The 124,167-nt window shown below is 45.9% G+C and overlaps 3 protein-coding genes across 4 annotated transcripts; 1 reads left to right on the plus strand and 2 right to left on the minus strand.

Moving 5' to 3' along the window:
• Positions 1 to 4,942: 4,942 nt before the first annotated feature.
• C1S (complement C1s) lies at positions 4,943 to 38,285 on the plus strand. The gene is made up of 11 exons (XM_077258170.1): positions 4,943 to 5,109; positions 6,167 to 6,374; positions 9,022 to 9,193; positions 9,427 to 9,546; positions 13,494 to 13,693; positions 18,800 to 18,947; positions 19,809 to 19,930; positions 20,910 to 20,982; positions 21,088 to 21,207; positions 36,936 to 37,010; positions 37,343 to 38,285. The coding sequence occupies exons 1-11, from the start codon at positions 5,078 to 5,080 to the stop codon at positions 38,182 to 38,184; spliced, it is 2,112 nt and encodes a 703-aa protein (XP_077114285.1). The 5' UTR covers positions 4,943 to 5,077; the 3' UTR covers positions 38,185 to 38,285.
• A 5,109-nt stretch (positions 38,286 to 43,394) lies between these two features.
• LOC143767551 (complement C1r-A subcomponent-like) lies at positions 43,395 to 68,706 on the minus strand. The gene is made up of 11 exons (XM_077255959.1): positions 68,681 to 68,706; positions 67,098 to 67,314; positions 65,687 to 65,873; positions 64,105 to 64,248; positions 63,701 to 63,897; positions 62,157 to 62,304; positions 61,962 to 62,083; positions 61,559 to 61,637; positions 61,354 to 61,491; positions 59,758 to 59,832; positions 43,395 to 46,253 (listed from the first exon to the last, which is right to left on the minus strand). The coding sequence occupies exons 1-11, from the start codon at positions 68,704 to 68,706 to the stop codon at positions 45,487 to 45,489; spliced, it is 2,100 nt and encodes a 699-aa protein (XP_077112074.1). The 3' UTR covers positions 43,395 to 45,486.
• A 2,849-nt stretch (positions 68,707 to 71,555) lies between these two features.
• Positions 71,556 to 118,895, minus strand: RBP5 (retinol binding protein 5). 2 transcript variants are annotated; one of them, XM_077257025.1, is made up of 4 exons: positions 118,881 to 118,895; positions 105,023 to 105,201; positions 73,130 to 73,231; positions 71,556 to 72,180 (listed from the first exon to the last, which is right to left on the minus strand). In XM_077257025.1, the coding sequence occupies exons 2-4, from the start codon at positions 105,125 to 105,127 to the stop codon at positions 72,130 to 72,132; spliced, it is 258 nt and encodes an 85-aa protein (XP_077113140.1). In that variant the 5' UTR covers positions 105,128 to 105,201; positions 118,881 to 118,895; the 3' UTR covers positions 71,556 to 72,129. The 2 variants fall into 2 exon arrangements, with proteins under 2 accessions (XP_077113140.1, XP_077113139.1); XM_077257024.1 differs by lacking the exon at positions 118,881 to 118,895 and adding an exon at positions 106,656 to 106,804.
• Between the last annotated feature and the right edge of the window lie 5,272 nt (positions 118,896 to 124,167).

A 124,167-nucleotide genomic window follows, 5' to 3' on the forward strand; every position in this document is an offset into this window, starting at 1 on the left:
GAATAGTGAGCACAGCTCTGGGGTATAATACAGGATGTAACTCAGGATCAGTAATGTAATGTATGTACACAGTGACTGCACCAGCAGAATAGTGAGCACAGCTCTGGGGTATAATACAGGATGTAACTCAGGATCAGTAATGTAATGTATGTACACAGTGACTGCACCAGCAGAATAGTGAGCGCAGCTCTGAGGTATAATACAGGAGGTAACTCAGGATCAGTAATGTAATGTATGTACACAGTGACTGCACCAGCAGAATAGTGAGTGCAGCTCTGGGGTATAATACAGGATGTAACTCAGGATCAGTAATGTAATGTACACAGTGACTGCACCAGCAGAATAGTGAGTGCAGCTCTGGAGTATAATACAGGAGGTAACTCAGGATCAGTAATGTAATGTATGTACACAGTGTCTGCACCAGCAGAATAGTGAGTGCAGCTCTGGAGTATAATACAGGATGTAACTCTGGATCAATAATGTAATGTATGTACACAGTGACTCCACCAGCAGAATAGTGAGTGCAGCTCTGGAATATAATACAGGATATAACTCAGGATCAGTAATGTAATGTATGTACACAGTGACTGCACCAGCAGAATAGTGAGTGCAGCTCTGGAGAATAATACAGGATATAATTCAGGATCAGTAATGTAATGTATGTACACAGTGACTGCACCAGCAGAATAGTGAGTGCAGTTCTGGAGTATAATAAAGGAGGTAACTCAGGATCAGTAATGTAATGTATGTACACAGTGACTGCACTAGCAGAATAGTGAGTGCAGCTCTGGAGTATAATACAGGATATAATTCAGGATCAGTAATGTAATGTATGTACACAGTGACTGCACTAGCAGAATAGTGAGTGCAGCTCTAGAATATAATACAGGATGTAACTCAGGATCAGTAATGTAATGTATGTACACAGTGACTGCACCAGCAGAATAGTGACTGCAGCTCTGGAGTATGAGGGTATGTGCACACGCTGCGGATTCTGCTGCGGATTTTTCCGCAGCGGATTTTCAAAATCCGCAGTGCAAAACCACTGCGGTTTTCACTGCGGATTTTATCGCGGTTTCTTCTGCGGATTCCTCTGTGGTTTTTCAACTGCACTTTCCTATTGGTTTTTATACATATTAGTCCGAAGCAATGAAATTTACACAGAACACATTCAACTCAATAGTGCACCAACCGAGGCCTCCTAGATGATTAAATCAGGCCACCAAATGTTCAGTTCAAAAAATATAATTTATTTATAACAACAAAGAAAAAATTAATATCCATCAATTAACATATCCAATTTTAAAATGTGAAAAGTGCCTCCTAACCAATGACTGGTTTCATGTACGGTGCATACATACAACAATAACACTTTTCAAATAGATAGTGAGGTAAGTCATAAATTAGCTTATTCCTAGGTTATTGTTGACTCAAATACGTAGTGATTTGCCTGAAACACGTATTTTACCTGCTAAAGTGCCGGTGTGCTAAAGTAGATGACTGATTGCAAAAACAGCCTAAAAGGCTTTTATGATGGTAATGCACATTTAAGTTACTCAATCATAGATGCGGACATGGCCACACCATATTGTAATGCACCCAAACACAATGCTAACAATACGGTCAGGTGTACATCTAACTACAACATAATCCGGAGATCATAATTACCTATATGCACACGTCCCCGGAAGAAGAACATATCGAAACGCGCGTAGGGGTTTCATGCTGGTCTTGTACGTGTGCATATAGGTAATTATGATCACCGGACACAGTGTATTAAAGTCTGAGTGCTTCCTCTAGACGTACACTCCCAAAAAAGTGCACGGCAGAGCGCATGTTCCCTCTGCTGTGACCATTGCAGTTTCTTGGCCCCGTCAACGCATATCTCCGGAGCCCGTTTTGTGGGGTATTACAGGTTTATGCCCCAACGGGGACACAGAATGCAATGCGAAAGCGCCCTATAGAGTGTGAGCAATGGGGTCCCTAGCGGTACTTTGTATATTAGCACTGTATGGCACTATATAACTGAGTTTATGTAGCTGTGGTGTGATATGCACATTCCCTTTAAGCCCCCATAGCTGCTCTAATAGAACACCTGTCAAACTAATTTTTGCAGCATTTTCCTTTATGTGATAGATTGTGATGTGCGCACTATAATACCTTTGCTCCCCCTTGTGTCAGCCTGAAATATTACAATTTCATTACCATTGACGTTTTCCCTCTCTATTACAATCTAAAATATCACATTGAGGATTTTTTTCCATTTGTTGCAAAATACTGGAATGTGATGAAATCTTTGTGTTTTTGTCTTTTTTTCAGCAGAACTTCCAGTAGTCGCCACTAGATGGTGATATTACAACATTAATTGATTCCATGCACAAAATAAAAAAAATGTGGATAATTATTTAGATTTTTTTAAATTTACATTGATTTCTGTAATTATGCTCATCATGTGATGTATCATATATAATTGATTTCATAGGCATTTTATCTATCTATCATCTATCTATCATCTATCTATTTATCTATCATCTATCTATCTATCTATTTCTCTATCTATCTATCTATCTATCTATTTCTCTATCTATCTATCTATCTATCTATCTATCTATCTATCTATCTATCTATCATCTATCTATCTATCTATTTCTCTATCTATCTATCTATCTATCTACTATCTATCTATCTATTTCTCTATCTATCTATCTATCTATCTATCTATCTATCTATCTATCTATCTATCTATTATCTATCTATCATCTGTCTATCTATTATCTATCTATCTGTCTGTCTATCTATCTATTATCTATCTATCTATCTATCTATCTATCTATCTATCTATCATCTATCTATCTATCTATTATCTATCTATCTATTATCTATCTATCTATCTATCTATCTATCTATCTATCTATCTATTATCTATCTATCTATCTATCTATCTATCTATCTATCTATCTATTATCTATCTATCTATTATCTATCTATCTATCTATCTATCTATCTATCTATCTATCTGTCTGTCTGTCTGTCTATCTATCTATCTTATCTATCTATCTATCTATCTATCTATCTATTATCTATCTATCTATCTATTATCTATCTATCTATCTATCTATCTATCTATCTATTATCTATCTATCTATCTATCTATCTATCTATCTATCATCTATCTATCTATCTATCTATCTATCTGTCTGTCTGTCTGTCTATCTATCTATTATCTATCTATCTATCATCTGTCTATCTATTATCTATCTATCTATCTATCTATCATCTATCTATCTATCTATCTATCTATCTATCTATCTATCATCTATCTATCTATCTATCTATCTATCTATCTATCTATTATCTATCTATCTATCATCTATCTATCTATCTATCTATCTATCTATCTATCTATCTATCTATCTATCTATTATCTATTATCTATCTATTATCTATCTATCTATCTATCTATCTATCTATCTATCTATTATCTATCTATCTATCATCTATCTATCTATCTATCTATCTATCTATCTATCTATCTATCTATCTGTCTGTCTGTCTGTCTGTCTATCTATCTATTATCTATCTATCTATCATCTGTCTATCTATTATCTATCTATCTATCATCTATCTATCTATCTATCTATCTATCTATCTATCATCTATCTATCTATCTATCTATCTATTATCTATCTATCTATCTATCTATCTATCATCTATCTATCTATCTATCTATCTATCTATCATCTATCTATCATCTATCTATCTATCTATCTATTATCTATCTATCTATCTATCTATCTATCTATCTATCATCTATCTATCTATCTATCTATCTATCTATCTATTATCTATCTATCTATCTATCTATCATCTATCTATCTATCTATCTATCTATCTATCTATCTATCTATCATCTATCTATCTATCTATTATCTATCTATCTATCTATCTATCTATCTATCTATCTATCATCTATCTATCTATCTATCTATCTATCTATTATCTATCTATCTATTATCTATCTATCTATCTATCTATCTATCTATCTATCTATCTATCTATCTATCTATCTATCTGTCTGTCTGTCGGTCGGTCTGTCTGTCTGTCTATCTATCTATTATCTATCTATCATCTGTCTATCTATTATCTATCTATCTATCTATCTATCTATCTATTTATCTATCTATCTATTATCTATCTATCTATCTATTATCTATCTATCTATCTATCTATCTATCTATCTATCTATCTATCTATCTATCTATCTATTATCTATCTATCTATCTATCTATCTATCTATCTATCTATCTATCTATCTATTATCTATCTATCTATCTATCTATCTATCTATCTATCTATCTATCTATCTATCTATCTATCTCAATTATATGCTGCCCCCAACGTTTACAATGCAAGCCACTTCATCTCTATAAATATTTTTTTCAAAATTTAAAGGGGCCAGTAACCTTAAAATCAACAGACAAATTGCCGATATAATTCAAGCCTATATATGTAAACTTCACTGGAGATATGTAACCTGACATATTGATCAAGAAAGGAATCTTAGACTCTCCTGGGCATGTAGTGGCTGACAACAGAGAACAACAGACTGCATTTAAAAGCACAGGTTGTGAAGAGCTTAGAGGTATCGTGTCACTTTAAGCTTCCGTTTCTCCTACGGAGGACCTGGTTCTGGTCCATGAGTTTATGTGTCTACAAATAGGCCGAGTGATGATGACCCGTTGGAATTTTGGCCCTTCACCCCCTCCACCCTCTTTCATTTATTGGAAATCAGCTGCTTTCAGCCCCCAAAAAACTTTGTTGTGTTACGAAATCCTGTACTTTCCCTGTTTGCTGTTTTTCTATTATTGCCTCCTTCTGGCTCCTTTTGCAGGGTGCAACCCACATCTGGATCCCCCAGCCCTCCTCATGTCCTCAGGCCCCACGAGGGTTAAATCCATCCATGAAGCTGGCGGTGGGGGGGTGACTACAAAGTCCGAAAACGAAAACAAGAATACAATGTCTCCCTCTTTCCTAATGCAAAACCATTAAGGTCAGAAATGACCAGTGTCCAAGTCATATGTCATTTACCGGAATAGATATGAAGCTGAGGTGAGTCACCCGTCACCCGTCACCCCACTACTGACCTGCCGAGCTAGCAATCTACTTCTCCCCTCGCCTACCCATGATCCTCTGAGAATATTGCACCAATCTAAAAAGCTTAAAATATTTTATAGATTTATATAATTTTTAGATTAAATTTTTTCCATATTTTTAGACTGGATTTTTTATATTTTTAGATTGCACTTTTTTATATTTTGTATTTTTAGATTGCATTTTTTCATATTTTTAGACTGTATTTTTTATATATATTTTTAGATGACACTTTTTTATATTTTGAATTTCTAGATTGCATTTTTTCATATTTTTAGACTGGATTTTTTTATGTTTTTAGATAGCACTTTTTTATATTTTGTATTTCTAGATTGCATTTTTTCATATTTTTAGACTGGATTTTTTTTATGTTTTTAGATAGCACTTTTTTATATTTTGTATTTCTAGATTGCATTTTTTCATATTTTTAGACTGGATTTTTTAAATATATTTTTAGATGACACTTTTTTATATTTTGATCTAGATTTAGATTGTACTTGTTTTTTATTATGTATACCCCTCCTCACATGTAAAGCGCCATGGAATAAATGGCGCTATAATTATAAATAATAATAATAATAATAATTTTGTATTTCCAGATTGCATTTTTTCATATTTTTAGACTGGATTTCTTTTATATTTTTAGATTGCACTTTTTTATATTCTGTATTTTTAGATTGTATTTTTTAGATTTTTAGACCTTAGATTACATTTGTTGTCAGAGTGCAGTTTGTATATTGATTTTTTAATATTTTATATTTTTAGATTGGATTTTTTTATCCTTTTAGATTGCACTTTTTTATATTCTGTATTTTTAGATTGTATTTTTTAGATTTTTAGACCTTAGATAACATTTGTTGTCAGAGCGCAGTTTTTATATTGATTTTTGAATATTTTATATTTTTAGGTTGGATTTTTTTATTTATATTTTTAGATTGCATTAGTTTTCAGATTGCACTTTTCTATATGTTTAGGTTGAATTCGTTTTCATACTGCATTTTTTTGTTATCTACAGGTGGCTGTTCCTCGTCCTCCTGGGCTGTGCTAGTGCATTGTCACCCTCTATGTATGGGGAGATCACATCACCCAATTATCCTCAGATTTATCCCAATAATGCCAAGAAAACGTGGAATATTCAAGTCCCGGATGGGTACGGGATCCGCCTGTACTTCATACACCTGGACATTGAGCCCTCTGACAACTGCGAGTACGACTCTCTGCAGGTAAGGCAGGATTCTCCACATATTACACTACAACCCCCATCATGCTCTGGGCTGTAGCTATGTAATAACTGCAGAGCCACCTGCTGAGAGTCACTACAACAGGAGATAAGCGTTCACTAAACACTTCTGATGCCACTTATCTCTACAGGATAAGACTGGGCGAAAATAAAGTCCAAAACATGGTGGTCACACAGTCATGTGATAAATTAGCGCCTCCCAAGATTAAATGGAGGCGGTCGGATGCGTATTTTTCAAAATAAACATGTTGCGCTTGCTGCGAAATGCATTGAAAGTGAAACACAACTTTGAAAAATGTTGATTGATTTTATCGATTGTTTTGCGCTTGGTTTTTTTGCGTATTTTTTATAATTTTTAGACATTTTTATAACAGTCAGGGTCCATTTTTTCTTCATTTTATTTTATTTTAAGCTCGTGAAAAGGGGCAGGTCCCCAACGTTTTCCCTGTTCTCGCTTTGTTAATGACTTGCAATTTTTTAAATAATGTCACGCGAAAAGGCGAAATGTAGGGGGATGTCGTAAAAAGTGGAGTAACGTTTCGAGATACATCGGGTGAGACTTTGATAATCTTGGCGCAAAAAAATAGCAACGCAGCCTGAAGCAAAACTGACTTTAAGAATTCCCCTCAATGAGGAAGACCCTCCTAAATGCGCTAAAATTGTGGCGCACAACAAATGACAAACTGCAGTTTGGGCCTCATTTATCAAAACTGACTAGCAGTAAGACAGGCCTTGTTGCTCCACCATAACAACCAATCACAAAGCAATTTTCATTTTTTCAGAGCAGTCTAAGAAATGAAAGCCGAGCTCTGATTGGTTGCTATGGGAAACAAGGATTTCTTACTGCTAGACAGAAAAATGAGGCCTAGATGTGAACCATTTAGAGCACAGCTTTTGTTTTTCCATGGTGAATCTAAGCTCTGACTAAGTGCTAAGGGCAACAAGGACAATCTTACGTGAGGCCTAGATAGCAACCAACCAAAGTTGAGCCATTTTTTTAGCCATTTTTGATGAGCTGCCAGATCTTCCAGGCAATACCTGAACCCGATATCCTAAGCCCTTGGAAACCTAAAGAAAAAAAGTGATTTTTTAAGAAAAAATAAATGTTGAGGAACTAATTATAGTTTTGAATGACACCATTCATTTTACAATATAATGAACTTTAAAAAAAAAAAAAATTCAACATGTTGAGAAATGGTGAAAAAAACCTAAATTCCCACACTGTTTTTTTGTTTTGTTTTGTTTTCAGGCGTTCATTGTGTGTTAAAAATGACCTGGAAACATGATTCTCCCGGTCAGTGCGATTACGGTGATAGCAAACTTGTATAGTTTTTTAATATTTTATTGGTAAAAATAAATAAATAAGAGCTTTGGAAATAAAAATTTGGGTTTTTTTCACCTTTTTCAGGGACCCATAACATTTCTATTTTGATGGAGTTGCGTTAGAGCTTATTTTGTTATGTTGTCAGTGATATTATTTTGGGGCACATACAAGAATTTGATCCCGATTTATAATTTTTTTAAGCTGCTGTGAACAAAAATGACATTTTTATCGTTTTAATTTTTATTTTTACAGCGTTTACAATATGAGATAAATAACTTTATATTTTGAAAGATTGGAAAAAATTGAATAAGGCAATGCAAAATATTATATATATATATATATATATATATATATATATATATACGGTGTATACATATATATTTATTTATTTAATTCTTTATTTTTTTGTATTGGGAGAAGGAACACAATTCAAGCTGCTTTCATTTATTTTTTAATTTATTTTTCTAATATTTGTAAAAAAAATATATTATTTGAAATTGCGATCGTTCTATGACTTACAGTACATACTGTAATATTTTTAAACATAGCAAAATGTTCGATCTCCTATACTGTTTGTGATTGCTGCTGATAGAGACAGGTGCTGGCTGAATAATACAGCCGGCACCGACTATGTATGTAATGAATTATTATAAGGCCTTATATGTCCTAAACATTCGGTCCACAGATTAATTATTTGCGGTTTGATGTCACTTTTTCTTTTCTTTTTTTCCTGTGGTGCAAACATTTTGGCACACGTGGTTCAAGAATTATGCGTAAAGTTAAAAAAATGCTTTTCATATTTGTTTTTAGCCTTTTTGCACCTTTTTAAAGCAAAATATTTCATGGTCGTCAAAATGTAAAAAATTTGCACAAATAGAAAAAAAATTCTTGCGTACATGAAATCATTCCAGGAAGGAAACTAGAGTACATTTGTGCACAAATTTTGCAACTTTTTAAAAAGTTGGAATTGATGTATCAGGCTAAAACATCTGGAAAAGTCACATTGATATAAAAATCAGAAAATAAAGTAAACAACAAAAGGCAACTTTAAAAAAAAAAGGCAAAAATCCTTTCATGAATTTGTCGATAATCAAAAAAGTCAGGTACTGAGATTTCTTCACAATGAAGAAATGATGACATTGCAATGATGAATCAAATATAATATATTAAATTATTCCCACCCCTTTAGTACACTGTGTATGAGGACGGTTTTATGAATGTAATAGATATCTCTATTTTTGCCGCTCGTTGGTGAATATGCTCCTTTGTGATCTTTTCTTGGGTGACTGATGTCTCTATACCGCAGGTTATCATTGGAAATGAGGTTCAGCGGGTATACTGTGGTCGCCACTCTTTAGAATCTACTGGATTCCTGAAGGAGAAGGTGTATCCTACCACCCACATGAAGTTACTGTTCCAGTCCGACTTCTCCAATCAGGAGAGACATACTGGATTTGCTGCGTATTACGTGGCTGCAGGTGTGTAACATTCATACTGTCTGGCGAGGGGCAGATTGCTGCAGCAGAAACCTTCCTTCACTACTTTGTTCTGCAAAGGAATCGAAAGGTGTAGGGGATCATTAGGAAATGCCTCGGTTTTCTCACCTAAGATTTTTATCTTCTTAATCCCAACATGTTGGAAACATTTTGCTGATGATTCAGTGCATTTGCTGATTCTGTTGTCTCACAGTCTGTTCTCCTCTCTGGTACAGATGTGGATGAGTGCATATTGGGCAACCCCTGTTCTCATTTTTGCAACAACTACATTGGAGGGTTTTTCTGCTCCTGTCCTCCAGAATATCAATTGCAGGAAGACCACAGCACCTGTGGGGGTAAGTAGTACTCTGTCCTTATCTGGTGGGTGGTCAGTGGCATATAGCAGCAGTCTGAATGTTGAGTCTGGAGCGCCCCCTGTAAAAGCAGTATGGATGTATAGACTAGAGCCCCTCAATAACAGCAATCTAGGTATGCAGTCTGGAGCCCCCCTATAACAGCAATCTAGGTATGCAGTCTGGAGTCACCCTATAAAAGCAGACTGGATGTGTAGTCTGGAGCCCCCTATAACAGTAGTCTGGATGTGTAGTCAGGTGCCCCCTATAACAGCAGTCTGGAGCCTCCCTATAACAGCAGTCTGGATGTGTAGTCTGGAGCCCTCTATAACAGCAGACTGGATGTGTAGTCTGGAGCTCCCTATAACAGCAGTCTGGATGTGTACTCTAGAGCCCCCTATAACAGCAGTCTGGATGTGTAGTTTGTAGCCCCCTATAACAGAACTCTGGAGCCCCCAATAACAGCAGTCTGGATGTGTAGTCTGGAGCCCTCTATAACAGCAGTCTGAAGCCCCCTATAACAGCAGATTGGATGTGTAGTCTGGAGCCCCCTATAACAGCAGTCTGAATGTGCAGTCTGGAGCTCCCTATAACAGCAGATTGGATGTGTAGTCTGGAGCCCCCTATAACAGCAGTCTGGATGTGTAGTCTGGAGCTCCCTATAACAGCAGTGTGGATGTGTAGTCTGGAGCTCCCTATAACAGCAGTGTGGAGCCCCCTATAACAGCAGACTGGATGTGTAGGCTGGAGCCCCCTATAACAACAGACTGGATATGTAGTCTGGAGCCCCCTATAACAGCAGTCTGGATGTGTAGTCAGGTGCCCCCTATAACAGCAGTCTGGAGCCTCCTATAACAGCAGACTGGATGTGTAGTGTGGAGCCCCCTATAACAACAGACTGGATGTGTAGTCTGAAGCCCCCCTATAACAGCAGTCTGGATGTGCAGTCTGGAGCCCCCTATAACAGCAGTCTGGATGTGTAGTCTGGAGCCCCCTATAACAGCAGTCTGGATGTGTAGTCTGGAGCCCCCCTATAACAGCAGTCTGGATGTGTAGTCTGGGGCTCGCTATGACAGCAGTCTAGATGTGTAGTCAGGTGCCCCCTATAACAGCAGTCTGGAGCCCCCTATAACAGCAGTCTGGATGTGAAGTCAGGTGCCCCCTATAACAGCAGTCTGGATGTGTAGTCAGGTGCCCCCTATAACAGCAGCCTGGAGCCCCCCTATAACAGCAGATTGGAGCCCTCTATAACAGCAGTTTGGATGTGTAGTCTGGAGTCCCCTATAACAGCAGTCTGGATGTGTAGTCAGGTGCCCCCTATAACAGCAGCCTGGAGCCCCCCTATAACAGCAGACTGGAGCCCTCTATAACAGCAGTCTGGATGTGTAGTCTGGAGCCCCCTATAACAGTAGTCTGGAGCCCCCAATAACAGCAGTCTGGATGTGTAGTCTGGAGCCCCCTATAACAGCAGTCTGGATGTGTAGTCTGGAGCCCCCTATAACAGCAGTCTGGATGTGTAGACTGGAGCCCTCTATAACAGCAGTCTGGAGCCCCCTATAACAGCAGATTGGATGTGTAGTCTGGAGCCCCCTATAACAGCAGATTGGATGTGTAGTCTGGAAGCCCCCTATAACAGCAGACTGGATGTGTACTCTAGAGCCCCCTATAAAAGCAGTCTGGATGTGTTGTCTGGAGCCCCCTATAACAGCAGTCTGGAGCCCCCTATAACACCAGTCTGGATGTGTAGTCTGGAGCTCCCTATAACAGCAGTCTGGATGTGTAGTCTGGAGCTCCCTATAACAGCAGTGTGGATGTGTAGTCAGGTGCCCCCTATCAGTCTGGATTAGGGTTGAGCGAAACGGGTCGGCCATTTTCAGAAGTCGCCGTTTCATGAAACCCGACCCGACCTCTGTGTGGGGTCGGCCATGAGGTCGGCGATCTTCTGAATCTGGTATCGGAATTCCGATACCGAGTTCCGATATGTTTGTGATATCGGAAATTGGTATCGGAATCCACATTTAAGTGTAAAATAAAGAATTAAAATAAAAAATATTGATATACTCACCTCTCCGACGCAGCCTGGACCTTACCGCTGGTAACCGGCAGCCTTCTTTGCTTAAAATGAGCGCGTTCAGGGCCTTAGATGACGTCACGGCTTTGTGATTGGTCGCGGACGCCCATGTGACCGCCACGCGACCAATCACAAGCTGTGACGTAATTCTCAGGTCCTAAATTCCTAGAATTAGGAATTTAGGACCTGAGAATTACATCACGGCTTGTGATTGGTCGCGTGGCGGTCACATGGGCGTCCGCGACCAATCACAAAGCCGTGACGTCATCTAAGGCCCTGAACGCGCTCATTCTTAAGAAGGAAGGCTGCCGGAAAGAAGCAGGGCGCGTCCGAGGGTGAGTATATACCTAATAGGAATATACTGACCCTCGGCTTCTTTCTGGCAGCCTTCCTTCCTAAGAATGAGCGCGTTCAGGGCCTTAGATGACGTCACGGCTTTGTGATTGGTCGCGTGGCAGTCACATGGGCGGCATCTAAGGCCCTGAACGCGCTCATTTTAAGCAAAGAAGACTGCCGGTTACCATCGTAAGGTCCAGGCTGCGTCGGAGAGGTGAGTATATCAATATTTTTTATTTTAATTCTTTATTTTACACATTAATATGGATCCCAGGGCCTGAAGGAGAGTTTCCTCTCCTTCAGACCCTGGGAACCATAGTATCCCATTGCACTGCATTGGGTTTCGTGTTTCGGCCAACCCCAACCCTGACTTTTTTATAGGATCGGCCGATTTCACTCGACCCGACTTTTGAGAAAGTCGGGTTTCGTGAAACCCGACCCGATCCTATAAAAATAAAAGTCGCTCAACCCTAGTCTGGATGTGTAGTCTGGAGCTGCCTATAACAGCAGTGTGGATGTGTAGTCTGGAGCTCCCTATAACACCAGTCTGGATGTGTAGTCAGGTGCCCCCTATAACAGCAGTCTGGAGCCCCCTATAACAGCAGACTGGATGTGTAGTCTGGAGTTCTCTATAACAGCAGTCTGGAGCCCCCTTATAACAACAGACTGGATATGTAGTCTGGAGCCCCCTATAACCGAAGTCTGGATGTGTAGTCTGGAGCCCCCCTATAACAGCAGTCTGGATGTGTAGTCTGGAGCTCCCTAAAACAGCAGTCTGGATGTGTAGTCTGGAGCTCTCTATAACAGCAGTCTGGATCCCCCCTATAACAGCAGTCTGGATGTGTAATCTGGAGCCCCCCCTATAACAGCAGTCTGGATGTGTAGTCAGGAGCTCCCTATAACAGCAGTCTGGATCCCCCCTATAACAGCAGTCTGGATGTGTAGTCTGGAGCCCCCTCTATAACAGCAGTCTGGATGTGTAGTCTGGAGCCCCCTATAACAGCAGTCTGGATGTGTAGTCTGGAGCCCCCCTATAACAGCAGTCTGGATGTGTAGTCTGGAGCTCCCTTTAACAGCAGTCTAGATGTGTAGTCAGGTGCCCCCTATAACAGCAGTCTGGAGCCCCCTATAACAGCAGTCTGGATGTATAGTCTGGAGTCCCCCTATAACAGCAGTCTGGATGTGTAGTCTGGAGCTCCCTATAACAGCAGTCTGGATGTATAGTCTGGAGCCCCCTATAACAGCAGCCTGGAGCCCCCCTATAACAGCAGACTGGAGCCCTCTGTAACAGCAGTCTGGATGTGTAGTCTGGTCCCCCCCTATAACAGCAGACTGGATATGTAGTCTTGCAGCGTTATGAGAAATGTTGTTCTACAATTGTTTATTTTTTATAGGGAATTCATGTATTGATAGCAGTAGAGGTGTCAGGAGCGCAGCCGCAGAGAGGTCGTCTTTCGGAGGCAGAGTGCCTGAGCTTTGCTCACCCTCACACTATACACCTAGGGACCATCGTATGATCTGGATGTGTCTTTGCCTTTCACAGTGAACTGTAGTGGGGGTCTGTACAAAGATCTGAGGGGGCAGATCAGCAGCCCGGGATATCCTTCTCCATACCCCGAGAACTCTCGTTGTGAATACAAAGTCCTCCTAGAATTGGGGTACCAGGTTGTCCTGACGTTCAAGGCTCAAGATTTTGACATTGAGGCCCCTGAGGACGGGAGCTGCATTTATGACAGTCTCATCGTGAGTACGAGTGTCAGCTTCTGTCTCCACAATGTACATTTAAAGGAACAATGTAATTATTATTATTATTTATTATTATAGCGCGATTTATTCCATGGCGCTTTACATGTGAGGAGGGGTGTACATAATAAAAACAAGTACAATAATCTTAAACAATACAAGTCACAGCTGGTACAGGAGGAGAGAGGACCCTGCCCCCGAGGGTTCACAATCTACAAGGGATGGGTGAGGATACAGTAGGCGAGGATAGAGCTGGTCGTGCAGTGGTTTGGTCGATCGGTGTAGGCTTGCTGGAAGAGGTAGGTCTTCAGGTTCTTTTTGAAGGTTTCGATGGTAGGTGAGAGTCTGATATGTTGTGGTAGAGAGTCCCAGAGTAGGGGTGATACGCGAGAGAAATCTTGTATGCGATTGTGTGAAGAGGAGATAAGAGGGGAGTAGAGAAGGAGATCTTGTGAGGATCGGAGGTTGCGTTCAGGTAAGTACCGGGAGACGAGGTCACAGATGTATGGAGGAGACAGGTTGTGGATGGCTTTGTACGTCATGGTTAGGCTTTTGTACTGGAGTCTCTGGGTAATGGGGAGCCAGTGAAGGGATTGACAGAGGGGAGAGGCCGGGGAATAGCGGGGGGACAGGTGGATTAGTTGGGCAGCTGAGTTTAGAATAGATTGGAGGGGTGCGAGAGTGTTAGAGGGGAGGCCACAGAGCAGGAGGTTACAGTAGTCGAGGCGGGAGATGATGAGGGCATGGACTAGGGTTTTTGTAGATTCTTGGTTTAGGAGTGTACGGATCCGTGAAATATTTTTGAGTTGAAGGCGGCAGGAAATGGAAAGGGCTTGGATATGCGGTTTGAAGGAGAGATCAGCGTCAAGGATTACCCAGAGACAGCGAGCTTGTGGGACTGGGGAGAGTGGGCAGCCGTTTACTGTAATGGCTAGGTTCGTTGGGGGGGTCGCATGAGATGGGGAAAAGACAATTAATTCTGTTTTGTCCATGTTAAGTTTTAGAAATCTAGGGGAGAAGAAGGATGAAATAGCGGACAGACATTGAGGGATTCTGGTTAGTAGGGAGGTGATATCTGGTCCAGAGATGTAGATCTGTGTGTCAGAGATGATACTGAAAACCGTGAGATTCTATGAGCTGTCCCAGGCCAAAAGTGTAAATGGAGAAGAGCAGGGGCCCTAGAACTGAACATTGCGGGACTCCTACAGATAGGGGGCGAGGTGAGGAGGTGGTGTGTGAATGGGAGACGCTGAATGTTCGGTCAGTTAGGTATGATGAGATCCAGGATAGGGCCAAGTCTGTGATGCCAAGGGATGAGAGGGTCTGTAGTAATAGGAATGGTCCACTGTGTCAAAGGCAGAGGACAGGTCCAGGAGGAGGAGGATAGAGTAGTGTCGCTTGCTCTTGGCGGTTAATAGGTCATTGATGACCTTAGTTAGGGCAGTTTCAGTGGAGTGGTGTGACCGGAAGCCTGATTGTAAGCGGTCGAAGAGGGAGCAGGAAGAGAGATGGGAGTACAGTTCAAGTTGTTCCAGTAGTTTTGAGGCATAGGGGAGAAGTGATATAGGGCGATAGCTAGATACAGAGGATGGGTCAAGAGAGGGCTTTTTGAGGATAGGTGTGATTGAGGCATGTTTAAAGCTTGAGGGGAAAACACCAGTTGTTAGTGATAGGTTGAAGAGATGGGTTAGAGTTGGGATGAAGACTGTGGCGAGTTTTGGGATGAAGTGGGATGGGAGCGGGTCAAGTGCACAGGTGGTGAGATGCGATCTTGAGAGTACAGTGGAGAGTCGAACTTCTGTAATTGTGGAGAGGTTGGTTTTGGAGGTGGAGGGCTGGGTAGTTGGGAGGAAGGGCTCTGGGGGTTGTCGACTAAAACTGTCTCTGATGTTCTCAATCTTCTGCTTGAAAAATGAGGCAAAGTCTTCAGCTGAGATACGTGGGGAGGGAGGAGGTGCTGGGGGACGGAGGAGAGAGTTGAAGGTGTTGAATAACTGTTTAGGGTTGTGAGACAGGGAGGATATGAGAGATGAGAAGTAGGTTTGTTTAGCTGTGGCGAGTGTGGTCTTGAAAGTAGTGAGGGACTGTTTGAATGCGATGAAGTGCTCGTTGGAGTGGGATCTTTTCCATCTCCGCTCAGCAGCCCTCGAAGCTCACCTCAGTTCTTTGGTCAGGCTGGTGTGCCAGGGCTGTCTGTTGATTTTGCGAGCTTTGGTATGTGTGAGAGGGGCAAGAGATTCCAAAGTGGCTATTGTGGTGTTATATAGAGCGGCAGTGTCATCCGCATTGTGTAGGGAACTTATGTCTGTGTGAGGGAGGAGGGATTCAGAGAGTGAGTGTAGGTCAAGGTGTTTAAGATTTCTGCGAGGGTGTGCAAGTTTGTGGGGTGGGGATTGTAGATAAGGAGTGGAGAGGGAAGAGAATGTGAGTAGATTGTGGTCAGAAAGAGGAACAGGTGAGTTAGAGAGGTTAGACAGGGAGCAGAGGCGGGTGAAGATGAGGTCCAGTGTGTGACCATCTTTGTGAGTGGCTGCAGAAGACCATTGAGTGAGGCCGAAGGAGAGATAGAAGTTTAGTGGCAGCTGAGAGGGAAATGCCAATGGGGATGTTGAAGTCGCCCATGATGATAGTGGGGATGTCCGCAGAAAAGAAACGAAGTAGCCAGGTGGTGAAGTGGTCAAAGAAGGTGGTGGCTGGCCCTGGGGGGCAGTAAATGACAGCCGGTTGGAGGTTGGAGGGGGAGTAGATGCGCAGTGGGATTGGGGTGAAGGAGCAGTTATCTGACAGGAGAAAACCAACTCCTCCGCCATGCTTGCTGCTGGGGCGGGGTGTGTGAGATAGATGGAAGCCACCATACGAGAGTGCAGCAGGAGAGGCTGTGTCAGAAGGGGTGAGCCAGGTTTCGGTGATGGCAAGGAAGGAAAGTTTGGTAGTAACAAAAAGATTGTGGATGTAGGAAAGCTTGTTGCAGACAGAGCGAGCGTTCCACAGAGCTCCTGTTAGTGGGGCTGGGGAAGTGGGGGCCGGGCAAATGGGTATAAGGTTAGAGAGGTTACGGAAATTTGTGATAGAGCGTGAGTGGGAGGTAGAACTGACTGTGGGGATGTGGTGAGGAGGACCAGGATTTGGAGAGATATCACCAGCAGTGAGAAGGAGCAGAGAAAGTGTTAGCAGGTGGGAGCAGGAGAGGGCATGAGGTGGTTGTCTGTGCTTGGAGACAGAGGATTTTATGTTGAGGAACAGTTCTGAGGAGGAGGTGAGATGGATGAGGAGGATTGAGGAAGAGATTAACAGTTCCTTACTAGGTGTTGGGATTAGGGGAGTTAGTAGAAAGTGAAGCATTATAGAGGTGAAAGTGAAAACAAACAGAAACATTGTTTACAGTGACTGGCCAGTTACCTTCAGTTCCCTTCTGGTTCAATTCTGGTTTTAATTCTAAATTAATCTACACACTTCTAGGACACACTTATAGGAATCACATTGCAGACTAAAGTCAATGCAGACTTGGGACATGCAATATATGTCCAACTAAGTGCATTCAGGTGTGAAGCAGAGAGGGGTGGTCTCTGTGTAATGTGTAATGACTGGACATACTCCGCATTGCATACAAGCTTAAAGGAAAACCCCAACTTTTACGAAAATGTCAACATAAAAGTCAACATAAAACTTCCTGAATGCAGATTTCTGTTATCAGAATGCAGCAGCCGCAAAAACAATCACATTAGCAAACTTTTTGATTAGAAACCCAAGCGGAAACCCAACCTATCCCATTCCTATCAGTAGATTTCTTTACTAACTGTGAAGGGTTCTCTGCAGTAAGAGCATAATAACTCTAAATTAACTGTAATGGATGCTTCGCTGTTGTATTTCTCCTCAGATAAAACTCAAAGTCCCAAATTATATTAGGATCAATAGATTTCTTTACTGTTGCCAGGAGTTTTTGCAGTAAGAGCATAATTTGTATAAATGAGCTATAAAACTAAAGTCTCAAATTCCATTTGAAACAATAGATTTCTTTACTAACTGTGGGAAGGGTTCTTTTCTGTTAGAGCATACTCAGTATAAATTAGCTGTAATGGACACTTTCACATCGTATTTCTCCTCAGAAAAAAAGTAAAAATCCCATTACTATAAATAGACTTCTTTACTAAGGGTACCGTCACACAGTGAAATTTCCATCGCTACGACGGTACGATTTGTGACGTTCTAGCGATATCGTTACGATATCGCAGTGTCTGACACGCAGCAGCGATCAGGGACCCTGCTGAGAATCGTACGTCGTAGCAGATCGTTTGGAACTTTCTTTCGTCGCTTGATCACCCGCTGACATCGCTGGATCGTTGTGTGTGACAGCGATCCAGCGATGTGTTCGCTTGTAACCAGGGTAAACATCGGGTAACTAAGCGCAGGGCCGCGCTTAGTAACCCGATGTTTACCCTGGTTACCAGCGTTAACGTAAAAAAAACAAACAGTACATACTTACATTCCGGTGTCAGTCCTCCGGCGTCTCAGCTTCTCTGCACTGTGTGAGCGCCTGCCGGCCGGCAAGCGAGCACAGCGGTGACGTCACCGCTCTGCTTTCCGGCTATGGCGCTTACACAGTGGAGAGAAGCAGAACGCCGGGGACAGACACCGGAATGTGAGTATGTACTGTTTGTTTTTTTTACGTTAACGCTGGTAACCAGGGTAAACATCGGGTTACTAAGCGCGGCCCTGCGCTTAGTAACCCGATGTTTACCCTGGTTACCCGGGGACTTCGGCATCGCTCCAGCGCCGTGATTGCAAAGTGTGACCGCAGTCTACGACGCTGGAGCGATATTCATACGACGCTGCGACGTCACGAATCGTGCCATCGCAGCGATGGAAATTTCACTGTGTGACGGTACCCTAACTGTGTGAAGGCTTCTTTCCTGTAAGAGCTTAATTAATGTAAATGAGCTGCAATGGACACTTTGTTTTTGTATTTTTTCTCAGATAAAAGCGAATGTCCCAAAATCAATTTACTGTTAACTATTTCTTTATTAACTGTGTGTAGGGTTCTTTGTAGTAAGAGCATTATTAGCAAATGAGCTGTAATGTACACTTTACCATTGTATTTTTCCTCAGATAAAAGCCAAAGGACGAACGTTCGGACCTTACTGTGGGAAGACGCCCCCTCCTCGCATCGAGACGGGCAGTAATGAAGTGGATATCGATTTCATCACAGACAGCGGAGGGGATAACAAAGGCTGGAAGATCTATTATTCAGAGGATGGTGAGGGGGGAATATGATATGGGGCCTGAGGGATGAGGACCCCATCTGGTGCAATGATAGGACAGTCACATTGTGAGGCCTAAAGAGTGGCATAGACAGAGAGGGGGAACCATAGGGGTAATCGAAATGGGCCTCCTAATTTATCTCCAGGACTTTTCTCAGAAGAGTAACGTGTAACAGGGCCCCTCGACCATATATAATGTCTTGTGTAATCGTCAACCATGTGTGGACAGATCTGATTCTGCCTTTTGAGCCTCAGCAGTTCTTGATTCTACTACTTCGGCTTTTCCAATAAAGACTGGGGACGCTGGTGCCGGGTTCAGTTCTGTTTGGTTGCTGGTGTTTTTGACTTTAAGAATAGCAAAGTCTACATTGTAATTATTGTTTTCACATAGCCCAAAACCCTGACGGGAACATGTTGGACCCGTTCTTAAGTCAATAGGATCATCAGAAGTCATTGGGATCTGGTTGGAAGCCATGATGGTTAAGGACTGGTGTCTGGGGGGGTTGGTGGGAGACTAGTCTTCTTGCTGAGGTGACGCATAGAGTACAGGGGGACTGTAGTTCTTTCAGCATGTGTGACGGATAAGATGGGTGTCAGCACGTTCAACCCATAGGACGTGGACATGCTACCACCCAACCTTCCACCATTGCCCCAACAAAAACCCATCACACAGCTACAATGGCAAAAACACGTGTTTTGTGGCCACTGTACTAACATACAGTTACAATAAAGGGGGACTCTAACCAGTTGTAACTCTACGTCTTCCCCGGGTCCTAAATATAAATGGTCCTCCGAGCAATGCTGCTGATTTTCTCATTCCCTTAATCACCTTCAACCTCTTCTCTCATCTTTGCCAGCCATCCCGTGCCCAACAGGTGTGTTCCAGCATGCCATCGTAAAACCGATGAAGGACAAGTATGTTTTCAAAGACATGATGACCATGAAGTGCGTGGAAGGGTATGAGACACTTTCTGGGCAGGTAAGTGATGCTTTATGCATATGATCAGATGACCAAAAAACAGATCCCAGACCAAACCAAATAAATAAAGACCACAGACCCAAGAATAGAGACTCCTAAATAAAGACCATAGTCAAGACTCCAGAATAAATACAGATCCCCAGACCAGACCTGGAAAAGACTCCAGAGTAAACCCCAATAAAATGTAGAACCCAAACCAGACTCTAAAACAAAAATGAAACTCAGATAACAAAGAATACTGACCCCCGAAATAAACATAGACCCCAAATCCGAAAATAAATAGACACTAAAAAATGAAGACCTCACAAGGGAACCCAGAATAAGTGCAAATTCCAGACTAGACTCTAGAATACAGACCACAGACCCCAAAGTAAATACAGTATCCAAACTAAAGCGCCAGATGAGACCCCAAAATAAACATTGACCCTAAACCAGACCCTAAACCAGACTCAAAAATAAACGCAACAGTCCGGTAAGATCCAAGAAAGAATACAGACCCCATAATAAATACAGACCCCAAACCAAACCCTAAGATAAATACAGACCCCAGACTAAAACAGATCTAAGATCCTAGAATAAATAGAGACCCAAAATGAAAACTCCAGATCAGACCCTAAAATAAATGTAGACGTCCAAACCAGATTCTAAAATAAATACAAACCTCAGATGAGATCCCAACAATAGATATAGACCCCAGAGTAAATGCAGATCCCAGACTAGACCCTGATGGGGGGTTTTCTGGAGACTTGTGTGAATTTTTAGAAGTGTAACAATTATGGTTAATACCTTAGATCCCTGGGGAAGGTACATGGGTCCTTACTAGAGTTTCCGAATGGTAGCTACCCATTATTATGGCTCCCAAAGGCAGTTACCCACCTATACCGTACCCCATGTCAGCTCCACTGAGATCATCTTTGTACCTGTTTTAAGTAATTCCATATTACCCATTACAATAAGTCTCCTCCTAATCTCTCATCAGAAGCGTCTGCCATCATTCAGAGCAAAATGCCAGGCAGATGGGACCTGGTCAAATGCCAACCTGAAATGTCAGCGTAAGTAACAATTCCACAAACTTCCAAAAACTGTGTTCCTCATAGTAGAATATACCATTAGCAGGTACTAGAACAGTAGGACACTGACCCCCGTCCTCTTTTCAGCTGTGAATTGTGGAGATCCCGAACAAATCATTAACGGTGATGTTGAATTCACACTGACCACATACAAGGCGACAGCCATATACCATTGCAAAACAGAGTACTACACCCTAAAAGGAGAAGGTAAGTATGGGCGCACTGTACAATGTGTGTAAGATAGGATGGAGGAGATGATGGGATGGACAATGATGGGTATGTGTGCGACTAATGAGACATGAAGAACATAGTGGGAAGTGAGGAGTGCGGGGCACATGTGTGACTGGTATTAGGTGAAGAGTGTGGGCACATGTGTGACTGGTAGGAGGTGAGGAGTGCGGGGCACATGTGTGACTGGTAGGAGGTGAGGAGTGTGGGGTACATGTGTGCAGGGGCTGGCTGGCACTTTTCAGCCTGGGGGGCAATCTCAAGGCAGTGGCCCTCCTTTTCCCTGCTTATATCTGGCCACTGCATTAAAGTAGCAGATATAATAGGCTTTAAAAACAGGCTGGTACACAGATATGGGAACAGAACGGAGCTTGCTGCATAGATATGGTAGCAGAACCAAGCTTACTCCAGAGATATGGTAGCAGAATCGAGCTTACTCCAGAGATATGGGATTAGAACGGAGCTTACTACAGAGATAAGGGAACAGAACAGAGCTTACTATAGAGACATGGGAGCAGAACAGAGCTTACTACGGAGATATGGGAGCAGAACCGAGCTTACTCCGGAGATATGGGAGCAGAACCAAGCTTACTAAAGAGATAAGGGAACAGAACAGAGCTTACTACAGAGATATGGGAGCAGAACCGAGCTTACTCCGGAGATATGGGAGCAGAACCAAGCTTACTATAGAGATATGGGAGCAGAACCGAGCTTACTCCGGAGATATGGGAGCAGAACCAAGCTTACTATAGAGATATGGGAGCAGAACCGAGCTTACTACAGAGATATGGGAGCAGAACCGAGCTTACTCCGGAGATATGGGAGCAGAACCAAGCTTACTAAAGAGATAAGGGAACAGAACAGAGCTTACTATAGAGATATGGGAGCAGAACCGATCTTACTCCAGAGATATGGGAACAGAGCAGAGCTTACTACAGAGATATGTGAGCAGAACAGAGCTTACTACAGAGAAATGGGAGCAGAACAGAGCTTACTATAGAGATATGGGAGCAGAACCAAGCTTACTACAGAGATATGGGAGCAGAACCGAGCTTATTACAGACATAAGGGAGCAGAACCGAGCTTAATAAGTCTACTACGTGGAACCAAGCCTGCTACATAGAAACTGGAGCAGAACCGAGATTACAACATACATACGGTACCATAATCTAGATTACTACATTGATACAGTACCAGAACCAAGCTTACTGCTTAGATATGGTGCCATAACGGAGCATACTTACAAACATACATACAACAATACGGCTACACAGTGCCTAGTACAATCACCACTACACAGTGAATACATATTATAATATCACCATTACCTCTACATGAAACTACACTCTATACAAAGACCAATGATGCCACCATACACTCCCTGACAGGAGTTATGTCGCTTATCCATGTTATGTAAATAAAAGCTTATGACCTGACGTTAAATTCATCCATTGGTTGTATAAATTATTCTTTTGAAAGCTGAAACCCTCCGAAATGTGGTTTAGGTTAAGAAAATAAATTGTCATCAATGCAGAAATATTGATCAGTTAATGGACACAGAATGGTCAGATTTTGGCAAGACAAAAGTTTTGACGCCCACAGAAAGTAATGTGATATTCAAACAAATAATTAACTTAAAATACAAATATATGTTGCATAACATTGGTGAAGGAAGTTGTGGTGCTATTAGAGTCATATTTAATATTTTGTGGGACTTCCATGAGCTTGAAGGACTGCATCCATGCGGTTCAACAATGATTCATATAATTTATTAATGAAGTCATCAGGAATAGCAAAGAATGCAGTCTTACATGCCTCCCAGAGTTCACCCAGATTCTTTGGTTTTGTCTTCCAAGCTTCCTCTTTCATCCTACCCCAAACTTGCTCAATGATGTTCATGTCTGGTGACTGGGCTGGCCAGTCCTTGAGCACCTTGATCTTTTTTGCCTGGAGGAACTTTGTTGCAGAGATGGATGCATGAGATGGAGGACCATCCTGCTGCAGAATTTGACCCCTTTTATGATTTGGAATATAAGAGGTAGCTAATACTTCTTGATATTTTAGGCTATTGATATTGCCTTTCACCTTGAAAATGTTTTGCACACCCCCATACTGAATGTAACCCCAGACCATGATCTTTCCACCACCAAATTTAACTGTTTTCTGGGTGTATTTTGGAGCCATACGGGCTTCAGTAGGTCTCCTGCAGTATTTGCGGCTGCTGTGCTGTAATTCTACTGAAGATTCATCAGAGAAATCCACCTTCTGCCACTTTTCCAGCGTCCATCTGTTTAGCAGGCTGTGGGACTTTGCAAATGTCACACGTTTTTTAATTTGCCTTTTGTTTAGTGCTGGCTTCTGGGCACTGATACAACCATGGAGGCCATTTCGGACAGAACCATACAAACTGTTCAAGTTGACACAGGGACTTGAAGTGACCAGGCCTGTTGGAGCTCTGCTGCATTGGAAGAGGGGCTTGCTTTGGATTTTCTAACCAAAAAAACATTCCTCCTGAGCAGTTGTCTTGCGGGGTCTGCCGGACCTGGGCTTATCAAACACATCTCTAGTCTCTTCAAATCTTTTTTTAATTCTTTGTACTTGACGCTGAGACACATTAAAGGTGCCCGCCACCTCTGCAGTGGATCTGGTCTCTTGATAATCCAGGCTTTGGTCGCAGGGTGGATTTTCGGCATGTTGTCAGAGCCTAAGTTGTAGTTCAAGTAAAGGTCTGGGGTGCTGGGTTTCTTTTTATACACACACACTAATTAACCGATCATTTACTGAGCACACGTGAGGATGCAAACTAGGATTGGGTGCATTATATGACCAGGCGACAAAACTTTTGTCTTGGTAAAATCTGACCATTCTGTGTCCATTAACCGATCAATATTTCTGCATTGATGCCAATTTATTTTTGTAACCTAAACCACATTTTGGAGGGTTTCAACTTTCAAAAGAATAATTTATACAACCAATGGATGAATTTAACGTCAGGTTATAAGCTTTTATTTACATAACATGGATAAGCGACATTACTTCTGTCAGGGAGTGCACACCTTTTACTACTTGTATACTACAATACTGATCATTAATTTTAAAAAATCACAATGCTAAGTGCCATTGTATACAGGAACTCTGTATTTACTGTCAGTGTAAAGATAATACAGTGATCACTGGTGACATTATACACAGGAGATCTGTATAAGGTGTCGGTGAACAGGTAATACAGTGATCACCACTGCCAGTGACATTATACACAGAAGCTTTGTATATAATATAGAGTGTATAGTGTCAGTGTATAGGTAATACACTGACTCACTAGTGACGTCTCTAGCTGAAGTCCTTCATCTTTGCTTTTCATTTTCATCCAGCACAGACCGCCGTCACTTCTTCCAGCCAGGACTCATCTCTGCACAAAATAACAGTTACCTAGAGCACGGCTTCCAGAGCACATTCCCCACTTTTTCCCTTTCTTCTACACTACACATCTGAATACAGAGGTGCACCCACAATCAATATATAATTGGTTATTATGCAACCTCATAGATTGTAAGCTTGCGAGAAGGGCCCTCATTCCTTTTGGTATATGTTGATCTATGTGTTTATTGTTATGCTTAATGTCCATTGTCTGTACAAGTCCCCTCTAAAGTGTAAAGTGTTGCGGAATATGTTGGCACTATAGAAATAAATTATAATTATTGTTTATTATTAACCCACCATTCCAAATATAAATTATAATCCACCACTGTGCACCCACTAACTATAAATAGCCACTTTCCCCATTTAATATATAAATTAATTAGCACCTGTACTCTTTCCCCCGATTCATTACCAGTCACTTCATCCTCAACGCCCCCCACTATGTACCTACCACTCTAACCCCAATTCATTATAGTTACATGCCCCTCCCACCCCAATTCATTGTCATGTCTTTCTCTCCCACCCTCTATTCATTATCAACTGCTCTACCCCACATTCAATACATCATTTACTCCCCCACCCTTAAAATTCATTATTTGTTCTTCCCCTAGATCATCATTTGCTCTCCCCACCCCCTCTTCAATGATCATTTGCTCTCCCCACCCCCAGCTTCAATTAAATTGCTGTCCCCTGTCCCTCACACTGAATTCATCATTTGCAGTCCCCCACTTTAATTTGAAGTCCCCTTACTTCATTCATTGCATTCCTCTATCAACCACTCACTTCACCTGCAGTGCCCCTTCATCATTTGCAGCCCCCTATCCCCCTTCCATTTAATCATGAGCAGTCCCACCTCAGGCAAAATTCATCATGTGCAGTCTTGCAGTCCCCTTCCCCCCACTTCATCATATGCAGTCCCCATTACCCACCCACTTCATCATGGGCAGTCACCCTTACCCCCCACTTCATGTGCAGTCCATCTTACCCCCCACTTCATCATGTGCAGTCCCCCTTACTCCCTCCCACTTCATCATGTGCAGTCCCCCTTACTCCCTCCCACTTCATCATGTGCAGTCCCCCTTACCCCCCACTTCATGTGCAGCCCCACTCTCCCTTCATCATGCGCAATCCCCCTTACCCCCACATCATCATGTGCAGCCCCATTCCACCATGTACAGCCCCACTCTCCCCACTTCATCATGTGCAGTCTCCTTTATCCACTAAACTCCATCATATCCAACCCCACTCCCCCTTCATCATGTGCAGCCCCACTCCCCCTTCATCATGTACAGCCCCTCTCCCCCTTCATCATGTGCAGCCCCACTTACCCCCTCACTCAATTATGTGCAGTCTCCTTTAACCCCCAAATTCCATCATGTGCAGTCTCCTTACACCCCCCACTTAATCACTTGCAGTTACCCACCATTAAATTTATTTTATAAAGAAAACAAAAAAGTTTTTCATACTTACCTCACCAGTCGATCCCCTGCAGCACCTCTCTGCTTCTAGCTTTCGGGACATGTCGGCGTGTGCGTGATGATGCCATCGCGCATGTTCGACACCTAACCTGGAAGTATAGAGAACATGAAGGGAGCAGAAGCTGTCCAGCCATCAAGGTGACAGCCAAGCATAGCTCCTGGCCCCAGCGCAGACGTGTGCGCTAACTGTGATGCGGCTGTGTCTGCTGCCGACCGCATCACAGTACAGCGGACATGGCTGCGCACAATTTGCTGTGTGGCTGTAGCCACCACCAGGCAGCCGGCCAGCCCTGAACAGCTGCTGGGGGAGTGGCCCGGGGGGCATTTGCCTCTTTGCCACCTGGGCCAGTCAGCCCCTGCATGTGTGACTGGTAGGAGGTGAAGAGTGCGGGGCACATGTGTGACTGGTAGGAGGTGAGGAGTGCAGGGCACATGTGTGACTGGTAGGAGGTGAGGAGTGAGGGCACATGTGTGACTGGTAGGAGGTGAGGAGTGCGGGGCACATGTGTGACTGGTATTAGGTGAAGAGTGTGGGCACATGTGTGACTGGTAGGATGTGAGGAGTGCGGGGCACATGTGTGACTGGTAGGAGGTGAGGAGTGCGGGGTACATGTGTGACTGGTAGGAGGTGAGGAGTGCGGGGTACATGTGTGACTGGTAGGAGGTGAGGAGTGCGGGGCACATGTGTGACTGGTAGGAGGTGAGGAGTGCGGGGTACATGTGTGACTGGTAGGAGGCGAGGAGTGTGGGGCACATGTGTGACTGGTAGGAGGTGAGGAGTGCGGGGTACATGTGTGACTGGTAGGAGGTGAGGAGTGCGGGGCACATGTGTGACTGGTAGGAGGTGAGGAGTGCGGGGTACATGTGTGACTGGTAGGAGGTGAGGAGTGAGGGTACATGTGTGACTGGTAGGAGGTGAGGAGTGAGGGCACATGTGTGACTGGTAGGAGGTGAGGAGTGCGGGGTACATGTGTGACTGGTAGGAGGTGAGGAGTGCGGGGCACATGTGTGACTGGTAGGAGGTGAGGAGTGAGGGCACATGTGTGACTGGTAGGAGGTGAGGAGTGAGGGCACATGTGTGACTGGTAGGAGGTGAGGAGTGCGGGGCACATGTGTGACTGGTATTAGGTGAAGAGTGTGGGCACATGTGTGACTGGTAGGAGGTGAGGAGTGCGGGGCACATGTGTGACTGGTAGGAGGTGAGGAGTGCGGGGTACATGTGTGACTGGTAGGAGGTGAGGAGTGTGGGGCACATGTGTGACTGGTAGGAGGTGAGGAGTGCGGGGTACATGTGTGACTGGTAGGAGGTGAGGAATGCGGGGCACATGTGTGACTGGTAGGAGGTGAGGAGTGCGGGGTACATGTGTGACTGGTAGGAGGTGAGGAGTGCGGGGCACATGTGTGACTGGTAGGAGGTGAGGAGTGCGGGGTACATGTGTGACTGGTAGGAGGCGAGGAGTGTGGGGCACATGTGTGACTGGTAGGAGGTGAGGAGTGCGGGGTACATGTGTGACTGGTAGGAGGTGAGGAGTGAGGGTACATGTGTGACTGGTAGGAGGTGAGGAGTGAGGGCACATGTGTGACTGGTAGGAGGTGAGGAGTGCGGGGTACATGTGTGACTGGTAGGAGGTGAGGAGTGCGGGGCACATGTGTGACTGGTAGGAGGTGAGGAGTGAGGGCACATGTGTGACTGGTAGGAGGTGAGGAGTGCGGGGTACATGTGTGACTGGTAGGAGGTGAGGAGTGCGGGGCACATGTGTGACTGGTAGGAGGTGAGGAGTGAGGGCACATGTGTGACTGGTAGGAGGTGAGGAGTGCGGGACACATGTGTGACTGGTAGGAGGTGAGTAGTGCGGGTTACATGTGTAGCGCCCCCACCGCCGCAGGGCCGAGGGGTACCCGGTACCGGGCCTCTGAGTCTCTGTTCTGGGGTAGTCACGGTGGCTAGACCCGGCCCGTGACCCTGCTGAGGGGCGTACAATGTAGGTAGAGGTAAAGGAGGGTGTTATCGTGCAGGAAGCAATCAATCACAAGGACACAGGGGTGCAGTCTCTTTACCTCTTTACTGAAGGTCTCAAAGTCCTCAATCCGGAATACGGTTAACCAGGCTACGCAAGCCCGGCCGGTCTGATGGCACCTCCAGAATTCCCTTTACAGGTGGAAATCTGTGCCTTCCTTCTAGCGCTTGTGTGTTGCGGTCCTCCCCTGCTGTGCTTACGGGATAGTCCCCACAACTGTTGTGTCTGTTTCTCGTGTTCCCTCACAACTCGATCGGATGATGTTCTTCTCCTCCGTCCCTTCCTGATGTTCTGGTTAGGACGCACCCGTATGACGAGTAGGCTCGGAGCTCTTCCGGGACCCTAGAGTCGCCCCTCTCCTAGTGTGCCCCCTATGTCTGCTTAGGTGATGTAGGTGAGACAGCCCGCCTGTAACTGGCTGTCCTGCCGTAGGTTTGAAGTATGGCCTGGAGTTCTATACTTCCTCGGCGTTCCGGCCACCGGTAAATTGCGCCTCAGTAGGATGTTGCCTCGGTCTAACAGCACGACTCCCACTGGTATTTCTCCTTCTTGGTTTGATCTCGTTTCTCACTCAGCACAATAAATCTCGCTTCTTATCCTTTCTTGGGGCACCGCTGCAATGTCGTGCAGGCACGGTCCCGTAACGTTCTCTCTGGTTGCCAGGCCTCTGTCAGGGTCCCACTCCTGACAGGGACCCTACCGAATCTTCCCCTACAACACCCTCTGCCACAAGGTGTTGCCTGGTTCCAACCCAGTCAGCTTTCTTATCTAACTTCCTGCCTAACCCCCAGTTTTACCAAAGTGTGAGGAGTGGCCTAATGAATAGAACCCTTAGCTCCCCCTGGAGGCCCGACTGTGAAGTGTATTGGTGACTGTGATACCTGGTCAGATGAATCCCTTCAGTGCCATCAGACGTACCATAGCCCCCCATAGTGGCGGAGCAACAGTACTGCAACGACCAGGACTCTGGGGCGCTGCACATGTGTGACTGGTAGGAGGTGAGGAGTGCGTGTTACATGTGTGACTGGTAGGAGGTGAGTAGTGAGGGTTACATGTGTGACTGGTAGGAGGTGAGGAGTGAGGGCACATGTGTGACTGGTAGGAGGTGAGGAGTGCGGGGCACATGTGTGACTGGTAGGAGGTGAGGAGTGAGGGCCCATGTGTGACTGGTAGGAGGTGAGGAGTGCGGGGCACATGTGTGACTGGTAGGAGGTGAGGAGTGAGGGACACATGTGTGACTGGTAGGAGGTGAGGAGTGCGGGGCCCATGTGTAACTGGTAGGAGGTGAGGAGTGTGGGACACATGTGTGACTGGTAGGAGGTGAGTAGTGCGGGTTACATGTGTGACTGGTAGGAGGTGAGGAGTGCGGGGTACATGTGTGACTGGTAGGAGGTGAGGAGTGCGGGGCACATGTGTGACTGGTAGGAGGTGAGGAGTGATGGCACATGTGTGACTGGTAGGAGGTGAGTAGTGCGGGGCACATGTGTGACTGGTAGGAGGTGAGGAGTGTGGGGCACATGTGTGACTGGTAGGAGGTGAGGAGTGCGGGGCACATGTGTGACTGGTAGGAGGTGAAGAGTATGGGGCCCATGTGTGACTGGTAGGAGGTGAAGAGTACGGGGCACATGTGTGACTGGTAGGAGGTGAGGAGTGCGGGGCACATGTGTGACTGGTAGGAGATGAGGAGTGCGGGCACGTGTGTGACTGGTAGGAGGTGAAGAGTATGGGGCCCATGTGTGACTGGTAGGAGGTGAAGAGTGTGGGTTACATGTGTGACTGGTAGGAGGTGAGGAGTGCGGAGCACATGTGTGACTGGTAGGAGGTGAAGAGTGTGGGTTACATGTGTGACTGGTAGGAGGTGAGGAGTGCAGGGCACATGTGTGACTGGTAGGAGGTGAGGAGTGCGGGGTACATGTGTGACTGGTAGGAGGTGAGGAGTGAGGGCACATGTGTGACTGGTAGGAGGTGAGGAGTGAGGGCACATGTGTGACTGGTAGGAGGTGAGGAGTGTGGGTTACATGTGTGACTGGTAGGAGGTGAGGAGTGCGGGGCACATGTGTGACTGGTAGGAGGTGAGGAGTGCGGGGCATATGTGTGACTGGTAGGAGGTGAGAAGTGCGGGCAGGGGTACATGTGTGACTGGTAGGAGGTGAGGAGTGCGGGGCACATGTGTGACTGGTAGGAGGTGAGGAGTGCGGGGCACATGTGTGACTGGTAGGAGGTGAGGAGTGCGGAGCACATGTGTGACTGGTAGGAGGTGGGAAGTGCGGGGCACATGTGTGACTGGTAGGAGGTGGGAAGTGTGGGGCACATGTGTGACTGGTAGGAGGTGAGGAGTGCGGGGCACATGTGTGACTGGTAGGAGGTGAGGAGTGCGGGGCACATGTGTGACTGGTAGGAGGTGAGGAGTGCGGGGCACATGTGTGACTGGTAGGAGGTGAGGAGTGCGGGGCACATGTGTGACTGGTAGGAGGTGAGGAGTGCGGGGCACATGTGTGACTGGTAGGAGGTGGGAAGTGCGGGGAGTGGTACATGTGTGACTGGTAGGAGGTGAGGAGTGTGGGTTACATGTGTGACTGGTAGGAGATGAGTAGTGCGGGTTACATGTGTGACTGGTAGGAGGTGAGGAGTGCGGGGCACATGTGTGACTGGTAGGAAGTGAGGAGTACGGGGCACATGTGTGACTGGTAGGAGGTGAGGAGTGTAGGTTACATGTGTGACTGGTAGGAGGTGAGGAGTGCGGGGCACATGTGTGACTGGTAGGAGGTGAGGAGTGCGGGGCACATGTGTGACTGGTAGGAGGTGAGGAGTGCGGGGCACATGTGTGACTGGTAGGAGGTGAGGAGTGCGGGTTACATGTGTGACTGGTAGGAGGTGAGGAGTGCGGGGCACATGTGTGACTGGTAGGAGGTGAGGAGTACGGGGCACATGTGTGACTGGTAGGAGGTGAGGAGTGCGGGGCACATGTGTGACTGGTAGGAGGTGAGGAGTGTAGGTTACATGTGTGACTGGTAGGAGGTGAGGAGTGCGGGGCACATGTGTGACTGGTAGGAGGTGAGGAGTGCGGGGCACATGTGTGACTGGTAGGAGGTGAGGAGTGCGGGGCACATGTGTGACTGGTAGGAGGTGAGTAGTGCAGGGCACATGTGTGACTGGTAGGAGGTGAGGAGTGCGGGGCACATGTGTGACTGGTAGGAGGTGAAGAGTATGGGGCCCATGTGTGACTGGTAGGAGGTGAAGAGTACGGGGCACATGTGTGACTGGTAGGAGGTGAGGAGTGCGGGGCACATGTGTGACTGGTAGGAGGTGAGGAGTGCGGGCACGTGTGTGACTGGTAGGAGGTGAAGAGTATGGGGCCCATGTGTGACTGGTAGGAGGTGAAGAGTGTGGGTTACATGTGTGACTGGTAGGAGGTGAGGAGTGTGGGCATGTGTGTGACTGGTAGGAGGTGAGGAGTGCGGGGTACATGTGTGACTGGTAGGAGGTGAGGAGTGCGGGCACGTGTGTGACTGGTAGGAGGTGAGGAGTGCGGGGTACATGTGTGACTGGTAGGAGGTGAGGAGTGCGGGCACGTGTGTGACTGGTAGGAGGTGAGGAGTGCAGGGCACATGTGTGACTGGTAGGAGGTGAGGAGTGCGGGGTACATGTGTGACTGGTAGGAGGTGAGGAGTGTGGGTTACATGTGTGACTGGTAGGAGGTGAGGAGTGCGGGGCACATGTGTGACTGGTAGGAGGTGAGAAGTGCGGGCAGGGGTACATGTGTGACTGGTAGGAGGTGAGGAGTGCGGGGCACATGTGTGACTGGTAGGAGGTGAGGAGTGCGGGGCACATGTGTGACTGGTAGGAGGTGAGGAGTGAGGGCCCATGTGTGACTGGTAGGAGGTGAGGAGTGCGGGGCACATGTGTGACTGGTAGGAGGTGAGGAGTGAGGGCACATGTGTGACTGGTAGGAGGTGAGTAGTGTGGGGCACATGTGTGACTGGTAGGAGGTGAGGAGTGCGGGGCTCATGTGTGACTGGTAGGAGGTGAGTAGTTCGGGTTACATGTGTGACTGGTAGGAGGTGAGTAGTGCGGGTTACATGTGTGACTGGTAGGAGGTGAGTAGTGCGGGGCCCATGTGTAACTGGTAGGAGGTGAGGAGTGATGGCACATGTGTGACTGGTAGGAGGTGAGTAGTGCGGGGCACATGTGTGACTGGTAGGAGGTGAGGAGTGCGGGGTACATGTGTGACTGGTAGGAGGTGAGGAGTGCGGGGCCCATGTGTAACTGGTAGGAGGTGAGGAGTGATGGCACATGTGTGACTGGTAGGAGGTGAGTAGTGCGGGGCACATGTGTGACTGGTAGGAGGTGAGGAGTGAGGGCACATGTGTGACTGGTAGGAGGTGAGTAGTGCGGCTTACATGTGTGACTGGTAGGAGGTGAGGAGTGCGGGACACATGTGTGACTGGTAGGAGGTGAGGAGTGCGGGACACATGTGTGACTGGTAGGAGGTGAGGAGTGCGGGGCCCATGTGTAACTGGTAAGAGGTGAGGAGTGTGGGACACATGTGTGACTGGTAGGAGGTGAGTAGTGCGGGTTACATGTGTGACTGGTAGGAGGTGAGGAGTGCGGGGTACATGTGTGACTGGTAGGAGGTGAGGAGTGTGGGGCACATGTGTGACTGGTAGGAGGTGAGGAGTGCGGGGCACATGTGTGACTGGTAGGAGGTGAAGAGTATGGGGCCCATGTGTGACTGGTAGGAGGTGAAGAGTACGGGGCACATGTGTGACTGGTAGGAGGTGAGGAGTGCGGGGCACATGTGTGACTGGTAGGAGGTGAGGAGTGCGGGGCACGTGTGTGACTGGTAGGAGGTGAAGAGTATGGGGCCCATGTGTGACTGGTAGGAGGTGAAGAGTGTGGGTTACATGTGTGACTGGTAGGAGGTGAGGAGTGCGGAGCACATGTGTGACTGGTAGGAGGTGAAGAGTGTGGGTTACATGTGTGACTGGTAGGAGGTGAGGAGTGCAGGGCACATGTGTGACTGGTAGGAGGTGAGGAGTGCGGGGTACATGTGTGACTGGTAGGAGGTGAGGAGTGAGGGCACATGTGTGACTGGTAGGAGGTGAGGAGTGAGGGCACATGTGTGACTGGTAGGAGGTGAGGAGTGTGGGTTACATGTGTGACTGGTAGGAGGTGAGGAGTGCGGGGCACATGTGTGACTGGTAGGAGGTGAGGAGTGCGGGGCATATGTGTGACTGGTAGGAGGTGAGAAGTGCGGGCAGGGGTACATGTGTGACTGGTAGGAGGTGAGGAGTGCGGGGCACATGTGTGACTGGTAGGAGGTGAGGAGTGCGGGGCACATGTGTGACTGGTAGGAGGTGAGGAGTGCGGAGCACATGTGTGACTGGTAGGAGGTGGGAAGTGCGGGGCACATGTGTGACTGGTAGGAGGTGGGAAGTGTGGGGCACATGTGTGACTGGTAGGAGGTGAGGAGTGCGGGGCACATGTGTGACTGGTAGGAGGTGAGGAGTGCGGGGCACATGTGTGACTGGTAGGAGGTGAGGAGTGCGGGGCACATGTGTGACTGGTAGGAGGTGAGGAGTGCGGGGCACATGTGTGACTGGTAGGAGGTGGGAAGTGCGGGGAGTGGTACATGTGTGACTGGTAGGAGGTGAGGAGTGTGGGTTACATGTGTGACTGGTAGGAGATGAGTAGTGCGGGTTACATGTGTGACTGGTAGGAGGTGAGGAGTGCGGGGCACATGTGTGACTGGTAGGAAGTGAGGAGTACGGGGCACATGTGTGACTGGTAGGAGGTGAGGAGTGTAGGTTACATGTGTGACTGGTAGGAGGTGAGGAGTGCGGGGCACATGTGTGACTGGTAGGAGGTGAGGAGTGCGGGGCACATGTGTGACTGGTAGGAGGTGAGGAGTGCGGGGCACATGTGTGACTGGTAGGAGGTGAGGAGTGCGGGTTACATGTGTGACTGGTAGGGGGTGAGGAGTGCGGGGCACATGTGTGACTGGTAGGAGGTGAGGAGTGCGGGGCACATGTGTGACTGGTAGGAGGTGAGGAGTGTAGGTTACATGTGTGACTGGTAGGAGGTGAGGAGTGCGGGGCACATGTGTGACTGGTAGGAGGTGAGGAGTGCGGGGCACATGTGTGACTGGTAGGAGGTGAGGAGTGCGGGGCACATGTGTGACTGGTAGGAGGTGAGTAGTGCGGGGCACATGTGTGACTGGTAGGAGGTGAGGAGTGCGGGGCACATGTGTGACTGGTAGGAGGTGAAGAGTATGGGGCCCATGTGTGACTGGTAGGAGGTGAAGAGTACGGGGCACATGTGTGACTGGTAGGAGGTGAGGAGTGCGGGGCACATGTGTGACTGGTAGGAGGTGAGGAGTGCGGGCACGTGTGTGACTGGTAGGAGGTGAAGAGTATGGGGCCCATGTGTGACTGGTAGGAGGTGAAGAGTGTGGGTTACATGTGTGACTGGTAGGAGGTGAGGAGTGTGGGCACGTGTGTGACTGGTAGGAGGTGAGGAGTGCGGGGTACATGTGTGACTGGTAGGAGGTGAGGAGTGCGGGCACGTGTGTGACTGGTAGGAGGTGAGGAGTGCGGGGTACATGTGTGACTGGTAGGAGGTGAGGAGTGCGGGCACGTGTGTGACTGGTAGGAGGTGAGGAGTGCAGGGCACATGTGTGACTGGTAGGAGGTGAGGAGTGCGGGGTACATGTGTGACTGGTAGGAGGTGAGGAGTGTGGGTTACATGTGTGACTGGTAGGAGGTGAGGAGTGCGGGGCACATGTGTGACTGGTAGGAGGTGAGAAGTGCGGGCAGGGGTACATGTGTGACTGGTAGGAGGTGAGGAGTGCGGGGCACATGTGTGACTGGTAGGAGGTGAGGAGTGCAGGGCACATGTGTGACTGGTAGGAGGTGAGGAGTGCGGGATACATGTGTGACTGGTAGGAGGTGAGGAGTGTGGGTTACATGTGTGACTGGTAGGAGGTGAGGAGTGCGGGGCACATGTGTGACTGGTAGGAGGTGAGGAGTGCGGGGCACATGTGTGACTGGTAGGAGGTGAGGAGTGCGGGGCACATGTGTGACTGGTAGGAGGTGAGGAGTGCGGGGCACATGTGTGACTGGTAGGAGGTGGGAAGTGTGGGGCACATGTGTGACTGGTAGGAGGTGAGGAGTGCGGGGCACATGTGTGACTGGTAGGAGGTGAGGAGTGCGGGGCACATGTGTGACTGGTAGGAGGTGAGGAGTGCGGGGCACATGTGTGACTGGTAGGAGGTGGGAAGTGCGGGGTACATGTGTGACTGGTAGGAGGTGAGGAGTGTGGGGCACATGTGTGACTGGTAGGAGGTGAGGAGTGTGGGGCACATGTGTGACTGGTAGGAGGTGAGGAGTGCGGGGTACATGTGTGACTGGTAGGAGGTGGGAAGTGTGGGGCACATGTGTGACTGGTAGGAGGTGAGGAGTGTGGGGCACATGTGTGACTGGTAGGAGGTGAGGAGTGCGGGGTACATGTGTGACTGGTAGGAGGTGAGGAGTGTGGGGCACATGTGTGACTGGTAGGAGGTGAGGAGTGAGGGTACATGTGTGACTGGTAGGAGGTGAGGAGTGCGGGGTACATGTGTGACTGGTAGGAGGTGGGAAGTGTGGGGCACATGTGTGACTGGTAGGAGGTGAGGAGTGTGGGGCACATGTGTGACTGGTAGGAGGTGAGGAGTGCGGGGTACATGTGTGACTGGTAGGAGGTGAGGAGTGTGGGTTACATGTGTGACTGGTAGGAGATGAGTAGTGCGGGTTACATGTGTGACTGGTAGGAGGTGAGGAATGCGGGGCACATGTGTGACTGGTAGGAGGTGAGGAGTGTAGGTTACATGTGTGACTGGTAGGAGGTGAGGAGTGCGGGGCACATGTGTGACTGGTAGGAGGTGAGGAGTGTAGGTTACATGTGTGACTGGTAGGAGGTGAGGAGTGCGGGGCACATGTGTGACTGGTAGGAAGTGAGGAGTACGGGGCACATGTGTGACTGGTAGGAGGTGAGGACTGTAGGTTACATGTGTGACTGGTAGGAGGTGAGGAGTGCGGGGCACATGTGTGACTGGTAGGAGGTGAGGAGTGCGGGTTACATGTGTGACTGGTAGGAGGTGAGGAGTGCGGGGCACATGTGTGACTGGTAGGAGGTGAGGAGTGCGGGGCACATGTGTGACTGGTAGGAGGTGAGGAGTACGGGGCACATGTGTGACTGGTAGGAGGTGAGGAGTGCGGGGCACATGTGTGACTGGTAGGAGGTGAGGAGTGTAGGTTACATGTGTGACTGGTAGGAGGTGAGGAGTGCGGGGCACATGTGTGACTGGTAGGAGGTGAGGAGTGCGGGGCACATGTGTGACTGGTAGGAGGTGAGGAGTACGGGGCACATGTGTGACTGGTAGGAGGTGAGGAGTGTAGGTTACATGTGTGACTGGTAGGAGGTGAGGAGTGCGGGGCACATGTGTGACTGGTAGGAGGTGAGGAGTGCGGGGCACATGTGTGACTGGTAGGAGGTGAGGAGTGCGGGGCACATGTGTGACTGGTAGGAGGTGAGGAGTGCGGGGCACATGTGTGACTGGTAGGAGGTGAGGAGTGTAGGTTACATGTGTGACTGGTAGGAGGTGAGGAGTGCGGGGCACATGTGTGACTGGTAGGAGGTGAGGAGTGTAGGTTACATGTGTAACTGGTAGGAGGTGAGGAGTGCGGGGCACATGTGTGACTGGAAGGGGATGATGCTTATATACTATTCTGAGCTCATCTTTACTTTTTCCCAGAAAACTATCACTGCTCCTTGGATGGATTCTGGAGAAACAGCAACAAAGAAACTGAACTTCCCAAATGTGCAGCAGGTAAAAGAGAGGAGCCAACTCCAGAACTGCTAATTCATAGATATTTGTCTTATAGTCCATCCAGACATATTTCATATTTGCTCTCCGGCCACAGACACTCGTTATTACTACCAGCCCCTGCTCGTTCAGTGTCTGCAATGATGCTGTATAGAAACCCTGACCCCCAACATTCTCGCTAAAAGTATTACATAATTTGACTAAAGTTTATTGAAATTATTTACAAAGTGACTCAACAAGATATGGGGGATTTAAAAAACAGAACCTGGAGTGTAACACAGCTTATCTGCTCCAAAATATATACTTCCATTTTATTATTTTTTATGTATTTTCAGTTTGTGGAAAAAGCTCAGTAACCGGGACAACCCGAATTTTTGGTGGGGAAAAAGCCCAAGAAGGCTACTTTCCATGGCTTGTGCGGGTCGAGGTGACTTCATATATCGGTGGGGCGTCACTTATATCGGATCACTGGGTCTTGACGGCTGCCCACGTTGTGGAGGATGATGCAAATCCTACATTAAAGGTCGGCAGTGTGGATCATCGGACGGCAACAGAAATACCAGTCAAGAAAGTGATCATCCACCCCGACTGGGAAAAGCTCCCTACAAATAACAATAGAGTGAATTACAACAACGACATCGCCCTTATCCAGCTCGCAAGGAGAATTGAACTGGATGAATGCGTTTACCCAGTGTGCCTCCCGCAAAAAGGAGAGGCTGACCGTCCTGCCATTAGAGAGGCTGGATATGTCGCTGGTTGGGGGAAAACCGACCGAATACATCAGAAAACTGGATACACAATAGACAAACCCAGGATCTTAGAATTTACAAGGGTTCCACTCCGGGATCTGGTGGAATGCAAGAAGACTGTGCCAGAAGATTATACCGTTACCTTCAACATGTTGTGTGCCGGGGAAGCCGGTAATGACAGTTGTGGTGGTGACAGTGGGGGTCCCCTTATGTACGAAGATCTTAAAATTCGAGAATACAAAAGACTATATATCGCTGGCGTCGTCTCTTGGGGCATCAAATGTGGTGAATTCGGAATGTACACCAAAGTTCAGAACTACCTGGATTGGATCGAGACAACAATACAAAGGGTGGAAAGTGAAGAGAATGATGAAGAGCAACCGGAACCGCTGAAAATATGTAATGAGAAAACAAAAGCAGGAGGATAACTCTCCAAGCTCACAAATTAGTATATATGATGGGGGGGGGGGGGGTGGAAGAGGCAAATGTCATTCACGTGTTTCACAATAAACTCTATATACACACACACAATTAAAGGGTTTGGCTATATTTTTTTCCTAAAAATTGTAACTGAAGAACTACACCTCGCAGCCCCGCCTGACGTCACTAATAGGTCAGGAGTCATGCGGTTCAGCCTGCCAGAAATTCCGTAGTCCCACCTAGGCTGCTAGAGGTGTGAGCTCTTCCACTTGGAGCTTTTGAAGCTGGACTACTTGCTGAGCCAGGTGACTTGTCTCAGCTTCACATTTTGAAGGAGGTCTATAATCTCTGATAAATATGGTACAGTTAATTGGCATGAAATTATATCCCCCATATTCTTAACAATAACATTTGAAGCAACTTAATGAAAGTGGTTAAAGTCATGTGATTGTGTATAAGACTTCTATGTAAGGCTTGTGACGTCCGACTGTGACGTCCGAGACGCAAGAAGAGAGAGTGGACCCTCTGGGTCACGGTACTGACGTGCCCAAGGACGAGCGACCCCGGGGGAGGGCTACCCCTATACAGGGATAGTGGGGAGCAGGCCCGAGGGAGTCTATACCGCAACAGCTGGTACCAAGAGGGACGGCTCAGGAAAAGGCAGAGGAGAGGTAAATGAACAGACTGACAAGGAAGGAGTTGGGAGACTAGGAACGGAACGGAGGAGGCTGGAAAAGGACAGGGAAGGACACAGGGGAGAAACAGGATAATAGCCAGCGACTAGAGAACTAGACAAGAGCAGGCAGGGAGTAGACAGAGAACAAGGCCTAACACTGAGCACAAAAGCACACAATAATCAGGCGCCTCCATTATGGAGAGGAAGCCTGATAAAGCCAAAGAAGTCACCTGATTGGAGAAGCTTGATCAGCGAGGACGCGGAAGGTGTTAAGAAGAGGGGAGGGCGCGCGCCCGAGACCTAAGGCGCATGTGCGGAGCAGGTGCCGGCCGGAGGAAGGAGGAAGCACGGGCGCCACGCCGAAGACCCCGAGCAGCCGGGAGAGGGATCGATGTAACGGCGCGACGCCCAGGATGATGAACCGGAACGCAGCGGGAGGAACCGCCGGAGGAAGCGGCCGCAGCGTCGGCGGCGGCAGGTATGACAAGGCTCTTCATTATTCTCCCTGAATGGTTTGCTGCTCAGGCATCTTTGGCTCGTTCCTTTTTCTTGACGTACCCCACAATTGGTGCAAATTCCAGACTAGACTCTAGAATACAGACCACAGACGCCAAAGTAAATACAGAATCCAAACTAAAGTGCTAGATGAGACCCCGAAATTAACATAGACCATAAACCACACTCAAAAATAAACACAAACCCCAGGTAAGATCCAAGAAAGAATACAGACCCCAAAATAAATACAGACCCCAAACCTAAGATAAATGCAGACCGCTTTTTCTTGATGTACCCCGCAATTTGTGCTACAGATTGTGCCTCAAAGCAGGCACAGTGTCACATATGCCAGACATGTCAACTCTTCACAGTCACAATGCCTTCCATAACAACCACAATATCCCCAAGTGGCAATATCCCCCATAATATGCCACGTATGACAGCACCATGCCCAGTGACACCCTGTCACTCTCTACCTGTCCTCCATGTGTAGTGTGGGTGTCTGTCACTCTCTACCTGTCCTCCATGTGTAGTGCGGGGTCTGTCACTCTCTACCTGTCCTCCATGTGTAGTACGGGGTCTGTCACTCTCTACCTGTCCTCCATGTATAGTGTGGGGTCTGTCAATCTCTACCTGTCCTCCATGTGTAGTGCGGGGTCTGTCACTCTCTACCTGTCCTCCATGTATAGTGCGGTGTCTGTCGTTCTCCACCTGTGTTGCAAGTGTTGTGTGAGGTCTGTCACTCTCTAGCTGCCCTCCATGTGTAGTGCAGGGTCTGTCACTCTCTAGCTGCCCTCCATGTGTAGTGAGGGTCTGTTACTCTCTACCTGTCCTCCATGTGTAGTGCGGGGTCTCTTGCTCTCTACCTATCCTCCATGTGTAGTGCAGGGTCTGTCACTCTCTACCTGTCCTCCATGTGTAGTGTGGTATCTGTCGCTCTTCACTTGTCCTCCATGTATAGTGCGGGGTCTGTCACTCTCTACCTGTCCTCCATGTGTAGTGTGGTATCTGTCGCTCTTCACTTGTCCTCCATGTATAGTGTGGGGTCTGTCACTCTCTACCTGTCCTCCATGTGTAGTGCGGGGTCTGTCACTCTCTACCTCTCCTCCATGTATAGTGTGGGGTCTGTCACTCTCTACCTCTCCTCCATGTATAGTGTGGGGTCTGTCACTCTCTACCTCTCCTCCATGTGTAGTGCGGGGTCTGTCACTCTCTACCTCTCCTCCATGTATAGTGTGGGGTCTGTCACTCTCTACCTGTCCTCCATGTGTAGTATGGGGTCTGTCACTCTCTACCTGTCCTCCATGTATAGTGTGGGGTCTGTCACTCTCTACCTGTCCTCCATGTGTAGTGCGGGGTCTGTCACTCTCTACCTGTCTTCCATGTGTAGTGTGGGGTCTGTCACTCTCTACCTGTCCTCCATGTGTAGTGCGGGGTCTGTCACTCTCTACCTGTCCTCCATGTATAGTGTGGGGTCTGTCACTCTCTACCTGTCCTCCATGGATAGTGCGGTGTCTGTCGTTCTCCACCTGTCTTTCAAGTGTTGTGTGAGGTCTGTCTCTCTCTAGCTGCCCTCCATGGGTAGTGAGGGTATGTTACTCTCTACCTGTTTTCTATATGTAGTCATAGAATCCTAGAATGTTAAAGTTGAAGGGGACACCAACCAATCCTGCTCAGCGCAGGATTCACTAAACCATCTCAGACAGATGTCTGTCCAGCCTCTGATTGAAGACTTCCATTGAAGGAGAACTCGCCACCTCTCGTGGCCGCCTGTTCCACTCATTGATCACCCTCACCGTCAAAAAGTTTTTTCTAATATCTAATCTGGATCTTCTCTCCTTTCAGTTTCATTCCATTCCTTCTCATGTTTCCATGTACAAATGAGAATAAGGATGATTCCTCTATACTGTGACAGCCCTTCAGATATTTGTAGATTTGTAGACAGCTATAAGTCTCCTCTTAGGCTTCTTTTTTGCAAGCTAAACATTCCCAGATCCTTTAACCGTTTTTCGTAGGACATAGTTTGCAGTCCGCTCACCATCCTGGTTGCTCTTCTCTGTGGGTCTGTGTCACCCTCTACCTACCCCCCATGTGTAGTGAAGGGTCTGTTACTCTATACCTTCCCTCCATGTGTAGTGCAGAGTTTGTTACTCTCTACCTTCCCTCCAAGTGTAGTGTGGGGTTATGCACATATCTTTATGAATTTGCTGCAAGTTATTCAAAAGTACTGTTCATCAACACTGGCACACAAAACTCCAGTCTGGATGAGTTCCTTTGTGAGGCTCATAACTTGTAGCTGTGACTGCCGTACTCCATGTTGTAATGTTATATTGGGTTCATGATGCACTGTATGCAGTAAGCTCATGAGCTCCCCCTAGTGGTGACTTCAGACACGAAGGATTTTATCATGTAACTCCATGTCTATGCAGGGCGGGTTGTATGCAGGAGTGTATCAGCAAAAAGTCTCCCTTTCCAAATCCCTTTACTGTGTATTTACAATATACAGGTGCTTCTTGCAAAGATAGAATATCATCAAAAAGTTAATTTATTTCAGTCCTTCAATACAAAAAGTGAAACTCATATATTACACACAGAGTGATCTATTTCCAATGTTTATTTCTGTTAATGTTGATGATTATGGCTTACAGCCAATGAAAACCCAAAAGTCAATATCTCAGTAAATTAGAATAATTAACAAAAACACCTGTAAAGGTTCCTAAGCATTTTAAAAGGTCCCTTAGTCTGTTTCAGTAGCTCCACAATCATTGGGAAGACTGCTGACTTGACATGTCCAGAAGGCAGTCATCGACACACTCCGCAAGGAGGGTAAGCCACAAAAGGTCATTGCTAAAGAAGCCGGCTGTTCACAGAGTGCTGTATCCAAGAATATTAATGGGAAGTTGAGTGGAAGGAAAAAGTGTGGTAGAAAAAGGGGCACAAGCAACCGGGATAACCGCAGCCTTGAAAGGATTGTTAAGAAAAGGTTATTCAAAAATTTGGGGGAGATTCACCGCTGCTGGAGTCATTGCTTCAAGAGCCACCACACACAGACGTCTCCAGGACATGAGCTACAAGTGTCACATTCCTGGTGTCAGCCACTCATGACTGATAGACAACGCCAGAAGCGTCTTACCTGGGCCAAGGAGAAGAAGAGCTGGACTGTTTTCAGGGGTCCAAGATGTTGTTTTCAGATGAAAGTAAATTTTGCATTTCATTTGGAAATCAAGGTCCCAGAGTCTGGAGGAAAAGTGGAGAGGCCACAATCCAAGCTGCTGGAGGTCTAGTGTGATGTCTCCACAATCAGTGATGGTTTGGGGAGCCATGTCATCTGCTGGTGTAGGTCCACTGTGTGTTATCAAAACCAAAGTCAGCACAGCCGTCTACCAGGAGATTTTACAGCACTTCATGCTTCCCTCTGCCGACAAGCTTTTTGGAGATGGAAATGTCATTCTCCAGCAGGACTTGGCCCCTGTCCACACTGCCAAAAGTACCAATACCTGGTTTACAAACAACAGTATCACTGGGCTTGATTGACAGCAAACTCGCCTGACCTTAACCCCGTAGAGAATCTATGGAGTATTGTCAAGAGGAAAATGAGAGACACCAGATCCAACAATGCAGACGAGCTGAAGGCTGCAATCAAAGCAACCTGGGCTTCCATAACCCCTCAGCAGTACCACAGGCTGATCGCCTCCATGCCACGCCGCATTGATGCAGTAATTGATGCTAAAGGAGCCCCGACCAAGTATTGAGTGCATTTACTGAACATACATTTCGGTAGGCCAACATTTCAGATTTTTAAATAATTTTTCAAGCTGGTGTTATAAAGTATTCTAATTTACTGAGATAATTACTTTTGGGTTTCATTGGCTGTAAGCCATAATCATCAACATTAACAGAAATAAACACGTGAAATAGATCACTCTGTGTGTAATGACTCTATATGATATACGAGTTTCACTTTTTGCATTGAAGAACTTAAATAAAAATGATCTTTTTGATGATATTCTAATTTTGTGAGAAGCCCCTGTAAATGCTTTGGTCCAGACTGCTCGCACCACACTGGACAGAGTATTTTCATGGTGTTAAGAATCCTGCATTTCTTTACCAGAACAATTTACATGCAATCTGCTTGTTTGTTTATTATTATTTTATTAACTACCAAATTGTAAAGTCTTCATTAACATCTAAAGTACACATACATTATTTTCTTATGCTTTCTTACAATTTGTTCATTCAATTGTTATATTACAAGAGCAGATTTTACAGATTATGATTTCAAACTCTAAATGCCAACAGGATTATTCCCTTCCACTGACAGCAAGCAGAGGTACTGTGCGCCATCTTGTTTGTATGTCATCCAATGTATAGGTGCTAATGCTGTAATACTATAAAGATGTTACTGTTGTAGCAGAAAGCTGGAGATTATATACAGAGCAGCAATCAGAAAGTGTGAGCCATGTGTGGCTGCAGCCACATCTAGTACCTGGGGGGCCTATTGCCCTGTGGGTGTAAGATCAGGGGGCACGGGGGTCGGAAGTGTTTTGGTGATGGGGACAAAAGAGTCCATGCTCTTGGGAGAGATATTCCTGGGAGGGACGGTGATCAGTGTGCAGCAGAGAGTTAATTGCCCTGAAGTCTGTATTGTAGCCTGGTTTTCTCAGTCCTATAGTGAAGGAATTGATTGGAGGGTTAAAAAGAGTCAAAGGCTTCAGATATAATACTGGATGTAGTAGTCAGCCTTCTGTTTTAAGTACAGAAAGTTCTGAGAAAATATTAAGCTTTGAGTTAAGACTTTACTGTGACTAAAAATGCTAACTCACTCAACACAGGACTGGAGGTTTGTTTAAAGTCGACATGGTCTGTGGGTCTGGGTGAAGGTACCATGGTCCTGGAGGTCTAGGTAGAGTTACCATGGTCCTGGAGGTTTGTGTGAAGTCAACACAGTCCCAGAAGACCATGTCTCGTGAACACAGTCTGCGGGTCTGGGTAGCTATTACACAGTCCCAGAGGTCTGTGTTAAGGCTACAAGGTCCCAGAGGTCTGTGTAAAGTCTACAGGGTCCCAGAGGTCTGTGTAAAGTCTACAGGGTCCCAGAGGTCTATGTATAGTAAACATGGTCCCAGAGGTCTGTGTTAAGGCTACATGGTCCCAGAGGTCTGTTTGAAGTCTACATGGTCCCAGACGTCTGTGTAACGTCTGCATGGTCCCAGAGGTCTGTGTAACGTCTGCATGGTCCTAGAGGTCTGTGTAAAGTCTACATGGCCTCAGAGGTCTATGTATAGTACACATGGTCCCAGAGGTCTGTGCATAGTACACATGGTCCCAGAGGTCTGTGTAAAGTTTACATGGTCCCAGAGGTCTGTGTAAAGTTTATATGGTCCCAGAGATCTTGATACTGTCAACACACTCCCGGAGATCCATGTAAAGTCAACACAGTCCTAGAAAGTCTGGGTAGAGTCAGTACAGGCACAGATGTCAGTGTGAAGTCAACACAATCCCAGATGTCTGTGTAGAGTCAACATGGTCCTAGAAGTTTATGTATAGTCAACATGGTCCTAGAAGTTTATGTATAGGCAACATGGTCCTAGAAGTTTATGTATAGGCAACATGGGCCTAGAAGTTTATGTATAGTCAATATGGTCCTAGAAGTCTTGGCAAAGTCAACACGATCCTGGAGTTTTGTGTGAAGTCGGCCCTGACCTCGGATCCTTCTGAAGCAATTATCGTCCAGCATTAACATGGTTGCATACCATGAGAAGTAAAGTAATTTTCTAGATGATTCAAGTGTTCTTTGTTACAAGTATGATGAGCATATGGCACCATGTTGGGTGAATTGTAACCACCAAGAATGTTGTGCTACTTTAGTGTGAGGAACAGAACAGTGTTTGCCGGCAGAACATCTGTATTATCCAGGGCGTCAGACTCAGGCTGTAGGAGCAGTCACACCATCTCAGCCTACAGTATTAGGATTTTTAGGTGGTGAACCCTTTTACTTAACGCCCATGGTACGTAGCGAGTTGATACTAACAGCCCTTGGGTACTAGGTTTGCTGAGCTCTCTTAAGATATGGTGGCCTTTTCGGCGATTATTTTTAAATTATTTGTGGTTACTGATACAATAGAGAATACTACTCCTATCATCTTCCGGTGTAGTTTCTAATCCAATTGATATAATTGACAACTTTGGTGTAATAGCCATAACCGCTACCACAGTCAATGCCCCACGACACCAGACCTGTGGCCACCCACTTCTCGCTGCTTTTGACAGCGAATGCTCCCCCGCTGTCTCCTTGACACGAGTCCATTGGCGAATGTAAATCTCCGGCGCAGAACATGTTCTCGGTGAACTTCAGTTTTTCGAATTTTTCTTGCTTTTTTGATAACTGTTCCTGGCATTTGTTTCTTGCAACGACGGGCAAAAACACATAGTGAAGGTGGTCGGTCATTTTATTTTCTTCGGTTATTCCAAACCCACTCACGTAACCCACTCTGCCGCTGTCGTACAGAGATGCCTCGGTGTTTTCGGGAAGACATATGGGGGACACCTTCCCGTTCATAGTCACTGGATTCTCCAGCTGGATGAGAGCGATATCATTATCGAAGTTCTCTGTAGAGTAATCCGGGTGGATGTAGAAAGCTTTGACCTTCACGAGGCCATTGTATACAAGATTATCGATCTCCACGTCTCCAAGAAACACGTGCAAGTTCTTGAGGTCAAGATCCGCTGACCTCCCCGGTTTTAGGACGTGGGCTGCAGTAAGAACCCAGCTCTCGTCGATGAGAACTCCACCTGCTCTTCCGGGACTTCTCAGGAGGGCTTGCCAAGGAAAGTTCCCATTCTCTGCTTCATTGCCATTGAGGACGCGAACAAGGCCGGTTACAGGATTCTGTGGTCGTCCACACACTGCGGGCGAAAGGTAAACAGCTAGATCCATCAACTATTTAAGGTAAGATTGGGTGAAGTTGGTCAATTATTATACTTATTACATCTAGTCGAATGATAATTAAGTCCTTGCTGTTTAATACATTATTCATAACGTCCCAGGTATCGAGGGGGTTAGTAATAATATCCCTGGTGTCTAGTGAACTACTAATAAGATTAAGAATGATCTCTGCTGTCTAGTTACTCACAAATCCTGTTGTTAGGAGGATTTTTAACAGATTTCCTGGTATTGCTTTGAGTTATTATGTCCCTGAAGTCTATTTGGTTAATAATTATTTAACTTGTGTCTACAAACATTCCTGGTCTTTAATGGTTTAAGAAATCGATGATGTTTTGGAGAGAACATTCTTGGTAAAAAGTAATATATTCCTGGAAAATAAGGGTTCAATAATTATATCTCTGATGTTTAGTAGGTCAGATATAAACCCATGAGAACTAGTAAATATATCCCCAGTGTCTAGTAGGTCAGTAATTAAATCCCTAGTTTTTAGTAGGTTAATATATTTCTGGTGTCTAGAACGTTAGCAATTAAATCCTGGGTGTTCAACTGGTTACTAATTATATCCCTAATGTCTTGTAGGTTAATAATCATATCCCTGATGTCTAGAAGGTTAGTAATTATATCTCTAGTGGGTATAAGGATAATAATCTTGTCTTGTAGGTTAATAATTATATCCCTGGTGTATAAAAGGTTAATAATTATATCCCTGGTGTCTATCAGATCACTAATTATATCCCTGGTGTCTAGGACGTCAGTAATTATTAACCTACCAGACACCAGGGATATAACTATTAACCTACCAGACACCAGGGATATAATTATTAACCTACCAGACACCAGGGATATAATTATTAACCAACAAGACACCAGGGATGTAATTATTAACCTACCGGACACCAGGGATATAATTATTAACCAACAAGACACCAGGTATGTAATTATTAACCTACCGGACACCAGGGAAATAATTATTAACCTACCGGGCACCAGGGATATAATTATTAACCAACAAGACACCAGGTATGTAATTATTAACCTACCGGGCACCAGGGATATAATTATTGACCTAGCAGACACCAGGGATATAATTATTAACCAACAAGACACCAGGGACATAATTATTAACCAACAAGACACCAGGGACATAATTATTAACCAACAAGACACCAGGGATATAATTATTAGCCTACCAGACACCAGGGATATAATTATTAGCCTACCAGACAGCAGGAATATAATTACTAACCAACAACACACTAGAGATATAATTACTAACCTACCAGATGCCAGGGATATAATTATTAACCAACAAGACACCAGGGATATAATTATTAACCAACAAGACATCAGGGATATAATTATTAACCAACAAGACACCAGGGATATAATTATTAGCCTACCAGACACCAGGGATATAATTATTAGCCTACCAGACACCAGGGATATAATTATTAACCAACAAGACACCAGGGATGTAATTATTATCCTACTGGACACCAGGTATATAATTATTAACCTACCAGACACCAGGGATATAATTATTAAACTACCAGACACCAGGAATATAATTATTAAACTACCAGACACCAGGAATATAATTATTAAACTACCAGACACCAGGAATATAATTATTAACTAACAAGACACCAGGGATATAATTATTAACCTACTGGATACCAGGGATATAATTATTAATCTACAAGACACCAGGGATATAATTATTAAACTACCAGACACCAGGAATATAATTATTAACCTACCAGACACCAGGGATATAATTATTTACCAACAAGACACCAGGGATATAATTATTAACCTACCAGACGCCAGGGATATAATTATTAACCAACAAGACACCAGGGATGTAATTATTAACCTACTGGACACCAGGTATATTGTTATTAACCTACAAGACACCAGGTATGTAATTATTAACCTACCGGACACCAGGGAAATAATTATTAACCTACCGGGCACCAGGGATATAATTATTAACCAACAAGACACCAGGTATGTAATTATTAACCTACCGGGCACCAGGGATATAATTATTGACCTAGCAGACACCAGGGATATAATTATTAACCAACAAGACACCAGGGACATAATTATTAACCTAGCAGACACCAGGGATATAATTATTAACCTACTGGACACCAGGGATATAATTATTAACCTACCAGACACCAGGGATATAATTATTAACCTACTGGACACCAGGGATATAATTATTAACCTACTGGACACCAGGGATATAATTATTAACCTACCAGACACCAGAAATATAATTACTAACCAACAACACACCAGAGATATAATTATTAACCTACCAGACGCCAGGGATATAATTATTAAACAAAAAGACACCAGGGATATAATTATTAACCTACCAGACGCCAGGGATATAATTATTAACCAACAAGACACCAGGGATGTAATTATTAACCTACTGGACACCAGGTATATTGTTATTAACCTACAAGACACCAGGTATGTAATTATTAACCTACCGGACACCAGGGAAATAATTATTAACCTACCGGGCACCAGGGATATAATTATTAACCAACAAGACACCAGGTATGTAATTATTAACCTACCGGGCACCAGGGATATAATTATTGACCTAGCAGACACCAGGGATATAATTATTAACCAACAAGACACCAGGGACATAATTATTAACCTAGCAGACACCAGGGATATAATTATTAACCTACTGGACACCAGGGATATAATTATTAACCTACCAGACACCAGGGATATAATTATTAACCTACTGGACACCAGGGATATAATTATTAACCTACCAGACACCAGGGATATAATTATTAACCTACCAGACACCAGGGATATAATTATTAACCTACTGGACACCAGGGATATAATTATTAACCTACCAGACACCAGAGATATAATTATTAACCTACCAGACACCAGAGATATAATTATTAACCTACCAGACAGCAGGGATATAATTATTAACCTACCAGACACCAGGGATATAATTATTAACCAACAAGACACCAGGGATATAATTATTAACCTACCGGACACCAGGGATATAATTATTAACCAACAAGACACCAGGTATGTAATTATTAACCTACCGGACACCAGGGAAATAATTATTAACCTACCGGGCACCAGGGATATAATTATTAACCAACAAGACACCAGGGACATAATTATTAACCAACAAGACACCAGGGACATAATTATTAACCAACAAGACACCAGGGATATAATTATTAACCAACAAGACACCAGGGATATAATTATTAACCAACAAGACACCAGGGATGTAATTATTATCCTACTGGACACCAGGTATATAATTATTAACCAACAAGACACCAGGTATATAATTATTAACCTACCAGACACCAGGGATATAATTATTAAACTACCAGACACCAGGAATATAATTATTAACTAACAAGACACCAGGGATATAATTATTAACCTACTGGATACCAGGGATATAATTATTAATCTACAAGACACCAGGGATATAATTATTAAACTACCAGACACCAGGAATATAATTATTAACCTACCAGGCACCAGGGATATAATTATTAACCAACAAGACACCAGGGATATAATTATTAGCCTACCAGACACCAGAAATATAATTACTAACCAACAACACACCAGAGATATAATTATTAACCTACCAGACGCTAGGGATATAATTATTAAACAAAAAGACACCAGGGATATAATTATTAACCTACCAGACACCAGGGATATAATTATTAACCAACAAGACACCAGGGATGTAATTATTAAACTACCAGACACCAGGGATATAATTATTAACCTACTGGACACCAGGGATATAATTATTAACCTACCAGACAGCAGGGATATAATTATTAACCTACCAGACACCAGGGATATAATTATTAACCTACTGGACACCAGGGATATAATTATTAACCTACCAGACACCAGGGATATAATTATTAACCTACCGGACACCAGGGATATAATTATTAACCTACCAGACACCAGGGATATAATTATTAACCTACCAGACACCAGGGATATAATTATTAACCAACAAGACACCAGGGATGTAATTATTAACCTACTGGACACCAGGGATATTATTAACCTACAAGACACCAGGTATATAATTATTAAACTACCAGACACCAGGGATATAATTATTAACCTACTGGATACCAGGGATATAATTATTAACCTACCAGACAGCAGGGATATAATTATTAACCTACCAGACACCAGGGATATAATTATTAACCTACTGGACACCAGGGATATAATTATTAACCTACCAGATGCCAGAGATATAATTATTAACCTACCAGACAGCAGGGATATAATTATTAACCTACCGGACACCAGGGATATAATTATTAACCTACTGGACACCAGGGATATAATTATTAACCTACCAGATGCCAGAGATATAATTATTAACCTACCAGACAGCAGGGATATAATTATTAACCTACCGGACACCAGAGATATAATTATTAACCTACCGGACACCAGGGATATAATTATTAACGTACTAGAAAGTAGAGATACAATTATTAACCTACCAGACACCATAAATATAATTATTAACCTACTAGACACCAGGGATATAATTCATAATCCTGCATGTTCCTCGCACTACTGTGAGCAGCCTGTGCGGCTTAGATGTGTTCCCATGGCCACAGCATCTCCGGACGTGTCTCCATCGAGCACATCAGGGACGTCATTGGTGCATTGTAAAGCTGTGAACTGTATTGCCTTGTCTGTATCCCTGAAGACAACAATCGCGTCATGTGAATAATGTTGTGTTTTATATATATATATATATATATACACAGTATATATATATATATATATATATATATAATGTAAGTTGTGGTCTATGTGTTCCTGTATAATGTGAATGGATTGTGATAAGTATTGCAGGTATAATATGCTCAGTGCACAGTGTTATAGGATGTACAGTGTATAGATAATGTTGGTAATGTATAATGTTGGTAGTGTACAGTATAGGGTAAGATATAGATTAGGACAATAGGCTTAGTACATCCTGTTTGTAGGTTAATAACTTTAGTTAGCTGAAGGTATACGATAGGATACAGTTAATGTTTGGGACTAGCCCATAGTGGGAAGGGTCAATGCTAGTAAACAGTAAGCTCTTCATAGTAACTCAGATAGGGAAGTACAGTAACAAGGTCAAGTTCAAGTGCAGTGGGCTGCTAGGGCCGGCATGTACCAATGATTCAAGGCAGTGGGAGGCCGTTCTGATAGTCCGTCCTGACATTCCAGCAACATCAGGAGCTCAAGGCCAGGCATGGGGGCATCGTATCCTCTGGTGCAAAGTGGAAGATGGATGCGGAACCTTGTGAAGGGCAAGTGGCCGATCCTGGGTGCACTTCGGAACTGGACAGGAAATTCCTGGAGATGACGGAGTCAGTGGGCTGAGGGATAGTCCAGGAGGAAGATGTGTTGTGTTAAGGAATATAAAGTGCTATGCCCATGTAAGAGGGTGAACTGTAGTCCCACTGAGAGGGCACTAGGACCCTGTGGTTTTTGCCTGTTGCAGCAGAGAACAGATCCTGCAAGACTCCGAGAGACAATGTGTGCTGGGGGGTGGGGTTTGGTATCTCGTGTGTAAAGTGAAACAAGGAAGTGAGAGAAGAGAGAGAAAGGCGGGAAGGAGAGAGCAGAGCTGCTGTGTGATAGCAAAGAGACTGTGAGAGGATTTTACTGCGAGTTTGTTGGAGAAAAAGAAGCTATTGAGAGACTTTGCATTGCTAACGTTTTCCTGGAGAAAAGCTAACCTTTGTTCAACTCTGTGAGAGACCTTCTGTCCCTAACGTTTTTCTGGAGAGGAGCTAACCTTATTTTGAAAGACTGGAACTTTACTGCAAATCCACTACGTGTTTGAGAGTCTGTGATTCCCTGTGCATTGATTGGAGAAACAAGTCTGACCGATTGCTGATACAGAAACGGACGGGTTGTCGTGGAAGCATTCCTAGGAGCTACAGAAGAAGAGACAATATCGTGAGGCCACTAACTAAGTCCCCGGCGTTTGGGCTCGGCATCCGCCGATCAGACAAGAGGAGCTTGCTGTAACTTATTGGCGCTGAAGATATAGACTGGGCTGCAGCCTGTGCAGATTCCTGCCTGAGAGGAGATCTATCTCAGGATACGGTACCATAAGTTATAGATACCCGGGTATCCCTGTTCAGAGTGTTTAATTGTGACTTTAGAGGTGTATCTTATATTAGAGTTGTGTAAGTTATACTCAGTGTGCCATTCCAGGGGCTCCCTTTATAACACTAAAATCAATTTACACTTGTTCCTGTTTAGTTGCCCTGTTAGGTAAATTTCTTACTAGTCTGTTGTAGCATACAGTTCTCAGGAGACCTTGGAGTGGCACAGTGATTTCAGCTGCTGCTGAGCTGGTGTATCTTTGGGGTGCATTTACTTTAAAATTCTCCATATTACCTTTATTATTTTGCCTTTGAGTAAATACCGTTGGAGATTTCTGCCTTAGTCTTGGTTTGTGACTCACTGGATCTTATTCGGACCTCTGGTCATTACATTTTTGGCATAGTCGGCAGGATCCAGTGTTTGTCATGGACGAGGGTAGAAATGACCCCGCTGTATCCGCATCCTCCTCGGGGGTTGGGGTTCCCCTGGCAGCCGCGGCGATTTCGGGAGGGTATGTGCCTGTAGGAGCTTTACTTCAGCACATGCTGAAATACGACGGGCGCAATATGGCGTTGCAAGATTGGGCTGAGAGAATCCGGAGTATTCTGCGCATGTGTAATTTGACCCCCGCGTTACGCGCTGAGCTGGCATTAAATGCACTGGAGGGCGATATTAGACGTATGGTGATGGTGCGCCCAGAATCAGAGAGGAATACGTTAGAAAAGATTTTGGAACTGTTAGAGGGGAGTTTGGGGGGCCGAGCGCGTGTGGCCCAGCTTCGGTCCCTATTCTTTAATCGTCCTCAGAGAGAATGTGAGTCCCTGATGCAGTACTCTAATATCTTGCAAGAGACGCTGAATGAGATGCAGCGACTAGACCAGGGGGCCATAGGAGCGTTCCGGGAGGTAGACCGCTTGCTCCGGGATCAATTCATCACCGGTTTAGCTAATAGACAAACTGTTGGAAATGGCCCGGGCTGCACCAGAATTATCCTTCTGGCAGATTTACCGAGCTGCAGTGGAAAGGGAAGAGAAATCTGCTCACGTGCCCGAGGGGTCAGTGAACAGTGCCCAGCTGGAGGAAGGTGGGTCATCAGGGTCAGGGGGAGAGGGGCTGGTGAGCGTGGTACAAGCTTTGCGTGCTGAGGTGAAGGAGTTGAAGCTGAAATTGTCTCAACTGACAGTTGATCCCGCCTCTACCCCCTCACGGGGGCCTCCTGCCCCACCCCCTGGAACGGTGACCCCACAGATGGCTAGGTCGTCCTATCAGAATGAGTCAAGCCCTTGTCCACGAGGAGCAATCACCTGCTGGAAGTGTGGGCGCCAGGGACACATCTCTCGTTACTGCCGGACGCTTGCAGCCCCAGAAACCCCGTCGCCGGCTTTAAACTTCCGGCCGCTGCCATGAGAGGGCAAGCAGCAGCGGCCCCACCCACACAAAGCCCTCGACGGAATGAGCAAGATTTGTTTGCATGTAGTCCAGTGATAGAAGCAGAATTTGAAGGGCGGAAGATGAGGTGCTTGGTTGACACGGGATCCGAATGTACTATAATGCCACTGGAAATATATGAGAGATACTTCAGTCGACTAGTGATTCCAGAGGATGGCCGAGTGATACGACTGACCGCCGCAAATAATGGTCAACTGTCAGTCAAGGGAATCGTGTGTATGCAACTAAAAATGTTTGGTCAAGAGCTGGGGCAGAAAGGGGTAGTACTGGTGGATCACCCCCCTAGAAGAGGGATGGAAGTGACGCTCGGAATGAACGTGCTGCGAGACTTGAATCACCAGATGTATGCCAGTGAAGGACCCCGATACTGGGCCCGTGCGACAAGACACCGACCCACACAGAGAATTCTACACCGTCTAGTGCTGAGTTGCGACTTGCTGAAAAGTGCGGTCCCAAGCGGCCGGGTGGGACGGGTCCGAGTGCCATCGAGGGCCCCGATCCTGCTGGGACCAAGACAAGAGGAACTCTTAATGCTGCCTGTGGGAGCTGCACAGAGATTGAATGGGCTTGAAGTGCTACTTGAGCCCGTCCGAGAGGGTTCCTCATTTGCCAAGGTACATGTGGCCCGGTCTCTGGCGATTGTGAAGAATGGACGAGTGCCGGTCCGATGCATCAATGTTTTAGATGAAGCTGTTGCAATTCCTGCTGGAACCATACTGGCTGAACTGTTCGTGCCGGCAGAAAAGGTGCCGGAAAATGCAGGATTCGAACTGCGACCAGACCAACAGTCATCCTGGACCTTTGCGGTCGAGGTAGGCGTAGGCCGGACTGAGCCTCCTACGGAGGAATGGAATGGTCATGTGATCATGGAGCAGATGGGAGTGGATCGGGAGAAGCTGACCCCCGTGCAGTTGGAGAGAGTTTTGTGGGAACATCAAGAGACCTTTTCCCGACATGGAGAGGACTTCGGGTGTACCCAGATGATTGAGCATGAGATTCCAACGGGGGATACTCCACCCATTAGAGAAAGATATCGGCAAATTCCTCCAGCGCTTTATCAAGAGGTGAAGAGCATGGTGGCCAATATGCTGGATAACCAAGTGATCCGAGAGAGCCGGAGTCCCTGGGCGGCTCCTGTAGTTTTGGTCCGCAAGAAGGATGGGACACTCCGATTTTGTGTGGATTATCGAAAATTGAACGCCCACACCGTACGGGACGCATATCCTTTACCCCGTATTGAAGAATCCCTGTCGGCCCTGGGTCGGGCCAAGTATTTCTCAACGTTGGATTTGGCAAGCGGGTACTGGCAGGTCCCAATGGCTGAAAAGGATCGGGCCAAGACAGCGTTTGTCTTGCCAATGGGGCTCTTTGAGTTCAACCGGATGCCTTTTGGCCTCGCCACCGCCCCGGGAACCTTCCAACGCCTGATGGAACATTGCTTGGGCGATCTAAATTTTGAATCAGTCCTGATATATCTAGACGACATTGTGGTGTTCGGAACCTCATTTGAAGATCATCTGGAGAAGCTGCGTCAAGTTCTCCGGCGGCTCAAGAGCTACGGCCTGAAAATAAAGCCAAAAAAATGTCAACTGTTACGAAACCAGATTGAATATTTGGGGCATCTGGTGACCCCGGACGGGGTACTACCTTTAGACAGTAAGATCAAGGCTGTACAAGAGTGGCCACCTCCTTGTGACCTGCGAGAAGTGCGGGCCTTCCTGGGCCTAGCAGGATACTATCGGCGGTTTGTGCCTAAATTCTCACAAGTAGTGAGTCCCTTGAATGAACTTTTGAGAGGGACAGCGCTGGGTCCTCGAAATCGCCCCATCCCATGGGGGCCCCTACAGAAAAAGGCATTTGATGAAGTGAAAACCGCCCTAACGAGTGCCCCATTGCTGGCCTACGCCCGGTTTGACACCCCTTTTTTGTTGTATACCGATGGTAGTCTCCATGGGTTGGGGGCAGTACTAGCACAGGTGCAGGACGGCCGAGAGCGAGTGATTTCTTATGGCAGCAGATCTTTAAGAGACTCCGAGCGAAATCCGGCTAACTACAGCTCATTCCGGCTGGAATTGCTGGCCCTGGTGTGGGCAATGACAGAACGCTTCGCCGAGTATCTAACAGGAGCTGAGGTGCTAGTCATGACAGATAACAACCCGCTAGCTCACTTAGAGAATGCAAAACTGGGAGCGTTAGAGCAGCGGTGGGTCGCCAGACTAGCCAAGTTCAATTACCGCATTAAATTTCGCTCTGGTCGAGAAAACGGCAATGCAGATGCATTGTCAAGAGTGCCCCTTGGGTCATCAGGGGAAGATGTTGACGAACAACTTGAGGACACTGAAACTCCAGCTTTGGGGCAGATACCTATCTTCCAAAGTGTGGTACACTCAAGTGGGGTGGCCACCGGGATGCCCTGTGTGCTGGGTAAAACATCCTCAGATTGGACAAGAGTCCAGGATGAGTGTCCGGACGTTGCACTTGTGCGCCGTTGGGTACAAAACAAGGCCTGGCCCAGTGCAGAGGACAAGGCTCAGTTGTCCATGGAAGGAATGAAACTCCTTCGACAATGGGATAAATTGTGTGTGGAACAAGGTCTTTTGTATCGTAAGGTGTACCTGCCATCGGAGCTGCAGCATCGGTACCAACTGATAATTCCTGTGGGGATGGGTCCAGTGGTCGCTCGTGAGGCGCATGAGAAGGGGGCCCATTTTGGAAGTGAAAAGACACTTCAGTGGTTGCAGCGAGTCCTCTATTGCCCTGAGTTGGGAGGGATGGTGGCCGACGCGTGTCGGCAGTGCCGAATTTGTGGGCTCAACAAAAGCCCTGAGCAGCGGGCTCCCACACAGTCTATTAAGACTTCAGCTCCACTGGAGCTACTCATGATTGATTACGTGTTGATAGGGTACTCTACGTCAGGGTACTCCTATTGCCTGGTGATGACAGATCACTTTACCAAGTATGCTGTAGCGGTGCCGACAAGAGATCAGACGGCCAAGTCAGCAGCTGAGGCAGTGTGCCGACATTTCTTCCAAGTGTTCGGGTGTCCGCAGAGAATACATTCTGATCAAGGGGCCTGCTTTCAGGGGACGCTGATGAAAGAGTTGCACCAGCTCTATGGTATCGAGCAGTCGAGAGCAACGCCTTACCACCCTCAGGGTAACGGGGCATGTGAGCGTTTTAATCGGACCTTGTTGCAAATGTTGAGGTCCTTAGAGAGTCAGCAACAGACATGCTGGCCTGAGTATCTCCCCGAATTGATGTGGGCTTACAATAACAGGGTGCACCGTACTACTGGTTACTCACCACACATGTTAATGTTTGGTAGACCTGGCCGAGACATTGAGGATTTGAACGTGCCAGATCCCTCCTCCGCCCCCCCTCGGACTGCATCCGAGTGGGTACGAGAGCATCGGCGGCGGTTGAGGGTGGTGCATCAGGTGGTGGGCGATCGCCTTCGCCAGGTGGTCCATAGAGACACGCGACCTGTACAAACAGAGCTGTTCTCTCCGGGAGACAGAGTGTTGGTGAGGACAAAACGACGGTCAGGAAAGCTGAGTGACCGATGGGAGGCGATACCGTATCTGATAAAAAAACAGGTGAACCCTGAGATTCCAGTGTACGAGGTCGAACCGGTGGGGACAGGGGGGCCAACCCGTAATTTGCATCGTAACATGTTACAACGGTGCTGGTTTGAAGATTCGGCGCCTACTCCCCTAGAGCCAGAGGCCATGTTCCAAGGGGCGGGAATTCTGAATGATCTTGAGTTTGATGGTGTGCTTACCCCTGCACCTGCTTAATTGCCCCCTGTGACCGATATGTCCTCGGGTGAAGAGAATGTTGGGGATATGGAGGATGTTGTTGAGGAGAGTGCATCAGGACAACTGCTTGGTCCTGACGCTGTATCACAGGACATCGAGCCGCAGGAGGAGACAACTCCGCTTGTGCCCACTAACACGACCACGGAAGAGACTTTAGCTCCCTCTAAGGTTACACCTGTTGATGTAGGACTCAGGAGAACCACACGATCTACGGCAGGAATACCGCCTCAGCGATATGCTCAAGATGAATTTGAGTGGGAAGGTATGTCGAGGACGCCAACCTCTAGTGGGGTGGCATGTAAGAGGGTGAACTGTAGTCCCACTGAGAGGGCACTAGGACCCTGTGGTTTTTGCCTGTTGCAGCAGAGAACAGATCCTGCAAGACTCCGAGAGACAATGTGTGCTGGGGGGTGGGGTTTGGTATCTCGTGTGTAAAGTGAAACAAGGAAGTGAGAGAAGAGAGAGAAAGGCGGGAAGGAGAGAGCAGAGCTGCTGTGTGATAGCAAAGAGACTGTGAGAGGATTTTACTGCGAGTTTGTTGGAGAAAAAGAAGCTATTGAGAGACTTTGCATTGCTAACGTTTTCCTGGAGAAAAGCTAACCTTTGTTCAACTCTGTGAGAGACCTTCTGTCCCTAACGTTTTCTGGAGAGGAGCTAACCTTATTTTGAAAGACTGGAACTTTACTGCAAATCCACTACGTGTTTGAGAGTCTGTGATTCCCTGTGCATTGATTGGAGAAACAAGTCTGACCGATTGCTAATACGGAGACAGACGGGTTGTCGTGGAAGCATTCCTAGGAGCTACAGAAGAAGAGACAATATCGTGAGGCCACTAACTAAGTCCCCGGTGTTTGGGCTCGGCATCCGCCGATCAGACAAGAGGAGCTTGCTGTAACTTATTAGCGCTGAAGATATAGACTGGGCTGCAGCCTGTGCGGATTCCTACCTGAGAGGAGATCCATCTCAGGATACGGTACCATAAGTTATAGATACCCGGGTATCTCTGCTCTGAGTGTTTAATTGTTACTTAGAGGTGTATCTTATATTAGAGTTGTGTAAGTTATACTCAGTGTGCCGTTCCAGGGGCTCCCTTTATAACACTAAAATCAATTTACACTTGTTCCTGATTAGTTGCCCTGTTAGGTAAATTTCTTACTAGTCTTTGTAGCATACAGTTCTCAGGAGACCTTGGAGTGGCACAGTGATTTCAGCTGCTGCTGAGCTGGTGTATCTTGGGGTGCATTTACTTTAAAATTCTCCATATTACCTTTATTGTTTTGCCTTTGAGTAAATACCGTTGGAGATTTCTGCCTTAGTCTTGGTTTGTGACTCACTGGATCTTATTCGGACCTCTGGTCATTACACCCTATCCCACTTGTCACCATCTCATGAACTTGAACTGACCAGTAAACATTTGCTTGTTGCAATGAACTTGGGGTCCCCTGAATTGTGTGCAGCGGCCCCTGAGGATGGAGGCCTGAGGCGTACAAGTGAGTGTGATGTACCTCACACCTGACAGCACACTGAGGCTAGGACATCGTTTTCCTGTAAAGTGCCAGAGCGTAACCGGACAGCAGCACGGTCATAACTACCGCTCTCAGCCACTTTGCATTTTGATTACACAGGAGCTGCCAGCAGAGGATCTTGATGATTTGCCCAATATTCCTCAGATGACCATTAATAACCTCAGTGACAGCAGCAGAGGCCGGAGTTGCCGGGATTTCTGCATGTGGCTCACACTCCAGACCGAAGAGTGTTTCATCATTTGCAGACCAGTGACATCTCCATCCTGCGACATCTCCATTCTATGACTTACATAGCTCCATGACTTTTCCTTCTTGGTGATGCAATGTCAAAGCTCAGAAATGTATATCCCATGTGTCAAGTGGGTCACCAGTTATATCCCTGAAGTCTAGAGGCTTACTAAATATATCTCTGATGGTTACTGATTATTTAGTTGTTTTAACATTTAGTAAAATCATTAAAATTCACCAAAATAACAAACCTGGCACACAAATTGGGATCTGTTGGCCTCCATTCTCATCCCTCCACACACGGTCTTCTGTACAAGTAAAACGAGCTGGTAATTGTAGAGAAAAAAAATAAGAATCTGATTATTATTTCCCTTATTAAACTAATTATATACAGGAGATGCCCAGGTTATACCAGCTGTACATATATAATTATATACAGGAGATGCCCCGGTTATACCAGCTGTACATATATAATTATACACAGGAGATGCCCAGGTTATACCAGCTGTACATATATAATTATATACAGGATATGCCCAGGTTATACCAGCTGTACATATATAATTATATACAGGAGATGCCCAGGTTATACCAGCTGTACATATATAATTATATACAGGAGATGCCCAGGTTATACCAGTTGTACATATATAATTATATACAGGAGATACCCAGGTTATACCAGCTGTACATATCTAATTATATGCAGGAGATGCCCAGGTTATACCAGCTGTACATATATAATTATATACAGGAGATGCCCAGGTTATACCAGCTGTACATATATAATTATATACAGGAGATACCCAGGTTATACCGGCTGTACATATATGATTATATACAGGAGATGCCCAGGTTATACCAGCTGTACATATATAATTATATACAGGAGATGCCCAGGTTATACCAGCTGTACATATATAATTATATACAGGAGATGCCCAGGTTATACCGGCTGTACATATATAATACAGGAGATGCCCAGGTTATATCAGCTGTACATATATAATTATATATAGGAGATGCCCAGGTTATACCGGCTGTACATATATAATTATATACAGGAGATGCCCAGGTTATACCGGCTGTACATATATAATTATATACAGGAGATACCCAGGTTATACCAGCTGTACATATATAATTATATACAGGAGATGCCCAGGTTATACCGGCTGTACATATATAATTATATACAGGAGATACCCAGGTTATACCAGCTGTACATATCTAATTATATGCAGGAGATGCCCAGATTATACCAGCTGTACATATATAATTATATACAGGAGATGCCCAGGTTATACCGGCTGTACATATATAATTATATACAGGAGATACCCAGGTTATACCGGCTGTACATATATGATTATATACAGGAGATGCCCAGGTTATACCAGCTGTACATATATAATTATATACAGGAGATGCCCATGTTATACCAGCTGTACATATATAATTATATACAGGAGATGCCCAGGTTATACCAGCTGTACATATATAATTATATACAGGAGATGCCCAGGTTATACCAGGTGTACATACATAATTATATACAGGAGATACCCAGGTTATACCGACTGTACATATATAATACAGGAGATACCCAGGTTATACCGGCTGTACATATATAATTATATGCAGGAGATGCCCAGGTTATACCAGCTGTACATATATAATTATATACAGGAGATACCCAGGTTATACCGGCTGTACATATATAATTATATGCAGAAGATGCCCAGGTTATACCAGCTGTACATATACAATTATATACAGGAGAGATACCCAGGCTATACCAGATAGATGAAGCTGTAACATACAGATGGAGTATTCAGTATACTTACCACTCCCTGTGGTCACCATCTTGTAGTACGGCTCGTTACACGCGTAGACTATCTCGGACTGATACGTCACACTCCTTGGTTCCGCCAAGAACTTGTGACCGCCATTGCGTAAGACCTTTGGTTCTCCACAGCTCAGAACTGTAGAGAGCAGCAATAAGTCAGCGGATCATCCGGCTCCATACAATCAGCAGTGCGTTAGACTTACGTTCACATCGGGGTACCGGCCGGTGCCACGCGCCATCTTTCTGGCACACAGCGGTGAAGACGCTCAGCTCTCTGCCTCCCTGTGGGCGAAGACGTGACCTTTATTCCACAGATCGGGACAATTTTGGAGATCCCAAATATACATATAAATACTTCATTTTTATTTTGCCCTGGAAAAAAACTTGCCCTCATACGGCTATGCGGAGGGAAAAAAAAAATGATTAAAGGGATGAAAAAATAATAACTGGGAGTGGAAGTGGCTACAAAATTGAATTTTTGGGGGGTTAAATAAAAAAAAAAACTTTATCAATCTTATTTTCCCTTTTTTAGTTTTACTAAATGACTTTGGTGTCCTGACTCTCCCCATCCTTGGTCCCTGACATCTACGTTCTTCCTCGTCATACCTCCATCAGCCGGTATCCGGTGCGGCAGGACAGCACAAAGTAGTCTCGCATTTGGTACACGTCCTGCAGTGGTGACACAATGGAGAACTCGTCCAGGATCACCGGTTTTGGACACTGGATGGCTAAGATAAAAGGGAAATATGGATGTCACGGCGGATACATGTCGATGTAAGGTGGCACAGCGACGCTTCTTACCCTCAGACGTGTAGAATATCTTCCACCCTCTGCTGTTCCCGGAGTCATCGGTTTGGAATACGATGTCCACCTCGTGGCTCTTTGTCTGGATGATTTCGGGGACGCGACTCCCACATAGATTGCTCACTAACTGTTCCCCTACAAATATCTAACAACATAAGGGTAAGGAGGTCAGGAGGCGTAGCTTGACATGTGGAGTAGTCAGTTGGGTGGGGCTTACTAAAGGGTGGGATTTGTCACCAGCCAATTAAAACAGAGATCAGAGAGGGGCACTGGATTGGAGGTGTGGGCAAGGGTTTACTAGTGTCAATTAGCCTAGAAAACCTAACTACATTTACATTCACCCTAACTCTAAACCCCCAGATCAATTCAGAAGCTCCAAAGTAATCGAGTAATCCTTTCAGATCAGACACCGAAACCCCCAAAATTAATACAAATCCCAGACCAGACTCCAGAATCCACATCCTAAAATGAGTCTGGAAAGGACTCCAAAATTATTCTAAAGCCCAGACCAGACCCCCAATATAACCATGACCTAAAATTTGCCAAGACCTCAGACCAGACCCCCAAATTAACCCAGATCTGACCACCAAACTAGACCATCCAAACTAGACCATCTCCAAAAAAATATTATAATGAAGAACATACCCCTAAATGAATGAAGACCCCAGACTAGACCACACAATTAGTCTGGAAATCAGATCTCAGTATTAATCCAAAATTCAGACCAGACCTCAAAATTAATTCAGTCTCCAAAATCAGTCAGGACACTAGACCTCAACACAGACCCTCAAATGCATCCAGAACAGACATGAAAATGAATACAGGTTCTAAACCCTGCCCCAAAATTAAACCAAGCCCTAAAATAATTAGGTTCCAAAAACTCATTCGAAACCTCACAATTTACATCCTAGATCAAACGCCAAAATTCAGACCTCTCTCCCCCCACCTAAAATTTAGACCTGAGACGAAACGCCAAAATTCAGACCTATATCCCCCCCAAAAAAAAATTCAGACCTGAGATAAAAATGCTGAAATTCTTACCCCTCTATTTACTTAACAATCCTCCTTACCAGCTTTTCCCTAGGTTCTTCAAATGCCGAAGAGAACCCAGAGCTGCCGTGAGATAGATGCTGCTCACCTTCTGGGAATGTGCCCATGCCTGGATTTCCCTTACAAAGCTATGAGAGCCTCATTGACCTTTGGATTGTTGGCAACTACCCTATCATTTGTGGGATTACAGCCTACTAAAGAGATTTATAACATCCTGGCACCAATAGTTTAGCCATAGGGGTGCAGAACTAGAAGTCACTTAGCGACCCTCCATCACACAAGTCACGAGTGCTACAATTGGCATATAGTTGGTGGGTCCAGAACCTCCAAGTTCTACTTCGGGAAGGTCTATCATGACTTGTCACATAAAAAGACGCCACATACTTTTCTTGAACAAGAGCCCAATACCATATACATCCTCCTCTAGAATTTAAGAGGAAGAGTTAAAGAGAAGAAGACAATGTGGTTGAGACAATCCCAGAACCACGAACCTTCAAGGTATCGTAGGGGCATGGAGCCCGCGGATGGTCGTCGATCTCAAAGATCTCCCTGAACTCCAGGGAAACTTGCATCCCTCTCTCCAGCCGTATCCGATAAGTACAGTTGAGGTCGGGGGGGTATGGCTGAGGGTACCCCGGACTGGAAATGAATCCAGACTCCTCCGTAAACAACTGGTTACTGCACTGTGCTGAAAATAAGGAGAGGAGAAAGACTTTTTCTAGAAGATGGGTCTAGACTCTACAATAGGGGTCTTCAACATTTAGATCTTTAGTGGTGGAGAAACTCCAACTCCCAGCATTGCCCGACAACCCACGGCTGTTAGGTTATACTAGGGGTTGGAGTTTCATCTCCACTTAAAAACCACAAGGGTGCTGATGACCACTCTAGAACCCACCTTTACATGTTCGATTGTCACTCTGGATCTTGTAGCCCGGGAGGCAGGAGCAGAAGTATCCTCCTATGTAATTGTGACATACATGCTGGCACGGTTGGGTCCACGCCAGGCTGTTATCGTTGGGAGAGGCACACTCATCGTCATCTGAAGCACGATGAAGAACATGGAAAAAAGTGAAGAACATGGGAAGAACATCAGAAGCTGACCACAGGAAGGGTAGAGAGTCCCCAGATGGACCTTCTGTGCCCATGAGGCCAAAAGAAACCTACTAAGATAGACCACCAAGAATGGGAGACAGATGAGTAATGTTCGGTTTATCTGCCGTCCTCACAGGAAGCAATAATCAACTTGTCTGTTCTTGGAATTTGTACAAGAGTAGGTTTCCCTGAGAAGAATTATGAATGCAGCTCTGGGTTATAAGTCAGAACCAGGGCAAGTTGTTACATGGGTTATGTTTAATGTTCAAAGGTTATGGAGGGGTCCTCTGATTAATATTACCTATTTAGGGGGTCTATTCTGGAGTCTGTATTAGTCTTGGGGTCCATATTTAAGGGGTGTAGATTTGTAGATTGAGGTCTCTACTTATTCTCAGGATCTATTAGTTTTAGAAGAGTTGGCTTGAGGTCTATATTTCTTAAGAGGTAAGAACTGGGGTCTTTGTTAGTTTAGTGGGTCTGGTCTGACGTCTATTATTTTAGGACATTTGGAAGGGGCTTGTGTTTTTTAAGGGGTTTGGTTTGTCTTTATTTAGGGAATTGTCTGTTTATTTTGTGGGGGGGTTGTCTGGGGGTCTGTGTTTCTTTAGCTTGGTTAGTTTGGTCTGATGTCTATTTTGAAGGTGGGTCTGGTCTGAGGTCTGTATTATTTGAGGGGGGTCTGATCTGATGTCTGTAGGTCTGATATGGGGTTTGCATTTCTTTAGGGGTTCATTCTTTTCGTCTTTGTTACATAGGGTGTCTGGTCAGGGCTTGTATTTATTAAGGATGATCTGGTCTGGGATATATATTATTTAGGGGTCTTGTATGGGGTTTGTGTTTGTTTAGGGGGTCTGTATTTTTTAGGGAATTTGGTCTGTGTTCTGTGTTTGTTTATAGTTCTGGTTTGGGGTTTGTATTTGAGAGGACGGTTATGGGGTCTGTATTTGTTCAGGGAGTCTGATTTGGGTACGGGGCTTTTTAGGGAGTCTGGTCTGGGGTCTTTGTTTCTTTATAGTTCAGGTTTGGGGTTTGTATTATTGGATGTGACTTGTCTGGGGTCTGCATTTGTTTAGGGAGCCTGGTTTGGGGTCTGGAGGGTCTGTATTTTTAGGAGACCCGGTCAGGATTTGTATTTCTTTCTGGGGTAGATTATATATTTTGGGTAAGCATACTTTTATATTTGGTCTGGGATCTAGATTATTTTGGGGTCTGACAGAGGGATGACTGACTCCTCATGGGTTGGTCTTGGCCATATTTGTCATGTATTGGGGCAAATGTCCTAATCAATAAAATACTAAAGAGCGAGTCCAGAAGGTAAAAGAGAAAGACACAGAGCTGAGACGTGTGCGGCCCCTGCAATTATCCCATCGGGGGTCGGTACTTGCCCACGGCCCGGTAGAACGCCTGGAATCCTTTATACAAGACGGCAGAACCGTTCTCCTCATTGGAGAAATCCGAGAGAAATTCAATTTTCATTTGGTTCCCGTGAGAGATTAAGAGGCGAGAACCTGGGTGAAATCTGGACCTTTTAGGGCCACAAAACCGACCCATTTCTCTGTTACCATCAAACACCTGAACGTGAAAAAATGAAAATCAGGTAAAATGGAAAATAGAAAGTCACAATATAAGAACGCGGATCCGAATAATGAAGAGCGAGTCCAGCCCACTGTATACAAGAAGATGCCCAGGTTATACCAGCTGTACATATATAATTATATACAGGTGATGCCCTGGTTATACCAGCTGTACATATATAATTATATACAGGAGATGCCCAGGTTATACCAGCTGTATATATATAATTATATACAGGAGATGCCCAGGTTATACCAGCTGTACATGTATAATTATATACAGGAGATGCCCAGGTTATACCGGCTGTACATATATAATTATATGCAGGAGATGCCCTGGTTATACCAGCTGTACATATACAATTATATACAGGAGATGCCCAGGTTATACCAGCTGTACATATATAATTATATACAGGAGATGCCCAGGTTATACCAGCTGTACATATATAATTATATACAGGAGATGCCCAGGTTATACCAGCTGTACATATATAATTATATACAGGAGATGCCCAGGTTATACCAGCTGTACATATATAATTATATACAGGAGATGCCCAGGTTATACCAGCTGTACATATACAATTATATACAGGAGATGCCCAGGTTATACCAGCTGTACATATATAATTATATACAGGTGATGCCCAGGTTATACCAGCTGTACATATATAATTATATACAGGAGATGCCCTGGTTATACCAGCTGTACATATATAATTATATACAGGAGATGCCCAGGTTATACCAGCTGTACATATATAATTATATACAGGAGATGCCCAGGTTATACCAGCTGTACATATATAATTATATACAGGAGATGCCCAGGTTATACCAGCTGTACATATATAATTATATACAGAAAATACCCAGGTTATACCAGCTGTACATATATAATTATATACAGGAGATGCCCTGGTTATACCAGCTGTATATATATAATTATATACAGGAGATGCCCAGGTTATACCAGCTGTACATATACAATTATATACAGGAGATGCCCAGGTTATACCAGCTGTACATATATAATTATATACAGGAGATGCCCAGGTTATACCAGCTGTACATATATAATTATATACAGAAAATACCCAGGTTATACCAGCTGTACATATATAATCAGACACAGGAGAAGCCCAGCATGCTCTGTATCACTATGTTAGATGCTTATGTTATACCAGCTGCACATATATCAGTATATGGCAGGACTGACCTTGACATAGTCGTAGTTACAAGCATCAGACGGTTCCAAGTCAAACACCAAGAACTTTAGTGAGATGTGAAATCCGCTGCGCACGGTGATGTTCCAGGTGCTGCGCTGGTCGTTGGGGTACGCTTTGGGGTAGTTGGGAGATGAGACGAGTCCATGTTGGGGGGTCTTGTTGGTAGAACAGGTCACAGTTCCAAAAAGTAACAAAACCCACAGTAACCTGCAGAACAAGAACCTCACACATAGGGAGAGGCGCAGCGCAGTGCCTCAGAATCCCAGGTACGACTCAGCGGGGTCTGCAGAGCATTGCGGAACATTTCATGGTAATCGACGTTATGGCATTGCGTCTCATACCTCCACAGCAGAGCATTGCGTCTCATACCTCCACAGCAGAGCATTGCACCTCATACCTCCACAGCAGAGCATTGCGTCTCATACCTCCACAGCAGAGCATTGCACCTCATACCTCCACAGCAGAGCATTGCACCTCAAACCTCCACAGCAGAGCATTGCGTCTCATACCTCCACAGCAGAGCATTGCGTCTCATACCTCCACAGCAGAGCATTGCGTCTCATACCTCCACAGCAGAGCATTGCGTCTCATACCTCCACAGCAGAGCATTGCGTCTCATACCTCCACAGCAGAGCATTGCACCTCATACCTCCACAGCAGAGCATTGCACCTCATGCCTCCACAGCAGAGCATTGCACCTCATACCTCCACAGCAGAGCATTGCACCTCATACCTCCACAGCAGAGCATTGCGTCTCATACCTCCACAGCAGAGCATTGCACCTCATACCTCCACAGCAGAGCATTGCACCTCAAACCTCCACAGCAGAGCATTGCGTCTCATACCTCCACAGCAGAGCATTGCGTCTCATACCTCCACAGCAGAGCATTGCGTCTCATACCTCCACAGCAGAGCATTGCACCTCATACCTCCACAGCAGAGCATTGCACCTCAAACCTCCACAGCAGAGCATTGCGTCTCATACCTCCACAGCAGAGCATTGCGTCTCATACCTCCACAGCAGAGCATTGCGTCTCATACCTCCACAGCAGAGCATTGCACCTCATACCTCCACAGCAGAGCATTGCACCTCATGCCTCCACAGCAGAGCATTGCACCTCATACCTCCACAGCAGAGCATTGCACCTCATACCTCCACAGCAGAGCATTGCGTCTCATACCTCCACAGCAGAGCATTGCGTCTCATACCTCCACAGCAGAGCATCGCACCTCATGCCTCCACAGCAGAGCATCGCGCCTCATACCTCCACAGCAGAGCATCGCACCTCATACCTCCACAGCAGAGCATTGCGTCTCATATCTCCAGGGCAGAGCATCGCATCTCATACCTCCACAGCAGAGCATCGCACCTCATACCTCCACAGCAGAGCATCGCACCTCATACCTCCACAGCAGAGCATTGCACCTCATACCTCCACAGCAGAGCATTGTGTCTCATACCTCCACAGCAGAGCATCGCATCTCATACCTCCACAGCAGAGCATCGCACCTCATACCTCCACAGCAGAGCATTGCATCTCATACCTCCACAGCAGAGCATTGCACCTCATACCTCCACAGCAGAACATTGCACCTCATACCTCCATAGCAGAGCATTGCACCTCATACCTCCACAGCAGAGCATTGCACCTCATGCCTCCACAGCAGAGCATTGCGTCTCATATCTCCACAGCGGAGCATTGCGTCTCATATCTCCACAGCAGAGCATTGCGTCTCATACCTCCACAGCAGAGCATTGCACCTCATACCTCCACAGCAGAGCATTGCACCTCATGCCTCCACAGCAGAGCATTGCGTCTCATATCTCCAGAGCAGAGCATTGCATCTCATACCTCCACAGCAGAGCATCGCACCTCATACTTCCACAGCAGAGCATCGCACCTCATACCTCCACAGCAGAGCATTGCACCTCATACCTCCACAGCAGAGCATTGTGTCTCATACCTCCACAGCAGAGCATCGCATCTCATACCTCCACAGCAGAGCATCGCACCTCATACCTCCACAGCAGAGCATTGCACCTCATGCCTCCACAGCAGAGCATTGCACCTCATACCTCCACAGCAGAGCATTGCACCTCATACCTCCACAGCAGAGCATTGCGTCTCATATCTCCAGAGCAGAGCATCGCATCTCATACCTCCACAGCAGAGCATCGCACCTCATACTTCCACAGCAGAGCATCGCACCTCATACCTCCACAGCAGAGCATTGCACCTCATACCTCCACAACAGAGCATTGTGTCTCATACCTCCACAGCAGAGCATCGCATCTCATACCTCCACAGCAGAGCATCGCGCCTCATACCTCCACAGCAGAGCATTGCACCTCATACCTCCACAGCAGAGCATTGTGTCTCATACCTCCACAGCAGAGCATCGCACCTCATACCTCCACAGCAGAGCATTGCACCTCATACCTCCACAGCAGAGCATTGCATCTCATACCTCCACAGCAGAGCATTGCACCTCATACCTCCACAGCAGAGCATTGCATCTCATACCTCCACAGCAGAGCATCGCACCTCATACCTCCACAGCAGAGCATTGCACCTCATACCTCCACAGCAGAGCATTGCATCTCATACCTCCACAGCAGAGCATTGCTCCTCATACCTCCACAGCAGAGCATTGTGTCTCATACCTCCACAGCAGAGCATCGCGCCTCATACCTCCACAGCAGAGCATTGCACCTCATACCTCCACAGCAGAGCATTGTGTCTCATACCTCCACAGCAGAGCATCGCACCTCATACCTCCACAGCAGAGCATTGCACCTCATACCTCCACAGCAGAACATTGCACCTCATACCTCCACAGCAGAGCATTGCTCCTCATACCTCCACAGCAGAGCATTGTGTCTCATACCTCCACAGCAGAGCATCGCGCCTCATACCTCCACAGCAGAGCATCGCACCTCATTCCTCCACAGCAGAGCATTGCGTCTCATATCTCCACAGCAGAGCATCGCACCTCATACCTCCACAGCAGAGCATCGCGCCTCATACCTCCACAGCAGAGCATTGCATCTCATACCTCCACAGCAGAGCATCGCGCCTCATACCTCCACAGCAGAGCATTGCATCTCATACCTCCACAGCAGAGCATTGCGTCTCATACCTCCACAGCAGAGCATTGCACCTCATACCTCCACAGCAGAGCATTGCACCTCATACCTCCACAGCAGAGCATTGCATCTCACACCTCCACAGCAGAGCATTGCGTCTCATACCTCCACAGCAGAGCATTGCGTCTTCTGACAGGACATTATGGATTATTGGATCCATATCTGTGTCCTGGTTATTTTTCTCTCTCGGTTACTACTTACATTATCATTTTTCTGTCTGTACAGGGTGGTTTTCCCAAAAGTGAAAGTTTTCCCAGTTCACAGCAGATGATCAGTCTGGAGGAGGAGATAATGGGAGCAAAGGGGGAAAGTTTTGTGGACTTTTTAGGACTGTCTGTGCTCTCTGCTGCCCCCTGGTGTATATGTAGAAAAGTACAGGCCTTGTATTGCACAGCTGCGGTCACACTATCAGTATTTGGTCAGTATTTTACATCAGTATTTGTAAGCCAAAACCAGGAGTGGAACAATTAGAGGAAAAGTATAATAGAAACATCTGCACCACTTCTGCACTTATCACCCACTCCTGGTTTTGGCTTACAAATACTGATGTAAAATACTGACCAAATACTGATAGTGTGACGGCAGCCTAATTCTGTGTGTCCCCATTCACTAGAACAGGATACAAACGAGACCACTTAAATTACTGACCACCGAGCAGACCAATGAAATGAAGCCCTCAGACCAGACCCCCTTAAACAAGAAACTGACCCAGAACAGAAAGCCGAAACCCAAACTTCATACAGATCCCCAAAAATGTACTGACCACGGATCAGCCCCCTTATATCTGAAACTGACTGTACCCAAGACCCCTCAAATAACTCGGCCGTCAGATAAGACTCCGCAGACACTTATCTCCTTCCACTCCTGCAGATTCCTTCACTCCGTCCTCGGGCCCCACATGACGAAGGGCCCCAAATACCTGTATAGAAAATGCATCTGCATATACAGCGAGCGAAATAAGTATTGAACACGTCCCAGCCCATCCATCCATCCACACAGGCAAAGAAATCACCATAGATGTCCATAAATGATGTGCAATAATGAGAAATGACACAGGGATAAAGTATAGAACGCATGAAGAAAGAGAAGTGGCTGATAAGTGGGGAAAGAAGCAGATTTGTCTGATAAGAAACATTACAAAATTTACCCTATACTATTGATTTCTGCAAAGTTTATTACAAGTACAATAAACAACTAAAAGTTTTACGAAAAACACTTTTGTAAGACAAAATGAGCACAGAGCAGTAGTCCCAGCCAGTGAAGGATCCCCTGTAGCTCTGAAACATGATGGGAGTCGAAGTAGTTTAATCATAACTTTTATTTAAAACATTTTATTAGGTGACGCAGGAATGATGATGGTCGCTTCTTTCGTGCAAAAAAAAAATTCAGATCTTACATAATTATATGATAATCAATTTATAATAAGGAGTTCCACAACTTTCTAATATACTTTTTATTACAATTTCAGGTTCCAAGATTGCTGTCAGTGAACGGAACATTCTCAGCCGAACCTAGAAGATGAGAACCTGTCCAGACTAAGATCTAGAAAATGTTGAAACAGAATTCTAAAGTTTATTAGAACTTTGGGAAACTTTTTCCTGTACAATGATTAGGCTTTATGACAAAAAAAGGAAAACCCCGTTATACTTTTTAGATATTGGGATTTGTGTCAATCCATGACGGTGTTATAGATCTGCAGAGTATTAAGGCGAGGAGTCCACTTCTAGAGACCGGGGTCATCCTGACTATCACTGATCACTCATCGTCCTCTGGTCACCGACCTCCATTGCTTTCTCCTGAACTAGATAATAATATCCATAGAACAACAATATAGTAAAACCAAGTAAGACGTATCCTACGGACTGTCTTCCTCATTATACTCTGCGGAAGGTTTGCATACAGACTACATCCCCCGCAGTCAGCTCCTGCCAAAAGAGAAGGGGATAAAGGGTTAAAAGTTAACGACACCCAATCACTGACTACTACTGTAACCTATTTATAATAGACACATTTGCAAAAAATCTTTATTTAAAATAATCTATCAGTTTCTGTATACAGTTCCCATGCTGGCTTATGTGTCGCCATGGTGACAGACTACAAATAAACTCTGTAGTCTGATCTTGAGGTCTCGTGTTAGGGCCCCTTCACACTGTGCAATCAAAGTCTGAACGAGCGTTCGATTTGTGACGTTTATCCGTCCTCGTTCCGAGGTTGCAAAGTGTGACATGGCGTTACGATTTGCGACGCAGCCCAGCATCGTACGATGTGAAAGAAAGAGCAGAACTTTCTTTCGTCGTAAATGTCTCGCTGTGGCGGTCGAAATCGTAGTATGTGACGGCGGTCATACGAGCTCGTAATGCGACTACGTGGGTTGGGCTTCCGCATACTTGTCTCCTGATTGGGCGTGACGTTTTAGCACGCCCATGCTGGTAATACGTCACGCTCGGAGTCGTAGGACTATGGCGGTGTGAAGGGTAGCGTACGATTGCGACGCGTGACGTTCACATCGCAACTACGTCAGAAAAAGCGTTAACATCGTAGAGTGTGACCGCTGGCTACGAGCTCGTACTGCGATGTCGAATATGACGCAAATGCGTCGTAATCGTAGCAGAATCGACCAGTGTGAAGGGGCCCTTACTCTAAGTCCTTCGCCCACTTTTTATGACAACCCTTAAGTTCACTTTTTAGACACAAGCAAATTAACTCTTGGAAGGCATTTTTTAAGCCCTTTGGCAAAATGGTGCCCATCCAGCAGTCTCATCTGTCAGAGCATGTTGGGAGTTGTAGTTTATAAAAAAAAAAACAACACTATCAACAAATACTGAAGACCAAAACGGTGAGAAAAGGAATGAGAAGAGCTTAGGTCTGACGTACCACATACAGCAGATCCCCGTCCATCCACTGCTTCCAGCCACGGTTGGGCACATCGCCCTTCTGCACACACACCAGCTTATTCCCTTCCCAGGACACGGTCGTCTGTAAAAACAGATTGTGGATGGAGAATATTAATTACTGGCAAAATAAATATTACATCCGTTACATAGAAACCAACAGCAAACTGCTGCCGTCAGATCTGATCTATCCTAGATCTTCCATAATTACATGAAATTACAGTGGATCTGACTGTCTTGCTGAACCCCAGAAATGCGGATCATCTATGTCAGGGGTGGGGATCCTCCGGCCCACGGGCCCTTTGCATCCTGCGATGACATTTTCTCTGGTCCCCGGGCCACATTGCTCGTGCTGGACGCTGCGCTTTGCCAGCCGCTGTCCCTAGAATTCCTTCTTGCAATGAAAGATTGCATCCAAACATTGGCCAGTGCCATCACCTAGATGTACTTTGTGGGCAGAGATAGCGCCATGCGCTCTTGTCCCACAGGTAAAGACTTGAGCAGTAGCAGCCCCTGTGTCTCCTGTGACGTATATGCTCCATGTGACAACACCGTGTGTATTCTTAATTATGCCAGATGTATTGTTCACTAGGTCAAGGGACATGAGCCATTGTTCACATGAGACTGAACGTTGACTCTTGCTGTATGTCGACTTGTTGTATGTTGAGTTGTTGAATGCCTGCTGATTACCTATTGTATCAGCCCCAGGAGTTTATTATTCTATAAACCTTGGAGGACAAAGTATGCAGGTTAATAGAAAGCTAGCAATGAGAGATTACCTCCTCCCACCTTCCCCCAATCCCGTGGAAGAAGAGCTGTGGAGTGTAAAGGGGGGAGCTGCCTGTGTTTCCAGTGAGACTGTACAGGACAGCAGCCAAGGAACCATGGCACCAACTGGTGGAAAACAGATCTGCTCCACTGCCCACAAAGACGTTTGGAGAATCCAGGTTGGTACAATCTTGTCACCTGACCACATTTCTCACTGTACTCAGTCAGCTTTCTAAGCTTCCGCTACCCCCATCTGTGGGTGCTGCCAAAAGCGGGGTGCTACTGGTTGAGGTGGTTGGCCCTGGATGCCTCAAAGTCGCAGATGTTCTAATCCCTGGCGAGCGAGCAGAAGGGTGAGACTCTGTCATTTGTACCATCTTGGGAACTTGCTGGGACTCTACTATATGTTAATGACTGTTGGTGATCCAATAAAGTCTTACCACACCGTGTTACCCTCACCCTGTGTTATCTGAGTAGTGTTCTGCCCACAGGGAAGGAGAACGAGTATTCAGTGGGATGATCCCTGGTCCATGAAGTCTTTCTAGAGACAGCCAGACCAATGGATGAGAGCGCCCACTGACCGCCGTGTCTACAGCAACTCTTATCTGATGAATATACTCCAGTCCCAATGTCCCAATGTCTATTGCATATACTCCAAGCCCAGTGTCTCCTATGTAATGTATATGCTGAAGCCCCAGCATCTCCTATGTGATGTATATGCTCTATCCCCAGTGTATTCTATGTGATCCCTTCCCAGTGTCTCATATGTGATGGATATGCTCCAGCCCCACCGTGTCCTATGTGATGTATATGCTGCAGTCCCAGCATCTCCTATGTGAAGTATATGCTCTATCCTCTGTGTATACTATGTGATGTACAGCATGTGCTCCAGCCCCAGAGTCTCCCATGTGATGTATATGCTTCAGCCCAAGCGTTTCCTATCGGATCGATGTATATGCTCCATCCCCAGTCTCCTGTGATGTATATGCTGTAGCCCAAGTAACTCTTATGTGATGTTTATGTTCCAGTACTAGAGTCTCCTATGTGAGACACAGTATATACTTTAGCCCCAATGCCTCCTATTGTATATTCTCAAACCCCAGTGGGGTGTACTACACGGCGCGGGACACATCTTCTATACACTACACCACACGGGACACATCCTCTATATACTACACCACACGGGACACATCCTCTATATACTACACCACACGGGACACATCCTCTATATACTACACCACACGGGACACATCCTCTATATACTACACCACACGGGACACATCCTCTATATACTACACCACACGGGACACATCCTCTATATACTACACCACACGGGACACATCCTCTATATACTGCACCACACGGGACACATCCTCTATATACTACACCACACGGGACACCTCCTCTATATACTACACCACACAGGACACATCCTCTATATACTACACCACACGGGACACCTCCTCTATATACTACACCACACAGGACACATCCTCTATATACTACACCACACGGGACACATCCTCTATATACTACACCACACGGGACACATCCTCTATATACTGCACCACACGGGACACATCCTCTATATACTACACCGCACGGGACACATCCTCTATATACTGCACCACACCGGACACATCTGGAGCGCCCCCACAGCCAGGGCTACACAATCCTCAGCGCCGGGTCTCTCTTCTGGCTCTGTCGATGTCACGGTGGCTAGACCCCGGCCTGTGACCCTGCTAAGAGGGGTGTCCAATAAAGAAATAACAGTTCGGGGTGTGGTGCAAGGCGCAATCAATAACGAGGACACAGGGATGCAGTCTCTTTACCGCTTTACTGAAGGCTTCAGGATCCTCAATCCAGAGCACTGCTAACCGAGCTGGCTGAGACCGGCCGGTCCAATGGCACCTCCAGAGTTCCCTTTGCAGGTGGAAATCGGTGCCTACCAACTAGCGCCTGAATGTTGCAGTCTTCCCGTGCTGAGCACCACGGGAAAGTCCCCACAACTGTTGTGTCTGTTTCTGATGTTCCCTCACAACTGATCCTGATGTTCTTCTCCGTCCCCCAGATGATTTGGCTAGGACGCACCCGTATGACGAGTAGGCCTGGAGTTCTTCCGGGACCCTAGAGTCGCCCCTCTCCCACTGTTGCCCCCCATGTCTTCATAGGTGATTTGTGTGAGACAGCCAACCTATAATCAACTGTCCTGCCTCTGTTTGAAGTAATACTTGGAGTCAATTACTTCCTCGGCGTTCCGGCCCCTGGCTACGCGCCTCAGTAGGATGTTGCCTCGATCTTTCAGCACTACTCCTACTGGCTTATCTCCTTGTTGCTTTGATCTCGTTTCTCACTCTTCTCAATGCACCTCGCTTCTTGTCCTTTCTTGGGGTACCGCCGCAAGGAAGTGCAGGCGCGGTCCCGTAACGTTCTCTCTTGTTCGCTAGGTCCCTGCCAGGATCCCACCCCTGACAGGTACCCCCCTGAGTCTCTCCCCGCAACACCCTCTGCCACAGGATGTTGCCTGTTCAATTCCCAGTCAGCTTCTCCTCTAACTTCCTATCTAACCCCCAGTTTTACCAAGTTGTGAGGAGTGGCCTAATCATAGCACCCGTAGCTCCCCCTGGAGGCCAGACTGTGAAGTGTATTAGTGTCTGTGATATCTGGTTAGGTGAACTCCTTCAGTGCCATCAGCCGTACCGTAGCCCCCCTTAGCGGCGGAGCATCAGTACTGCAACGACCAGGACTCTGGGGCGCTGCACTCCCCCCCCCGGTTAAATCCAGTACTCCTGGACTGGGAAGAAAACAACAATACATGTCAGCAAAAAGACATACAATTTTTGGAATGCAATAACAAGTACACTTTATCAGAGCTTCCCCTTATGGGAGGTGAGGACACTTGAACGTTACAAACATGGTCAAATATTTTTTAGTAACATACTATAAATAACTTTTCTTACCCAACCGGGTATTCTACTAAGTGCAAATTTCTGAACAATAATTTAACATTGCCTATAAGGATGTACACACTGAATCCACTAAAGACCTTCTTATAGAACACTATAAGGCTAAGCAACTTTTCTTCATTTTCCATCTTTATATTCACAGGACCGCCTGTCTAATTGCCCAGGCCTACTGCCTCTCGTTCTGTTGCAGGACCGCCCCTTTCCGCCCGGGCCTACTGCCTTTCTACTACTATACACAGTATAGGACGTATCATCCATCTCTTAGTTCAAGATCACTGAGCCACCTCTGTATGGCTCCTAGGAGGACTCACTGACTAACCCCGTACGGGTTCACTTTCTGTCCTCATTCTTCTAGCAACATCATTAAACATTTCTTACAATTAACTAGCTAACTACATATAACTGTTACATGTAAACATTATTACTATTTCTGTTAAGGCATCATTATACTCTTAAGTGCTATTGGTGAACATCCCCTTTAAGAAGGGACCAAGTCTCTATGAGGTAGTGCAACTTCTCAAGCTGCAAGTCCGTATGCAGTAAGGACTCCGGTGCTGTTTCCAGGAACAGTTTCTTCGCAAAGAGTCCTTTCTTTTGTAAAACCAGTAGAGGGCACCTTTATGAAGGTGCAAACTATTTACAATTAGTTTTGTTGTGAATTCTGTTTTTGGGCTCCCTCTGGTGGTTACTGGTGGTACTGGTTGACTGTGTCTTGTTTTTTCCAGTGCACCTGTTTCCATTAGGAAATTGGGAGTCTCCTATTTAGTCTGGCTTCCCAGTCATTGTAGTGCCGGCAATCAATGTTATCAGAGCACCTTGTTGCTTGCTTCCTGCTCCAAGTCTGCAAGTCAGCTAAGTTGAATCTTTGGCTTTTTTGTGTTTGTTTTGTCCAGCATGCATTTACATATCTTGTGCGGCTGGAAGCTCTAGTGATCTGGAATTGCTACTCCTGTGTCATGAGTTGACAACGGAGTGAAGGTAATTCCAGGATGGCTGTTCAGGGTTTTGAGGTGACCGCAAAGTCCTCTTTTGTATATTCCGCTATCTAGTCAGAGGGCCTCGCTTTGCTGAATCTATATTCATACTGCGTTTGTGTTTTCCTCTTGCCTAACCGTTATTATATGTGGGGGGCTACTATAACCTTTGGGGTTTCCCTGGAGGCAAGTCAGGTCTGTGTATTCCTCTACTAGGGGTAGTTAGATCTCCGGCTGGCGCGAGGTGTCTAGAGACAACGTAGGCACACCCCCTGGCTACTTTTAGTTGCGTGTTAGGTTCAGTATCGCGGTTACCTAAGATACCATCCTTCCTAGAGCTTGTCCGTTTTTTGCCTAAGTCCCTGCCATTGGGAATCATGACAGTATTGCCGGCCTAATGTATTAAGAGTATTGGCTGAAGAAGGAGAGAAAAAAGAAGTTTCTGACACTTTTTTTTTTTTTTTACTCAGAAGTTCTGTCTAGCCATAATTGCAGTCTGCTGTTTGTTTTTTTTTTTCCTCTCCTCTTAACCCCTGAATGGCTCAGATCTCTGCTGTTGAAAAATGGATATCCAGAGTTTAGCTTCAAACCTAAATGCTCTCGCTTCTAAGGTTCAAAATATCCAAGACTATGTTATGCATGCTCCTGTGTCTGAACCCAAGATCCCTATACCCGAGTTCTTTTCTGGAGACAGATCTCGTTTTTTGAATTTTAAGCACAATTGTAAATTGTATCTTTCTCTGAGATCTCGCTCCGCTGGAGATTCCGCTCAGCAGGTTAAAATCGTTATTTCCTTGTTGCGGGGTGACCCCCAGAATTGGGCATTTGCATTGGCACCAGGGGATCCTGCGTTGCTCAGTGTGGATGCGTTTTTTCTGGCACTGGGGTTGCTCTATGAGGAACCTAATTTGGAGATTCAGGCTGAAAAGGCCTTGATAGCCCTCTCTCAAGGGCATGATGAAGCTGAAATATATTGTCAAAAATTTCGAAAATGGTCTGTGCTTACTCAGTGGAATGAGTGCGCCCTGGCGGCGAATTTCAGAGAAGGTCTCTCTGACGCCGTTAAAGATGTCATGGTGGGGTTTCCTACGCCCACAGGTCTGAATGAATCCATGACTATGGCTATTCAGATTGATCGGCGTTTGCGGGAGCGCAAACCTGTGCACCATTTGGCGGTGTCTTCTGAGCAGGCACCAGAGATTATGCAATGTGATAGAATTCTGTCCAGAAGTGAACGGCAGAATTATAGGCGCAAAAATGGGTTGTGCTTTTACTGTGGTGATTCTGCTCATGTTATATCAGCATGCTCTAAACACACAAAAAAGGTTGATAAGTCTTTTTCAATTGGCACCTTGCAATCTAAGTTTATTTTGTCTGTAACTTTGATTTGTTCATTGTCATCTATCACTGTGGATGCATATGTGGATTCTGGCGCTTCCTTGAGTCTTATGGATTGGTCCTTTGCCAGACGCTGTGGGTTTAGCCTAGAGCCTTTGGAAGTTCCTATTCCTCTGAAGGGTATCGACTCCACACCTTTGGCTAGGAATAAACCACAATTCTGGACACAAGTGACTATGTGTATGACTCCTGACCATCGGGAGGTGATTCGCTTCCTTGTGTTGCATAACTTGCATGATGTCTTAGTGCTTGGATTGCCATGGTTGCAAACTCATAATCCAGTCCTCGACTGGAAAACAATGTCTGTGTTAAGCTGGGGATGTCGGGGGGCTCATGGGGAAGTACTTTTGGTTTCCATTGCTTCATCTACTCCCTCTGAAATTCCGGCATTTTTGTCTGATTTTTGTGATGTTTTTGAGGAGCCTAAACTTGGTTCTCTTCCCCCTCACCGGGATTGTGATTGCGCTATAGAATTGATTCCTGGCAGCAAGTTTCCCAAGGGTCGTTTGTTCAATCTGTCTGTGCCTGAGCATGCTGCTATGCGAGAGTATACTAAGGAGTCCTTGGAAAAGGGACATATCCGTCCATCCTCATCCCCTTTAGGAGCAGGTTTTTTTTTCGTGGGTAAAAAAGATGGCTCCCTGAGGCCCTGTATTGATTATCGCTTGTTGAATAAGATTACAGTCAAATATCAGTATCCTTTGCCACTGTTGACTGATTTATTTGCTCGTATTAAAGGGGCAAAGTGGTTCTCTAAGGTTGATCTTCGGGGTGCGTATAATTTGGTGTGGATTAAGCAGGGAGATGAGTGGAAAACTGCATTTAATACGCCCGAGGGCCATTTTGAGTATTTGGTAATGCCTTTTGGTCTTTCTAATGCTCCTTCAGTCTTTCAGTCCTTTATGCACGATATTTTCCGTAAATACCTGGATAAATTTATGATTGTGTATTTGGATGATATTTTGATTTTTTCGGATGACTGGGAGTCGCATGTTCAACAGGTTAGGAAGGTTTTTCAGGTTTTGCGGTCCAATTCTTTGTTTGTAAAGGGTTCAAAGTGCATTTTTGGGGTTCAGAAGATCTCCTTTTTGGGGTATATTTTTTCCCCTTCTTCTGTTGAGATGGATCCTGTCAAGGTTCGGGCTATTTGTGATTGGACGCAGCCTACTTCCCTGAAGAGTCTTCAGAAGTTCTTGGGCTTTGCTAATTTCTATCGTCGATTTATAACTGGGTTTTCAAGTGTGGTTAGACCTCTGACTGATTTGACTAAGAAGGGTGCTGATGTTGCCAATTGGTCCTCTGCGGCTGTGGAGGCCTTTCGGGAGCTTAAGCGCCGCTTTTCTTCTGCCCCTGTGTTGCGTCAGCCTGATGTTTCGCTCCCTTTTCAGGTTGAGGTTGATGCTTCCGAGATTGGAGCAGGGGCGGTTTTGTCGCAGAAAGGTCCCGATTGCTCTGTGATGAGACCATGTGCATTCTTCTCTCGAAAGTTTTCGCCCGCCGAGCGAAATTATGATGTCGGTAATCGGGAGCTCTTGGCTATGAAGTGGGCATTTGAGGAGTGGCGTCATTGGCTTGAGGGTGCTAGACATCAGGTGGTGGTCTTGACTGATCACAAGAATCTGATTTACCTTGAGTCTGCCAGGCGTCTGAACCCTAGACAGGCGCGCTGGTCTTTGTTTTTCTCCCGGTTTAATTTTGTGGTTTCATACTTGCCGGGCTCGAAAAATGTGAAGGCAGATGCTCTTTCTAGGAGTTTTGAGCCTGACTCCTCTGGTGATTCTGAGCCTACGGGTATCCTTAAGGATGGAGTGATTTTGTCTGCTGTCTCCCCAGACTTGCGGCGTGCTTTGCAGGAGTTTCAGACTGATAGGCCTGATCGTTGTCCGCCTGGGAGATTGTTCGTTCCAGATGAGTGGACCAGTAGAGTCATCTCAGAGGTTCATTCTTCTGTGTTGGCAGGCCACCCTGGAATTTTTGGTACCAGAGATCTGGTGGCCAGATCCTTCTGGTGGCCTTCCTTGTCTCGGGATGTGCGTACCTTTGTGCAGTCTTGTGATGTTTGTGCTCGGGCTAAGCCTTGCTGTTCTCGGGCTAGTGGATTGTTGTTGTCCTTGCCTATTCCGAAGAGGCCGTGGACGCACATCTCTATGGACTTTATCTCGGATCTCCCGGTTTCTCAGAAATAGTCTGTCATTTGGGTGGTGTGTGACCGTTTTTCTAAGATGGTTCATTTGGTACCCTTGCCCAAATTGCCTTCTTCATCGGAGTTGGTTCCTTTGTTTTTTCAGAATGTGGTTCGTTTACATGGTATCCCGGAAAACATCGTTTCTGACAGGGGATCTCAATTTGTGTCCAGGTTCTGGCGAGCGTTCTGTGCCAGGATGGGCATTGATTTGTCTTTTTCGTCTGCGTTCCATCCCCAGACTAATGGCCAGACGGAGCGAACTAATCAGACCTTGGAGACTTATTTGAGGTGTTTTGTGTCTGCTGATCAGGATGATTGGGTCGCCTTTTTGCCGTTGGCAGAGTTTGCTCTCAATAATCGGGCCAGTTCTGCCACTCTGGTTTCTCCTTTTTTTTGCAATTCAGGGTTTCACCCTCGTTTTTCATCTGGCCAGGTGGAATCTTCGGATTGTCCTGGAGTGGACACTGTGGTGGATAGACTGCACCAGATTTGGAGTCATGTGGTGGACAATTTGAAGCTGTCTCAGGAGAAGACTCAGCAGTTTGCTAATCGTCATCGTCGTGTGGGTCATCATCTCCGTGTTGGGGACTTGGTGTGGTTGTCTTCTCGTTTTGTCCCTATGAAGGTCTCCTCTCCTAAGTTTAAGCCTCGGTTTATAGGTCCTTATAAGATTTTGGAGATTCTTAATCCTGTATCTTTTCGTTTGGATCTACCAGCATCTTTCACCATTCATAATGTCTTCCATCGGTCGTTGTTGCGGAGGTACGAGGTACCGGTTGTTCCTTCTGTTGAGCCTCCTGCTCCTGTGCTGGTGGAGGGTGAATTGGAGTATGTTGTGGAGAAGATTTTGGACTCTCGCATTTCCAGACGGAGACTTCAGTATTTGGTTAAATGGAAGGGATACGGTCAGGAGGATAATTCTTGGGTGACTGCCTCTGATGTTCATGCTTCTGATTTGGTTTGTGCCTTTCATAGGGCGCATCCAGATCGCCCTGGTGGTTCTCATGAGGGTTCGGTGCCCCCTCCTTAAGGGGGGGGGTACTGTTGTGAATTCTGTTTTTGGGCTCCCTCTGGTGGTTACTGGTGGTACTGGTTGACTGTGTCTTGTTTTTTCCAGTGCACCTGTTTCCATTAGGAAATTGGGAGTCTCCTATTTAGCCTGGCTTCCCAGTCATTGTAGTGCCGGCAATCAATGTTATCAGAGCACCTTGTTGCTTGCTTCCTGCTCCAAGTCTGCAAGTCAGCTAAGTTGAATCTTTGGTTTTTTTGTGTTTGTTTTGTCCAGCATGCATTTACATATCTTGTGCGGCTGGAAGCTCTAGTGATCTGGAATTGCTACTCCTGTGTCATGAGTTGACAACGGAGTGAAGGTATTTCCAGGATGGCTGTTCAGGGTTTTGAGGTGACCGCGAAGTCCTCTTTTGTATATTCCGCTATCTAGTCAGAGGGCCTCGCTTTGCTGAATCTATATTCATACTGCGTTTGTGTTTTCCTCTTGCCTAACCGTTATTATATGTGGGGGGCTACTATAACCTTTGGGGTTTCCCTGGAGGCAAGTCAGGTCTGTGTATTCCTCTACTAGGGGTAGTTAGATCTCCGGCTGGTGCAAGGTGTCTAGAGACAACGTAGGCACACCCCCTGGCTACTTTTAGTTGCGTGTTAGGTTCAGTATCGCGGTTACCTAAGATACCATCCTTCCTAGAGCTTGTCCGTTTTTTGCCTAAGTCCCTGCCATTGGGAATCATGACAGAGTTTGTAATCATGCAGTGTTCATGATCCAGCAGTTCTTTCAACAATGATAAAACAGGAAACAAAAACAAAAAGCAGAGGAAGGGATCCCGGGTAAACAAAGGGATCCCTTTAAGAGTTTAACCCTAGTCGGGTTGTAACAGCAGGAAGACACATCAAAAGACAAGCAGTTAACTATTTACAGCTTTGCCGACCTTTAGGGCTTCATAGTATATTACTAGACATCAGCCGATAATGGACCCCTTCTGACCGTACAGGCTTCGGCCCCTGGTCCCCGGTTGACGTGGTGTCAGTGCCAACGGTTGGTCTCTCGGGTGCAGTGAGGTCACCCGGTGTCTGGATTCGAAGACTAACCCTTGCTGCAAGCTCAGTAGCCGCAACAAGGCGTACGGTGGCAATAGTAGCAAGATCTGTCAAGTCTGGTTCAATCATGGTCGAGGCAACAGGTGACGCCCCCCCAGGCCCACATCGTTGGACGTTCCGAGCGCACCATCCTTGCGCACTCCGGTGGCGGGTGTAGGTCACCTGATCCCCCTCTGCAATAGTGGGTCACCATATCGGTCGCGGAAAGGAGTCTTCACATCGTGACTAGTAACGAAGACGTCAGTCGGGAGTCCCGGTTCTTGTATGGAGCCCCAACCCCGCTTTGGATGAAAGGCCAGCACAGTTCCCCGCTTTACCACGTCTTTCCTGCCGCGCGCAGGCTTTGGGTGTTGTACTTTTGGCGTATCAGTCTGTTCGGTCTCTTTTCGGTTTTTCCAATGTAGGATCAGGCATTGTTTATATTGTTCCCAAGTGAGCACAGCAAGGGTGAGGCCTTCCTCCCGAGCTCCATCCGGCCCGATCCAGGGGGTGTCCCACTGGAGGATCACCCCGTCTGAGCTCACATCTATGGGTTCTCTCATCTTGGTCGGTAATGGAGGTACCAACTTCCCCATCGTGTCGGGGGTGAGGACCACCATCTCTGCTGAGAGGAACCGGTTATTGTTGTTGGGGTGAGGAGCGGTCGCGGGAGCGGGATCGGTCGGGAGAGCAGAATTGGCCGGGGAAGTAGGGACGCCTTTCATACCTGCGCCTGATGTGATTCCACCGGTGTCGATCCGCTCCGCTGACAAGGACACTGGAATCGGCTGCAGCCCGGACCGCGGCTCCTCCAAGGCGGCCTCCCGATGTGGCTCCGCTCTCCATGGCTCCGCGTCTGCTGGCTCCGTGGTCGGAATAGGTAGGCTCGGCTCTTCCACCGGCGGCTCCAAGGGGTTCAGGTCCTTCAGCCGCGGTGGATGCGGGTCCGCCTCCGGCGGGGGAGGGCAAGCCGGGATCACTTCGCCGCCGTTCGGGCACTTGCTGATCATCATCGCTGTCCGGCATTCGGCGGCAACGCATGCACCTGGCTCCGCCATTTCTCCAAGGTCGAGCTCCCTCTTCACCTTGTTCCCGCCGTTCCAAATCAGGGGGCGGTTCTCCTCTTCTGCTCGGCAGGTCGTCACCTCGCAGCAGGAGTCGGAGGGGGCGGTCACTACTATCGGTGCCGCTTTGGTAGTCTCCTTCCATGGCATGCCCTTCTTCTTCCTCTGCGCTCCCTGTGGCGCTGCAATGGCGGCGGGTTTTGGCGGGAACTTTCGGCGGCAAGGGCAATGCACAGTCTTTCAATAAAGCACAGTCTAAGCACAATTCAATCACAGTTCCAAGGCACACATGACCCGATCCTCGGGCTTAACTAGATCCTGTTCGTGACGCCAAGTTGGAGCGCCCCCACAGCCAGGGCCACACAATCCTCAGCGCTGGGTCTCTCTTCTGGCTCTGTCGATGTCACGGTGGCTAGACCCCGGCCTGTGATCCTGCTAAGGGGGGTGTCCAATAAAGAAATAACAGTTCGGTGTAGGGTGCAAGGCGCAATCAGGGTGCAAGGCGCAATCAATAACGAGGACACAGGGATGCAGTCTCTTTACCTCTTTACTGAAGGCTTCAGGATCCTCAATCCAGAGCACTGCTAACTGAGCTGGCTGAGACCGGCCGGTCCAATGGCACCTCCAGAGTTCCCTTTGCAGGTGGAAATCGGTGCCTACCAACTAGCGTCTGAATGTTGCAGTCTTCCCCTGCTGAGCACCACGGGAAAGTCCCCACAACTGTTGTGTCTGTTTCTGATGTTCCCTCACAACTGATCCTGATGTTCTTCTCCGTCCCCCATGTGATTTGGCTAGGACGCACCCATATGACGAGTAGGCCTGGAGTTCTTCCGGGACCCTAGAGTCGCCCCTCTCCCACTGTTGCCCCCCATGTCTTCATAGGTGATTTGTGTGAGACAGCCAACCTATAATCAACTGTCCTGCCTCTGTTTGAAGTAATACTTGGAGTCAATTACTTCCTCGGCGTTCTGGCCGCCGGCTACGCGCCTCAGTAGGATGTTGCCTCGATCTTTCAGCACTACTCCTACTGGCTTATCTCCTTGTTGCTTTGATCTCGTTTCTCACTCTTCTCAATGCACCTCGCTTCTTGTCCTTTCTTGGGGTACCGCCGCAAGGAAGTGCAGGCGCGGTCCCGTAACGTTCTCTCTTGTTCGCTAGGTCCCTGCCAGGATCCCACCCCTGACAGGTACCCCCCTGAGTCTTTCCCCGCAACACCCTCTGCCACAGGATGTTGCCTGTTCAATTCTCAGTCAGCTTCTCCTCTAACTTCCTATCTAACCCCCAGTTTTACCAAGTTGTGAGGAGTGGCCTAATCATAGCACCCGTAGCTCCCCCTGGAGGCCAGACTGTGAAGTGTATTGGTGTCTGTGATACCTGGTCAGGTGAACTTCTTCAGTGCCATCAGATGTACCGTAGCCCCCTTAGCGGCAGAGCATCAGTACTGCAACGACCAGGACTCTGGGGCGCTGCACATCCTCTATATACTACACCACACGGGACACATCCTCTATATACTACACCACACGGGACACATCCTCTATATACTACACCACACGGGACACATCCTCTATATACTGCACCACACGGGACACATCCTCTATATACTACACCACACGGGACACATCCTCTATATACTACACCACACGGGACACATCCTCTATATTCTACACCACACGGGACACATCCTCTATATACTACACCACACATCCTCTATATACTACACCACACGGGACACATCCTCTATATACTACACCACACGGGACACATCCTCTATATACTACACCACACGGGGCACATCCTCTATATACTACACCACACCGGACACGTCCTCTATATACTACACCACACGGGACACATCCTCTATATACTGCACCACACGGGACACATCCTCTATATACTACACCACACGGGACACATCCTCTATATACTACACCACACGGGACACATCCTCTATATACTACACCACACGGGACACATCCTCTATATACTACACCACACGGGGCACATCCTCTATATACTGCACCACACGGGACACATCCTCTATATACTACACCACACATCCTCTATATACTACACCACACGGGACACATCCTCTATATACTACACCACACGGGACACATCCTCTATATACTACACCACACGGGACACATCCTCTATATACTGCACCACACGGGACACATCCTCTATATACTGCACCACACGGGACACATCCTCTATATACTGCACCACACGGGACACATCCTCTATATACTACACCACACGGGACACATCCCCTATATACTACACCACACGGGACACATCCTCTATATACTACACCACACGGGACACATCCTCTATATACTACACCACACGGGACACATCCTCTATATACTACACCACACGGGACACATCCTCTATATACTACACCACACGGGACACATCCTCTATATACTACACCACACGGGACACATCCTCTATATACTACACCACACGGGACACCTCCTCTATATACTACACCACACGGGACACGTCCTCTATATACTACACCACACGGGACACATCCTCTATATACTACACCACACGGGACACATCCTTTATATACTACACCACACGGGACACATCCTCTATATACTACACCACACGGGACACATCCTCTATATACTACACCACACAGGACACATCCTCTATATACTACACCACACGAGACACATCCTCTATATACTACACCACACGGGACACATCCTCTATATACTACACCACACGGGACACATCCTCTATATACTGCACCACACGGGACACATCCTCTATATACTACACCACACAGGACACATCCTCTATATACTACACCACACGAGACACATCCTCTATATACTGCACCACACGGGACACATCCTCTATATACTACACCACACGGGACACATCCTCTATATACTGCACCACACGGGACACATCCTCTATATACTGCACCACACGGGACACATCCTCTATATACTACACCACACAGGACACATCCTCTATATACTACACCACACGGGACACATCCTCTATATACTACACCACACGGGACACATCCTCTATATACTACACCACACGGGACACATCCTCTATATACTACACCACACGGGACACATCCTCTATATACTACACCACACGGGACACATCCTCTATATACTACACCACACGGGACACATCCTCTATATACTACACCACACAGGACACATCCTCTATATACTACACCACAGAGGACACATCCTCTATATACTGCACCACACGGGACACATCGTCTATATACTACACCACACGGGACACATCCTCTATATACTACACCACAGAGGACACATCCTCTATATACTACACCACACGAGACACATCCTCTATATACTACACCACACGGGACACATCCTCTATATACTACACCACACGGGACACATCCTCTATATACTACACCACACGAGACACATCCTCTATATACTACACCACACGAGACACATCCTCTATATACTACACCACACGGGACACATCCTCTATATACTACACCACACGGGACACATCCTCTATATACTACACCACACAGGACACATCCTCTATATACTACACCACACGGGACACATCCTCTATATACTACACCACACGGGATACATCCTCTATATACTACACCACACGGGACACATCCTCTATATACTACACCACACGGGACACATCCTCTATATACTACACCACACGGGACACATCCTCTATATACTACACCACACTGGACACATCCTCTATATACTGCACCACACGGGACACATCCTCTATATACTACACCATATGGGACACATCCTCTATATACTACACCACACGGGACACATCCCCTATATACTACACCACACGGGACACATCCTCTATATACTACACCACACGGGACACATCCTCTATATACTACACCACACGGGACACATCCTCTATATACTACACCACACGGGACACATCCTCTATATACTACACCACACGGGATACATCCTCTATATACTACACCACACGGGACACCTCCTCTATATACTACACCACACGGGACACATCCTCTATATACTACACCACACGGGACACATCCTCTATATACTACACCACACGGGACACATCCTCTATATACCACACTGGACACATCCTCTATATACCACAGAAGACAGGGGACATGATCTCTGTGCACCACATTATTACGTACAAGTATAAGGGAACCGGTTATTAGATTAATTTTGCTCGAACCACTTTCAGTATAAATCAGAGTGTGGCTGCACAATTGTTGCAGCGTTTCATAGAAAATACAGTTTGGAAACTTGTCCCGTGATTATATAAAGGTGTTAATCACCTGACACGGGGCGGTGAAATGTCGCTGCAGAACTCCTTGTGTCCTGCTGATGGCGATGTAATGCAGTGTGGAGGATGTGGTGGATATGAGCTGTATTGTGCAGCGCCACTAGGCGTCAGTCCGCCGCACTGTTGTGTTATCCGCAGGTTACGTCTTATTAATTGTATAGGTTTTGTATTTTTAGCCATTAACACAAGGCTCAGATGAATAATAAGGTTGTGTTGCTGCTGGAGACACGGATGAGTGAGTGTGGGAGGTTGTAACAGCTGATCACACAGAAGAGGGAACATGTTGCTGCCGATAGGACAAAAGCCTTATTTTATTAAAACAAAAAAAAATCAGATGAGTGTATGTGATGGGCGATGTTCTATTTTCCACTTGTGTGCGGGGTATATGGGAGTGTGGTCTGTCAGTCTATGTGTAATAGTCTGAAATATTGTCAGCCCCCATCATGTTGCAATTGGAGGTGCTGCCAGATCCGCGTCACTGAATAGTCATTACCCGCTATTTGCATTTTACCTCGATACAAATAATGCACCACCAACATTGTCATGAAGCCCACCGCCTGGATGCCCCTCCGCCCAGCGCCCGCAGAATCGCCCCACTCTTGCCGCCGTGAGCCTCCCTACCTCCTGTGGCCTTGCTATACTGCCAGCCCCCCTCCCTGGTAAGCTAAATTTGGGCTATAAAGACAGACCCCCCATTTGACAGATTAAAAAAATGATTTTCCTCCTCAAAATTTGGGCTGCATCTTATAGTCCGCAAAATATGGTAACTTTATTACACATATAACACATATAAGGGTACGTGCAGACGATCAGTAAACGCTACGGGTTGGACGCTGCATATATCTGCAGCATCCAACCCGCAGCGTCCGGATGTTACAGCATAGTGGATGTAGTTTCAAGAAATCCATTGCCCGCTATGTGTGCACCGACGCCCGAGGTTCCAGAGCGCAGCATGTCTATTTCTCTTGCGGAGATGCGAGTCTCCACAAGAGAAATTTCACCCATACAATGTACTGGACGCGGTGATTCCGCACGGTTCAATAGATGGAAACGCTTTAGACGCCGCGAACATACACTACGGCCTAAGCGCTGCTAGTTCCGGATCGTGGGCACATACACTAATTTGCAGTAAAAACACAGCAAATGGATCACCAGTGTAATATTATGAGTTTATTAATTGATGATAATGTGTGCAAACTGTAAAGCGCTGCGGAACATGTTAGCGCTATGTAAAAAATAAAGATTATTATTTTATTATTAAATTAATATTAAAATTATATTAAAAAAACAGACAGAACACCTACAGTTCAAAACTATTAAGAAACATAAAAATGGTTATATAGACAAATCACAACATGTTAACAATAGTTTATGTCTAACCGCCAAAGCCCTAAAACATGAAATCTATATTGACCTATAATTAGTAATGTGCACACATGTGGTACAATATGCCAAAAATCAGAAGCTTCCAAACACATGGGCACTGCAGAATTATTTAATGGCATAGGAATCTTAGTGTATGGCAACTTTGACTTTTCAGTAAGTATAAAAATACTGATAATCATTCTCTCTCATTATTCTGTCATGTGGCAAATATTAATAATTATGGTAATCCTAACTGACCTAAATCGGGAAAAGTTTATTCTGATGTTGATAGAAACCTGCAGATGTGTCTTTATATAGTGGATGGAAACTTCTGGCTTCAGCTGTACATACACACACAATATATTATAAAATATATACATATATTTCCAGCACAATGGACCAAATCCTATGCAATCCTGGAGGGTTGTATCAAGATGAAAAAATGAACAAAGGTCATGGAAACAGGCAAATAATATGGTGGATGGGAGATGGCAGTCATAGTAATTGGTGCTTTGTAAAATTCTCATCTGTACAACCTGGAAAGATGAGACAAGGTCCTCACAAGTTTCCGGGTTGTTCAGATAAGTATTTTATATACAGATGCTTCTCACAACATTAGAATATCATCAAAAAGTTAATTTATTTCACATCTTAACCCCTTTCTGACATCTGACGTACTTTCCCGTTGAAGTTTGCTGGGCCTGTATGACCACCGATGGGATAGTATGTCATGGGCGATCAGCCGTGCTCACGGGGGGAGCTGATTATCACAGCTGACATCCGGCACTATGTGCCAGGAGTGGTCACAGACCGCTCCCGGCACATTAACCCCCGGAACACTGCGATCAAACATGATCGCAGTGTTCCGGCGGCACAGGGAAGCATCGGAACGATGTGATCGCATTGTACCGAGCGTCTCCTACCTCCTTCCTGCAGGCCCCCGGATCCAAGATGGCCGCGGGGCTGCAGGGAGGTGGCTTGTCAGTGCCTGCTGAGAGCAGGCGCCAGCAAGCCTGCAGCACTGCCTGTCTGATCGCTGATCTGACACAGTGCTGTGCACAGTGTCAGATCAGCGATCTGACAATATATGGTGATGTCCCAGTTAAAAAGTAAAAAAAAAAACACTGTAAAAAAATTTTAAAAAAATTCCTAAATAAAGAAAAAAAAATATTATTCCAATAAATACATTTATTTATGTAAATAAAAAAACAAACAAACAATAAAAGTACACATATTTAGTATCACCGCGTCTGTAACGACCCGAAATATAAAACTGTCCCACTAATTAGCCCCTTCAGTGAACACCGTAAAAAAAAAAAAAAGAGGCAAAAAACAATGCTTTATCATCATACCGCCGAACAAAAAGTGGAATAACACGCGACCAAAAAGACGCATTTAAATAAACATGGTACCGCTGAAAACGTCATCTAGTCCTGCAAAAAACAAGCCGACATACAGAGTCATCAGCGACAAAATATAAAAGTTATAGTCCTCAGAATAAAGTGATGCAAAAACAATTATTTTTTATATAAAATAGTTTTTATCATATAAAAGCGCCAAAACATAAAAAAATGATATAAATGAGGTATCGCTGTAATCGTACTGACCCAAAGAATAAAACTGCTTTATCAATTTTACCAAACGCGGAACGGTATAAACGCCCCCCCCAAAAATAAATTCTGTAATTGCTGGTTTTGTTCATTCTGCCTAACAAAAATCGGAATAAAACCGATGAAAAAATGTTACCAATAAAAACATCAACTCGTCCTGCAAAAAACAAGACTTCACATGACTCTGTGGACCAAAATATGGAAAAATTATAGCTCTCAAAATGTGGTGACGCAAAAACTATTTTTTGCAATAAAAAAAGTCTTTTAGCGTGTGACAGCTGCCAAACAAAAATCCGCTATAAAAACCCACTATAAATAGTAAATCAAATCCCCCTTCATCACCCCCTTAGTTAGGGAAAAATAATAAAATAAAAAAAAATTATTTACTTCCATTTTCCCATTAGGGTTAGGGTTAGGGCTAGGGTTTGGGGTAAGTTTAGGGCTAGGGTTAGGGCTAAGGTTTGGATTACATTTACGGTTGGGTTAGGGGTGTGGTTAGGGTTGGGATTAGGGTTAGGGGTGTGTTCAGGTTAGGGGTGTGGTTAGGGTTATCGTTATGGTTGGGATTAGGGTTAGGGGTGTGTCGGGGTTAGAGGTGTGTTGGGGTTAGGGGTGTGCTTAGGGTTAGGGGTATGTTGGGTTGGGGTTAGGGTTAGAATTGGGGAGTTTCCACTGTTCAGGCACATTAGGGGCTCTGCAAATGCAACATGACGTCTGATCTCAATTCCAGCCAGTTCTGCGTTGAAAAAGTAAAACGGCGCTCCTTCCCTTCCGAGCTCTGCCGTTCGCCCAAACAGGGGTTTACCCCGACATATGGGGTATCGGCGTACTCAGCACAAATTGGACAACAACTTTTGGGGTCCAATTTCTCCTGTTTCCCTTGGGAAAATACAAAGCTGCTAAAAAATCATTTTTGTGGAAAAAAAAAGATTTTTATTTTCACGGCTCTGCATATAAACTTTAGTGAAACACTTAGGGGTTCAAAGTTCTCACAACACATCTAGATAAGTTCCTTAAGGGGTCTAGTTTCCAAAATGGGGTCACTTGTGGGGGGTTTCCACTGTTTAGGCACATCAGGGGCTCTCCAAACGCGACATGGCTTCCGATCTCAATTCCAGTCAATTCTGAGTTGAAAAAGTCAAACGGCGCTCCTTCTCTTCCGAGCTCTGCCATGCACCCAAACAGTGGTTTACCCACACATATGGGGTATCAGCGTACTCAGGAGAAATTGTACAACAATTTCTGGGGTCCAATTTCTCCTGTTACCTTTGGTAAAATAAAACAAATTGGATCTGAAATAATTTTTTTGTGAAAAAAAACTTAAATGTTATTTTTTTAAAAATATTCCAAAAATTCCTGTGAAACACATGAAGAGTTAATAAACTGTTTAAATGTGGTTTTGAGCACCTTGTGCAGTTTTTAGAATGGTGTCACTTTTTGATATTTTCTATCATATAGACCCCTCAAAGTGACTTAAAATGTGTGGTGGTCCCTGAAAAAAACAAATGGTGTAGTAAAAATGAGAAATCGCTGATCAACTTTTAACCCTTATAACTCCCTAACAAAAAAAAATTTTGGTTCCAAAATTGTGCTGGTGTAAAGTAGTCATGTGGGAAATGTTACTTATTAAGTATTTTGTGTGACATATCTCTGTCATTTAAGTGCATGAAAATTCAAATTTAAAAAAATTCAAAATTTTTGAAATTTTCGCCAAATTTCCGTTTTTTTCACAAATAAATGCAAGTAATATCGAAGAAATTTTACCACTAACATAAAGTACAATATGTCACGAGAAAACAGTGTCAGAATCATCGGAATCCGTTGAAGGGTTCCAAAGTTATAACCTCATAAAGGGACAGTGGTCAGAATTGTAAAAATAGGCCCGGTCATTAACATGCAAACCACCCTTGGGGGTAAAGGGGTTAAATTTTAAAAAAAGTGAATCTCATATATTCTATAGAGTCATTACACACAGAGTGATCTATTTCAAGTGTTTATTTCTGTTAATGTTGACTAAAGGTACCGTTACACTAAACGACTTACCAACAATCACGACCAGCGATGCGATCGTTGGTAAGTCGTTGTGTGGTCGCTGGGGAGCTGTCACACAGACAGCTATCTCCAGCGACCAACGATCAGGGGAATGACTTCGGCATCGTTGAAACTGTGTTCAACGATGCCGAAGTCCCCCTGCAGCACCCGGGTAACCAGGGTAAACATCGGGTTACTAAGCGCAGGGCCGCGCTTAGTAACCCGATATTTACCCTGGTTACCATTGTAAAAGTAAAAAAAAAAACACTACATACTCACCTTCTGATGTCTGTCACGTCCCCCGGCGTCCACAGGGATATGCGCTGCCGCCGAGAGCTTCCTGCACTGACTGAATGTGTCAGCGCCAGCAGCAGCGGTGACGTCACCGCTGTGCTCTGCTTTACGGCCGGCACTGACATATTCAGTGCAGGGAAGCCGCCGGCGGGGGACGTGACAGACATCAGAAGGTGAGTATGTAGTGTTTTTTTTTTACTTTTACAATGGTAACCAGGGTAAATATCGGGTTACTAAGCGCGGCCCTGCGCTTAGTAACCCGATATTTACCCTGGTTACAAGTGAACACATCGCTGGATCGGTGTCACACACACCGATCCAGCGATGACAGCGGGTGATCAGCAGCTAAATAAAGTTCTGGACTTCTAGCTCTATTAAAGTCAATGGGTCCGTGTAAAACACGGACCTCACACGGACATTCTCCGTCTGGGGTCCGTGTGCGTGCAGGAGACAGCGCTACAGTAAGCGCTGTCCCCCCCACATGGTGCTGAAGCCGCGATTCATATGTTCCCTGCAGCAGCGTTTGCTGCAGAGAAAATATGAATAATAGTGTTTAAAATAAAGATCTATGTGTCCGCCGCCCCCCCACCCCCTGTGCGCCCCCCCGCTGTTCTGAAAATACTCACCCTCTCCCTCGTTGGCTGTCACTCCTTCCTCTCTGCCCCGCGCCTTCTACTGTATGCGGTCACGTGGGGCCGATCATTTACACTCATGAATAGTCGGCTCCGCCCCTATGGGAGGTGGAGCCACATATTCATGACTGTAAATGATCGGCCCCACGTGACCGCATACACTAGAAGCCGCGGCCAGACCAGGAAGCAGCGAGGGAGGCGGGTAAGTATTTTCTGAACAGCGGGGGGGCGCACAGGGGGTGGGAGGGTGGCGGACACATAGATCTTTATTTTAAACACTATTATTCATATTTTCTCTGCAGCAAACGCTGCTGCAGGGAACATATGAATCGCGGCTTCAGCGCGATGCAGGGTACCACACGCGTGGGTACCACACGCTCCGTGTGGTACCCACTCGCCATACGGGCGGCACACGTGTGCCGCACGTATGGCCTACGTGAGTTCCCAGGCACACGGACACGGATAACTCCGGTACCGATTTATTCCGGTACCGGAATTATCTGGATGTGTGGGACAGCCCTTAGGCAGACATCACCCATTATTTAATCTGTGTCATTATTGTGGACTTTGCTGTGATCACAGTAACTATTTGCATCTACTGTTTATTACCCATTGAGGGTCTTTACTGTGGATTCTCTTTACTTTAGAACCTAATCACTAATATAACTAGATGGGTATTTCCTGAAGGAAATACAGATAGTGCTTTGGAATGGTGCCCGGGCTGCCCCTGCAAGACTTTCACACTTGGGTGCCCCTCAGGCGCTGGTTTGGTAGTTGTAGCCCCTAAAGGGGTGAGGCCACTCTGGTTCCGATTTGGTGGGCGGGGTCACTCTGGCACCAATTTGGCGGGCGGCGCCACTCTGGGTCCGATTTGGCGGGCGGCGCCACTCTGGGTCCGATTTGGCAGGCGGCGCCACTCTGGGTCCGATTTGGCGGGCGGCGCCACTCTGGGTCCGATTTGGCGGGCGGCGCCACTCTGGGTCCGATTTGGCGGGCGGCGCCACTCTGGGTCCGTTTTGGCGGGCGGCGCCACTCTGGGTCCGTTTTGGCGGGCGGCGCCACTCTGGGTCCGTTTTGGCGGGCGGCGCCACTCTGGGTCCGTTTTGGCGGGCGGCGCCACTCTGGGTCCGATTTGGCGGGCGGCGCCACTCTGGGTTCGATTTGGCGGGCGGCGCCACTCTGGGTCCGATTTGGCGGGTCGGCGCCACTCTGGGTCCGATTTGGCGGGTCGGCGCCACTCTGGGTCCGATTTGGCGGGCGGCGCCACCCTGGGTCCGATTTGGCGGGCTGCGCACCTCGGGATCCGATTTGGTGGGCGGGTCACTTTAAGAGTTGATATTATCTGGCAAAACTGTGTCTTGGTACAGTTAGCAGGCGTTGGCATAGTAACTGAGTCTGACTGCGCATATCAATGAGCTAATCAGCCAGGTGGCAGTTATTTTTAGAAATTGCCTCAGAAATCAGGCCCATTATAAACGTTTGGGAAAATTTCCCTATTGAAATGCATTGAAACACTTTTTTCAAACGCAAATTGCGCCAAAACTACAAATCCGATCGACACGAAAAATACTTAGCACACCTCTTGGGGACGCTGGCTTCGAAATGACACCTCACTGGAGTCTGTGAGTGAAGCGGTTCGGGCCGCATTAACTGTGGACTGAATAATAATAAGAAGTTTACCACGATGGAATAACAGTATAGTGCTTTGTTCCAAAGCACTATAATTAAATAATAACATCCATTCTCAGGTGAAGAGATGGAGACATTTTGGTATAAACTTGAGAAAATAACAAAAATAAATGGGTTTTACATCCTGCTGGTGCAGCGCCCCAGAGTCCTGGTCGTTGCAGTACTGTGGCTCCGCCACTATGGGGAGCTATGGTACGTCTGATGGCACTGAAGGAGTTCATCTGACCAGGTATCACATACACCAATACATTTCACAGTCGGGCCTCCAGGGGGAGCTAAGGGTGCTATTTATTAGGCCACTCCTCACCATTGTGGGTAAACTGGGGGTCAGGCAGGAAGTTAGGACAGAAAGCTGACTGGGTTGGAACCAGGCAACACCTTGTGGCAGAGGGTGTTGTGGGGGAAGATTCGGTAGGGTCCCTGTCAGGTTTGGGACCCTGACAGAGGCCTGGCTACAAGAAAGAACGTCACGGGACCGTGCCTGCTCAGCATAGCGGCGGTGCCCTAAGAAAGGATCAGAAGCGAGATAGATTGTGCTGAGTGAGAAACGAGATCAAAGCAAGAGGAGAAATACCAGTAGGAGTCGTGCTGTAAGACCGAGGCAACATCCTACTGAGGCGCACAACCGGCGGCCGGAACGCCGAGGAAGTATTTATATATCTAGCTTCAAGCAATACTTCAAACCAACGGCAGGACAGTCAGTCTCAGGCGGGCTGTCTCACATACATCACCTATGAAGACATGGGGGGCGCACTAGGAGAGGGGCGACTCTAGAGTCCCGGAAGAGCTCCGAGCCTACTCGTCATATGGGTGCCGTCCTAACCAGAACATCAGGGAGGGACGGAGGAGAAGAACATCATCCGAACGAGTTGTGAGGGAACATCAGAAACAGACACAACAGTTGTGGGGTACTATCCCGTAAGCACAGCAGGGGAGGACCACAACACATAGCGCAAGCAGCAAGGCACAGATTTCCACCTGTGAAGAGAACTCTGGAGGTGCCATCGGACCGGCCGGACTTGCGCGGCCTGGTGAACCGTATTCCGGACTGAGGACCCAGAGATCTTCAGTAAAGAGGTAAAGAGACTGCAACCTGGTGTCCTCGTTATTTACTGCGACCGGCACCACACCGCACCACGACCACCATCCACATCTATCAGATACTGTGCGCCCTTCGGCAGGGTCACAGACCGGGGCCTAGCCACCGTGACAACCTCAGAGCAGAGACTCAGAGGCCCGGTACCGGGTACCCCTCGGCCCTGCGGCAGTGGGGGCGCTGCACTGGCAACATCATGGCAACAATTTTTGCTGCATCTTTGAACTTACTCATTGCTTTCTATGGGTGAAAAAAAACGCTGAAAAAAGTGACATGCTGCAGTTTTAAAAAAACGCATCAGTTTTCCAATTTAATCAGGAAAAAAAAAAACGAGCAAGTGCATAAGATTTCTGAAATCTTATATCTTTTGTTGGTACTACGGTAAAATGCATCTTTTAATCTGCACTAAAAAAACGCAACGTGTGAACAAAGCCTTAGAAGCAGCTTTGAGTCTGATATGTTTCATTGGGATTTTGAATGCATTTTTCCTATGTTAATTTTCTTCCTGGATTGGTGAGGTCCCTTTGGGATGCATCACCTTTGTTTTATCAGACTAAGTTTCTAATGAAAGATTATTATTATTATTTATACTGTTGGATTTGCCTCCATTTTTTTCGGTCTTTTATACTTCTTGGAAGTGCTGTAATCACTAGACCGTTTCTTATTTTCTGACATTATGCAGCCATAGACACATTAGACATATACACATTAGGCCAGTCTCACACGTCCAGATAATTCCGGTACCGGAATAAATCGGTACCGGAGTTATCCGTGTCCGTGTGCCTGGGAACTCACATAGGCCATGTGTGCGGCCCGTATGGCGAGTGGGTACCACACGGAGCGTGTGGTACCCACGTGTGTGGTACCCTGCATCGCTGAAGCCGCGATTCATATGTTCCCTGCAGCAGCGTTTGCTGCAGAGAAAATATGAATAATAGTGTTTAAAATAAAGATCTATGTGTCCGCCGCCCCCCCACCCCCTGTGCGGCCCCCCGCTGTTCAGAAAATACTTACCCGCCTCCCTCGCTGCTTCCTGGTCTGGCCGCGGCTTCTAGTGTATGCGGTCACGTGGGGCCGATCATTTACAGTCATGAATATGTAAATATTCCTCCCATAGGGGCGGAGCCGACTATTCACGAGTGTAAATGATCGGCCCCACGTGACCGCATACAGTAGGAGGCGCGGGGCAGAGAGGAAGGAGTGACAGCCAACGAGGGAGACGGTGAGTATTTTCAGAACAGCGGGGGGGCGCACAGGGGGTGGGGGGGCGGCGGACATATAGATCTTTATTTTAAACACTATTATTCATATTTTCTCTGCAGCAAACGCTGCTGCAGGGAACATATGAATCGCGGCTTCAGCACCATGTGGGGGGGACAGCGCTTACTGTAGCGCTGTCTCCTGCACGCACACGGACCCCAGACGGAGAACGTCCGTGTGAGGTCCGTGTTTTACACGGACCCATTGACTCTATTGGGTCCGTGTAATCCGTGCGCTCCCACGAACACTGACATGTCTCCGTGTTTGGCACACGGAGACACGGTCCGCAAAAAATCAATGACATCTGAACAGATGCATTGATTTTTATGGGTCTACGTGTGTCAGTGTCTCCGGTATGTGAGGAAACTGTCACCTCACGTACCGGAGCCACTGACGTGTGAAACCGGCCTTATACAGATACATATATTGCAAAGTGCCAACATGGCAACTTAACCTGACTACTGAGGTTTTAGATTAGAAAAAGAACTCATATATTAGAATACTATAAAGTCTATAGCAAAGAGCTTGTAAGCGCTGCCCTCCAAGCCTATGATACTGTGGCACCCCAGGAGTCCGATGCCATAGTGGCAATGCCTCCCTCACAGGGGATAATGCCATGCCTGGAAGCAAGAAGGGATCCCCCTAACAGGTAACACTAGCATGCAACACTTTCCTGACTCCAGACCAGAAGGGGGAGCTCTAAACCCGGTTTCAGGGGAGCTTCGCTAATAAGGTCTGGTCTGGAGGCTGGGTTAGTCAGTGAGTGTGAGACAGTGAAGGAAGAGGAAGCAAGCAAACTAGAGAGCCCGGAGTTACCATGAGGGAGTGACACCTGGACAAGGCTCAAGCTGCCTGCCATGCGGGTAGTTTTCCACCAAAAGGACAGACTGAGAGGGGCTTGAAGAGAGCTTAAGGCAGCAAGAACCTAAAGAACAGAGCAGTAGGGAGGCTTCCAACCCCACCTGGCTAGGGGGATTCTGAATTGCTTCCAGGCTCCCCAGATTTCCAATACCACCTGTACCTGTGTTCCGGACTGCACCTACAATTAAAGATAAAGAAGCTACAGTCCATGTGTCCTCCAATCATTCCTGCACTACAACCACCATCATCACCTTTAACACCATCACTGCCCTGGGGTGTAGCTCTACCTGTGGAGAGCTGTAACAACACTGCTGCATCACCATCAGCCCCAGTGGTCTCATCAAGCAGCGTAGGCTAACATCTCTTATTTGTTGAATACCACAGGTGGTGTCGCGAACACTAACTTTTACAAACTTTATTTCCCTTTTATTTGACGCCCAGGGGTACGGACCGTGTCACTGCTGCCGTAGCATATCCCCTTTAAGAACTGGCCCGGTACCGTGTATCCCCACAGCCCTGGCGGACGCTCCGATACTAGACACTGATTGCAGTGGAGGTCTGTAAACTAAAATTGTAAAGTTGTTTGTTTTTACAACCTCTTTGCAATTGTAACGCTTTATCATGATGAGAATAACCCTTTAAGTCAGGAATGTCAAATTCAAATACACAGAGGCCAAAATAAAAATCGAGGGCCAATCTTGATATTTATTAAGGCTACAATTGAGGAAGTTTTTCCTTATCATCAAATAAAATGATTAACTTTTTTATATGGAATCAAACTTTAAAGAGGTTGTAACATGAACAAAGTATATTTCAATTAGTAGATCTTAAAATAAAATAGTAGAATAATATGATATGTTATGTAAGAGCAGTAGATAGCAGATGGCCCAATGGGCTAATTCAAATTTCAAATAACAAAGGATAAAAAACCTTGAATAAAACAGATAATAAAGTATGATACAAAAAAGTGCCCCCAAACACAGTATGACACCCCCACAGTGAATTCCTCACCCGTACCCTCCATACGCATGGAATGATGAACCTACTATACCCCCTCCCTCAATCCTCCCGAAAAAGAATGATAACCCCATCCACACTATGATTCTCCAACTGTAAACCGAACACAGCTCTTCTTACAGTATAATCGCCACAAAAAGTGCTCCATGCAGTATAATGGGCCTAACATAGTCCTCTATATAGTATAATGGTACCCTGCATTGCCTTTCATATAGTATAATGGGCCCAAATACTGCTCCATACAGTATAATGGGCCCACACAGTGCTCCTTACAGTATAATGGTAACAAAAAGTTCTCCATACAGTATAATGGCCCCATATATTGCTCCATACAGTATGATGGCCCCACATAGTGCTCCACGCAGTATAACAGGCCTAACATAGTCCTCCATATAGTATAATGGTGCCCTGCATTGCCTTTCATATAGTATAATGGGCCCAAATACTGCTCCATACAGTATAATGGCCCCACATACTGCACCATATAGTATAATGGCCTCACATAGTGCTCCATACAGTATAATGGCCCTACATAGTGCTCCATACAGTATAAAGACCTCATATAGTGCTCCATACAGTATAATGGCTTCACATAGTGCTCCATACAGTACAATGGCCTCATATAGTGTTACATACAGTACAATAGCCTCACACAGTGCGCCATACAGTATAATGGCCTCACATAGTGCTCTATACAGTACAATGGCCTTATATAGTGCTCCATGCAGTATAAAGGCCTAACATAGTGTTCCATACCGTATAATGTCCCCACATAGTGTTCCATACAGTATAATGTCCCCACATAGTGCTCCATACAGTATAATGCCCCCACATAGTGCTCCATACAGTATAATGGCCTCATATAGTGCTACATACAGTATAATGGCTTGACATAGTCCTCCATACAGTATAATGGCCTCACATAGTCCTCCATATAGTATAATGGCCTCAAATAGTTCTCCATACAGTATAATAGCCTCTTATAGTGCTCCATAGAGTACAATGGCCTCATATAGTTCTCCATATAGTATAATAGCCTCTTATCGTGCTCCATAGAGTACAATGGCCTCATATAGTTCTCCATACAGTATAATGGCCTCATATTGTTCTCCATACAGTAAATGGCCACACATAATGCTCCATACAGTACAATGGCCTCACATAGTGCTTCATATAGTATAATGGCCTCATATAGTTCTCCATACAGTATAATAGCCTCTTATAGTGCTCCATACAGTATAATGGCCCCACATAGTGCTCCATACCATGTAATGGCCTCATATAGTACTCCATACAGTACAATGGCCTCACATAGTGCTCCATAGAGTACAATGGCCTCACGTAGTGCTCCATACAGTACAATGGCCTCACATAGTGCTCCATCCATGCTTTTGTACTGATTACAGATATGGATATGACTAAGAACACTTTTTTTTCGAAACACTTAATCCTTCACTCACTATTTTAACAGCCTGTTTTTAAAGGAATTGCAATAAAATAAAGTTTTAACGTTCACCCATTAACCTGATTTTGGATATCTATTGCTGGAACTTTTTTGTTTGATAGTGTTCCGTACAGTACAATGGCCTCATATAGTGCTCCATACAGTACAATGGACTTATATAGTACTCCATACAGTACAATGGCCTCATATAGTGCTCCATACAGTACAATGGACTTATATAGTACTCCATACAGTACAATGGCCTCATATAGTGCTCCATACAGTACAATGGACTTATATAGTACTCCATACAGCACAATGGCCTCATATAGTGCTCCATACAGTAAAATGGCCTCACATAGTGCTCCATACCATATAATGGCCTCATATAGTACTCCATACAGTACAATGGCCTCACATAGTGCTTCATAGAGTACAATGGCCTCATATAGTGCTCCATACAGTACAATGGCCTCATATAGTACTCCATACAGCACAATGGCCTCATATAGTGCTCCATACAGTAAAATGGCCTCACATAGTGCTCCATACCATATAATGGCCCCTTATAGTGCTCCATACAGTATAATGACCTCATATAGTGCTCCATACCATATAATGGCCCCCTATAGTGCTCCATACAGTACAATGGCCTCATATAGTGCTCCGTACAGTATAATTAATTTTTTTTAAAAACCTCACCTCTGCCCGTTGCCCTGCTGCTCCGGTCTCTTCAGATCCTCTGCACATCTCAGTACAGTCGGCGCGTTGTAATGACATCATCGCGCCCGCTGCTCTGAGACCTCAGACGCAGATGGGGAATGATTGGACAGGCAACTGTTTTGAGTGTTAAACTTCCAGTGATTTCTTTTAGTTTCTAGGGTGTGTTGATTATTAGTGATAAGTTCCCTGGGGGTCTGGAGTGTGCATGTTATCAGTGAGATGTTCCCTGGTGGTAAAGGGTGTGCATGTTATCAGTGATAAGATCCCTGGTGGTCTGGGGTGTGCATGTTATCAGTGATAAGATCCCTGGTGGTCTGAAGTGTGCATGCTATCAGTGATAAGATCCCTGGTGGTTTGGGGTGTGCATGTTATCAGTGATGAGATCCCTGGTAGTCTGGGGTGTGCATGTTATCAGTGATAAGATCCCTGGTGGTCTGAGGTGTGCATGTTATCAGTGATAAGATCCCTGGTGGACTGAGGTGTGCATGTTATCAGTGATAAGATCCCTGGTGGACTGAGGTGTGCATGTTATCAGTGATAAGATCCCTGGTGGACTGAGGTGTGCATGTTATCAGTGATAAGATCCCTGGTGGTCTGGGGTGTGCATATTATCAGTGATAAGATCCCTGGTGGTCTGGGGTGTGCATGTTATCAGTGATAAGATCCCTGGTGGTCTGAGGTGTGCATGTTATCAGTGATAAGATCCCTGGTGGTCTGGGGTGTGCATGTTATCAGTGATAAGATCCCTGGTAGTCTGAGGTGTGCATGGTATCAGTGATAAGATCCCTGGTGGTCTGGGGTGTGCATGTTATCAGTAATAAGATCCCTGGTGGTCTGAGGTGTGCATGTTATCAGTGATAAGATCCCTGGTGGACTGAGGTGTGCATGTTATCAGTGATAAGATCCCTGGTGGTCTGGGGTGTGCATATTATCAGTGATAAGATCCCAGGTGGTCTGAGGTGTGCATGTTATCAGTGATAAGATCCCTGGTGGTCTGGGGTGTGCATGTTATCAGTGATAAGATCCCTGGTAGTCTGAGGTGTGCATGGTATCAGTGATAAGATCCCTGGTGGTCTGGGGTGTGCATGTTATCAGTGATAAGATCCCTGGTGGTCTGAGGTGTGCATGTTATCAGTGATAAGATCCCTGGTGGACTGAGGTGTGCATGTTATCAGTGATAAGATCCCTGGTGGTCTGGGGTGTGCATATTATCAGTGATAAGATCCCAGGTGGTCTGAGGTGTGCATGATATCAGTGATAAGATCCCTGGTGGTCTAAGGTGTGCATGTTATCAGTGATAAGATCCCTGGTGGACTGAGGTGTGCATGTTATCAGTGATAAGATCCCTGGTGGACTGAGGTGTGCATGTTATCAGTGATAAGATCCCAGGTGGTCTGAGGTGTGCATGTTATCAGTGATAAGATCCCTGGTGGACTGAGGTGTGCATGTTATCAGTGATAAGATCCCTGGTGGTCTGGGGTGTGCATGATATCAGTGATAAGATCCCTGGTGGTCTAAGGTGTGCATGTTATCAGTGATAAGATCCCTGGTGGACTGAGGTGTGTATGTTATCAGTGATAAGATCCCTGGTGGTCTGGGGTGTGCATGATATCAGTGATAAGATCCCTGGTGGACTGAGGTGTGCATGTTATCAGTGATAAGATCCCTGGTAGTCTGGGGTGTGCATGTTATCAGTGATAAGATCCCTGGTAGTCTGGGGTGTGCATGTTGTCAGTGATAAGATCCCTGGTGGTCTGGGGTGTGCATGTTATCAGTGATAAGATCCCTGGTGGTCTGGGGTGTGTATGTTATCAGTGATAAGATCCCTGGTGGTCTGGAGTGTGCCTGTTGTCAGTGATAAGATCCCTGGTAGTCTGTGGTGGTGATACCCGGAGTCAGTGAAGGGTTATAGTCTTCTACTGAACTTGCTGCTGGGTTTCTCTTCTCAGGAAACCACTTTATTTTCCCCAAAACTAAACTTTCCCATCTGTGCACTGGGAGTGTTTAGACTGCTGTACACTGTGCTCATGAAACGTTGCGCCTTGGTCGCTCATTTTCCGCACACATTTATACCTTGCAGATCCGACCATCGATGACTCCCAGGTCTTCTTCAAATTCTTCACCCAAAGTGAAATCCATGATGTAATTCCGGAAGGTGCTGAGTGTCCGGATTATCATGTGGTTCCCATCCACTATAAACTCCTTCTCTGGGCGCAGAAGTACAACGATCTTCCGCAAAGCCAAATTCAGATCTAGAAGAATGACGTAACCCAGTATTATTACCTCCTACCTTATTACACCAGTATTATCACTTGTCACATTATACCTGTTACGACTCTGTTTTCAGGTGTCCCGGGACCAGGGGCTCCTTCCCTGTCCCTAACGCTAAGGAGCACCCTAAATTGCCCTGTTCTGTGGATTACTTCTGATGGTGAAGGCGCCGGGGCCACGTACCTTGCTTTAGCTCCTGAATCTGCTTCAGTCTGTATCCTTCCCCCACCCAGGGATGAGGGGAGTAGTAGTGTACTGTAATACACCAACCAGACTAACAAGGTAATACGAACGGGGTAACGAAAAATACCAAAAATAAAACTCACACAAACAACAGAGGAATGCACCGGGGAGTGGAGGATGGGGTAAAACCAAATGAGAAGAAAGGGAAATATCACACAACCAAAACCTAGCAGCAGTCAAGATAAATCCACCAAACACCTTCCCCAATAACCACCAACAACAACCACCAGCCATGCAGCAAAAGCTAGCTCTGACAATGAGTGCTAGCCTGGACCCTGGAGCTCTCAACTAAGCAGACTAACTCCTGCACTGCTAAAAGAATCCTGCACCATTAATATAAAGGTGAAGTGCTTCTAGTCAGTGCAGGAGTAGGAGAAATCAGACGCTGCAGTTTCCTGGCTCTTCTCTATCGCTTAAACCCGGTACAATACTAGAATTATTTTCACCCATTACATTATACCAGTATTATTATCTCCCATCACATTATACCAATATTATTATCTCCCATCACATTATACCAATATTATCTCCCATCACATTATACCAGTATTATTATCTCCCATCACATTATACCAATATTATCTCCCATCACATTATACCAGTATTATTATCTCCCATCACATTATACCAATATTATCTCCCATCACATTATACCAGTATTATTATCTCCCATCACATTATACCAGTATTATCACTCATCACATTATACCAGTATTGTCATCTCCCATCATATTATACTAATATTATCTCCCATCACATTATACCAGTATTATTATCACCCGTCACATTATACCAGTACTATTATCACCCATCACATTATACCAGTATTATCACTCATCACATTATACCAGTATTATTATCACTCATCACATTATACCAGTATTATCACCCATCACATTATACCAGTACTATTATCTCCCATCACATTATACCAATATTATCTCCCATCACATTATACCAGTAGTATTATCTCCCATCACATTATACCAGTATTATTATCACCCACCACATTATACCAGTATTATTATCACTCATCACATTATACCAGTATTATCACCCATCACATTATACCAGTACTATTATCACCCGTGACAATATACGTTATAACAGTACGGTTGGCAGTGGGGGGTGCTATCCTTATTGTTGCCCCTCTTGTTTCTTTTCCATCCTCCACTAAGTGCTGATTTCTTACTTAAAGCTTTCAGATATTCCTCCAGGTTTTCCTGTGACACGAGCTCGTACTTTCCATTGAGCGCGGCGGCCATGCTGGTATATAGCGCTGTGATTCTCACTGATCCTTCATGTTACTTTCCTCTTCGCCACTTCTCCCTGATGTGTCTCCCTTTAATGTCCAGACTAATCCCCATTATATCTCAGCCAGGCCCACATAGAAATATAATCCCAGATTACGCCATACCCCAGCATTAACCTCTAGTGTGCCAGGAGCAGGAGAGGCTGGTGATCACTGCACTCCACTGCTGTGTGATTGGGAGAGGAGAGCACCAGGGGGACTGGTTAGGAACACACAGGTGTTGGAATGTTGGAGACGGTGTGAAAAAATTGCAACAACACAAAGGGCAGGATTCATTATTGCTTTTGTGCCTTTTTTGTGTCGTTTTTGGTGTTTTTCACCTATTTTTCATTTGCGCCTTTTTTTTTAATTTGCTCCTTTTTTTACTTCTATTTTATATGTGTTCTCCTGTTTTCCTTTAAGGGCCACTATGTATCACCCCCTCCTGGTCTGCAGACGTTTATCTGTCTTGCACTTGTCATGTTTGACTTGTTGGGCGGAACGGCCGATTGTTACATGTATTCATGTTATAACTTGTTTGTCTGCACTTTGCATTGTGTGAATCTATTTGTGGTGTAACTGTGATTCTTACACAGAGCAGGTGTGTGGAGGAAAATGCCAACACTGCGGTTGGCCATATACTCAGGAATTAAAGGGGTTATTCCCATCTTTATAAGTGGATATTGTCAGATAGTGCTCGGAAAGTAAAGCAAATTTGCAATTTACTGCATGTTCAAATTTTCAGTCGTTCTTGAGATATTAACATTTTTCTTGTGCTTATAACTCATTGCTTTGGAGTCCGACCACCTCTGCTAGAAAGCAGAACATGTGCATTGCTCAAACTCTTACAAACTCTTTTTATAGAGCTAGTAAGTGCTGTTTTGAAGCTGCCAGGATCGCTTTAGCCCCCTGTTACCTCCTAATCCCAGCCAGCTTCAACGCAGCCCTTACAAGCTAGACAGCAGAGGTGGTCGGTCTCCTAGGCAATCAGTTGTAAACAAGAGAAATGTGTTAATATCTCAAGAACTGATGAACATTTTAACACGCAGTAAATTACAAAAGTTCTTGTTTTTACAAGCTCTGTCCGACAGTATCCGTCTATGAAAATGGGATTAACCCTTTAAGTGTTTTTGCTGACAGAAGTGAAGATGGGCGGGTCGCACACATCTATAATCCCTGTTGTAGATTTTTGAGGGTCCTAGCTATCTGTGCTCATGGACTGTCTAAGGCGAGTGGGCAGAGTCCAGTGCTTCTACAAGTGACTGCAACTTAGAAAAAGGGGAACGGGCATATTTCGCATTGCTATGGCATCGCAGATTATGTGGAGTTTGCCTCTGCGAGCTGTTCCTTGCAGATAAAATATATAGGGAATGGAGGAGTCACGGCCTGCAAGAACCACAGTATGAGCTGTCAATCAAGGAAAAAAAAGGGTGGAGATGGAGAATGAATAGCTAGAAAGGTGAACTAATCTGCTTGGCCACGCCCAGGTTGCACCAAACACTTCATTTGCATATCTGAATATCAGAACAATTTCTGGCAAGCACTGCAGAGAATTTGGACCTAAACTTGACTTTAATGAACAGTCAAAGACTATAGTCATAGCCAAAGATGAGGGCAGAGGAATTAGGCTATGTGCACACGATGCGGATTCAGTGCGGATCCGCAGTGGATTTTTCCGCACAGAAACGCTGCAGATTCGCACTGTGATGTACAGTACAATGTAAATCAATGTGAAGAAAAAAAAAGCTATGCAGATGGTGCGGAAAAATCCGCGCGGAATCGCTGCGGATTTAAAAGAAGTGCATGTCACTTCTTTTGTGTGGATCTGCAGTGTTTCGGCACCCCTCCATAATAGAAATCCGCAGTGGTAAAATCCGCAGAAAATCTGCGCAAAATCCGCATCAATTCCACATAAAAACCGCACAAAATCCGCAGAAAATCCGTGGCAAATCTGCACCTGCGGTTTTTGCCAGGAGATGCGGATTTTGTGCAGAAAATTCTGCACCCCATTCCGCAATGTGTGCACATAGCCTTAAAATGCATGACAGTCGGATCAGGTTTATCTGTAAGCTGGAAATCCATTGTTCTGCATGGGAACTGTGTACAAAATCCGGAGATTTTAAAACAAAAGTTGTTACTATTTTTCATTCTTCTTGCAGTTCCATCCAATCCATGATGACGGTCAGGAGGAGTCTGGATGCCTCCTATATGCGCCTGTTGCACTGAACGCTGTTTAACTTACGCTCCTGTACTCCTTGTCACTTATTTCAGTCTTTGGGATGGGATCTGGGAATGTCTCCAGCCTGCGGCTCGGCGGATGCTGCGGGATTCATCCACACCGGAGTCTTAGGAGATCTGTGTCATTATCTCTTGTATGAGTTGCTGATGAGATCGGGATAATGACATTATCCTACAGGTTCTGTCTGTAAATCGCATATTATTAGGGGTTCACAGAGTTCACTGGTGCTGCTGACCCACTGCAATACTGTCAGTAACAGGGGCTGACTGGCCCAGGTGGAAAAGAGGCAAATGCCCCCCGGGCCACTCCCCCAGCAGCTGTTCAGGGCTGGCCGGCTGCCTGGTGGTGGCTACAGCCGCACAGCAAATTGTGCGCAGCCATGTCCGCTGTACTGTGATGCGGTCGGCAGCAGACACAGCCGCATCACAGTTAGTGCACACGTCTGCGCTGGGGCCAGGAGCTATGCTTGGCTGTGACCTTGATGGCTGGACAGCTTCTGCTCCCTTCATGTTCTCTATACTTCCAGGTTAGGTGTCGAACATACGCGATGGCATCATCACGCACGCGCCGACATGTCCCGAAAGCTAGAACCAGAGAGGTGCTGCAGGGGAGCGATTGATGAGGTAAGTATGAAAAACTTTTTTGTTTTCTTTATAAAATAAATGTAATGGTGGGTAACTGCAAGTGATTAAGTGGGGGGGATGTAAGGAGACTGCACATAATGGAGTGAGGGGGTAATTGGGACTGCATATGATGAATTGGGGGTTAAGGGGGACTGCACATGATGAAGTGGGGGGTAAGGTGAACTACACATGAATTGGGGGGTAATGGGGACTGCACGTGATAAAGTGAGGGGTAAGATGGACTGCACTTGAAGTGGGGGGTAAGGGTGACTGCACATGATGAAGTGGGTGGGTAATGGGGACTGCACATGATGAAGTGGGGGGAAGGGGACTGCAAGACTGCACATGATGAAGTGTGCCTGAGGTGGGACTGCTCATGATTAAATGGAAGGGGGATAGGGGGCTGCAAATGATGAAGGGGCACTGCAAGTGAAGCGAGGGGGTGATAGGGGACTGCAATGAATGAAGTAAGGGGACTTCAAATTAAAGTGGGGGGACTGCAAATGATGAATTCAGTGTGAGGGACAGGGGACAGCAATTTAATTGAAGGTGGGGGTGGGGAGAGCAAATTATCATTGAAGAGGGGGTGGGGAGAGCAAATGATGATCTTGGGGAAGAACAAATAATGAATTTTAAGGGTGGGGGAGTAAATGATGTATTGAATGTGGGGTAGAGCAGTTGATAATGAATAGAGGGTGGGAGAGAAAGACATGACAATGAATTGGGGTGGGAGGGGCATGTAACTATAATGAATCGGGGTTAGGGTTAGAGTGGTAGGTACATAGTGGGGGCGTTGAGGATGAAGTGACTGGTAATGAATTGGGGGAAAGAGTACAGGTGCTAATTAATTTATATATTAAATGGTGAAAGTGGCTATTTATAGTTAGTGGGTGCACAGTGGTGGATTATAATTTATATTTGGAATGGTGGGTTAATAATAATAAATAATAATTATAATTTATTTCTATATTGCCAACATATTCCGCAACACTTTAGAGGGGATTTTACAGACAATGGACATTAAGCATAACAATAAACACATAGGTCAACAGATACCAAAAGGAATGAGGGCCCTTCTCGCAAGCTTACAATCTATGAGGTTGCATAATAACCAATTACAGGTCCTTCTCAAAAAATTAGCATATAGTGTTAAATTTCATTATTTACCATAATGTAATGATTACAATTAAACTTTCATATATTATAGATTCATTATCCACCAACTGAAATTTGTCAGGTCTTTTATTGTTTTAATACTGATGATTTTGGCATACAACTCCTGATAACCCAAAAAACCTGTCTCAATAAATTAGCATATTTCACCCGTCCAATCAAATAAAAGTGTTTTTTAATAACAAACAAAAAAAACATCAAATAATAATGTTCAGTTATGCACTCAATACTTGGTCGGGAATCCTTTGGCAGAAATGACTGCTTCAATGCGGCGTGGCATGGAGGCAATCAGCCTGTGACACTGCTGAGATGTTATGGAGGCCCAGGATGCTTCAATAGCGGCCTTAAGCTCATCCAGAGTGTTGGGTCTTGCGTCTCTCAACTTTCTCTTCACAATATCCCACAGATTCTCTATGGGGTTCAGGCCAGGAGAGTTGGCAGGCCAATTGAGCACAGTAATACCATGGTCAGTAAACCATTTACCAGTGGTTTTGGCACTGTGAGCAGGTGCCAGGAAGCATGAAGTGCTCCAAAATCTCCTGATAGCTAGCTGCATTGACCCTGCCCTTGATGAAACACAGTGGACCAACACCAGCAGCTGACATGGCACCCCACACCATCACTGACTGTGGGTACTTGACACTGGACTTCAGGCATTTTGGCATTTCCTTCTCCCCAGTCTTCCTCCAGACTCTGGCACCTTGATTTCCGAATGACATGCAAAATTTGCTTTCATCAGAAAAAAGTACTTGGGACCACTTAGCAACAGTCCAGTGCTGCTTCTCTGTAGCCCAGGTCAGGCGCTTCTGCCGTTTATGGTTCAAAAGTGGCTTTACCTGGGGAATGCGGCACCTGTAGCCCATTTCCTGCACACGCCTGTGCACGGTGGCTCTGGATGTTTCCACACCAGACTCAGTCCACTGCTTCCTCAGGTTCCCCAAGGTCTGGAATCGGTCCTTCTCCACAATCTTCCTCAGGGTCCGGTCACCTCTTCTCGTTGTACAGCGTTTTCTGCCACATTGTTTCCTTCCAACAGACTTACCATTGAGGTGCCTTGATACAGCACTCTGGGAACAGCCTATTTGTTGAGAAATTTCTTTCTGGGTCTTACCCTCTTGCTTGAGGGTGTCAATGATGGCCTTCTTGACATCTGTCAGGTCGCTAGTCTTACCCATGATGGGGGTTTTGAGTAATGAACCAGGCAGGGAGTTTTTAAAAGCCTCAGGTATCTTTTGCATGTGTTTAGAGTTAATTAGTTGATTCAGAAGATTAGGGTAATAGGTCGTTTAGAGAACCTTTTCTTGATATGCTAATTTATTGAGACAGGTTTTTTGGGTTATCAGGAGTTGTAGGCCAAAATCATCAGTATTAAAACAATAAAAGACCTGACAAATTTCAGTTGGTGGATAATGAATCTATAATATATGAAAGTTTAATTGTAATCATTACATTATGGTAAATAATGAAATTTAACACTATATGCTAATTTTTTGAGAAGGACCTGTATATATTGATTGTGGGTGCACCTCTGTATTCAGATGTGTAGTGTAGAAGAAAGGGAAAAAGTGGGGAATGTGCTCTGGAAGCCATGCTCTAGGTAACTGTTATTTTGTGCAGAGACGAGTCCTGGCTGGAAGAAGTGACGGCGGTCTGTGCTGGATGAAAATGAAAAGCAAAGATGAAGGACTTCAGCTAGAGACGTCACTAGTGAGTCAGTGTATTACCTATACACTGACACTATACACTGTATATTATATACAAAGCTCCTGTGTATAATGTCACTGGCAGTGGTGATCACTGTATTACCTGTACACCGACACCTTATACAGATCTCCTGTGTATAATGTCACGAGTGATCACTGTATTATCTTTACACTGACAGTTAATACAGATTTCCTGTATACAATGGCACTTAGCATTATGATTTTTTTAAATTAATTATCAGTATTGTAGTATACAAGTAGTAAAAGGTGTACACTCCCTGACAGGAGTTATGTCGCTTATCCATGTTATGTAAATAAAAGCTTATAACCTGACATTAAATTCATCCATTGGTTGTATAAATTATTCTTTTGAAAGTTGAAACCCTCCAAAATGTGGTTTAGGTTACGAAAATAAATTGGCATCAATGCAGAAATATTGATCAGTTAATGGACACAGAATGGTCAGATTTTAGCAAGACAAAAGTTTTGGCGCCTGGTCATATAATGCACCCAATCCTAGTTTACATCCTCACGTGTGCTCAGTAAATGATCGGTTAATTAGTGTGTGTGTATAAAAAGAAACCCAGCACCCCAGACCTTCACTTGAACTTCAACTTAGGCTCTGACAACATGCCAAAAATCCACCCTGTGACCAAATCCTGGATTATCAAGAGACCAGATCCACTGCAGAGGTGGCGGACACCTTTAATGTGTCTCAGCGTCAAGTACAAAGAATTAAAAAAAGATTTGAAGAGACTGGAGATGTGTTTGATAAGCCCAGGTCCGGCAGACGCCGCAAGACAACTGCTCAGGAGGAATGTTTTTTGGTTAGAAAATCCAAAGCAAGCCCCTCTTCCAATGCAGCAGAGCTTTGTAGGATTCTGTCTCGAAATGGCCTCCATGGTCGTATCAGTGCCCAGAAGCCAGCACTAAACAAAAGGCAAATAAAAAACCGTGTGACATTTGCAAAGCCCCACAGCCTGCTAAACAGATGGACGCTGGAAAAGTGGCAGAAGGTGGATTTCTCTGATGAATCTTCAGTAGAATTACAGCACAGCAGCCGCAAATACTGCAGGAGACCTACTGGAGCAAGTATGGCTCCAAAATACACCCAGAAAACAGTTAAATTTGGTGGTGGAAAGATCATGGTCTGGGGTTACATTCAGTATGGGGGTGTGCAAAACGTTTGCAAGGTGGAAGGCAATATCAATAGCCTAAAATAGCAAGAAGTATTAGCTACCTCTTATATTCCAAAACATAAAAGGGGTCAAATTTTGCAGCAGGATGGTGCTCCATCTCATACATCCATCTCTACAACAAAGTTCCTCCAGGCAAAAAAGATCAAGGTGCTCAAGGACTGGCCAGCCCAGTCACCAGACATGAGCATCATTGAGCATGTTTGGGGTAGGATGAAAGAGGAAGCTTGGAAGACAAAACCAAAGAATCTAGGTGAACTCTGGGAGGCATGTAAGACTGCATTCTTTGCTATTCCTGATGACTTCATTAATAAATTGTATGAATCATTGTTGAACCGCATGGATGCAGTCCTTCAAGCTCATGGAAGTCACACAAAATATTAAATATGACTCTAATAGCACCACAACTTCATTCACCAATGTTATGCAACATATATTTGTATTTTAAGTTATTTGTTTGAATATCACATTACTTTCTGTGGGCGTCAAAACTTTTGTCTTGCCAAAATCTGCCCATTCTGTGTCCATTAACTGATCAATATTTCTGCATTGATGACAATTTATTTTCTTAACCTAAACCACATTTCGGAGGGTTTCAGCTTTCAAAAGAATAATGTATACAACCAATGGATGAATTTAACGTCAGGTTATAAGCTTTTATTTACATAACATGGATAAGCGACATAACTCCTGTCAGGGAGTGTATGGTGGCATCATTGGTCTTTGTATAGAGTGTAGTTTCATGTAGAGGTAATGGTGATATTATAATATGTATTCACTGTGTAGTGGTGATAGTACTAGGCACTGTGTAGCCGTAGTGTTGTATGTATGTTTGTAAGTATGCTCCGTTATGGCACCATATCTAAGCAGTAAGCTTGGTTCTGGTACTGTATCAATGTAGTAATCTAGATTATGGTACCGTATGTATGTCGTAATCTTGGTTCTGCTCCAGTTTCTATGTAGCAGGCTTGGTTCCATGTAGTAGACTTATTAAGCTCGGTTCTGCTCCCATATCTCTGTAGTAAGCTCTGTTCTGCTCCCATTTCTCTGTAGTAAGCTCTGTTCTGCACACATATCTCTGTAGTAAGCTCTGCTCTGTTCCCATATTTCTGGAGTAAGCTCGGTTCTGCTCCCATATCTCTGCAGTAAGCTCGGTTCTGCTCCCATATCTCTGCAGTAAGCTCGGTTCTGCTCCCATATCTCTATAGTAAGCTCTGTTCTGTTCCCTTATCTCTGTAGTAAGCTCGGTTCTGCTCCCATATCTCTGTAGTAAGCTCTGTTCTGCTCACATATCTCTGTAGTAAGCTCCGTTCTGTTCCCATATCTCTGGAGTAAGCTCGATTCTGCTACCATATCTCTGGAGTAAGCTTGGTTCTGCTACCATATCTATGCAGCAAGCTCCATCCTGTTCCCATATCTGTGTACCAGCCTGTTTTTAAAGCCTATTATCTGCTACTTTAATGCAGTGGCCAGATATAAGCAGGGAAAAGGAGGACCACCGCCTTGTGATTGCCCCCCAGGCTGAAAAGTGCCAGCCAGCCCCTGGTCAGTAAGGATAAATAATAACTGTATTTATATAACACTAAGGCTACTTTCACACTAGCGTTAACTGCAATACGTCGCAAATGCGTCGTTTTGCCGAAACTACGCATCCAGCAAAAGTTCTTGCTGGATACGTTTTTTCGTCATAGACTAACATTAGCGACGCATTTGCGACGCATTGCCAAACGGTGCGTCCGTTTTGCGACGCTTGGGCGTGTGGTAGCGGACCGTCGGGAGAAAAAAACGTTACATGTAACGTTTTTTGCTCCCGACGGTCCGCTTTTTCCGACCGCGCATGCGCGGCCGGAACTCCGCCCCCACCTCCCCGCACTTCCCCGCACCTCACAATGGGGCAGCGGATGCGTGGGAAAAATGCATCCGCTGCCCCCGTTGTGCGGCGGAGACCACGCTAGCGTCGGGAACGTCGGCCCGACGCACGGCGACGGGTTGTTCCCGACGCTAGTGTGAAAGTAGCCTAACACATTCATTTACTTTCTGCATTTATCCGCTGACACCACTGTTACCATCTCTGGTTGCTGTCAGAAAGTGAGAACATTGTTTACATCCAAAGAAAGAAAAATAGTAAATATTTGATACTTTGCTCGGCGCTTGTTACAAATGTATCCAATCTGTTCTTCAGAATTTGTTTTAGTCTTTGCCTGATGAAGAGACCTGTGTAGTCTCGCAAGCTTGCAATTTGTTACCATCTTTTCAGTTAGCCATTAAAAGTAATCAACCACTGAGGACTCTCAATTCTAAATATTTTTCTATCTACTGGCTAACACGGTACCAAGATATATTTCTTTCCTGTATCCAATCTGTTGTAATACATCAGCATTATACGGCCATTATGGCCTGATCTTAATGTATCAATGCAGGTAAAACTATCTGACTAAAGTCTAAAGGTACCTTCACACTAAACGATATCGCTAGCGATCCGTGACGTTGCAGCGTCCTGGATAGCGATATCGTTGAGTTTGACAGGCAGCAGCGATCTGGATCCTGCTGTGATATCGCTGGTCGTTGATTAAAGTTCAGAACTTTATTTGGTCGTCAGATCGCCGTGTATCGTCGTGTTTGACACCAAAAGCAACGATGCCAGCGATGTTTTACACTGGTAACCAGGGTAAACATCGGGTTGCTAAGCGCAGGGCCGCGCTTAGTAACCCGATGTTTACCCTGGTTACCAGTGTAAAATGTAAAAAAACAAACACTACATACTCACCTTCGCGTCCCCCGGCGTCCGCTTCCTGCACTGACTGAGCGCCGGCCGTAAAGTGAAAGCACAGCGGTGACGTCACCGCTCTGCTGTTAGGGCCGGCACTCAGTCAGTGCAGGAAGCGGACGCCGGGGGACGCGAAGGTGAGTATGTAGTGTTTGTTTTTTTACATTTTACACTGGTAACCAGGGTAAACATCGGGTTACTAAGCGCGGCCCTGCGCTTAGCAACCCGATGTTTACCCTGGTTACCCAGGGACCTCGGCATCGTTGGTCGCTGGAGAGCGGTCTGTGTGACAGCTCTCCAGCGACCAAACAGCGACGCTGCAGTGATCGGCATCGTTGTCGCTATCGCTGCAGCGTCGCTTAGTGTGAAGGTACCTTTAGCCCTGTGCAGTGTTTCTGTCTCTTAATGTTTACAAAGATGGAGATCTGCACTGTTTTATAGACCTAAGCAATGATGACGGCTATTACTGCTCTCCAGTCCTGGACATAGAGATGTGCACTTGTGCCAGACAATGTGATTAGTGCAGGAAGAGCAGAAATCTGGAGTCTGGACCCTTCATTACATTTTATATCTGGAGCCTCCATGTAGAGAAGAAGAGCAGCTCATCTCTATTGGCGAGGAAGGCATGGTTTTGGTTATGGGAATAAAAAATTATTATTGTATTACAGCGATCAATTCAGGTGCAAAAAAGGTAAAAAGAACACCTGTATAACAGTGACTGCACCAGCAGAATAGTGAGCGCAGCTCTGGGGTATAATACAGGATGTAACTCAGGATCATTAATGTAATGTATGTACACAGTGACTGCACCAGCAGAATAGTGAGTGCAGCTCTGGAGTATAATACAGGATGTAACTCAGGATCAGTAATGTAATGTATGTACACAGTGACTGCACCAGCAGAATAGTGAGTGCAGCTCTGGGGTATAATACAGGATGTAACTCAGGATCAGTAATGTAATGTATGTATACAGTGACTGCACCAGCAGAATAGTGAGTGCAGCTCTGGGGTATAATACAGGATGTAACTGAGGATCAGTAATGTAATGTATGTACACAGTGACTGCACCAGCAGAATAGTGAGTGCAGCTCTGGAGTATAATACAGGATGTAACTCAGGATCAGTAATGTAATGTATGTACACAGTGACTGCACCAGCAGAATAGTGAGTGCAGCTCTGGAGTATAATACAGGATGTAACTCAGGATCAGTAATGTAATGTATGTACACAATGACTGCACCAGCAGAATAGTGAGTGCAGCTCTGGAGTATAATACAGGATGTAACTCAGGATCAGTAATGTAACGTATGTACACAATGACTGCACCAGCAGAATAGTGAGTGCAGCTCTGGAGCATAATACAGGATGTAACTCAGGATCAGTAATGTAACGTATGTACACAATGACTGCACCAGCAGAATAGTGAGTGCAGCTCTGGGGTATAATACAGGATGTAACTCAGGATCAGTAATGTAATGTATGTACACAGTGACTGCACCAGCAGAATAGTGAGTGCAGCTCTGGGTATAATACAGGATGTAACTCAGGATCAGTAATGTAATGTGTGTACACAGTGACTGCACCAGCAGAATAGTGAGTGCAGCTCTGGAGTATAATACAGGATGTAACTCAGGATCAGTAATGTAATGTATGTACACAGTGACTGCACCAGCAGAATAGTGAGTGCAGCTCTGGGGTATAATACAGGATGTAACTGAGGATCAGTAATGTAATGTATGTACACAGTGACTGCACCAGCAGAATAGTGAGTGCAGCTCTGGAGTATAATACAGGATGTAACTCGAGATCAGTAATTTAATGTATGTACACAGTGACTGCACCAGCAGAATAGTGAGTGCAGCTCTGGAGTATAATACAGGATGTAACTCAGGATCAGTAATGTAATGTATGTACACAGTGACTGCAACAGCAGAATAGTGAGTGCAGCTCTGGGGTATAATACAGGATGTAACTGAGGATCAGTAATGTAATGTATGTACACAGTGACTGCACCAGCAGAATAGTGAGTGCAGCTCTGGAGTATAATACAGGATGTAACTCGAGATCAGTAATTTAATGTATGTACATGGAGCGACCCCCAAACACAGGGCAGCGGGGTATTCGGTACCAGGTCCCTCTGTCTCGGTTCTAGGGATGTCACGGTGGCCCGACCCGGTCCGGGGCCCTGCTAAGGGGCGCCTAAATAAAGGTGTAGGTGAGAGTTGGTCAAGTGTTCGTGACGCCACCTGTGGTATTCGGTCAGGGTGACCGACGCTGCTTAGGGGTCCGCTGAGGTGATGGAATGGCAGCTAGATGGTATACCTTCCCACAGGTGAAGTATGTCCCCAGGGCTTCCCTTGATGAATAGATGGTGACAGTGTAGGTCGCAGTAAATAACGAGGACACAGGGTTGCAGTCTCTTTACCTTTTTACTGAAGGCTTCAGCGTCCACAATCCAGAGCACTGCTAACAGGGCTGGCTGAGACCGGCCGGTCCGAAGGCACATCCAGAGTTCCCTTATCCAGGTGGAAATCAGTGCCTACCTACTAGCGCCTGGGTGTTGTAGTACTTCCCTGCTGAGCACCATGGGATAGTCCTCACAACTCTCGTGTATGTTTCTTGTTTCTGTTCTTTCTCCGTCCCCCAGATGGTATGGATAGGACGCACCCGTATGACGGGGTAGGCCTGGAGTTATTTTATAGGGACCCTAGAGACGCCCCTCTCCCACAATTTGCCTCCGTTGTCTTTATTAGGTGTAAAGGTTGGGCAGCCAACTTGGAATTAACTGCCCTGCCGTAGTTCAGAGTAATGCGTAGAGCCTATTACTCCCTCGGTGTTCCGGCCACCGGCTACGCGCCTCAGAAGGATGTTGCCGATCTTGGGGCACGACTCCTCCTGGTATTATCTCCTTTATGCTGTGATCTCGTCTCTCACTTCTCCACAATATACTCCGCTTCTTGTCCTCCCTTAGGAGACTGCCGCTATGTAGTGCAGGCGTAGCTCCGTAACGATCTTTCTGTGCTAGGCCGCTGTCATGATCCCACCCCTGACAGGTCCTCCCTGGAACTCTCCCAGGCTGCTCTCTAGTCTCTTCCCAACTTCCTATCCAACCCCCAGTTTTACCAGAGTGTGAGGAGTGGCCTAATACATAGAACCTTTTGCTCCCCCTGGTGGCCGTAGTGTGAAGTGTAGTGTGTGACTGTGATACCTGGTCAGGTGAACTCCTTTAGTGCCATCAGACGTACCATCACTCCCCCTTGTGGCAGAGCGACAATACTGCAACGACCAGGACTCTGGGGCGCTGCACACACAGTGACTGGACCAGCAGAATATTGAGTCCAGCTCTGGAGGATGATATAAGATATTGTTCAAAACCAGAACAGGATAACAGAATAAACCCAGTCTTGTTGAATCAGGGCCATGGTTTTTCTGCACAAAGAGCAAATCTACCCAATCACTACTGTTTCTATATAAGGTTTTGAGTCCAGAGGGAAAAACAACTAATGAAAATATAGAATTCTGGCTGAAAAGTTGTTGGGAAAAGTGTTTAAAAAGTTTGACTGAGTCATAGGATGAGTCATTTTTTTTTTTTTACATTAAATATTACAATATTTCTTGCCATGAAGTGACATAAGGAGGAGAAAACTGCCTACCGTGTCTAGCGAACTGCACATTATTTGGCGTTCGTCATTTTCACGTCTCCTAGGACCTTCGTGCATAATATTGAGCTCAATAGTAGATGAATATACAGTGAGCTCCCCCTAGTGGTGACTGCAGGCAAGCCGAATCTACATCTATGCAGGGGATTTGGAGCTCTGTATCAGAGAAATGAACTTGTGATTCCCAGGAAGATACATAAGGAAATTAATCTAAACAAAACTTTGGCAACACTTAAAGGATTTAAGGTTATTATATAATTATTATACAATATAATCTGATGCTGGGGCGCACTAAAACCCAGAACAAGCAGCCCAGAGCGGGACATGAGGTACGTTATGTATTTGTTTATGCAGTGATATATCCATCTCCCCGTGTATAATCCTGTCTGGATAACAAGTGAACGTGCTGGGCGTCTCTGCGGTGACAAAGAGTTTGGGATTAGAAATTGATCCCTATTCTCTGTTTTATGCTAATCCCCTCACTACTGGCAGGATCCTGTTACTGAGAACACACAGAAATTACATAAATCCCTTACATAACCTGCCCCACCTGCGAGTAGTGGGTGCCCAGCGGGCAGCATGGCAGGCAGAGACTTGGTATATTACCGTATAGGTTCAGGGCCGGACATATCATTGGTGCAACCTGTGCAGGTACGGGGGGCCCAGGGGGTACGGGGGCCACTACCGCTTCTAAAACAGGAGGAATTGGGCTTTACGATGAACTAGCGGACTGCAAATATTCTGCACAGGGCTCAGTTCTGTCTGTGTCCGCCCCGGTATAGGTCGCAGTATCATCCCATTCCCCACCTATTTTCTCCCAATTTTTAGCACTTTAAAGTATTAATAAATAAAGTTCCTTCAGGGCCCCAAAAGTAAAAACCAGTGGAATACCCCTTTATTTATTCCATAATGAAAAGTTTGGTGACTTTATAAAAAAAACGTTGACGTTTCAGTATTTTCAATACCTCTGCTTGCTGCCAGTGAGTGTGAACATTTCTATTCAATGCGTAACTCCATGATATTGATACAGGCGACATAGTTACTATGTGTCAGATTAGACTGTGCTCTTCACCGAGGGCAAAGATTTAATTTGATATCACTTTTTGAAAATCTACAGACTCTGGGAAAGGTCAGGTGATGCTTTAACACCCCAAATCTACATACCCTAGGTAACACCACTCGCCCTTCAGGCGCGGGCTGGGCCGGGTGGCAAAGGGGCGTGTGCCCCCCGGGCCGGTCACTTAGCAGCGATTCGGGCTGCTGGTGGACGGCGCTGTTCTCTATGTCCGGCCAACTGCATCATCACACTCCCAGTGGAGCTGACACGCCTCCTGCTCCCTGTGTGCGGCGTCCTGAAGAGGGAACATGGCTGCATTTACCTGCAGGAGAGGATCTGGTGGATGACTCAGACATCAGGGGGAGCTTCAGCTCTGTGTGCGGTGAGGAGATGGACGCTGCTGCTCACCTCCCGGTGATAAGTCCAGGACCGGTCCCTCTATAGTATAGTATAGTATAGTATTAGCGGGCGCTCTGCTGATGCTCACAGATTTATTGCAGGAGTCTGAACTTTCAGGGTCACCCTGTCAGTGCCAGGTCATCGGCTCCAGGAAAGTTCAGTCTCCTGCAATAAATCTCCCTATACTGATAGTGAGCAGAGACTGTCTGCAGAACCCAGCACTGGAGTGATCACGCCTGAACCTGGTGACTGGACATCACATGCTGTATACATGGCCCTGTATATATACAGTGCATGTATGTCCAGGGCCAGGTGCAGGATGGATCCATCCAGTGTATATAATGTTGTGTATCTGTGCCCATAGTATACAACTATCAAGGGCCTGGGGCCTGGAGCACTCTGAGCTACAAAATGGGTCGCCCGCCCCTCAAATCCTCTGCACAGGCCTTCGTGCGCACTCTCTCGGTGCCCACGCTGACCAAGGCCATGGCAGCCCTCATTCGTGCTTGCGTATGTAGCTGCGGCCTTTGTCAGTGAGGGAAAACAGGAAAGCACACGCACCTGGACCTGTGCAGAAGATTGAAAAGGCCGCCACTGCGTGCACAGACGCCCGAGCCTCACTGTGTCTGATGCTAGCCAGGACCAGTGTAAGAGAACAGCGCTCTCCTCACCAATCCCCGGCCGGCATCCGATCCATTATATAGGTGATACTGCAGCTGATGTGTATATACGTTATATAAGTGATACTGCTGTATATATACTGGAACTATACACTGCAATCATAGTATCACCTATATATTGTATATGCAGCATTTGCAGTTTGACCTGTCTAATGTATATTGACTGTTGTATATACAGTATATAAGTGATACTGCCATTATATACCGCAGTAGCAGTATCACCTATATAATGTATGTACAGCAGTCTATATACATTACATAGGTGAAACTGCGACTACGGTATGTACGTTATATAGGTTATACCACTGTAATATACTGCGACCGCTGTGTATAGCCCATATAGGCCAGCCGCAGTGTGTGTGTATGCATATATACACACAGACACACACACACACACACTCTCTGTAGCTGCCCTATATGGGCTATACACAGCGGACGCAGTATATTACAGTGGTATAACCTATATAATGTACATACCATAGTCGCAGTTTCACCTATGTAATGTGTGTGTGAGTGTATGAGTGTGTGTCTATGTATGTGTGTGTGTGTATATTATACCCATACATACACAGACACACACCACTCTGATTAATCGTGAAAAAAGTGCGGACTCTTTATTGGCCCAAATGGCAATGTTTCAGATCAATAACAGAGCATTTCTCTGATATGGAACTGAAATGTTGCCACATGGGCCAATAAAGCGTCCACTGCTTTAAGGGATTGTCTCCCACTAGGACAACCTCTTCTTAAACTAAAGCCTATACTCACCTCCTGTGCCAGCGCCGTTCCCACAGTGGCTGTGATGTGTTGTGACACGTGATGCCCGGCGCCAATCAGCGCTGGTGTCACTGTCTCTGCCTTCAGACAAACTGAACATGAAGAGGAAGTCCAGGATGAGCTGCTTGATCCTGGACACTGGCACGGGAGGCAAGTGTAGGCTTTATAATTTTATCAGGGCCAAACATTTAGGGGTTGTCCTAGTAGCGGACAACCCCTTAAAGATTTGGTGCTGCTCAGTTATGATATATATATATTGCCTGCGTGGTGTAAATCTGTAAATCTAAGTATCTGTATATATACACTGCAAAGTACCACTCCTCCTGTCCTGTATATATACACTGCACAGTACCACTCCTCCTGTATATATACTGCACAGTACCACTCCTCCTGTATATACACACTGCACAGTACCACTCCTCCTGTCCTGTATATATACACTGCACAGTACCACTCCTCCTGTCCTGTATATATACACTGCACAGTACCACTCCTCCTGTCCTGTATATATACACTGCACAGTACCACTCCTCCTGTCCTGTATATATACACTGCACAGTACCACTCCTCCTGTCCTGTATATATACACTGCACAGTACCACTCCTCCTGTCCTGTATATATACACTGCACAGTACCACTCCTCCTGTCCTGTATATATACACTGCACAGTACCACTCCTCCTGTCCTGTATATATACACTGCACAGTACCACTCCTCCTGTCCTGTATATATACACTGCACAGTACCACTCCTCCTGTCCTGTATATATACACTGCACAGTACCACTCCTCCTGTCCTGTATATATACACTGCACAGTACCACTCCTCCTGTCCTGTATATATACACTGTACAGTACCACTCCTCCTGTCCTGTATATATACACTGCACAGTACCACTCCTCCTGTCCTGTATATATACACTGTACAGTACCACTCCTCCTGTCCTGTATATATACACTGTACAGTACCACTCCTCCTGTCCTGTATATATACACTGTACAGTACCACTCCTCCTGTCCTGTATATATACACTGTAAAGTACCACTCCTCCTGTCCTGTATATATATACACTGTACAGTACCACTCCTCCTGTCCTGTATATATACACTGTACAGTACCACTTCTCCTGTCCTGTGTAT

The sequence above is a fragment of the Ranitomeya variabilis genome, chromosome 4 (genome assembly GCF_051348905.1).
Source record: "Ranitomeya variabilis isolate aRanVar5 chromosome 4, aRanVar5.hap1, whole genome shotgun sequence".
In the NCBI taxonomy this organism is placed as follows: domain Eukaryota; kingdom Metazoa; phylum Chordata; class Amphibia; order Anura; family Dendrobatidae; genus Ranitomeya; species Ranitomeya variabilis.

Excerpts from the sequence above, each read along its gene's own strand:
- C1S (XM_077258170.1), top strand. The coding sequence starts at position 5,078 with ATGTCATTTACCGGAATAGATATGAAGCTGAG. Across the intron at positions 6,375-9,021 it reads GCGAGTACGACTCTCTGCAG|GTTATCATTGGAAATGAGGT; the intron begins GTAAGGCAGGAT and ends TCTATACCGCAG. Across the intron at positions 21,208-36,935 it reads CTACACCCTAAAAGGAGAAG|AAAACTATCACTGCTCCTTG; the intron begins GTAAGTATGGGC and ends ACTTTTTCCCAG.
- LOC143767551 (XM_077255959.1), bottom strand. The coding sequence starts at position 68,706 with ATGAGGTGCAATGTTCTGCTGTGGAG. Across the intron at positions 67,315-68,680 it reads TGCAATGTTCTGCTGTGGAG|GTTACTGTGGGTTTTGTTAC; the intron begins GTATGAGGTGCA and ends CTTGTTCTGCAG. Across the intron at positions 46,254-59,757 it reads GATCCCAATTTGTGTGCCAG|TGTGTGGACGACCACAGAAT; the intron begins GTTTGTTATTTT and ends TTTCGCCCGCAG.
- RBP5 (XM_077257024.1), bottom strand. The coding sequence starts at position 106,728 with ATGGCCGCCGCGCTCAATGGAAAGTACGAGCTCGTGTCACAGGAAAAC. Across the intron at positions 105,202-106,655 it reads GGAATATCTGAAAGCTTTAA|ATCTGAATTTGGCTTTGCGG; the intron begins GTAAGAAATCAG and ends TCATTCTTCTAG. Across the intron at positions 73,232-105,022 it reads TCGATGGTCGGATCTGCAAG|ACGACCGTGTCCTGGGAAGG; the intron begins GTATAAATGTGT and ends CTGTTTTTACAG.